At 44.2% G+C, this 115,338-nt stretch overlaps 2 protein-coding genes and 1 pseudogene across 2 annotated transcripts; all 3 read right to left on the reverse strand.

Moving 5' to 3' along the window:
* Nucleotides 1–8,515: 8,515 nt before the first annotated feature.
* Nucleotides 8,516–51,079, reverse strand: SLAMF1 (signaling lymphocytic activation molecule family member 1). The gene is made up of 7 exons (XM_059673724.1): nt 50,872–51,079; nt 39,709–40,032; nt 36,850–37,137; nt 25,030–25,128; nt 19,791–19,864; nt 11,811–11,903; nt 8,516–10,206 (listed from the first exon to the last, which is right to left on the reverse strand). Exons 1-7 carry the CDS (start codon nt 50,945–50,947, stop codon nt 10,156–10,158), a joined length of 1,005 nt encoding a protein of 334 aa, XP_059529707.1. The 5' UTR covers nt 50,948–51,079; the 3' UTR covers nt 8,516–10,155.
* A 17,914-nt stretch (nt 51,080–68,993) lies between these two features.
* LOC132220391 (iron-sulfur cluster assembly enzyme ISCU-like) lies at nt 68,994–69,884 on the reverse strand (annotated as a pseudogene).
* Nucleotides 69,885–83,110: 13,226 nt separating this feature from the next.
* On the reverse strand, nt 83,111–104,758 carry CD48 (CD48 molecule). The gene is made up of 4 exons (XM_059673350.1): nt 104,612–104,758; nt 95,403–95,711; nt 86,217–86,483; nt 83,111–83,962 (listed from the first exon to the last, which is right to left on the reverse strand). The coding sequence occupies exons 1-4, from the start codon at nt 104,688–104,690 to the stop codon at nt 83,883–83,885; spliced, it is 735 nt and encodes a 244-aa protein (XP_059529333.1). The 5' UTR covers nt 104,691–104,758; the 3' UTR covers nt 83,111–83,882.
* Nucleotides 104,759–115,338: the final 10,580 nt, after the last annotated feature.

The following is a 115,338-nucleotide window of genomic DNA, read 5'->3' on the forward strand; positions in this document are numbered from 1 at the left end:
ATGTTGTAGTGTGGAAAATAAATGTATATATTGTTTTAATTGTTGAAAAGCCTGTTCTTGTTCTTCCTGCCAAGTGAAATAAACTGCTTTTCTAGTTACCTTATAAATAGGTTTAGCTACATCTGCTAGATAAGGTATATGTTGTTTCCAAAACATAAAAAGTCCCATTAGTCGTTGTGCTTCCTTTTTATTAGTGGGGCTTTTAAGTGAATCTATTTTATTGATGACTTTATCAGGGATGGATCTACCTACAGAGTTCCAATTAATACCTAAGAATGTTGCAGAGGTGTCTGGCTGTTGTATTTTATCAGGATTTATTGTCCAACCTTGGCTTTGCAAATGGGCCACCAGAGACTGTAAATCTTGTGTAAGCATATCAATATCATCATGGTATAGAATGACATCATCAGTATATTGTAAGATTTTGGAAGAGTAAGCTTTAGGGTCAATATGATGCTAATAAGGTGTGTGCAATTACTGGTGAGTTTTTATATCCTTGTGGAAGCCTTTTGAATTGATATTGTTTGCCTTGCCAGGAAAATGTGGTGTATTGTCTAGAATTTTCATGTAAGGGAACTGCAAAAAACATATCAGAAAGATCAATAGTAGCCATAAATTTGGGTGAATCTCCTTGAATTAAATTAATAATTTCTGCAGCATTTGGAAGAACACCTGGAACTGTTGGTGAGACTTTGTTTAAATTTCTATAGTCCACAGTAATACGGAATGTGCCATTAGGTTTTTTAACTGGCCATATAGGACTATTATAAATATGAGATGGGCCTAATTCAATAATATCCCCTTTTAATAATTTTTCGATTGCAGCATTTACATCAGCATGGCCCCCTTTAAGAGGGTATTGAGGAGTGAAAGATGGTTGAGTGGGTGTGGGTATTATAATTGGTGGTATATTGATTGCAGTGAGATTAGAAAAGAATTTTGTTGCAGATAGAGATTTAGAATAGGAATTATAAATTAAAGGAATGAGATCCATACCAATAAGGTTTGGAACATTGGGTGCAACATATAATACAGCAGAGAGTTGTCTATCCCTATATAGTATAGTGCAAGAAACTGGTTTGGCAGTGATTGAGTGTCCAGTAACTCCCTCTATAGTTATATTATTGGAGTTATCTGTAATATGATGATGGTTAGAAGATAAAGAAATTTGAGAGCCTGTGTCAAGCAAGAATGTAGTAGGGATTATTTTTCCAGAAGAAATTTTAACATTTAGGGTAATATATGGTCTGTTATCATATTTTTTGTAAAAAATATCTTCTAAAGTGAGGGTAGGGGCTTTAAAATTAACTTTTAATTGCATCTCTGGCCCCCTGTCCCATTGTGTGAAATGCGGTCGGGGGCCCTGGGAGTTTCCCTGGCCAAGTTGAAAATGATTGTTTTGGGGTTTTCTGAAGGGATTGTTTTGGGTGTAAGTAAGGTTAGGAGTTCTGTCATATTCTCTTTTGAAAGGGTTATTAGTGTATTTTCTTTGAACAGGATTTTGGGGTGGGCCTCTTCTGAAAAAAGGATTATTATTCTTCCAATAGGGTTTTTGATGTTTTAAGTATGTCTTATTTGGTTGTATTTGCCTATTGTTTTGTGGGTGCATATTTTGAGTTCCTGTAATATTATAATTTGGTTGCCTTCTTGTAACAAATGAGTATGAATTTTTGTTATCTTGTTTTGAAGGTTTTGCCTGAAAAGTATATTTTTTGTCAGAAATTAAGTCCTCATGAAGAATAAGCTTTTGCTTAATCTCCTGTGGAGTTGAGGATCCAGCTAATAAATTTTGCATTTGAATTTTATAGCCCTCCGGGGCGTTTCTGACTAGGCATCTAATAATACCATCTACATCTGATTTATCTCCTTTTATTAACAATGATCTTAATTCAGTAAGTTCTTGTCTGGTAAATGATGTAAATTCTACTGTCTCTCCTTCTGCCTCTTGTCCATCTTTTTTAATAACTTTTTTTCCTAACAATTGCTGGTTGTGCAGAATATTTGGATACTACTCTCTTGGCCAAACTTTTTCCTAAATCATTATCTTCCTGCAGGTTGTGGATGGTATGGAGCAAAATAGGAACTATTTCCTCTGGTGAAGCTCTTTCCATAACAGGAATTAAAGTGGTAGGGTCATTAGTCACATCTTTAGGAAGTCTAGGAGTATGTTTTAATTTACATTTAGTTTTCAAAGAATCCTCTAGGATGCTCCATTTACTTTCTGCTGGAATATTGGCTAGCGGATCAGGTTGTTGTTTTAGTTTCTTCCAAAAGTTCCTCAGTTTTCCCATTATTATTATTATTGCCTTTAAGGCAGTCCAGACAGATATTTATTTTTGGGCTAAATCTACCAAAGGGATAGATGAAATAGTGGGAAGGTTCCCTTTGAATTACAGAAATGTTAATATCACACAGAAAAGAATGAGCCCTTTGAACAGTTTTAAGAATTTTTGCTAGCCCTTTCGAACAGAATTTTGCTAGTATCCTAGTTTTCAGTTTATGCTCTGCCATAAAATATATATAACATTAATATAATATTCATATATTATTCTGTGTGATCAATTTAGGAGAAATTCTCTGCCGAGGATACTTCAGTCCTGTTTATGCCACAGGTGTGTTTTCCTACGTAAGCAACCGCTTGCTATAACCCGCCAACTTGGACCCCTCGATCGGAGCTCCCCTGACTGGATCTCGTTTTCACATATTTTCCTTGGAGCCTCCTCCACAGCTCACTCCCCTACGTAAACAGCCGGTTGGTATAATCCGCCAACTCGGACCCCTCAAGGCAGGTAGACTGCTAGGACCCTCAGGTGTTTGCCAGTCGGGAGTCAGACTACCCTCGGGATGCCTTTCAGGTGGACGGCTTAAGTTTTAAAGTAGGCAGGAGTGTTTTCCCGGGAAAAGGCACCGATATGAGTCCCTTCAGGTTTACTTTCGATTTTGGGTGAACGGTTTCAGCTATAAAGTTGGCAAAAACACTTACTTCAGAACCTCAGCTAGAGTTCCCACTTTCTCAAAATCCAATTATTAGTCCCGCTGTGCTCGAGAAAATTTAGTTTAGAATCTTTTGGTACTTTACCCCCTTGGAAAAATCAATTTTAATTAAAAAACTGCCGACTACGCCAATTGTTCCACTTCTATGGGAACGTATGCACAGGTGACCCAGTTCGCCTCATTTGGATATACCAATACAGACGTCAAAAGGTACTTTATTATTTAGGCTGAGCTTAAACCAAAACTAAGAAGAGAGGAGACACAGGAGAAAAACAGAATGCAAGAATGACACGGGTTTAATTACCAGAGAGCTGATGGGTTTCAGTCTGATGGATGGCAGGCCACCCGGAGACACGCGCTGACAGAGACACACGGAGGTCGTCAGATACGCCGCGGCAGGTGCTCGGTCTCTTGACACGAAGAGAGGCCTCTAACAGTCTGGGCTCAGGGCAGAGCAGGAACGGCAGAAGTTCCAGGGGTAAGGAGAACGTTTTGTCTGTGGAGGGCAGACAAGCGTCTGACTGTTGGTGTCCTTCTTTTATACCTGATGGATGGGCTTCTTCAGTATCTCTTATCAGTGTGCTCCGGTGGTGCCTTCTGGGCTTATCGGGGTACACACGCAGGGGTTTGCAAGGTACTTATCAGGGGTGCACACGCAGGGGGCTAAAAGTACTTATCAGGGTCACACACACACAAGTTAAGTTTCACTTCTAAGTAAAGTTACAATTCACTCTAATACAAAATGGAGTTTGCTTATGCTAACTTATTCTAACTAAACTTATTACTATAACACAGAGCACAGAAGTTTTCATTGGCAGCTGCTCACCTGAGGCTTTGGTGCAAGGAGAGAGTACGGACTTCAGGTGCCTAAGGAGAGGCCGGGTGAGAAGATTCCAGGGAGACGCAGAAAAGCAGCAGCCTGGAGTCCTGTCCTTGGTCACATACGTTGGAACCTAATGGCCTTTTGTCTTAAGAGAAACTTACCCCTCCCATAGCCTCAGGGCAGGTCAGAGAAACAAAACCCCGCCCTAGGTGATAACAGCCTGGTTACCCTCAGGAGCCAGTGCCTTCCACAGCCTAAATGCCCATTTTTAGAGAAAACAAAAGCTGAGGCAAGCCTATGGGTTTGAGGGTTTCAACAGTCTCAGGAAGCATCAGTGACTGGATTGGGGAAGGGGCCATCCACCCACTATCCTGGGCACCAGTCTAGTCTGGTACTTTCCCTGCACGGGAGAGCTGATAGAAACTCCAGGGTTCCAGCTGATACCACTGGATTGCATCCAGATATTTTGGGCCAATCGCAGAGGAGTAGCTCTGGGACAGGGAAATACACCAATCACATTTCCTGAAATTTGAACAGCCCCTTCCCTGCCTACAACACTTTTGAGGGATTAAAGTTGACAGATGGATTTAATTGACATTTATAGAACATTTCACTCAAAAGCTGCAGAATATACATTCTTCTAAAGTGCACATGGGTCATTCTCAAAGATAGACAACATGTTAGGACACAAATCAAGTCTCTACAAGTTCAAGAAGATTGGAATCATATCAAGTACCTTCTCAGATCACAATGGAATGAAATGAATAATCAACTACACTAAAAACACTAAAAAATCTTCAAACACATGGAGGCTAAATAGCATGTTAAATGAATGGGTTATCAATGAGATCAAGAAAGAAAAAAAAGAACTTCCTGGAAACAGATGAAAATGGTCACACAATAACCCTGAATCTCTAGGACACAGCAAAAGCAGTCCTGAGAGGGAAGTTCATAGCATTACAAGCCTACCCAAAAAAACAAGAAAAACTTCTAATAAACTACTAACTCTACAACTCAAAGAATTAGAAAGAGAACAAAAATAAAAGCCCAGAGTAAGTAGAAGGAAGAAAATAATAAAGATCAGAGTGGAAATAAATGATATAGAGACTAAAAAAGCCAAAAAAAAAAAAAAAACCACCCAAAAAAATCAATAAACTCTAGGACTTTGAAAAAGGAGATAGAGGAAGATATAAACAAGTGGAAGAATATATGCTGTTCACGGATTGGTAGAATCAACATCATTAAAATGTTCATACTTCCAAAAGCAATCTATATATTCAACACAATCCCTATTAAAATACCATCGGCATATTTCACAGATCTAGAACCAATACTCCAAAAATTTATATGGAATCAAAAAAGGCCCTGAATAGCTACAGCAATCTTGAAAAAGAACAACAATGTTGGAGCAATCACCATACCAGATACCACGTTATAATATAGATTAATGGAAGAGAACAGATACCCAAGAAATTGGCACGCTCTGACAGCAGGAACGTGATAACTATTTGTTGAATGAGTGAAATATTGAGTAGAACTAGGCATCTTCTGTGAAATAAACTTACTGCAGTTAACTTTGATTAGAATCTGTCATCAGCCCACACTGGGTTTCCTTATGTCTAAGGGGAGGGTTCAACTCCCCCTTCAGCCTGTATGTGTTGTGGACTAACGAGAATCCAGGCAGTTTCAGCAAGTCTGTGACTAAGTTCTCATCTTTTAGATGCAAGAGAATTGGCGTTGTGGATGGATGTGGGGGGTGGACTGTAGCATTGCCACATCTCCCTCTTGTGGGTGCTGTATGGAATCCTTCACAAAATCCTCTCTGTGAAGAATGTGCGATAACTTTCCCCTTGGAACTTTTTCACAATGGAACGTGCATAACTGCTGTGGGAGAGAATTTGAGGGGAGGCTTGTAGGATGCTTAACCAGGGAGTTAGAGAAAGGGGTGGGCCTCTAAGTTGGTGGTTCTATATAGATCTCAACCAAGATTTCATTTGGGTTTGAGGTAGGGTTTGGACATCAATATTTTTAAAAAGTTATCTGGCAACTCTAATATTTAGATAACCTTGGGAATATTGGCAGGTGTAAGCCATGCTTACGTGACCAGGTGGCCGCTTTCAAAATGTGATTTTTGGCCCTGGCCAGGTGGCTCAGTTGGTTGGAACACTGTCTCATATCTATGTCTCTTTCTCTCTCCCTTTCCCCTTCCTCTCTCTAAACATATCCTCAGCTGTGGATTTAAAAAATGTTATTTTTGGCCCCTGCAGGTGTGGCTCAGTGGTTGAGCGTTGACCTATAAAACAAGAAGTCATGGTTTGATTCCCGGTCAGAGCACATGCCCGGGTTGTGGGATTGATCCCCCAGTGTGGGGCGTGCAGGAGGCAGCCGATCAGTGATTCTCTCTCATCATTGATGTTTCTATCTCTCTCTCTCATCCTTCCTCTCTGAAATCAATAAAAAAATATGTATTTTTTAAAAATGTGATGTTTGAGAGCTCTACCTATTGGTATATAGAAGTATAGTTAGTCTACACAAAGATCACTAGGTAGTCAATATGGTTTTAGATTCGAGATTCTCAGTCAGTGGGAAGATTTTTCCCCACCAGGAAACATTTGGCAATGGCTGGAGACATTTTTTAAAAATATATATATATTTTATTGATTTTTTACAGAGAGGAAGGAAGAAGGATAGAGAGTTAGAAATGTTGATGAGAGAGAAACATTGATCAGCTGCCTCCTTCACACCTCTACTAGGGATGTGCCCACAACCAAGGTACTTGCCCTTGACCGGAATCGAACCTGAGAACCTTGAGTCCACAGGCCGACGCTCTATCCACTGAGTCAAACCAGTAAGGGCTGGAGACATTTTTGATTGTCTTGATCAAGGACAGGGGATGTGCTACTGGCATCTGCTAAACATCATGCAATGCATGGGGCAGCCATGAAAACAATTATCTGGACCAAAATGTCCACACTGCTGCAGCTGAGAAACCTGCTCTGCATTTCTCCACAGGGGGAATTGGAGAAGTCTGGGAAAGGCAATTCCTCTGGCAGTGACAGAAGTTAAACAATCCTTTCAACACAGTTCTCTTCTCATGTGGAAGGGGGCTCCTGACTTTGGTGAGGAGGGCACATCCCCTAGGGAAGGAACCATCTCACCGCTCATCCAGTCAAAGCAGCCACCTCCAGTATTACATCACTACAGCAACAGAGACACAAGGGCATGCGGTGTGCTAGGGTGAGGGACTGCGGCATGGAAGGGTTACAGAATGTTACAGAATGTGCTAAGGGGAGGAAATGGGACATGAGAAATTGAATGTGCTGAGAGGGGGGACTGACATATGGAGGATTGTGTCAGGGTTAGGAACCATAGAAGAAAAATTGCTAGATTGTCTTAGAAAAACAATGTGTTATGATATGATCCAGCCAAGTGTGACTCTGTTTACCCCCCCCCCCTTTGTGCTTATGAACTTTCTGTAAACTTCTAAGGAATAGCTAATGGAATACTTTGTATTTTTTTTTCTAACACTGTTTTGCTATAAAGGATCTTACTGCACCCTTGATCTCTGCCACATGCTCCGAATCTCCCAGAGGGGGAGATAGGCGCCGTAGTCAGCTGGCCAGCTTAATAAAGGCTCTTAAATTTAAATTCTGAGTCGGTGGTCTATCTCGTTGAGCCAACCCATAACAGCGGCACGCCTGGCCATACTACTGGGTCATGAATCCTGTCGGCATCACAAGACACGAGTACAATTTCCTGGATGAACTGTCTGTATTTTCTTCGTTTCCTGGAGGTAGAAACAAGAACTGCAGGAAGAGAAGTCACTTACTGTAATGGGTGGTTTCTCAGTCAGCATTTGCACCCTTTACCAATCACATCCGGGTTATTTAACTAGAGAAAGTGTCCTTCAAGAGGCTTGCGATCGTGCAAGGTTGTACTGCAGAACAGCAGTCCCTTCAGCCGAAAAATGAGTCTTTTCCTCCTGAGTTCTCCAGAATTCAGATGTGCTTATTCAGAAAACAACATTAAAGAAGAAACACGGGGAAATCAGACTCTGAAGTATCAGTTTTACTTTTATTTTTTAAGCCCAAGGAAAAGGAACGCTCCAGCTCGCCTTTGGGGAACACGGAGGGGTGTCTGCTTTCCCAGCCATTGGAAGGGTGGCACAAAGACTCCAAGACACGGCCCCTCTCCCCAGTGAGGTGTTGATCTGAGACAGGAAACTCTGAGGGATTAGCCTCTCCTTTCCCCCTTTGCGCCTGCCCTTCCAGCGTGGAATTTAGCCACAGGAAAAAGCCAAGTGCTGAAAACGAACCTGCTGGGACAACCTGAGTTGTAAAGGAGAGATTGCTCACAAAGGTGATGTCGTGAACACTTTTTTTGTTTGTTTTTGCCCTCCCAGCATTGAATTCCACTGCTTATGTTTGGGGAATTTGCTGACTCATAAGAGGCAAATCCCACCTATGACTATACAAGGAGAAAATGGCAGGTATTCAACTCCCAGCCTCCCTGGGAGTAGAACATGGGAGAGTGGCCTGTGATTGGCCACTCAGGCTCGGACTCTGGATTAGAAAATAGAGGTGGAGAGATGAATAAGGACCCTGGAGCAGTCACTGTGGTTCAGCCAGTGCCAACAGCAGAAGGAGTTTCCAATCCAGCGGAGGTAGGAGGTAGGGAGGGGGTGGTGGAGCCCAATTGGTGCTCAGCATTGCCATCCCTGAGCTGGGTTTGTGATTTGGGCTGTGGCTCTGGCCACAGGCGATGTCTTCCTGCTTCCTGCTCCTTTTCAAAGCATGGTTTTACAGAAGTCCCTGCGATATCTTTTCAGTAGAATCCTTTCCTACATTAAAAAAATGAAATAAAATCCAGCCCTAGCCGGTTTTGCTCAGTGGGTAGAGTGTCGGCCTGCGGACTGAAGGGTCCCGGGTTTGATTCTGGTCAAGGGCACGTGCCCGGGAGGCAGCCAATCAGTGATTCTCTCCCATCATTGATGTCTCTCTCTCTCTCTCCCTCTCCGCTCCTCTCAGAAATTAATAAAAATATATTAAAACAAAATCCAGACCCATTTCTGTTGATCACAGCTAAGAACTCTATTACCAAAATCGCTACCAGGGAATGAGCTGCACCGAGCAACAGAACTAAAGTCCGAATGGACTGAACAGAGGCGGTACAAGGTGACAAGGACCTCAGCGTTCTGAGCCGGGGCCTTGGTGACCCTCGAGACATGGCTGGAAGACAGCCGGTGCTTTCTTAGTGTCATACAAGTGCCCGTCGGAAAGAGGAAGGGCTTCCGTTGAGGAAGGAATGTCTGAAAGCAAGAGAATAGGAAGAAAATAGGACTTTATGAAAGAAGCTCTCTGTCTGCAGCCTGCAATTTATTAAGCATTCAATTCCTTGAAACTGTGGGGCTGAAATATGTTAATTTTCTACTTCAGGATTGATTCAGCGTAAGGGGTTAGGAAGTTCCTGCTAGAGGCTCTGGTGATGTGAGGCCGCGGACGTAAAACGAGTTCAGAATAAGGTTGACAAGCCTTAGCTGAAGCTCCAGGTTTGTTGCTCAACGGAGCAAACAGAGAACTAGAATTTTAAAATAATTTGGGGAAGTGAAAAATCACCCTAAAATAAGTTCTGATGACCGCAAATTCCTTTGTAACGGCATCATCAAATACTCGCCACGTTTCTTTAAATCTGAGCACCCACCGTTTGCACATTCTTAAAACTATGCTTTTTAAGAATCTTAGATGATTTTCATTCCATTATTCAAAGCTCGGAGACCTCAAAGCCATGTTGCCAGTTTATTGACTCTTTAGCTTCTTTTGTCACAGTGTTTTACATAGAATAAGGAACTCATCCTTCGTTGCCCATCCAGAGAGAGGGCCTGAGGCACAGAGCCTGGAGCAGGCCTGCCTGGTGACCCGGAGCAGCTCCCAGAACCAAGAACAGGCAGCCAGAGTGGAACCGGTTCCGGGCTCTGCTGCTGGCCAGCGCCTGAGCTACGAGCTCTATCTGCGGGCTCTCTGCCCTTGGCTTTCCTTATCCACTCCCAGCGAAGAGCAAGACACCCGAAGGTCTAAACTCGAGGATTTGCATTATCAGTCTGTCTGCTGCACCACAGACACGGAAACCTGTCCTGCGCCTGTGCCCTGCAGAGCAGGCTAAGTGCCCGGGAAACTTCCCTTGCGTGTCCCTGTCACGGGTGGGTGTGGAAGCGACATCCCCAGGGAGCTGATCCGAGGAGTGCAGGTGTGTAGAGTATCGTAAGAACTTGAGGCCTGGGGTCAAGTTCAGTGTTTCTTTTGGCTCCTCCTTCCGCCAGTCCCTTCGCTGGGTGTGTGGTGTCAGCTCTCTGGCAGTGTCACACTGGCGTAGACGGTGATGGAGCTCGGCTCCTGGGGGCAAAACAGAGGGCGTCTGTGAGTGGGGGGACCGGCTCTAGCTTCACAGGAATGAAGAGAAACAGCCCCACTTAGGAAAAGGGAGGGGCCTCAGAAATCGTGTAGCACAGAGACTGGCACAGGCAGGGCCTGTCTGTCAAGGTCAGGCACCGCTGTCGGAGGTGGCACTCAGCCCCAGCTGTCTGTCCCGCCTGCAAGATGGACCAGGGCTCTTTCCAAGCGGACGCCTGCCCTCAGGAGACGGGGAGAGCTGTCCCGGGGATCTGAGGGCCAGAACCCGGCACCCTCCCCTCCTTGCTCTCTTCCCTTCTCCTGACTTAGAAGGAGAAGGGAACCATTTGTCTTGCTCTCATGGGGCACAGTTTGGAGAAACTAAGAGAATTCCAAATTCCTGAGCTTTACAAAGAGTTAGTGGTTCAGGCAGGAGAGATTCAGGGGGAGGAGGTGAGGATTTGGGGCAAAGACCTTGTACAGAGAGAGGAAATTCAAGCGTCTGAGAAAGAAAGGGACAGAAATGAGAAGAATCAGGAGGTTTTTCTAGGAAATGTGAAATATACTGTTTTTCTTTCCCCAGAGAACTTCATTCTAAATTTACATGATTTTGTAAAGATTTTGAAGTCAGAGCATGTGTACAGTGAGAGCTTCGAAGAAGAGGGGTAAATGTAGGCATGTCTGTGGCCTTTTAACCCTCACCGTCTCCTAAACTGCTTTATTTAATAGAGCACAGCCAGAGCCAAGGTTTCAGCCCAGAATTGATTTCTGTCCATTTAGTAAAAGGAGAGCTTGCTGTCCAGTGAAATGAATCCCAGGCTGATTTTGCGACAGGGTAGCATGGGCGAGGCTCATTCTGGGCTACGAGTCACATTCTGTTCTGGGTTCCATATGGACGCAGTGCTCAGGCCCTAAATATTCTGATTAAATAGGGCGGGACGGAGCCCAGACACAGGCATTTTACAGGTGGTTCTGTTACGCAGCTGGACTTGAGGACTCCTGGACTCAAACCACAATCCCCAAACTTAAAAAAAAAAATTCCTTTATTGATTTCAGAGAGGAAGGAAGTGGTAGAGACAGATAGAAACATCAATGATGAGAGAGAATCATTGATCACCTGCCTCCTGCATGCCCCCCACTGGGGATCGAGCCCTCAACCCGGGCATGTGCCCTTGGCCAGAATCAAACCTGGGACCCTTCAGTCCGCAGGCCGACGCTCTATCCACTGAGCAACACTGGCTAGGGTGCAATCCCCAAACTTAAAAGTGCCTCTGGATCCCGGGGGATGTTGTTTTTAGATGTGTAGCTGCCTGGTCGCTTGCCATAGGCATTCTGATTGAACCGAATCCTGGGTGGAAAACTCCAGGAATCTTTATTTTTTATCAAAGATATAGCGGATTCTGAGAAACACTAGGGAGCAGAGGAAGCTGTGACCCACGTGAGCAGCCAGGAGGGGTTCCCGGAAGCCCTGCAACCAAGGCCGCAACCGCTCCTTGCTACCTTCTTGTGCGGGCCTGCGTTTCCATTGCAGGCTTCTGTTTCATTTCAGCTCTGCAGGCGTCCCACCCCTTCCTCTCCTCCGATTCCCTCTCTGCAGAGATCCTCACCTGAACAGGCTCTGGGACAGGCTCTGTGGCAGCCACGTAAATGGTGGTGCAGGGGTCCTGAGCTGGCAGGGGATTAGGTTTCTTCTGAACAGACTAGAGAGAAGCAAATAAAGCAGGAAGTTAGCTGAATGCAAAGTTATTTCTCATCCATGGAGTCATCATGGAGTTACTCCCCACCGAGAAGCACAGAATCAAAAAGCTTTGAGTTAGAAAACTCCTGAGAATAATTTGGTCCAGCCTCCTTCCCAGGTGGAAATTCTCCCCCAAATTCCCTGGAACTCAAATCTTGGGGCTTTGTCTGCACTCCACAGTGACATCTTAGCGCTCACAACCTCATGCGCCAGCCTAACTCATCATTTGTGCTTCCCAGATGTGCGAAAGGCCTTCCTTACAGCGAGCCAAAATCGGTGTGGCCCTCTCTGGGACACTTGAAAAGAAGGCCGTCTCATGGTATTTGAGCCTGGCTCATATCATCCACTACACGCAGACTTCATGCCATCCCCACACTCTAACACGCCTTTTCCCTACTTCTGTTTCCTGTATGAAATATGGAACTTAATAATAACCACGTACATGTGTGTTAAAGTTTATCAAGTTCTTCACATGTCTTTTCATTTGTCTCACAACCACTCTGTATGCTAAATACGGTTGTCACTCACATTTCGCAGATGAACAAGCCAAACCCCAGAACGGGTTAGTACTTTCCTGATGTGTACAATGCAAGAAGCACCGAAGCCAGGAAACCCCCAAGGACTGGTCCATCAGACCCTTCTCCTTTGGTCACCCAACTTATAATGACCTCTCCTTTACCTAAATTCCTCGGTTATTTAAAATCTACTCCACACACTATGTCACTTAACTGTATGCTGAATTTAACACACTCATATTTAAACATTGTTTCTCCAAATAGACGGCCAATTCCTTGAGAAATCGGCTATATTTCTTTGCATTCCCCACAAAACAGTGCTGGTGTCACTTTGAATGAATTACAATCTACAATACCAGGATGAAGTCAGTGGGAGGGTACATTGTGGCCACAACCCTGTAAGATGGAGATGACATATTTTATGCCAGGGAAGTCACCCGTTCAGCAAGGGTGTAGGGTATTCTGGTGTAGACTAATGCTACTCTCCACTTTTTTAAAAAAATATATATTTTATTGATTTTTTACGGAGAGGAAGGGAGAGGGATAGTTAGAAACATCGATGAAAGAGAAACATCGATCAGCTGCCTCCTGCACACCTCCTACTGGGGATGTGCCAGCAACCAAGGTACATGCCCTTGACCGGAATTGAACCTGGGACCCTTCAGTCCGCAGGCTGACGCTCTCTCCACTGAGACAAACCGGTTAGGGCAACTACTCTCCACTTTTCCTGATATAGAACAAGGCTCGAAACTGAAGCACATGGTTTCTAATGGGAGAGAACTTAGAATCTCGTCACCTTAGGGGAGGGGTAAGGAACTGGAAAAGGTTTCTGAAGGAGAAAAGGTTCCAGGTAGAACATGATCTTTCTCTTCATGTGTTTTGATGAGCTGCCATGTAGAAGAGAAATCGGGTTTGTCATGTAGAGTCCTTCAGGTTTAAACCCAGGTTGGAATTTTAGGGAAATTTTTGTGCGATGTAATAAAGATTTTTCTAAAATAAAAGGTGCTCAAATGGGGGATGAATTGCATTGGGAGGCAATTGCATTGAAAATGCCTGGGTGGCTCAGGGCTTCTCATACTTCAATGTGCCTATGATTTACCTGGGGATTTTCTTTCTTTTTTTTATTGATTTCAGAGAGGAAGGGAGAGGGAGAGAGAGATAGAAATATCAATGATGAGAGAGAATCATTGATTGGCTGCTTCCTGCCCGCCCCCAACTGGGGATTGAGCCCACAACCCAAGGCATGTGCCTTTGACCAAAATGGAACCTGGGACCCTGCAGCTCGCAGGCTGATGCTCTACCCACTGAGCCAAACTGGCTAGGTAGGGATTTTCTTAGGAGGCTCGTTCTATTTCAGAAGGCCTGGGGTGGGGCCTGGGATTCTGCATTTCTAATAAGGTCCCAGGTGATGCTGCTAATGCTTGGTCTGAGACTGTATTTTAGTAAAAAGAAGGTAGCCGACACTTTGAAAGTAATGTTGTAGAAAGCAATTCAAATAGTAATTGCCTGGTTCAAATAGATGACTTCCAAGATCCCATACAATGTGTAGATACTGTATTTTGGAGAAAATTTGAATTTAAGGAAGAATTACTTGCAATAATGAGATGCACAAGAAGAATATAAAACGATTTAAGAGACCTTGATCAACAGAAGCAACCCCTGCCTGTCTGACGGCCTGGGGGACGCTTCTATGGCCTGACTTAGAGGCATGGGGAGAAGGCAAAGAACGTAGCTTTTCACATCTCATTGAAAAGTTTAGGAAGAAGAGAAAAGTATAGTGGAAACACACATAGTTTCACCACTTTAGCACAACGTGGTTAGCAGGTTGTTAGATTTCTCTTCAGGATTTTTATCTAGGCTTAGGGGATTCTTTTAAACATGGGTGTCATACTGAGTACCTTTTTGCATCTTGAAGCCTTCAGTTAGGGCACAACTCCAGGAAGCATTATTTGCAAGAAGCTCCATTTGCAAAAATAATGCGCATTATACCCACATTCTTTATGAATGCTATCCCCTGGAACTGTGCAAGGTGCTAGCCCTGATAAGACCTATAAGAGTCCCTAGCAGACAGCAGACATTTATTTGGTAAAGAGTTTTCTATGTTATTATAGCCTTTATGAGGATATTAAATAGCCATTAAAAAGAAGAACAAAGGAAATATTAGTAAATGTGGATAATTGTCCATGTTATCACAATCTTTATAGAATATCACATAGGTATTGTAAATGTGAAAAAAAAAACACTATAAAGATGTGGGTAAGTCTTGTATGTTTAAAACATATATGAAATTAAAATAATGACCAAAAAGGAACATAAGTCAAGAGGTGAACTTAAAGATGGAGTTAAAAAAAAATAAAGGTGAAGTTAAAGTATTGCCCAGGAAGGAAATACAGTTAGACTTTGATCAGTCAAGGATTCATTTTCTTATTTCTAGGGTAACCAATAAAAGATAGAAAAATTTTGTTTAACTATTAATCTAATAGGCAAATTAAATAAAAAAAATATAATTTAAATATCTTCTTAAAGAAACCCCTGGCCTCACCCCTGAATCCTGCCAAATATTTAAATTGTACCCAAACATTTCCAAAGAATAACAAGGGCATACATCCTGTAATGAGTTGAATTGTGGCCTGCTTCCTCAAAATAGGTTCACCCAGAATCTCAAATGTGACCTTATTTGGAATAGGATCTCTGTAGATATAGTTACGGTAATAATTTCCAAATGAGGTCATGCGGGATTAGAGTAGGTCTTAAATCCAGTGATAAGTATCCTCACAAGAGACAGAAAAGGAGAAGCCACAGAGAGACAGAGAGAGGAAAGTTCTGTGAAGATGGATGCAGAAATTGGAGCGATGCAGCTACAAGCCAACAAATGCCGGGGAGTCCCCGGAGCCACCAGAAGCTGGAAGAAGCAAGGAAAGATTCTCCCCCAAGGCCTCAGCAGGAGCCAGGCCCACTGACCGCTTCCTGTTGGATTTCAGGCCTTCAGAACTGTTCGAGAATACATTTTCGTTGTTTTAAGTCACCAAGTTTGTAGTTGTTACAGTAGCACTAGGAAACCAACACACCCTAGCTTATTTTGTGAGGTTAGCATACTCTTTGATAACAAAACCATTACAAGAAAGAAAAAAAACGCAGACCAATTTCATTCAGAAACATAAACAGAAAAAAATCCTAAAGTATTAGCAAATAAAATCTGGCAAAAAGGACCGGACTAAATTGCTTCTATTCCAGGAATACAAAGTTGGTTTAATCTTTGCAAATGGGTGTAGTTCAGTAGATAAATACAAAAGATAAATTTTTCAAAACCATAAGATTATATCAACAGGCGCAGAGTGTTGATAAAATTCAACATCAATTAATTCTTGATAAAATGTCTTAGCAGACCAGGATTAGCAGAGAATATTTTTTGTTCTTATTTTTTAGTTTGTATTAATTTTAAAATTAATATTCAACGTAGTCAAGTTAAATCCAAATGCCTCCTCAAGAAAGAAAGTCCAGGCTTATAAATCTTATTCTATTCAAACAAATTTTAATAATTTCTGGGAAATTATCCTCTTCAAAGATTTTAAACTACATTCAGAAATTTTCAGTGCTTCATTCTCTTCAGAGTATTCAATTGTCTAACAACTTAACTTAGACTTTTAATTTGAAATGTCAATGTGACTAGTTCTTCATGTCTTTCATGTTCCCACACTTGTAAACATAGACTAAACCTCTTATTCAATTACCTATTTTAAATTTAAGCACATGGATAATATTTCTCTCTCATGGGCAACATTTTTATACATTTTAATTATTGCTAATATTTAAAATAGCAAATGTACATAGATTGGTCTTAAATAAGTGCTTGATTTACTATATAATTTTTTACATAGTTTGAAGAGAAATTCTTTTGTGTTGTTGATAATCCTCACCAGAAGTTATCTTTTCCATTGATTTTAAAGAGAGTGGAGCATGGGAGTGAAGAAGGGAGGGAGAGAGAGAGAGAGGGTGAGACAGAGAGAGAGAGAGAAACATCGATGTAAGAAAGACACAGATTGGTTGCCTCCTGCACATGCCGCGATTGGGGCCAGGACTCAAAGTTGCAACCCAGGTATGTACCTTTGACTGGAAATAGAACCAGAGATCCTTCAGTTTGTGGCTGATACTCTAACCACTGAGAACACCAGCCAGGGTGAAGAGAATGTTCTTAATCAGATAAAAAGACAGTTATAAACAATGTTCAGCAAAAATCATATTTAATGGTAAGATATATGGTAAGATATTGAACATTTTTCTTTTGAGTTTGGGACCATGCAAGGATACCATTGTTATCACTTCCATTTAGCATTGTGTGGGGTGTCTCAGCCAATAAAACAGGGCAAGAAAAAGAAAGTTATGTGAATTGAAAATGAAAAATAAAAACTATAATTTTTTTTATAGGTGGCACAGTTGTGTACAGAAAAAAATTCCAAAATCTTCTATAGATAAATGCCTGCAGTTTATAAATGATTTAGCAATGTTGCAAATATAAGGTTAATATATTAAAATTAATTGTATTCCTATATATCAGTAATAAATAGAAACTAAAAATTTTTTAAAAGATAACATTGTTGATAGTATCCCAAAACATTAAATGCTCAAATGCCAAGTAACAGATTATGAAGGATGTACAACTACTCTTATGCAAAAAATTATATAACACCACTTACAGAAATCAAGACTGAAATAAAGAAAAGTCTATATCATCTTTTTAGTTTAATGACTTAGCTCTATAAATATGTTTGGTCTCCTCAAATTGATCAATGGAGTACTAATTAAAATTCCAGCAGGATTCTTAGGTGGAACTTGACAAACTGAATTAAAAAAATATATAGACACAGACAACAGCGTGGTGATAGCCAGCGTGAAAGGGGTTGTGGGGTAGGTGGAGGTGGGCAAAGGGCAGGGGAAATGGGGAAGAAATAAGACTTTGCTTGGGGCAGTGGGTGCACGATGCAGTGTGCAGATGATGTTTCATTGAGCTTGAAACCTGTATGACTTTGTGAACCAATGCCACGCCAATAAATTCAACTAAAAAATAAGATAAAATAAATAGTGAAAAAACTGAAAAAGACCTAAAATAGCCAAGAGCTCTCGCAGAAGAACAAGTGAAAAAAATCATTTTACCAGATCTCAAACTTATGATAAATCAGTAAGCGCAGATTTGTAAAGATGGTGCCGGACTTGTGCAAGTATAAACAAATAGACCAATCGAGCAGAACAGACAACCTCAAAATAGATTCACACATATATGGCCGTTGGCCTATGATGAAGGTGGCACTGGAGCCCTCCCTCCCTGCCCTGATCATGCACCAGTAGGGTCTCTTGGCCTGGCCTGTGCCCTCTAGCAATCCGGACCCCTCTGGGGGTGTCGGAGAGCTGGTTTCAGCCTGATCCCCGCAGGCCAGGCTGAGGGACCCCACCCATGCACAAATCCGTGCACTGGGCCTCTAGTAATATCATTATAGCTAATCATACTCCCTTTAGCCTCCCTCTTAATATCTGCTCAACGTATCTGATAGAAAAGTAAGTTGTTACACCCACTTTGAAAAAACAGTTTGGCCTTATCTAGTAAATTTGAAGATATGCATACTCTATGATTCAGCAATTCTACTTCTAGGTGCATACCATACAAAAATATGTGCACATGCCTACCAAGAGAGAGACATATGTATGAGTGTTCATAGTGCCATTTTTATAGTAGCCTCACACTGGAAATAGTCCAAATGTTCATCAATAGCCAATGGATAAATAACTAGTATAGTCATGCATTGACATCTATAAAACAAGGAAAATGAATGTATTATATCTAAGCTCAAAGACATGTATGAATACCATAAAGGTAGTATTGAGCAAAAGAAATCAAACAAGAGGAAAGATACTGTAGGATTCCATTTTCATGAAATCAAGAGAAAAAGAGAGAAAACGAAATTATAGTTTTAGAAGCCAGGATAGTGCCATCTTAGGGGAGGAGTGAGAAGTTAGTGACTGGGAGAAGCACCAGGAGGGCCGGGGGTTGCCGCCAATGCCCTGTTCCTTTATCTGAGTAATAGTTTTATGGTATTAGGGAGACTCGATACTGCAGGATATAATTTCTCCTCAAATAGATCTGTAGATTCAATGCAATCCTGGTAGCATTTTTTCCCCTTTTTGTGATACTTGAGAAGCTGATTCTAAAATACATACAAATGGTCAGAAACTCTTAAAGAAAAACAAGGCAGGAGGATTTGCTTTCCTAGATACTAAGATGGGTAACTCACTGAGCTGACACATGCACTGCGCACTTTTGGTATCTATGCCATGGTTTATACAGTAAAAAGAGGGGTGCTTACTGCATGGAAGAGATAGGGAAGGTACCATGATAAAGCTGAACCTGGTTACCTAAATGTATAAATGCAAGAGTGGAGGTTGCTCTTGGGACTCTAATATATTTAAATGGAGGATGGTTCTCAGTGGTTGTCATGGGCTGTGTGATAAACCCTCCGGGCCACTAGAGGACAGCAGAAACAAGAGCTTTGTCCAAAAGTTCATCTCTGCTTATCAGAACTGCATTTCTTGTCATCTGATGCTATTTCCCAACGTACTAATCAAAGATCTCTTTGCCTTTATATCCCTTACTCCAGAATTTGCTTTCTGGTAAACCCTGAATGGCCAGATACTGGCTTATCACCTAGAATTGTTTTCATGTCTGAAAAACTATAATATCATAATAGCTAATCATAATCCCTGTAATCCTCCTCTTAACACCTGCTCAATGTCATCATAACTCTAATTCCTTTATCCCTCTCTGCTGTCTCAGTCCAACCATCACAATTTTGCTTTCTTTCATTTTCAGCCTATGTAGCATCGTCCATCTCTTCACCACTGTCGAGCCAGAATCCTCAAGATCTCCCTTCCTTGGCACTTTGGCACTTTGCAAACTTCTAAAGGCGGACCAGTCCAACCTGTCGCACAATTGCCTTCCTAAACCTGCACCTGTTTCCCTAGAAAAGGAGAGAGTTTCATAACCTGGGGCGGTAGGCTTCTAGAATGCGTGCGAGCTGGAAGGAGTCACACGGCATGTCTTTCTAACTTCCCCTTTTTTTTCCTGTGAAGAAACAGATGACCAGAAGATGACCCGGTATTTTCTGTTATTTCGCTAACAAATAGTCCCATCTGACACTGAAGCTAATATCTTTTCAGCTCTTGACTTCTGCTCCCTTAACTTCCCCTGCTTCAGAACCCACAGAGGACCGTGAATGTCAGAAATGCATGGCGAACTGGCAGGAAGCCGTAGGAAACACCTCAGAAAGAGAAAGTATAGAACTTACACCTGATTTCTGGACTTGGGCATAGATAGTAAGGCTTTTTTCTTCCACTGTTGGCTCGTAATGGTCTGTCTTACCTGGAGAAAAGAAACCGTAGAGTTATCTCCCTCTGGTCCCCAGCATGAACCCCCCCCCCCCCAATTGTGTACCAATGTTCCCTAAGAGCACCATGGGAACAAAGCACGAACTCCCAGCATGACCACCCCCCCCCCCGGACATCTGTCATATGGCATTAGGTTAGTTACTGGAACGCCCTGGGCCTATTTTCCTGTCTGTGAAATGGGTTGAAACAGCTGCCTCACAGGGCTGTTGCAATGAAAACATGAGACATGACTTGTGAAGTGTTTAGAATAGTGCCTGGCAAATAGTAAATTCCCAACTCACGTTAAGTGTCATAAATTATTTTAATCTTTATCTTTTGATGTATCTGGTTTTTTAATAGGACCCTAAGTTTTTAAAGGGCAGAGTGAGTTATTGATGCCTTTTATTCTTGTATTCTTCAGCTCAGAACCTTCTGCTTCACTCACAGCTTCCTTGCCTCCCTGTTTCAGTGGGACTTGATGTGCATGTGAAGGGGAGGGACTATAAGAAGGATAGTGCTCCTGAGAGTCCTTAGAAAATAAAATTATAATGTCATTCTATTGCCTACCAACAGGAAATTTTGTTCAGAGTCCAGGCTTTCTGGAAAGTAATGTTGCAAAACATTTTAGTTTTTAACCAATTTACAACTTTTTAAAATTATAGAAATAATCCATTCTCGTTACAAAAATAAAAATTGTATAGAGTAAGCCTGCCGGCATGGCTCAGTGGTTGAATGTCGACCTATAAACCAGGAAGGAGGTCACAGTTGGATCCCAGTCAGGGCACATGCCCGGTTGTAGGGTCGATCCCCAGTAGGGGGCATGCGGGAGGCAGCTGGTCAATGATTCTCTCTCATCATTGATGTTCCTATCTCTCTCTCTCTTCTTCTCCTTTCCTCCCTGAAATCAATAAAAATATTTTAAAAATTGTGTAGAATAAAAATGATATCCCTCTACCCCATTCAGCTGTGCAATTTCATTCTCAGAAATAATCGCTTTTAACAGTTTGATTTCTATCCTTCCAGACCAGCTCTGTGCAATAGAATTTCCTGTGATGATGAAAATGTTTCATGTATGCAGCCTAATAGGTAGCCACAGGTGGCTATGGAGCATTTGAACTGTGGTTAACTGTAATATATCCTTTCAGTTCAAATCTATGAATGTTTGCAAAGTTAGAAGTGCCCACCTAGCACTGTCCTAGGTGCTGTAGGAGAACAAATAAAGAACAGACCCCAGATTTCAAGGACTGAATTATAAATTCAATTCTATTCTAATTAATTTAAATTTAAAAAGCCACACGTGGCTAGTGACTACCATATGAGACAGTGCAGTCCTGGACATTCGCGGTAGTTACATAGGTATTTTGTATGCAAATGGGGTCATCCCATACGCACTTCTCTTAACCTTTTCACTTACAATGTGTTGAGGATCTTTCCCACCTCCCGCATCCTTTCTAATGTTTCATGGCATTCTTTGCATGCATCGTGTAGCAGTGAGAGGGATGGAGGGAAAGTAACACACGAAAACGTGGAGGCCTATTTGGCAGAGGCTATGGAGACCCGGCCCAGGGGAAATGACACAAAGTCTTTAGGGCCCACTTATTTTTTAGGGCACCCTTGTTTGAACACCAATGAATTTATTGTCTTAAAAAGCTAGGAGCATGTCTCTGAGGGAATTCCACTTAGGAGAGGTATACTTTTCTGTGGAAGAGAAAGAGCGTGTGATCCTTGGGGAGGAAATGATGGGCAGCCACTGGAGAAGCTCAAAGAATTAAAGGAATGTCAATGTCTGATTTTCTCGGTTGGGCAAGGGCATGGAGTGCTTGGTGGTTCCAGCTTCACTTTTTTGGTCAGAGTTGATAGTGGCTGAGGACCGTGTGTGCGTGTGTGCGTGTGTGCGTGTGTGTGCGTGTGTGTGCGTGCAGGTGCATGCGCACATGCATGTAGAATGGAGAATGGGGTTGAGGTGATCAGAGGAAGTAGCAGAAGAGTTGCAAGTTAGTTCTCTGTAATATATCCTTTCAGTTCAAATCTATGAATGTTTGCAAAGTTAGAAGTGCCCGCCTAGCACTGTCCTAGGTGCTGCAGGAGAACAAATAAAGAACGGACCCCAGTTTTCAAGGCCTTTCAGTCTTACAGGTCAGCTCAGGCTGCAATGTAGAGTTGTGGGGGACAGTCCTACATGGGCAGATGGAAAAAGTAAGGTTGAACGTTGCTTCTCAAAAAGACCACTGGACCAAGATCATGTAGTCTCCTATTTTGTTCCAGGGTAAGAGCAAGTGTCCAAGAGCCAGCTCAACTCTGCTCCAATCAGTGAAGCCTTTGGTTCTCATGGTAAAGGCCTTAGCATCAGGGCATCTACATTCTAGCCCTCGTCAGCTGTGTGGCATTGACCAAAACATGTCAGCTAACTGGGTCTCTTCTGTTACCATGCCTTCAAAATGAAGATGTAGACTGTCTAATGTCCTTTTCAGCTCTCACCTGAAGCATAAAGCTACCATGACTTCAAGTACTTTAAATCTTTAAAACAAGGTACTGTTCCCAGGTGCTTCCTGTGCTGCTCTCTGCTGGCCATAAGACTTCACTACATTAAGAGCGATGTCTGTCTGTCTATCTATCTATCTATCTATCTATCTATCTATCTATCTATCTATCTATCATCTATCTCTCTGACATCTATCCACAGAAGCCGCTGTATCCTATGATTTCTGTGCATCCCCACGACAAGAACATGAAGTACATAATATTATTCTCATTTTCCAGAGGGGAGGTTAAGTCATTTGTTTGGTCAGTGGCAACATCTGCATTCAAATGTAAGTCTGTGGAATGTCAAAGCCCGTGTTCTCAATCAGTGTATTCTGGATGTGAAGTTGCCAGAGTCCATTGGGAAACCTTCGGAGTCCAGCTGCATTCGGCAGATGGCAGCTTTAGAAACTGCCAACAGGATCTCTTGAGCAGAGTCTTTGGAGGGGACTGATATTAAGAACGGGTTTTCCCACAGGTTTGAAACAGGGTTTTTGTGCTCCTGACTGACAAGGAACACATGGTGACTGGCTATGAGGACGGATGTGTGTGTTGGGGCTGGCGGTAGGAAATTGTCGTGGGATGAAGAGTACTAGTCCCTTCAGAGCACAACTATATGAGGAGTAGGATGTAGTTGATGAAAAAATGTGGCTGAGACTCCTAGCACCTCCCACTAATGAGGTTAACGTGGGTGTGTTCATTTGCTTTCTCAGCCATGGTCTCTCACTCTTTCCTTATTATCCAAGCCAAGTGTGGTTGCCCTGCCCCATGCTCATCGGCTTGTCCTCCTGAGTTCTGTCTGAATCACCCCTCCCTCCGCCTCCTCCCCAGCGAACTCTTAGATGGAGGAAATGAGAAAAGTAGGTGGCTGTGCTGTGATCTAGATTTTCTTATATAAGCAAAACCAACATCAGGGTGCTGAGGTAAGGGCTTTTCCGAAAAGGTTACATGTGGGCAAGATAGATCTGCTTGCAATGAGCTCAGCCGTCAGCTTGATGACATGAAGATATGTTCTCTCCTCCCCGTGCGGGGCTGGGGGCCCTCGTGTGGGTGGGTGAGGAAAGTGTGGTGGAGGGAGCAATGGCCTTGAGACACGGAATCATAGGACCGTTGGGAGGAAAAGGCAGGAGAAACTACTTCTAGGCACTTAAACTGCAAGGAAATCATTGGGCCTTGATGGTTTTAGTCTATTCTGGATGACTTTCTGTATTCCTTAGTTTGGCTTCAAGCAACCTCACAAACTGCACACTTTCCCAAGGTGAGTCGGGATTTGTGCAAAAGTCTTAGTAAAGAGTGAGCCCCCTGCTGTTTTCTGATGACCTGCGGGCCTTCCCAGGGGAATGCACCCTGGTGGCTGGGAGACATAGTTACAGTTCTCATTTCCTTGCCAACCAGCTGGGTGGCCTTGGACAAGTCACTTGGCCTCTCTGTGCCTCTGTTAGCCCATTGCTAAGTCACATAGAAACAGTTACCCTACTTCTCTCAGAGGGATATCATAAGAATAGCGAGAAATTAGAGCAAGATTTCGACCCTTGCGCAAAAATGTATTATAATGTCCTGTTATTGGTCAATAATTACAACTTTTCTTGAATGAGATCCAAGAGTCCTCTGAGTTCTGCTCCAATGAAAACTCTGGTCAGTACCCCTTCAGCAGTATTAGTCTCATTGAATTAAAACTAACTGTGTGTAATGTCTCCCATGTTAGATACCTAAAGCTCATGTCTCTTTTTATCTCCATAGGCTAGTATAGGGCAGTGGTCAGCAAACCGCAGCTCGCAAGCCACATGCGGCTCTTTGGCCCCTAGAGTGTGGCTCTTCCACAAAATACCACGTGCGGGCGCTCATGTACAGAGCGATTGAAACTTTGTGGCCCACGCGCAGAAGTCGGTTTTCGGCCTGGGCGAGTCTATTTTGAAGAAGTGGCGTTAGAAGAAATGGGGGGTGTCGGTTGGTCGGGTGACAGGAGACACGGAGCAGGCGGGCCGCGGGATACGCAGTGCGGGGGGAGTTGAGTGAGCCAGTCAGTCAGCAGTCTCAGTGCAGTGGTTAGTGCTAGTCGTGCCCGCAAATCGCGCGCGGGTGACAAAAGTAAAGTTTATTAAGTTAATTTTAGGGAACGTTGTGGAGTGAAACAAGGTGTAGTGTCGAGGATTGAGAAAGGTATGTTGAGATGGTTTGGACATATAGAGAGGATGAACGAAAGGAGGTAGATGAAACAAGTATACAAGACGAGTGTAAATGGGAGAGTTGGAAGGGGTCGACCTCAGCGAATGTACCTCAATCAGATTGAGGACGTTTTTAGCAAAAAGCCAGCTTAGGAGTGCCCTAATTAAGTTAATAACAGTGTACCTACCTATATAGTCTAAGTTTAAAAAATGTGGCTCTCAAAGAAATTTCAATCGTTGTACTGTTGATATTTGGCTCTGTTGACTAATGAGTTTGCCGACCGCTGGTGTAGGGGATTGAGACATTTTGAATTAGACTGAACTGAACAAGATCCCAGGATATGTTTGCTCAGTGTTTTCGCAAAGGTACTCTCTGAGGAAAGCTAAATCGAAGAGAGCAAGTTTGTGCTTGTGGTGAGAGGTCCCCTGCTTACCACAGAGACTCTGATAAGCATCTCTATTGTTAGACACCTACCTCTTCTTCTGAATAGAAGTATTGCCACTTGGAGAATCATGATGACACCAATGACGCCCCCTAAAGCCAGCCCAGCATACAGTCCCCATTGTCCTGGAACTGAAAGAAAAGGCAAAAGGCAATCTCAAATGCACTGTGACTGTGAGAACGTCCTACACAGATAGGGGAGGATGAATAGCGCCTCCTGTTCTCTTTCTACCTTTTCTCTCAAGGAAGACATCTGTTTTCTGCGTGTTAGAGACCAGCTTTAGACCACGGGAGAATTCCACATCGGTTTTCTCCTCCTCATTTTTCTTACCATATTTGGCTTTCATAGTCCTGATTTCTGTAAAGATTTCTCTTTTCTATTCAAATGCATTATTTTTTACTTCAAATGCCACACCCCATGTCTAAAATCAAACTTATCTTCATTTCTCTTCAGTCAACCTTTCTGCCCAGTTTCTCTATTTTAAAATCTCGAATGTGGCTGTATCCATTTTGGTAAAGAGACATGACGGCTCCACGTGCTGTCCCCATACTCCCACACCATTCTCGTGAGAACGCTGAGAGGAACAAAGACCTACATTTGTTATTTAAAAAGAAACATACTAGTGCTTTTATTGTCCGTCCATGCAAATAACTGTATTGAACCCACTAGACCTGAACTAAAAGGAAAGCAAGTATTTTTTCCTCTCCATCATTCCCATGTTTAATATTTGCTCTAGAGTACCAATCACCCAGGTTCAAAATCACAGAGCCAATTTTTATTGTCTTTCCTCCTTTACCCATGTTATCAAATCCTTCTGAACCGGATGCAGCATTTTGGAAAATAGTGATTGAGGCCTGTTGCCTAAGTAAACAAGACATTTAGCTCAATAAGATAACAGAAGATTCTGAGCATTGACAACAGGCCAGGCATTTCTTTCAGTACATCATCTGTTATTAATGTATTTAATCCTCACAACAATCCTACGAGGTAGGGACTGTCATTACTCCCATCTTGTGGATAAGAAAGCAGGTGTAGAGATCCTTAAGAACTAGAGCTTGGTCCAGGAGTAGATACATGGAAGCACACTGAAGATAGATCTCTTGGAGAGTCAAAGAGAATTATGGACTTGGGTAAGTGACACCAAGGTAAAGAACAGTGGGAGCCGACTTGAAGCACTGGGCTGCTACATGAAGTAATAGTGTTAAGGTTCTAAGTAGTGCACTACCAGGTGTTAACATTAACGTGCAAGGGCAACTTCTCAGGATGACTGTGGAATAAGCCTGTTGTTGAACCTGTGATGAATTTGTTGGGAAGAAGTCGAAAGGAAGGAATAGTTAGGTAACAAATGAACAACTCAGATGTCTAAGAGTTGATTAAAGATACAGACTGAAGTCTCAGTGAGCTGAGGAAAGGCATTCCCCTGAGATCCAAGTGGCTCTTCCACCTGACAGCTAACCCAAAGTTGCCTCCTGGTTTTGAAAAGATTCTCTTTTTCTTCCTAGGCCTTTCAGACATCAAGTCATCCCAAGGCATCTCATTGAACTGGCTTTGAAAACATCTTGATTATAGATTCCCTTCCCCAAATTAAATATGTTTTAACCCTTCTAAATACCAACTTCAGCACAGTCATATGGCTTGATGAAAAAGCTAGGGGACAAACAGAGAGCTGCAGTAAGATGCCTGACTTTATGTAAAGCATGAAATTTGAGCGTGGACTCACTCTTGAGGCTGGAGTTGCTCTGTGAGCGGCTCCACTCTGAAGGACTACTCTGAATGGCTTACGGTTGCTGAGAACCCTCTATGCATGCAGGTGTGTGTGTGTGTGTGTGTGTGTGTGTGTGTGTGTGTGTGTGTATGAATGAGTAGGAGAGTGATTATTCAGGGCTTATGTTGCCAACACCAGGGACCTGTGGAGCAACCTCCTCAATCCTATGATAAGAAGCAGAGGCAGCAGCCTATGCACCATCATGCCTCCTGAGCCCACGGAACTGACCAGCGAATTGCTATAGTAGCCCTTCCTGTTTTGAGACTACTTCCCTCACATATTTGGGGACCTTCTAAAACTATAGTTAATTTCATTTAAATCATATTTTCTCTCAAATTTCATTTGAGATAAAAATAAATAAAACAAACAAAGTGGTGCTTCTAAAACCAGAAAACAGCGGATGACAAAACTGTATCAGTAACACCTGTCAACTGAGCCTTTCTCCTGGGGCCACTGCTGACAGCTCTGCCCCCCACCTACTCCTGTAAACTAACAATGACTGGGGCATATTACTGAGGCCCTGGGGACATAATACTCTAGCCTGCTCTTTCTTCTTCTTCTGCTTCTTCTTTTTTTTTGGATTTCTAAATTTAAAAAAATGTAAATTAGTTTACTTTCAATACTATTTTCTATTGGTTTCAGGTGTGCATCAGGGTTAGATGGTCACATACTTTATAAAGTGTTACCTCAGACAGGGCCGGGCTGGCTTGGGAGAGGGTCCTTGGGTGGTTGGCCAGCCAGCCCCACTCCCTGGTCAAACTCCCAGTAGAACTCTCGGTTGAGGGACAATTTGCATATTAGCCTTTTATTACATAGGATTAGTGACTATATTCCCTATCCTGTACTTTGCATCCCTATGACTAGTTCATAACTGCCAATTTGTACCTCTTAATCCCTTCACCTCTTTCACCCAGTCCCCCAAACCTCTCTCCTCTGGCAACCACCAGTCCACTCCTCTCTTTGTTTTTCAGGGTCTTAGGAGGATAAAAGTTATCTGCTACCCTTGACCTATGACATAAATGACCAGCTTCTGCCAGTCTAGCCAGATGTGAGAGGCATCCTGGCCATAGTCCTGAGAGAAATTTCATAAGTCTTCATTTTCCTCTTAGTCTTTAGATACAAAGTGATATGAATCTGCTGAAGTATTTAAAGTACAGAACCACAGACATTTTTTTAACTTTAAAAGAACTATCATGCTTATCTCATCCGATCCCCTAATTTGGTGTTGAGAAAACTGAAACTCAGACAAGTGTACCTAGAGTCACAGAAGAAGTTCATGGCAGCTTGGTTGTTGTGGCTCCGTGGCTGAGCATTGACCTATGAACCAGGATGTCACGGTTCGATTCCCGGGCAAGGGCACATGCCTGGGTTGCAGGCTCAATCCCCAGTAGGGGCTGTGCAGGAGACAGCCAATCGATGATTCTCTCTCATCACTGATGTTTTTATCTCTCTCTACCTCTCCCTTTCTCTCTGAAATCAATAAAAATATATATTAAAAAAAAAGTTGATGGCAGAGCTGGATGAGAGTTATGGTTTGTGTTTTAGCAGCAGCAGCCTGGAATGCCTGGGAGACCTCATGAGGCAAAAGCACTCTGAGGTGCCAACTCATCCCTTCACCATCCTCTAACCAACACGTGCCCATTCCTACCCCCCAGCGCCCTTTTCCCTCCTCTTCCCCTGCTGTACCTTCAGCTCTCTACCTGGCCCGCCCAGCCTTGACTTCCAGGCCAATCTTACTGCCTCCGTGTCCCATTGCCTGACCATTCTGCCTCTCATTTTCTCCTTTACCTGGAACTCTGCAGCACCTGGGTTTATGTCATGCATCTTAGAATCTGAGTTGTGACATGATCTTTGCTGTGGAGACCATTTGCAGTGAAGGCAATTGGAGCCAGACAGATGAATTCAAAGTCTAGGTCAAGCACTTTCTAGCTCTGGGGCCCCAGGTAGGCTGCTCACACCTCCAGAGCCTCACTTTCCTCATCTGCAAATGACACAGACTTGTTCTGATAAACCCAGAGCAATGACTGGGATGCAGCGCGTGGTGATAAGTGTGAACTCTTCCACTAGCCTCAATTCCCCAACTAGCTGCTAGGTTCTTGGGGGCCAGAGACCATCTCTTTAGAGTGAAACCTCGACATAATGGACTAATTTGGGTGTGGGGGTGTCCGTTAAAGCTGAAAGTCTGTTGTATAATGAAGTAGGTTTTCCAAATGCATCTATTGAAAAATTGACAAATTAGTTAATTTACCTATTTTTCTTTATGTAGACACATTTGTGTAAATAAAATTAAGTCTGTATGAGAAGTTGAATTTCACAGAAGAGTTTTCTATATGTATTACTGTTATTTTAAATTTATACTGAATAGGTCTGGTAAATGTGTGCACTCACCACTCACCCAAGTAAACAAATGCACAGGCTGGAGTGTGGCTTAGTGCACGTGGGCACATCTGCCGGCAGCGTTAAAACTGCTGCAGAAAGTCATGCCGCCGACAGCAGCACCAGTTCCCTGGCCGATGCGGTGTGATCCTGTGCTGAGCATTCGCCGAACATTGTTCATGAGCCGTGACTCTTGGGTGTAAATAGGTAGCCGATAGCTGTGGATATGTCACATGTCTTTCTGTTGGTGTAATGATCACAGTGTTTTTTTCTGACATATGGCCTATTCACGAAAATTTGTTAAAAATAGCTGAATTAATTAAAAACAAACCCTGTAATTTCATATAAGCAAATCTTGGTTAAAAGCATTTTAAAATTAACAGGGTGTGACTTTTCATACAAGGCATACAGCCTGGAAAATTGTGTCCATTAAGTCTGAAGTGTATTAGATCTAGGTCCCCAAACTTGAGGGCTTATGCAGCTCTCTCAGCACTTGGCACATATACCAGTAGGTCCTCGGGAACTTCCCGCTGGTTGACTGAAGAACAAGGAGGGAGGTTTGATTTCAAGTCAGAGGTTCCTTTACTGACATCCAGAGGTGCTTCAGGCCCACCCAGGTGTTTGCTGATGCCTTCCACTCCTGATCTGGCCAGCAGGCCCAGGTATGTTTTCACTTGGCGCGCATCTATTTGACACGACTATCTAATTATGATATTTACATGCAAACTAAATGCCAGGGGCTCTATGCCCTCAGGAACTTGGGTGAAGACAGACAAAACGCTATTTTTATGGCTTCTGGTCAGGCTTCCCAAAGTTTCTGTTATTTCTGGCAAAAATTTCCTTGTGGTTCCACGTCTTTACTTCTGCAGCTCCATATGCTCTAGTCTAAGCTATTCTGGGTGCCTTCATCTGTTTACACACATACACACACACTCCAAACCAAAACCCAAACCAAAACCCGACCAGTGGTCGGCAAACTACGGCTCGGCAAACCGTGGCTCGCGAGCCACATGCGGCTCTTTGGCCCCTTGAGTGTGGCTCTTCCACAAAATATCGACTTCTGAGCATGGACCACGAAGTTTCAATCGCACTGTACATGATATTTTGTGGAAGAGCCACACTCAAGGGGCCAAAGAGCCGCATGTGGCTCGCGAGCCGCGGTTTGCCGACCACGGTCCTACACTAAGAATTTTGTGGGTTTGATCCTTCTGCCGTAGACTTGAAGGTCACAGGGAGCAGACTCCATTGGGAACCAGCAGGCTCCCCCCATTGGATAGGCTCAGACCTTTTCTTTCTCTTCCTTCATCTACATCAGCAATGCCTCCCCCCTCTCTCATACCAAACCATCTAACCCACTACCATATTCTCTGCGGGTGGGGGTGGGGGTGCGGAGTGTCTCTTCTAGCATTTATGAAGGTACTATCCTAAACAAACACTGTTCTCTTCCAAAGAGGAATTCTAGTAGCCATTTCTTTAATACGACAATATTCTTCTACCTAATAAGCTACAGAAGTCCCACCTAGATTGTCAATGACTGGAAAATAGACCCTGTACCTTGTGGTTTATTTACATCCTCCATTCCATCTGATATAATGTAGGGCAGGGGGCACTCAATATACATGTGATGAATTAAATTAAACTAGAGGCCACGGAAAGAAGCTGGGAGGAGACTGGCTGGCACCTTTTCATTAAAAATGATCAGAAAGCCTCTGGAAGAATGTAGTGTCACCTCCCGAACAGCCCAGGGTAGAGACAGAAGGGAACGAGCCCTGACCTGCTTGGGCTAGGAGTGACAATAACCACATGGAACCAGGAGGAAGCTGTGTGTCTATGTTGTCAGCACCACCTGTGCTCCCATTTTCAAACCACCATTTCCTGTGGCAGAAACTCCAGCTTTCCCTCTTTTTTTTTTTTGCTCAGAAATGGAGTGAGGCCTCTCAGGATGTTGATACTCAGAAATCAGACCCAGGTTGTTCAAGGTCCCCCGGCCTCATTCTTCACTCACAAAGGAACCGTATTCAGAATTCTTACACAGCAGGTTTGGTACATTCCCCGCACACACCCTCCCCGCCGCCTCTTGGAGAGAGCTGAGCAGGCTGATGGAGAAGCCCTGCGCCATGAAGTCCTTATGAAGAGTACTTTGCACGAGTCTCCACCTTTTGGTCCTCCCCCCTATTGGCTGTGGCTGAAACGAATAAGTTGGCCTGCAGCCAGGCCTCCAAGAAAATGCTGGAGGGCCTTTCCCCCAAACTCTGGAGGTCTGCTGACACAGAAACACAAAGCACCTCTCTCTCCTCAGGCCCCCACACCATAATCTTTAAGGGAGATAAACAAGAAAACAAAAACGAACCCGAGAAACAAAGGTGGCTTGTAGTTCACCCCAGGAGCTACTGCGATGCTAAAGTAACGGTCTGAGGATGCCGGATCTCTTTCCTGCCTTTCATGTGGTTCTGTCAGCAAAGCTGCCTGCACCATGTACATCTACTCAAAGAAGTCAACCATCTTCAAGAGATGTCTTCTTGCCGGTGGCCGTTTCCACCCAGAACTGGGGGTGGGGGAAGGGTGCTTACCGACCATTTACTAATTTAAGATCTGAGACCATCCAAATCAAAAATTTTACGGAGTTCACAGCTTCCCAAAAAAATTCCTTATACCTGCCTATCCTACCCACCCAGCATTGTGTTGCTGAGGCTTCAGTTGTGCCCCCAGTGCCAGTTCCCCCAACTCTTCCATGGGCAAGTCTTGTCTTGTCATTTGACTGCCCAGGTAAGGACTATGTTTCTCAGCTTCCTTTCTAGCAGGTGGGGCCATGTGACAAGGCTCTGGTCCCCGAGAGGTGCCCAGGCTCCACCCTTCCACCATTGTTGCCATGGTTGCCGGACTGGGAGGAACGTAAGGGATGGGCCCTGTGTGTGAAACATCTAGGTGACCGTGACAATGAGAGCTCTCTGTTGGAAGAAATGGCCTTGCTAGAAAGGGAGAGCCCTGGGAGCTCACTGGCAAGTGTCAGCTTTTTCTGCTGCCGAACTGACCCAGACTTGCTGAGCCAGCTCTTTGCCAATCTACCGAAAAGGGTCTTCTTTTCCAGATGGGCTTTCAGGGGCATTTCCTTTAGCCGAATTATGTAAGTTTTGTTATTCCTGGTAGCGTAGACACAGCTATGTCAGAGCACAGTACTGAAGGGTGGCCGCAAGTCACCCTGTTCCGTGCTGACCCACGCCAACATGCATGTGTGACACAGTGAGAGTGCTTGGTAGCACGCCAGGATTTGGACTTTGCAACAAAGACCCTTCAGAATGATAGACATTAAGAAGTTTCTTACCGTACAACACTGAGATGGTCATTGGAATAAGGATGAATATATTGCTGGGCACCTGGACAAATGTCACTAGGAAAAAAGATCCGAGGGACAGACATGTTCTCTGCTGTTTAGCTTGAGTGCAGATTTTACATCACGTTTGGTCTCCTCACACTATTAACCATTTTGGATTTTTCCACAATGAAAGTGAAAAATGTCTTAAAATTACTGTGCTCGTTATAGATGCTGAAGGGACCCTCATACCCCATCACTTCATGCCAAGTCTGAAGTCTGGTAAACTGCCACTGCTTGGGTTCGGGCCTCACCATGTCTTGATGGATTGCTGCAACAATGGCCCCTCCCCCCTAACTAACTTCTTTCATCTTCCTCTTCCCTGCCCCAGTCTATTCTCCACACTACCGAATTTTCTCTGAAATGCAAACCTGATCATGTTACTCTTCTCTATCTCACTCTTTATTAGTTATCTTTGCTTACAGGATAATTCAGAACAAGACCCAGCTGTATCTGCTTTTCCCTCTCCCAACATCTTTTTTTTAAAAAAAACAATCTGTGTGGGTAATTTCTTTTTATTTTTCAAACCCAGTTTGTCACATCCTCTGTGGTGCGCCTTTCGTTTCCCTGAGACAGCGATAATCACTCCCTCCTCTTTGCTACCTTGCCCATACCTCTGTTTTGTACCCATCACCCTGCACAATCCCAGATAATTAATTATCTACAGAGCTATCTCCCTCCTTAAGGACCTAAAACAGTGGTCAGCAAACTCATTAGTCAACAGAGCCAAATATCAACAGTACAACGATTGAAATTTATTTTGAGAGCCAAATTTTTTAAACTTAAACTATATAGGTAGGTACATTGTTATTAACTTAATTAGGGTACTCCTAAGGCTTAGGAAGAGTCACTCTCAAGGGGCCAAAGAGTTGCATGTGGCTCGCAAGCTGCAGTTTGCCGACCACGGACCTAGAACAATGCTGGAGCATAGTAGAGCCTCAACAAATGTTTTGTCGAACTAAGCACAGTATTTTAGAATTAGTAGAATTCATGTGCAAACACAAATCAATGAATTAGTAAAACTTTTTTTGTCCGTATTTAGTCAACCTGGTGCATTGGGAACAGCATGTGGGAGCTGCTTCTGACATGCTGTGGTTCCCTGTCCCTATAGGCAGGGGAGGGGAATCCCTACTTGTGTTATGGATTGAACTGTGTTTCCCCAAAAGTGCATATGGTGAAGTCCTTAAAATGTGACTTTATTTGGAGACATAGTCTTGAATAAATCAAGTTAAAATGAGGTCATTGGGGTGGTGTTATGGGCTGAATTGCATATGTTGAAACCCTAGCCCCACAGTACCTCAGAATGTGACTGTATTTGGAGAAAGGGTCTTAAAAGAGGTGATTATGTTCAAATGAGGCCAGTAGGGTGGGCCCAAAGCCAATCGTACTAGTGTTCTTATAAGAAGAGGAATCTGGACACCCAAAGAGGGACCTGGGATGTGCATGCACAGAGGAAAGACCACGTGAAGACATAGCAAGAAGGTGGCCGTCTGGAAGCCAAGGAGAGGAAGGCCCCGGCCAGCAGCCGGAAGGCCCCAGTGGGCTCTGATCGCCATCCAGTCCTAGAGACCCTACCTGTGCATGAATTTCATGCACCAGCCCTCTAGAGTCCTTATAAGAAGGGGAAATTAGAACAGAGATATGCATGGAGGGAAGACAATGTAAAGAGACATCAGAAGACAGCCCGCTATCAGCCCAGGAGGGAGCTCGGCAACAGATCCTTCCCTAACGGCCTCAGAAGGGACCAACTGTGCCAACACCTTGATCTTGGACTTGCAGCCTCCAGAACGGTGAGACCATACATTCCTACTGGCTAAGCCACCAGGTCATGGTACATTGTTACGGCAGCGCTAGCAAACTAATACACCTTCACCTCTGTAACCCTTATGAGCATTTCTTATTAATGTGCACACCAACTGAATCAGAATATCAACTCTAGAACGACCTTCCCCAGCTCACCCTTTGCATTTTACAGATGATAAAACAGAGCCCCGAGAAAGTGAAAGGGCTGCCCCGTGCAGGGTAGTTCTCTAGGACTGAGCTGAGGTCCTGACAGGGCTTTTCCCATGGCGCCTTGCGTCTGCTTCGCCTGCCTCTCCACAGCTTCCCGGAACCTGCTTCAATACTCGATAAATCTGGTTCAGGCCGGTGCATACTTGGTCCTGAAACTACCTTAGATGGATATGAGCAACTTGACGGGTTTTTTTTTTGGACTGTCCTGGGTCAAGTGCCCGAGTGAAAGCTAGGGCCTGCCAAGACTTTGGAATGCACTAAAATTCCTATTCAACCACATCGAGAACCATGACAAGAGTTCTTCCCCTTTTTTGAGATGGGCCAGAGAGGGCTGCTATGACCAGAGAGGGCTGTGCAGGGTTCAGAGCCGCTGCTTCCTCAGCCCCAAGGAAAAACGGCAACACATTTGCTGTGATTTATCATGCATTTTAAGTGTGTGATTTCTTCCACTAGTACCTGTGAGGGTTCCAGGGTCGGACAGCTCAGCTCTGTCACTTGTTCTGTGTGATCTTTTTATACTTTTATTTCCTCATCTGTAAGTTGGGGTACTGACACTACTTGGTTGTGGTGAGGATTAAGTAGGATGCTATACGACTGGCATATAGTAAACAATGAAGACCTGTCAGTTATGATTTCAGAGAAAGACTCTAAGTCTTGGTTAAGTGACTTACCTTTGTAAGCAAAAAGGGCAGGGTTGGATCTGGGACCTCTGGGGCCATGTCCTGTAAACTCTACTGTCTTGGTCCCACCGGCACATTCTGAATGACTGTGGCCAGGGAGAGGGGCCTGAACTGGGAGACAGCCTCTGAATGTCGTTGGTGGGCAAGCAGCCAGACACATGTCTAGGTGGGCAGATGACTGACTTGCCATGAATGGCTGGGGAGGCAACACCTGGTGGGTTCAGTTCACCAAGGAACCGGACTGGAGGCCAGGTGGGATTTTCCCAGCAGTTCATGTGGGAATACCCAGGTGAGTCTCTAACTGGAGATGCTATAATGAAGTGCATAAACTGGCTGGCTTTCCCTGTCTCTCCATCCCTGGTCATTTGGAAATCCTTCCACGTAAACTCCAAACCTACTGTGGGAGGAGTCTCCTTGGAGATTCCCAGGGGATGCACAGAGGGCATCAGCAATGCCTTGCAAGGCCAGCACCCGGTTCTCTGTCCCCGAGACAGGGACACAACATATGTTGGTGAAAACAGTCAGTGCTTATCTTCTTTACAACTCCCAGTGCCTAGTGGGCTTGCTTAATCAGCCCTCTGCTCCTTTCGAAAACAGAATATAACGGTGCTTTTCCTTCTAGTGAAGGAGCAATCAGAAGATCTAGGTGCTGACTCTGCCATTTACAAGTTGAAGAAACTTGAGAAAGGTAGCTAAATACCGTGAGCTTCAAGTTCCTTGTCTGCAAAATGAGGATGATGCTGGCAAGGTTCTTGTGAGGATCAAAAGAGACCATGGCAAGTGCCTTTGCAATGATCCAGTGCTAGACCATTTATCATTATTCCCACACTTCCCAGTCCAGGTCCTCAGAGAGCTGACTCTCTGAATCCTCTCACCCTCTATGGATTCTACAGTCAATTCCATGAAAATGGTCCTTCATTACATCCTGCTTTTTGTTATTGAGCAAATGTTTTATGTCTTATCTTTATAACACATTGCTGGAGAGTAGATCACATGTCATATGTCTTCCCAATTTCCTACAGCCTAGGACCAGTGGTCGGCAAACTCATTAGTCAACAGAGCCAAATAGCAACAGTACAACGATTGAAATTTCTTTTGAGAGCCAAATTTTTAAAACTTAAACTATATAGGTAGGTACATTGTTATGAACTTAATTAGGGTACTCCTAAGGCTTAGGAAGAGCCACACTCAAGGGGCCAAAGAGCATCATGTGGCTCGCAAGCTGCAGTTTGCTGACCACGGGCCTAGGTGATCAATAAGTACTTATTGACGGCATAGAACTGTCCCGCCATTGGTGGAGCAGGGATGTGGGAGTCAGTACCTGCCACCCGCACCCCCTCACCCAGCCTCCCCTGCTGACTGGAGCCAACGTGAGAGGAGAGAAGAAGGATCGTGACTGGAGACCAGGCCTCTGGGTCTGCCTCCATCATTTCTCATTGGTTCCCTCAATTGTGAACTGAGTGTAATAATGCCACCCTCGTCATGATGGGCAGAGAGCACACCCTGAATACACATGGGAGGCTTTTATAAACCAGAGAGAAAATGTAGCGTTGCTACCCAGGTAAAGGCCGTGGCTATAGAAGCAGAGTGATTGGTCCAGGTGGGACTGAGCCCGTAGCATGAAGGTGGCACACTAGCCACTACCCACCTGAATAGGAATAGGAGCTGCAGCTGGACCACGGGGTGAAGGTCTGGGAACGGTTGCTGATGGGGTTGCTGGCGGTGCAGGTGTAGTTTTCGTCAGCATGCTGGGGGCCGAGGGTGAGGTACAGAGGGTGGGAGCCATTTGCTGCACTCGGCAGGTGGGTGCCTGCCTCCGTGCTCCAGCCGTAAACCACATGGTCCCCCTTCTCCGCCATGCAGGCCAGCATCAAGCTGCAGTTCCCGTTCTCCAGGGTCCAGTTCAGCACTTTAATTTCTGGGGTGGAGACCTGTTCTGTCATGAGGGGAGAAAGGGAGTCATCACTGTCATGAGCCCCCTGAGATTCCGACTTGATCTTTTTATTAGAAAAAAATGCAGCCTTGTGTCATGTTCCCTCCCAATGGGTCTGCCAGTGTGACTTATTTCTAGTAGGGACCTACAGGTCTGCACCTCCCTCTCCCCACATGCTCCTTGCCTGGACCACCGTGGGATAAAATACAGAAGAAAAAAATTGTCTTTCAGTGGATCCCCTGGCCTTCCCCAATGTTCCTGATTTGGGTTGCTCTGTATTCTATCTGTGGAGTTTGCTGTTAATAAATGCCCCACAGGTTTAATTGTCATTGGCTAAAGTAACACCTCCAAGACCTAAAAGAATGACTTTTTATGGTAGAATTTGTGTGTGTGTGTGTGTGTGTGTCCAGTGCTTTAGAATGTCTGAAGTAGAGGCCTCATTGATCTATCTCACTTTAATGCTATGCAATCAGCAAGGGAAAGGAAAACATTTTATTTCTTAAAGGCAGCTACTATAGGACAGGCACAGTGCTGACATTTACATTGATCACATTCCTTAATCTTCCTAAACACTTTCTTAAAATTACAACCCTTGTTATACTTATCCCCATTTTACAGGCGAGGAAACTAAGTCCCAGGGAAGTGGAGTGCCTTTCTAATGTCACCCAGCTGATAGGCAGCCAAGCTGAGAGCTGAACCTCAGTCTGTCTGACTGAAAAATCCAGCCTCTTCCTTCGACTTGAGACTATCATGGCTGCAGAGACCATATTTTCCAAGGAAAGAATTTGATCACAAAATGTGACAAGATGTCACAAAGGCAGGGTGAGCTGTTCTGGAATATGCATGACGTATAGCCTCCACGCTCACAGCAGCCTGCGCCAGGACCACCATGCAACGGATCAGGACTCCCTGGTACCTGCTGGAGGGCTGTAGGAATTCTGCGTCCACTGTTTGGAGGAAAAGGAATTCTAGGGCAGGGAAAGGGTGGGGAGGGTATTTCTGTCTCTCCTGTAGGGACCTGAGGATTTCAAAGAAATGCTGAGGAGTAGGTGGAGCTTCCTGTCCCATCCTCAGAGACAAGGCAGCAGGACAGCCCACATGGTGGCAGCAGGACAGCCCACATGGTGGTAGGGCCCATGGGAATTCAAGGAAACTTCTGAGCCTGAGATACAAACTGGGTGCCTTCAAGAGGGGCTGGGATTAAAAAGGCTCAGTGAAGCTCTGGCCTCGGATTCAGATGAACCTAGGCCCGTGATGGCGAACCTTCTGAGCTCGGCGTGTCAGCATTCTGAAAAACCCTAACTTAACTCTGGTGCCGTGTCACATATAGAAATTTTTTGATCTTTGCAACCATAGTAAAACAAAGACTTATATTTTTGATATTTATTTTATATATTTAAATGCCATTTAACAAAGAAAAATCAACCAAAAAAATGAGTTCGCGTGTCACCTCTGACACGTGTGTCATAGGTTCGCCATCACTGATCTAGGTTCTAGTTTAATTCTGCAGTTAAGTGACTTTATTACCAGAGCTTTTGTTTAAATGAGAAAAAGTTCCCTCTTCCCCCAGGAAAATGCAATGCTTGGCCAGGGCACAGGGCTTGGAGGATGGTGCGTGGGCTGAGTTTCAGCTCTCCTCCTCCCACCACCCACACAGATGTGTGAAAGCTTGTACAAACCACTTCTCTGGATTTCAGTCCTCATCTATGAGAGGTGGAGCTTGATCAGTGCTATTCAAACTTTTAAAAATCAGGGGGGAAAAGCCACCTTTTTTGTTGCTACTTCATAACTGTAATTTTGCTACTGTTATGAATCGTAATGTAAATATCTGATCTGCAGGATGTATTTTCATTGTTACAAATTGAACATAATTAAAGCATAGTGATTAATCACAAAAACAATATGTAATTATACATGTGTTTTGCGATGGTCTTAGGTGACCCCTGTAAAGGGTCGTTCGACCCCCAAAGGGGTCGCGACCCACAGGTTGAGAACCGCTGCTCTAGGGGAACCTTGTCGAAGGTGGCAGACCCCGACTTGACTTTTCCAAACAAGTCTGAGCCCACGGGTGTTTTATTGGAATCTATGTTTAGACTTCAGACGTCCTTGCTTAAAGGACACTGCAGATGCATGTGTTCTCTCAAGGATGCTTACCCTGCTGATAGTATCTAGAAGTTAATTTCAGTTCAAGCTGTTGCTACAATAAAAGCCTAAGAAGTCAGGCAAATGGGGCTGTCTGGTTCCTTTAGCCAGACAGTCCCTTAGCCCTCTCTTTCACAGAAACATGTGTCAGAATAATCATTCATCCGTCACTCAGTGTCTGGTAGTCAGCCCCGGCACTTTGGGAAAGTGGGGTCAGGGTGACTATGCTAATCAGCTACCACCAATGTACAATTCGGACAAGGAAGATTTTTGAACCTAACACTTCCTTCTAAAGCACAGTTTAAATACCCCCAGACTAGGTCATCTTTCACGTGCTCCCTCTTCTGACTATTCTTTGCCTCTGAGAGAAGCCTTAGTTCTTAGGCAAGGGACCATCATGGCCCTCCAGTGTGGAGAAGCAACCATTCTTACCATAGAGCTCCAGCTGCAGGCAAAAGTGCTGGACTGAATTTGTTTCCTCCAGGGTCATAGTGTACCAGCCCTCATGCTCCTTTTTGCTTTCCAGGATCTCCAGGTTCAAGTTTTCCTGGTAAAACTCATAGCCATCTTCCAGGTAGCGTGAAGAGCCTTCTTCTGGCAGATCAAGAGACACGATTTTCTTACTGGACCTGTTTCCCGGTGCTTTTGCCCACGTGATGAACATGTGGATACTCTTGTTCATACTCTTACTTATCCCTTCAGGTATCAGGGGCAGCAGCACACGGCTTCCCAACTGCCCAAAGGTGGTTGGGCAACCTGTGGGAGGAAGAAGAAGACAGTCCCTTATTATGGGGGCCTTTGAGAATCACATGGTGGTCAGGAACCCTGGGAATTCAAGGGAACCTCAGAACCTAAGAGATACAAACTGGGTGCCTTCGAGCAGGGCTGGGATAAGAAAGGCTCAGTAAAGCACTGGATGGATTCAGAAGAACCTAGACTCTAGTTTAATTCTGCAGTGAAGTGACTTTATATCCGGAGCCTTTGTTTAAGTGAGAAAAAATTGCCTCTACCCCCAGGAAGATACAATGCTATGCCAGGGTGTGGGGCTTGGCGAGTGGTGCGTGGGTCAGGAATGGCAGAGTAGGCTTTCCGGGCCTTAGTGATCTATAAAGACTGTCAAGAGGGTCCTGCTGTATTTGTAATATTTCAGTGGAAATTTTAAAGTTACTTATTATAGAGCTGTATAAACTAACTAGGACACTGTGTTTCTTTGACCTGGGAGGGAATTCTATCAACTGAGATTTATAGTTAAGGCACCTAAGGCATAGAGAAGTTAAATGACTTCCTGAAAATCACATAACTGGTAACTGGACTAGAATCCAGGTCTGGTAATTCCTTCACCAGACTTCTCACCACTATGTACTCTGAAGGATGGATGTAGGGAGAGGCTAGAGGATTAAGCCTCCTTGGACTGACCTGTGGCAGGGCCACAAACAAGTCCCAGCCTGGAGGGCAGAGCTCTCCTATCATAATTAAGCCTGACCTTGCAGCCCCCCCTAATTCTTTCCTAAGTAGCAAATGGGCTGTGGGAGGTGCAGCAAGTGTTGCCAAAACAAGAACATTTGTATACGTGTTAATGTTGTTATAATCAGACTATAAAATAAAGCATCAGCTTGCAGGCTGGATCTCTCTGTGTCCTCATCCAGGCATGGAAGATCCTCCAAGCCCCAGTTGTATTCTCTTTCTCTGTCTTCTTTAAATCCTTCACCGTCCCTCCTCAGGTTCAGCCTTGTCCATGCTGGCATGGCACAGATGGAGATCAACTGGAAGTGATTCTGAGCTCATGAGCCCAGGAGACCAAGGTTACAAGAATGTCATTTCAGACGATGGAAATGAGAAAAGTCTGAGGAAGGTGGAGTCAGGGAGGTTTTGAGCCCAGTGTTGAAACTGTGGTTTCCTAGCCCTCCCAAAACCCTCAAGATAGGTAATCATGTTGAGGGTAAGAAATTATTTTAATTTTCAAAAAAAAGTGGAGCGGTTCTGCCCAGTGTGGCTCAATTCTTAGTCAAAGGCATGTGCCTGAGTTTCAGGCTTGATTCCCGGCCTGGTCATTGCACATGTGGGGAGGCAACCAACTGATGTGTCTTTTTCACATTGATGCTTCTCTCTCCCCTCCCCTCTTCCACTTTCTCTTAAAAAAAAAAAGTCAATAAAAAAAATATTCTCATGTGAGGATTAACAACAACAAAAAGCAGAACCAACAACAGCTGTAAAAACCCCAAACCGTTCAAACCAATTTAAGGGATCCCACTGTTGACTATTTAACACTTCTCTCCTCAAACCCACAACCTCAGCTGACGACCCTGCTTCCGATTTCACTGAAGAATAGAAGAAATAAAAGAGAACTTCCATTAATTAGCACCACCAAGGTGACCTACCTGCCTGGATGGGTTGCCTATGCTCCCGGGGAAGGCTAGCTTCCTCCTTCATGGAGCACTCACCTACTTCAAGGCTTTGTTCCTACAATTGCCCCACCCCTCGCATCATGGCTTTTATTGTGATTTGATATGTGTGGGTTATTTCCATTAACACAACACACCAACATGTGATTTTATTAATCTTAAAAAAACCATGCCCTGATCCCAGGCCTCTTCCCAGCCATTTCCCCATTTCTCTATTTTTCATGATCACTAGGTCCTTTTAGATGTGTATCCATTTTCTGTCTCCATTTCCTGACCCATTTTTTTTTTCTTGTACCCACTCCGAACAGGTGTTCTTCCCTCCTGCTTATTGGAATCACTCTTGTCAGGGCGGCTGTACATTCCATGACACCAGGTCACTTTTCCATCCCCCTCTTGCTGTCTCAGGAGCACCTGACACCGTACATAACTTCCTCATTGAAGCACTGTCTTTCCTTGGCCTCTGGAATACCACACTCTCCTGATTTTCTTTCCATTTTATTGGCTGCTCCTTCTCAGTCTTCTTGACTGGAACCTTCTGCTCTTAAAAACCTCTAAGTATGGGAGCATCTCAGGACTCACACTCAGACCTCCTCTTTTTTTCCCAGCCACACTCATCCAGTCACACAGTTCAACATATTTCAGGAATGCTTAGAGATATCTCTCTCACCCTTCTCTGTACTCCTCAGTATTTAGAGGTCTACAGGCATCTCTAACTTACCAAATGAACTTGATTCCAAAGCCCCTTCCTCAAACTACTTCACAATTCCCCGCACATTCTCAGGCAGAGATACTGGAATCATCCTTGACTCCTTTCTTCCTCATACTCCACTTTCAGTCTAACAGCAATTCCTGTTGGCTGTGCCTTCAAAATACGCGTGGCATCCCAGCTCTTCCAACCTCATTTGCTTCTACCGCCATCATCATTGGCCTGGGCCCCGCCATTGTCTTCCAACTAATCTCCTACGTCCGTACGATGGACTGGGTAATCTTTTAAAACTATGTCCAATGTCGTTTCTGCTTTTCAACTTCCAGGGCTTTCGAGCACCCATCGAATAGAAATCCATAGTCCTTGTTCTGGCTTCAGAGACTCTGAATAACCCAGCTCCGGTACTGCTCCAACTCCATCTCCTTCCCTCTCTCTGCTGTGTGCTCTCTGCACTATGGACATCCTGACTCTGGCTCTTTCTTTACTCAAGAACATTTCTAGTTTGGAACTTTTGCATCTCTCCGCCCACCCCCCCCCCCTCTCTATTTTTCTTTTATATATCTGGATAGCTCATTCCCTCACTTTATTTTAGGTTTCTGATAAAACATGATCTTTTCTGAGACATACTCTGACCTCCCTGTCTAAAATAGCATCCCCCATGCCCTAACCGGTGTGGCTCAGTGGATAGAGCGTTGGCCTGCGGACCGAGGGGTCCCGGGTTCGATTCCGGCCAAGGGCATGTACCTTGGTTGCGGGCACATCCCCAGTAGGAGATGTGCAGGAGGCAGCTGATCGATGTTTCTCTCTCATCGATGTTTCTAACTCTCTATCCCTCTCCCTTCCTCTCTGTAAAAAACCAATAAAATATATTTTAAAAAAATAAAAAAATAAAATAGCATCCCCCCCACAAAATAAACAAAATAGCATCCCCCTTCTTGTTGTACTTATCACTGTTTTAAATATTGCTAATATGTCAACTTTGACAACAGAATGCTGTCCTTGTTGCCTAATTGATGTTAGATTGCATATTTGTTTATTTTATTTTTGTCTTTCCCACTAGGATGCAAACTCCTCAAGAGGAAGAATCTCATTGTGTTCATTGCTTTGTCCGAGGACCTACCACAGTGGTCGGCACACAATAGGCGTTTAATGAATGCCTGTTCAATTTATGAATGCCGAAAGCCATGTGATCTGACTGGAATTTCTCTTATTTAGCCTTGCCCAATAGATAACTGATCTCAATAACGTAACCATGCTAATGTTCATAAAAGAAGGAGCCCATGACTCAGAGAGAGAGAGCATAGATTGTTCTAGTTGATAAGAAAAGTCAGAAAAGAAAAATAAAACGGTTTGCTTAAGTGATGTAGCCATCTAGAAAAGACTCAATTAACTTGAGATTTAAGATGGGTGGTTGGAAAATTGGACAAACTGGCTGAAATGCTCTTGATACCCAACTATCCTGAAATCCTAAAGCTGTGAGGGTCCGGATAACATCAGACTAGAGATTAGAGATTGAAGGGAGGGGGAGAGGAGGGGAAAAAGCAATCTACCTCAGCCAGCAACAGGATTAGAGTGGCTGAGACTCATGCTTATTGAGAAAAAATGAGAAAGGTAGTTAGGCATTTACTTTTTAAAAACATTGCTAACATATTAACTCTGAAAACAGAATGTTCTCTTGTTGTTTAACCGAGGAATGCTGGTGAGGAAAGCTTGTTGTTTAGCTGAGGAATGCTGATGAGGAAAGCTGGTGTTGGTCTTGGTGTTTTTACAAAGATAATTTGTGAAGCATGTTGAAGCACCCTAATGAATGCCTGGCCGTCCAGATGGCGTGGCAGGTACAGAACCCAAGAAAGTAACCTCTTGCATCCTGAACTTAAACTTCTTCATATAAAGGAAGGATAGAAAATTAGAACCATATGTGCAAGAAGAAATGTCCTGTGGAGTCCCCCGAAATTATGTACAAAATGTTGGGCAGATAAGCATGTGGACATTTTTCTGGGAACACATCCATAAATGTCATCTCTCAAAGGGGCCTGAACGTCAAAACAAGATTAAAAGTCACTCGCATACTGTCTATATGTTTAGACCAATTTGGACATGACGAGGAAAGAAATGAAAACGATTCCCCTTCGCACACCATAACCCTCCCCCATCCCATACATCTCCCGTGTGCCCCTATCCCCACCTAACCCCCCCCCCCCCCCGAACCACGGTCACAGTAAAAACTCAGAATTGATGGAGAGTGGGGAGGAGGGGACAAAGGATGAGAGAGAGAGTAGGAAAAAAAAAATCAAGGAAAGGAAGTAGGAGGGGAAAGTGGAAAAGAGGGGGCAGATGAGAAAAACAGGCTGAGTGGTTTGTGCTCACTCAGTCATGGGAAGTGGAATCAAAACTTGGTCAGGAAGAGACCCTCACAGCCCACAACCACAAAAGAATGATGAGGTAACAACTCCCTGTGTGTGAGTGACGGGGGGCCTTGAAATCCTCGCCCCCTAAGCGTGAGTGGAAAACAAGTGGGGACTTTAAAGAGGGTGACACAGGCCTTCAGCGGAGTCCCCGCTCCCGAAGCTGCTGCCTGACGGGTGCTTTCCGGGGGGGCCTGTGATTCAGTCATTCCTGTTTACCAAGAGGGTCTGGAAGGAACACGTGGCTGTTAGCACCGACTCACTTTCCTTCCAGGTTCACTTTACTCAGAAGCTAGAGTGATTCACAGGGGCCATGGATAGTTTCCTGAGATCAGTAGCATGGAACCAACCCTTTCACATGACGGGATTCTGCCTAATGAGACTCCCACCCCCACCCCACCCCACCCCACCTCACCCAGTACGTTCACAGGCGCTGGTAGCATCTTGCTACAGCACTTCTTTCAGGTAGAGAAGAGGCAGGACTCACAGAGCCTCGCAGTTCCTACGGCAAATCTAGGGCCAGAAAGAAAGGATAATGTGCCCAGAGCTGCTTTTTCAACTCTAGTCCCACCAGCCGTCTTCCGTTCCCAGTCCTCGGTGCTGCTGGGTCTTTCTGTCCTGGAGAATCTGTACTCGCCACGTCCCAGCCGGAAAGCCTGGTACCACCCTGTGTTTGCCTGGCTAGCACCTTCCATCCTGCCCCTGCCTCTGACACCAGGGTTTCCTGCCGTGTGCTTCCTGTGCCCTCTGCCCCTCTCCTTCATACCAGTCATCATGCTTTTAACTCTGGTTCAAGGCCCATCATCTTTACTCAGTTAGAAGCTCCCAAGAATAGGGACTGTGAAGGCCGTGCTCATTGCTGTAATCCTAACTCACTTGGGACATAGTAGGAGCTCAATAAATCCTTGTAGCCCAAGAATAACACAGCTGAATGAGCTAAATGAATGAACAAATGACAAGAGTTTAAGTTCTCCTCTCTCCAAAAGAAGAATATACTCTCTTCATCTTTATAACATCCCTAAGAGATGTAAAATGGAGAGAAATGATGGGGACCCTTCTCCCCACTTGCCAGGTTAGGAGATGGAAGTGGCTTAGCTATGAACCTAAGGTTTCAGGGACAACAGACCATTGACCATTTTCTTTGAACACTCACACACTCACTTCTACATTAGTGCCCTCACCTAGAGTACTCTTTTCAAGGTCTATAACAATCCAACCTGCCAGACACATATATTTGGAAGGACACGAAAGAAATTGGTAATAGAGTTCCTCCATGAGGGGGTATGGAAGGGAGATTTGTGTCCATTTTTCACCCCATTGTATTGTCGAAGTTTTTTAGACGTACATGTGATACTCTTGCAATAAACAAACCTGTTAACCAAGTTATTAAATGAAAACTTACACGATGAAAGAAGTTTCTATCCACTTTCCAAATTCTAGATCAAATACTTCCAAGTGACCTCTACTTCCTTCTATGATTTTATTAACTTTTCTCATCTTTTGAAAATTCTTATACTTTGATTCATTTCAATTCAATTCAAGTCAACTCATACGCTTCAATTATAGATAGCACATTCTAATTTTTACTGTGGGACCTGGATATAAGTTTTAGCATTTCCTCCCCTCCCTAAACACAAGTTCATCCAGTTTTTCATTGAGGTCTCTGGAGTCAGGCTGTGTGACCTCAGAGAAACTGTGCCAAACTACTCTGTGCCTCTCTTTCCTCTTTTATAAAAGTACTAGTGGCCCGGTGCATGAAATTTGTGCACATTAAAAGGGAATTAATTAGAGGAAATATTTTTAATGTTGCTATTTGCCTTTTCTCTATAATGGAAGTGTCAGAGATGAAAGAAAATTAGTAAAATGTATATGAAAATCTTCCTCCTGTCAGAGTCTGGGGCACGTCGCAGGACCCAGAGACAAGTTTCCACCCACCTGCATGCACTTTGAAATCACACGAGATCCAGACCCGGCTCAGCCTCAGGTCCCCATGCCCAGTGCCGGGGTGGGGGGCCTGGCCTCAGGTCCCCCGTTAAGCCTGCCGGGCAGGGGTGTGTGGCCTCAGGTTCTCCGGCCCGGTGCCCAATCAAACCCCACTGGGTGGGGGGCACAGCCTCAGGTCCCCCGGCCCAGCTCCACACAGCCTCAGGTCCCTGCTGCTCGCTCATTATGGCTTGTTATGGGAACTTTGCCTCAGCTGTGGATGCAGTCATCTTGTGATGGTGTGATGGAGTGAGGGTCAATTTGCATATCACCACTTTATTATATAGGATAATGGTAGTAACAATTAAAACATATCTCTTAGGGTTGGCCTGAGAATTAGATGAATGATACACACGAAGCACTTAGAACAATGCCTGGTAAGTAGTAAGCATGTGGCACATGCTGTCAGTACTCAGTCCACAGACATGTGTGGAAGAGCTCTCATGGACCAGACTCTGTGTCAGGTGCTGGCAGAGGCTGTGTTTGCTCATTTCGCTCCCCGCACACCTCTCCCCATGCCTGCCACATCATGCATCCTAATTACATAGTTGCTGAATGGGATGGTCCCAGGTCAATCTATGATAAAACAAATAGCCCTGATGTTTTGGTTTCCAGCCCAGTGCTGGAGACAGAGATGGTGGCGGCATTATTAAAGCTTTTGAGAAACAAAAGTGCCCAGATCTACATCTTGAGATAAAATGGGCCCAAGACTGTTATATACACAGGGTTGGACCAAGTCTAGAACCCACATTTACTTGTCCCTCATCTCCCCCTCCTGCCCCCCCATGTGTGGAGAGGAGGTGGAGAGGACCTGCATGAAGTAATAAAACATGCTATTGGGGTAGATTCATCAATTGTAACAAATGTGCCACTCTGGTGGGGGATGCTGATAATAAGGGAGGCTGTGCATGTGTGTGTGTGTGTGGGGGGGTCGTGGGGGGGTTGGGAGGTAGGGAAAAATCTCTGTATGTCTGCCTCAATTTTTCTGTGAATCCAAAACTATTCTAAAAATAAAGTCTATTTTTGCCGAAACCGGTTTGGCTCAGTGGATAGAGCGTCGGCCTGTGGACTGAAAGGTCCCAGGTTCGATTCTGGTCAAGGGCATGTACCTGGGTTGCGGGCACATCCCCAGTGGGAGATGTGCAGGAGGCAGCTGATCGATGTTTCTCTCTCATCGATGTTTCTAACTCTCTATCTCTCTCCCTTCCTCTCTGTAAAAAATCAATAAAATATATTAAAAAAAATAATAAATAAAAAAAATAAAAAAAAATAAAAATAAAGTCTATTTTTAAAAAAGTACCATAGGGGGAATGGAAAATTCACTTTATTGAGGGAAGGGCCATGAACTTAAAAAGAAAAAAAATCTATCTGTATATAAAAGCCTAAGCCACCAGAATGAATGGTCCCTATGATGCTCACTGACCACCAGGGGGCAGACACTTAATGCAGGAGCTGCCCCTTGGTAGTCAGTGCGCTCCTACAGCCAACCTCCCCCAGCCAGCTAACTACCCAGTCCCTCCCCCTGGCTGGCAGGCCCTGATGGTCCAATTGGGGCTGGCCCCTGGGCTGGGATGGGGAATTGGGGGTGGGTGGCAGCAGACGTGGCCCCTTTCCCAAGAGGACTGAGTGCTGGCTCCCTCTTTGGGGCTGGTGGCCAACCTCCCGTGCTTTGTCTCTCCCTGCTGCCAGCAGGGCCCGATCGGTCCGCCACCTGCCTGCCATGGTGGTAGTGTGGTGGCAAGGGAAGGAGGAGGGGGGAGGTGGGGAATTGTGCGGTGGTGGGGCTCCAACAATGGTGGTGTCAATGTCTACTCCTTCTGTGCCCGGCCTGGCGACCATTGCCTCCTCTCCAGCCCAGCTCTGATTGCCAGCTAGGCCTAGGGACCTCACCCACGCACAAATTTCGTGCACCAGGCCTCTAGTGTGTGTGTGTGTGTGTGTGTGTGTGTGTGTGTGTGTGTGTGTGTGTTTATGTGTGTGAATATATATACTAATAAAGGGTAATCTGCTAATTAGACTGGGTTGATCGGACACCTTCCAGTCATCTAGTCCTCCTTCTAGACAAAGCCACGGTGGTGGGGGCTGAGGCAGAGGCAGTTAGGGGTGATCAGGCTGGCAGGGGACGACAGTTAGGGGCCATCAGGCCAGCAGGCAGAGGTGGTTAGAGGTGATCAGGCAGGTAGGCAGAGTGGTTAGGGGTGATCAGGCAGGCAGGCTGGTGAGCGGTTAGAAGCCAGGGGTCCCAGATTGCGAGAGGGTGCAGGCTGGGCTGAGGGACCCACTCCTGTGCACAAATCTCATGCACCAGGCCTCCAGTACATAGATATTTCAGAAAGGAAAGGAGAGGAAGAGATGGAAACATCAATGATGAGAGAGAATCATTGATTGGCTGCTTCCTGCATGCCCCCTACTGGGGACCAAGCCCACAACCTGGGACCAAGCCCACAACCTGGGCATGTGCCCTGACAGGGAATTAAACCGTGACCTCCTGGTTCATAGGTCGATGCTCAACCATTGAGCCATGTGAACTTTTTGATTTTTACAATTCTGACTGGGAATTGGAAGGTGAGCTGAAGAGAGAGGGAAGGGGAGACGGTACTGATTTTAGAAGAACTGGGCTTCTTGGTTGGGTGCTTCTGTCATGGCTGATCTGTCCCACTTGCAAAACATTTCTGTGTGGGCTTTATTGGGGTTTCACAGAAGGGTGTGTATTTAAAAATAAAAACACTGTAAAAGTGGTGTGCATATTTCAGAAAAGACAGAATGGAAGGAAGGGAGCCACTGCTGATTGGGTAGACACACCCTATGGGGGCTGGGCTGTTACTCACTAACCAGTGACCTCCACAGTCTTGAGTGGAACAGCTGTCAGCAGCACCTGAGATGTCATGTGCCAGGATGCAAAAAAGCACAGAAATGAAAAAGCTACCGCAGTCACTTAGAGGTGTTCTAAAAAGGGAGGAGTTGAAAATAGGCTGCACCCAGGAAGGCCCTTCCTGTAATTAAGTTTGGCTTTCTGAGCCCTGATCTCAGTTATTCCTCTCCCAGACACTGGGCAGCAAGAGCCACGGGTCTGCCTGATTCTGAGGAAAAGTGGGGCTCGGAAGGCCTTTCCACCTGGGAGTCTGGCAAAGGCTAGATCTCATGTGCAGCCCCTCTGGTCTCCCAGGCATGTCTCTGGGATTTTCCTGGAGGAGTCCATAATGGATTTACTGTCTTGAAAACCCCAAGCACAAAACACACGGAGGCTCTGGATTCACCCTCCCCCACACACTTCAGGCTGCCTTCCACACGCTAATTAAAGTCCCAAGGCCTTTAAGCTGAAACGAGACTCACCCCAATACCCAGTGAACCCAAAGTTCACTTCTTGCTTGGCTTTTTCTTTCTCAAATACCTTTTCCCACAGCCCTGATGCTACCAAACAGAGAACATCAGCTAGCCTTCAAAAGGCAAGAAAGACAGGGGCAGAGCCCAGTCCGAGCGCTCTGCCGTGTGACTGGCCTGCGCTGAAGCTGCCCTGACCACTAACTGTGACCAGAAAACCAGAAACCCTGGCCTCTCCCCTCTTGCTGCCTTGGAACCTTCTCTTCCAGGAAAGTAGCCACCGGTACAACCGCGCTGTGGCCACTCTGTTCTCAACCAAATGCCTGGGATTTTCGCTTCTACCCTCTCTTCCCACGACAGTCCTCCCTTGTTGTGGACCATGTCTCTGACCCCTTCCAGGGCAAGGGTGTGGGAGCCATCTTCTCCCAGAGCCCCGTCTCCCCATCTCAAGCTCTTAGCCTGGGTCTTTGCCAGAAGGACATCTCACAAAACCACCCACTCAACCAGGACTGACCAGCGCCTGGCACCGGAGAGGCTGGTCTAGAAGGTGACCTGTGCCTTTGGCTCAGAGCTCCCTTTTTCCTCGGAACCCGGGGCACAGGAACTCACAGTGTTCCTTCCCGTTCGAAAGAGGCAGATGAAACTCCCAGCCAGTCCCTAAGGAAGAGGCAGCTGAACCACAGCCCCTCGCCACCGCGCCTCCTGTCAGTCCCCCGGGCTGGCTGACTCCATGGCAAGTAATACCAGGGCCCCAACCCTCACAGACATGGACACCCACCTGATCCACAGCTCCGGTCACAAGCCAGGGAGAGAAACAGCAGGACGTTCAAGGGGAGAAGCCCCTTGGGATCCATCCGTGAAGAGAAGGAAGGAGCTTGAGGAGAGGAACCCCGGGTGGCAGCTGCTTGTAAACGGCACGGCAGAAGCGAACTCTACCGGGCAGTCCTGCCTCTGCAGACTAGACCAGGCATCAGGAACCAGCAGGCTTCCTGTCTTAACGGGACTTTTTGGTCTAGCGGATTGCTCATCCCCCTCAGGCTTTAAATCACTTTGTTGTTCCCAAGAAGTCCGAGTCAGGTGCTTAGACCATAAAAGCCGGGAAAGGAGCTGTGTGGTCACTTTGGCCGAACCCTGGTATAACCGCAGAAATGTGCTCCCCTATTAGCTGTCTCCAGGAAAGGGGCCACCAAGATTTCTGGGCAGTTCTAAGCGGTAACTCTTCCTAGAGTTCAAAGGAAAGGAAGTTTTGTCAGATCACTCCCAAATTTGGGTAAGGTAGGTCAAGTGGAACGTGGATGACTGCACTTTAATGAGTCAAAGGACCTCTTATTTCTGATTTGTTCCATAATTTCAGAGAACCCCTCTACATGCAGGCAGGTTCCGGTGTCAAAGTCATAGAGAGGTGGGTGGGCAAGTGCAGATGAGTCGTCAGAAACCCAGCTTCCCTGCTGGATACCAGGTGGTAGAGTTTAGTGAGCTCTGTGGTTGTTTGGAGGGACCGCCTTTATTTTTGAGCTCGTGGTTTGTTTTTTTGTGTTTTTTAAAATAAAATATATTATTTACTAGAGGCCCGGTGCACAAATTCGTGCACGAATGGGGTCCCTCGGGGTGGCCTACAGAGATTGAGCCCCAGCTTGCGCCCCCAGCGTCACAGCCCTGCAGCCCCGCCTGGCACTCTGCTTTGGTCTGGTGTCGCCCCTTTACATGCTCCACCATCCCGCCTGCAGGGTGATTGGATGGGGCTGGGACCCCCACCCGGCTCCCTCAGTGCCTGGGAGCTGGGCAGCAGCCCTGCCCCCTGCTGCTGCTTGTCACTTTCTGCAGGGTGATTGGCGGGGCAATTGGGCCCCTGCCTGCACCCACCTTGGCCTGGCACCACCTGCTTACCTGCTCCACTATCCTGTCGCAGTCCTGTTCTCATTGGGGCCCATCGGGGCCGGCAGCACTGCCACTGCCACTGCCACCTGTTGCCAGCGCTGCATCACTGACCCCTGCCATGTTCAACGCTGCCCCCTGGTGGTCAGTGCACATCATAGTGAGTGGTCGAACTCCTGGCCTCCTGGTCTAACTCCTGGTCAAATGACCACCTGAGGGGACAATTTGCATATTAGGCTTTTATTTTATAGGATTTTAGAGAGGAAGGGAGAGGGAGATAGAAACGTCAATGATGAGAGCGAATCATTGATTGGATGCTTCCTGCACACCCCTCACTGGGGACTGAGCCTCCAACCTGGGCATGTGCCCTTGACCAGAATCGAACCCAGGACCCTTTAGTCCACAGGCTGATGCTCTATCCACTGAGTCAAACCAGCTAGGGCACAAGGCTAATGTTTTTTAAAGTCCATTTTAACAGCTCAAACTCACTTTTCAAATGGACCTCCATAAGGAGATCAGGATAATAAGAGAAATAAAGACTTTCTTAGACAAACAAAAATTAAGGGAATTAATTTCCAGTAGTGCTGACTTGCAAGAAATGTTAAAAGAAGTTTTTTAAGAAGAAGGAAAATATTATAGATCAGAAACTCAGATCTACATAAATAAAAGAAAAGCATCAGAAAAGGAATAAATGAAGGTAAAATAAAAACTTGTATTTATCTTATTCATCATTGATCTAACAGATAGCACATTGTTTAAAATAATAGCAATAATGTATTCAATTATGTGTGCTTATGTATATATCATATATATGTATTAGTATGTATGTATATAAACCCTATATAATAAAAGCCTAATATGCTAAGTGTCAGGTTGACAGGTTGGCCGTTCAACCAATCAAAGCATAATATGCTAATGATATGCTAAGGCTGCTCAACCGCTCACGATTACGTGCACTGACCACCAGGGGGAAGACAGTTGACTGGTCCACCAGTCACTATGACATGCACTGACCACCAGGGGGGTAGACAGTTGACTGGTTAACCAGTTGCTATGATGTGCACTGACCACCAGAGGGAAGACGCTCTTACTGGTAAGTTAGCTTGCTGCTGGTGTCTTGCCTATCAGGACTGAGCAAGATGGGCCAGACATGCCCTGGAGCCCTCCTGCGGTCCCTCCCTGGCTGGCCGACCTCCCGTGTCCCTCCCCGGCCCTGATCATGCACCACTGGGGTCCCTTGGCCTGGCCTGTGCCCTCTCACAATCCTGGACCCCTCAGGAGATGTCAGAGAGCTGGTTTTGGCCCAATCCCACAGGCCAGGCTGAAGGACCCCACTGGTGCATGAATTCGTACACTGGGCCTCTAATATATATATGTTCATTTGTGCTTGTATATAAGTGAAATGTATGACAGCAATGATATAAGGGAATAGAGAGAGGAATTAGGATTTTTAAATTATAAAGTACTCACACTACCCATGAAGCAGTAAGTGAGCTTGGATTGGTTGTAAATATATATTGTAAAATCTAAGGCAACCACTAAAAAAAAAAAGTACAACTAATATACTAAGAAAGGAGGGAAAATAAAAAACCACTAAAGGCAGAAAAAGAGTGGAAGGTAATAATAACAACAAAGAGCAAGGATAACAAATAGAAAATAGTAAGAAATATGAAAAATATTAAGTCAACTACATCAATAATCACGCTGAATGTCAATGGTCTAAATGAACCAACTAAAAGACAGAGATTGTTGGAGTGGATTAACAACAAGACTCAACAGCCCAACTGGCATGGCTCAGTGGTTGAGCATTGACCTATGAACCAAGAGGTTACTGTTCAATTCCTGGTCAGGGCATATGCTTGGGTTGCATGCTCCATCCCCAATGGGGTGCATGTGAGGGCCAGCCAATCAATGATTCTCTCTCATCATTGATATTTCTTTCTCTTCCTCTCTAAAATTAATAAAAATACATTTTAAAAGAACAACAGGACTAACAATATGTTGTCAACAAGAAACCCACTTTAAAAGAACAACAGGACTCAACAATATGTTGTCAACAAGAGACACATAAAGATTAAAAGTAAATGGATGGAAAAAGAAAAAACATGCTAGCACTAATCAAAATAAAGCAAAGTAGCTATATTAATTTCAGACAGAGCAGACATCAAAGCAAGGGAAGCTATCAGAGAAAAAGAGGGACATTACACAATAACAAAGGGATCAATTCTCTAAGAAGACATAACAATCCTTAACACGTTTGTGCCTAACAACAGAGCTTCAATGTGGGCAAAACCTGATAGAACTGCAAGGAGAAATAGATAAGTCTACTATTATAATTCAAGATTTCAACACCCCTGTATCAGAAACGGACAGATCCAACAAGCAGGAAATCAGTAAGGACAGTGGAGCTCAACAGCACCACCAGTCAACTGGGTATAATGAACACCTACAGAGTACTTCATTCAACAATAGCAGAATACACATTTTTTCTCAAGCTCACAAGGAACATTCACCAAAACAGAGCATCTTCCTTGCCATAAAATACACATTAACTTATTTAAAAGAATAGGAGTCATACAATATCTGCTCTCAGACCACAGTGGAATTAAACTAGATATCAATAAAAGAAAAATAACCAGAGACCCCAATGGAGATTAAACAACCCACTTCTAAATAACACGTGGGTTAAAGAAAGAAATCCCAACACAATTTGTAAAATATTTGAACAAAATGAAAATGAAAACACAAATTATCAAAATTTGTAGAATGCAGCAAAATAGTATTTACAAAGAAATGTATAGCATTGAATGCATATATTAGAAAAGAAATAACTAAAAATCAATAATCTAAACTGATGAACATAAACAGATCCAGAGACAGAGAAGCATGGAACAGACTGTCAAACTTAGAGGGAAAGTGAAGAGGGAGGGAGGAGAGACGGGGTAAGAGATCAACATCAACTAAAGGACTTGTATGCATGCATATAAGCATAACCAATGGACACTAGAGGGTTGAGGGTATGTGCTGGGAGGTGGGGATGGCCGGGAAGAGATCAATGGGGAAAAAAGGATATATGTAATATTTTAAACAATAAAGAATTTAAAAAGAAAAAAAAGAAACTAGAAAAAGAAGAGCAAATGAAATTCAAAGTAAGCAGAAAACCCCCCAGAAAGCAATGAAATTGAAAACACAAAATCGAAAGAGAAAATCAATGATAATTGAGAGATCAGCAAAATTGATAAACCTAAATTATAGAAAAAGACAAAAGACACAAATTACTAATATACGGCAGGTTAGACCCTCCAATTTATGAGTGGGAGATGGTCTCATTGTGCAGCTGTTTTCCACAAGCATGTGATCCTCCTCAATCTCAGGGTGGGCTCCGCATAGCCACAGGGAAGGGAGTGCTGGTTGTCACAGATGATGGAGGTGAGGGGCAGGAAACGGTGGTCCCCCAGGATTCTCCTGTGGCCCTGACCTTTGTCTGTCCCAGAGGCAATGTTTCATGGGAAGTGTAATGGAATTGATGAGACTTGTTAGTCTCCTGGCACTTTGGGGCAAGATGTGGCAAAGTGACCTGCCTCCAGGTGCCTGGTGCTGGGCTGCCCCAAGCCTTCTGACTTCTCAGCCAATTGTCATCCTCCTCACGGCCTCTGACCAGAGGTCCTGATAACATGAGACAGACCTGCAGGGTCAGGTAACTGAAGGGCAGGCCAGATCACTTGGCCACTTGGAGCCATGATAAGCACATTTATCTGAATAAGTAAAAAAAAATAAGTAAAAAATAAAATGAAAATACAAAATTTCCCCCAACTCTGAAACATCTCCTAGGAGACCTGATCACAGAGTCTAAATTGGTCTGGGGAAAGCACTGGGAAAAACACCCTGTCGGGTGAGATGAGGAAGCCCACAGGGACAGGTGTCTGATACGGAGACTGAGCAAACCAGTCAACCAGACAGCTCTGTTGTGAGTTGGGGGTTATAGGGGTTGAGGGGGGACAAAAGGAAACTAGGCTATGCGGTGGCTCTAGCTCAGACCCAGGCCCAGATTTTATCCAGTATTTTTACCCTAAGAATCCATGCCAGCCAGTCACCTTCCTGAGCTGATCAATGTGCTGGGTAACCTAGGCCCAGGGAGGTGAGCTGGGGACACGGCTCAGTGTGGGCTGTGAAGACAGGACACCCACTGGAAGTGCCCTCCGGCCCTTACCTGGTCTGTGGTGTGGAGGTTGCCCACTCCAAGGTCTTCACCAAGTTTCCCACCTCACTGTCTCCTACAGAATTCAAATCCAGTTCAGGGCACTGGAGTCTGGAGGATAATCTGAAGATTTCCTCCCCAAATTCTTGTCAGTTCGACTGATGTTCCTGCCATCTTTCCAGACCCCAAAGCCAATATGCGGGGATCTCTCCCCTTCTGGGATCTTCCTTAGACTGACCCTGAACTCCGCATGTCCCTGCAGTCTCCACAGCTCTTTGAGAAGCATTCTTGGTAGGGTTAGGGGTGCTTCCTAGTATTCCTCAAATGATCCTACATGGCAGCTGTGAAGTTTGCTAGCCTGCTTTCTATTGGCATAAGCTGCTAGGAAAGGGAAATACCCACACCATACCACTCCTTCTAGGAAGGAACAGGGTTAAGGTCAGCCTCTGACCTTTTCTGTGCACCAAACATTGCCTCTCATAGCTCTGACCAATTGTCTTAGACAGTGATAAATACGACAATAATTTCCAAAGTATCTTAGAAATACTGGAAAACCACTGTCAGCCGGCTCCTCCCTTCAAACAAAACTCAAATGAAGCTCTCCTCTTCAACAGTCCTAGAAGGTTCTTTGGCAAGTCTACTGAGCACTCTTCCTGCAAAAGCTGATAGGGAGCAAGATTAATTCCTTTCTCTCTGAAGAGTTGTAGTCCCTAACCACCAGGTGATTCCCTGAGACACAGGGACATCTGGGGAAGTGGGAGCTGCATGCTGCATGAGATTCATGTATGGAGCCAAGAACAAGAAGTCCTGTGTTGTCACACCAATGAGGCAGGCTGACGTGAAGTCAGTCCAGGAAAGAGGAAAAAGCTAAGATAATTGAGCAGTTTGTAAAACCAAGCTTATAGATTAGAAAGCTTCAGTGAAAAATTCTAGCTGGAATCACTAGAGAGAGCAATGAATTGTGGCAATGGTCCCAAATGAAGCAAATGGAGGAAGTCCGATAGCTTCCTCTTTTTCATCCATCCATCCATCCATCCATCCACCCATCCATCCATCCGTCCACCCATTGCCTACCCTGGCACTAACCATGAGAAAACCATTCAATTGGGTTAAAAAGTGACTCTATTAGTAAACACCTTTTAATGATGTAATTATACAAGGAGTAAGACCCTTAATCATAAACCACTTGAATGACTTTTAGCATCATTTCTAGCCAAGAGCAGCATAGGAAAAGGGACTTTTAAGCATTAGAATTTTGTTGCCTCTTTTTAAAATTGCAAATATAATACAACATTGAAAAATTCTTTTTTAAATAAAGAAAAAATTCCATAGTTTTCTTACCTTGTCACAACTGCTTTCAAGTTTGCAAATCTCTGTTTTGAAGGCACTAGAGTAGACTGACTCAGAACTCTGGCTCTGTGGTTGGAGAGACCTGGGTTCAGGTCTCTGGTCTGTTATTTATAAATCATCCAACCTTGGACAAGTTATTCAATCTCTCTGAGCCTTTTCTCAGCAGTAACATAGTTAAGATGAGGAACCACCTCATAGAGCTGTTGAGAGAACGAAATGATATTAATGCAAGCAAGGTGCCTGGCACGTGGTAGTCATTTTTTCATTTGGTGTCGATCATTCTTTTGATTTTCTAGAGATGGGCATGAGGAATTACATAATGAACCTCAGATTAAAAGTGGCGGCAGAGTGAGTGGAACCTACACTGACACTCTCCCAGGACCAAACTGGAAATACAATTAAAATACAGAAAAACCACACTGAAAAATCAACTCAAGACTAGCTGGGGAGAAGCTGATAACCACCGACAGAAAGTGGTGAACAGCATAGAGACCAGTAGGAAGTGTGGAGACTCGAAAGGGGTGCCCGGGCTCCCACAAACAGCAGCTGAAGGTCCGGAGAGATATCTCAGCGGAAGGGGGTTCCCACTGAAAACTCAGAGCACCAGAACTGAGAAAGGAGCTCACATAACACTTGGCTGTGAAGAGCAGCAGGGTTGCTGTCTGTCAGCCAGAAACAACTGGAAATGCAGGCACCCTCTTAAAGGGCCAAAGCACAAAATTTCCTGTGCAGCCACCCACCTTGAGCTCTGGCAGAAGGAGGGCAGAGTGAATTGGAGCTGTGTGAGGAGAGTTCAGGGTTGGGGACTCTAGGGTTGGAGCTTGGAGGGCAGCTACCTGGGTTTCCTGTGTGGAGTCATTTCCTCATGCTGCTGAGGACATTGTTCTCCTATGGACCTTTGCTATCTAGGTGGTTGTGGCCTGGGGGAAAGGCAGTTACCACACCCTATTGGAAGAACTCTTGCCCTACCCTGCAGTCCATGGCCTAAGGCAGTGGTCGGCAAACTGCGGCCCCTTGAGTGTGGCTCTTCCACAAAATACCACATGCGGGTGTGCACATACAGTGCGATTGAAACTGCATGGCCACACTTAAGGGGCCAAAGAGCCGCATGTGGCTCACGAGCCACAGTTTGCTGACCACTGGCCTAAGGCCAATCAAGGCTGCTAACAATCAGATGGCAGGCAGAGGCAGATCTCTGGAGGCTTTGAGTCTTTGTCTGGTCTTCTGAGCCTAGGGCTAGGAAAAGAAGACCCTGGTGCATATCTTGTCCTTTCCAAAGGCATCCGGCCCCAGCAGAGGGAGCGACAAGCTGTGGATTGCTGATAGCCCCAAACAGGGGACTCAGAGACAATCAGAAACAGTGTCGGACATTGTCCTGCACTAGAGATTGGGAGTCGTAGCAGATCTACTGATACATAAACACAAACCCAAAAATGGGGAGACAAAAAGACAACCACCCCCAAATGAAGGAACAAGAGAATTCTCCAGAAGAAGAGATAGATCAGAGAGATAAGAAATTTATCTGATATAGAGTTCAGAGTAATGATGGTAAAGATGCTCAATAGCATGAGAAAAGATAATTATGAAAAAGTAATAATTATGAAAAAATAACAGTCAGAAATAAAGAATGACATAGCACTAATAAAGAACACATTGGAAGGAATACACAGATTAGGGGAAGCTGAGGGTTGGATCAGTGAATTATAAGACAGGTTAGAAAAGACCACTCAATCAGAGAACCGAAAGGAAAAAAGCAATTAAAAAACAGGGGGACAGCTTAAGGGAGCTCTGGGACAACATGAAATGTAATAATATTCACATAATAGGTGTGCCAGAAGGGGAAGAAAATGAGTGAGGGATAGAAAATGTGTTTGAAGAAATAATGGCAGAAAACTTCCCTAACCTGGTGAAGGAAAAAGTCACAGAACTTCAAGATACACAGAGAGTCCCAAGCAAGAAGAACCCAAACAGGCCCACACCGAGACACATCATAATTAAAATACCAAAAATTAAGGACAAAGAGAGAACCTTAAAGGTAGCAAGAGAGAAGCAATTTGTTACTTACAAAGGAGCTCCTATAAGGCTGTCAGCTGATTTCTCATCACAAACTCTACAGGCCAGAAAAGAATGTCATGAAGTATTCAAGGTAATGAAAAGCAAGGATCTGAAACCAAGATTACTATATCCAGCAAAGGTATCATTCAAAATAGATAGTGAAATAAAGAGCATCCCAGTAAAAAAAAAAAAAAAGGATAAAGGAATTTACCACCACTGACAGATACTGCAAGAAATGCTAAAGGGACTGCTGTAATGAGAAGAGAGAGAGAGAGAGAGAGAGAGAGAGAGAGAGAGAGAGAGAGAGAGAGAGAGACACAGAGAGAGAAACAGAGGCCTACAGAATTAAATGGCAATAAATAACTATCAATAATAACCTTGAATGTAAATGGAATAAATGCTCCAATCAAAAGACATAGGGTAGTTGAATGGATACAAAAACATGACTCAATTATATGCTGTCTACAAGACACCCACCTCAGAATAAAAGACTCATACAGTGTGAGAGTGAAGAGTGAAAGGGTGAAAAAAAATTTCCCAGGCAAATGGAAATGGAAAAAAAAAGCTGGGGTAGCTATACCCATATCTAACAAAATAGGCTTCAAAATGAAGGTCATCACAAGACAACAAAGGTCACTACATAATACTAAAGGTATTGATCCAACAAGAGGATATAAGCCTGGTAAACATATATGCACCCAATATAGGAGCACCTAAATATTTAAAACAGTGGTTCTCAACCTTCCTAATGCCATGACCCTTTAATACAGTTCCTCATGTTGTGGTGACCACCAACCATAAAATTATTTTTGTTGTTACTTCATAACTGTAATTTTGCTACTGTTTTGAATCATAATGTAAATATCTGATCTGCAGGATGTATTTTCATTGTTACAAATTGAACATAATTAAAGCATAGTGATTAATCACAAAAACCATATGTAATTATATATGTGTTTTCCGATGGTCTTAGGCAACCCCTGTGAATGGGTCGTTCGACCCCCAAAGGGGTCACGACCCACAGGTTGAGAACCGATGATTTAAAAGAAAACTTCTAGAGGACTTTAAGGGAGAGATTGACAGCAATACAGTCATAGTATGGGACTTTAACACCCTACTGACTTCACTGGATAGATCTTCCAGACAAAAAATTAACAAGGAAACAGTGATTCTAAAGTACACACTGGATCAGATAGATTTAATTACATTTATAGAGCATTTCACCCCAAAGTTGCAGAATACACATTCTTCTCAAGTGCACATGGGTCATTCTCAAAGATAGACCACATGTTAGGACACACAAGTCTCTACAAGTTCAAGAAGATTGAAGTTATATCAAGTATCTTCTCAGACCACAACGGAATAAAATTAGAATTCAACTACAGTAAAAACACTAAAAAAGAAAGAAAGAAAGAAAGAAAGAAAGAAAGAAAAAAAGGTCACTACATAATACTAAAGGGATTGATCCAACACACGGAGGATAAATAGCATGTTATTAAATGATGAATGAGTTACCAATGAGATCAAGAAAGAAATAAAAAACTTCCTGAAAACAAATGAAAATGAACATACAAAAACCAAAAATCTCTGGAATACAGCAAAAACAGTCCTGAGAGGGAAGTTCACAGCAAGCATTACAGGCCTAACTCAAAAACAAGAAAAATTAATAATAAACTATTTAATCCTATAACTTAAATAATTAGCAAGAGAGCACCACAAAAAGCCCAGAGTAAGTAGAAAGAAGGAAATAATAAAGATGAGAGGAGAAATAAATGACAGATACTAAAAGTAAAAAAAAAAACCCACAAAAAAATCATTGAAACCAAGAGCTGGTTCCTTGAAAGAATAAACAAGATTGATAACCCATTAGCCGGACTCATCAAGAAACAAAGAAAGAGGACCCAAATAAATACAATCAGAAACAAAAGCAGAGAAGTAACTAATGACACCACAGAAATACAAATGATTGCATGAAAATACTATGAACAACTAACTATAGGCCAACAAGCTGGACAATGTGGATGGAATGGACAAATTCCTAGAAAAATACAATCTTACAAAACTGAATCAGGAAGAATCAGAAAACCTGAACAGCCAAAAACAACTGATGAAATAGAAGCAATAATAAAAAAAAAAAACACAACCTACTAGCAAACAAAAGCCCAGGTTCAGAAGGCTTCACAGGGGAGTGTTACCAAACATTCAAAGAAAGACTAACATCTATCATCCTCAAACTATTCCAAAAATTCCAAGAGGAAGGAACACTCCAAGTTCTTTTTATGAAGTTAGCATTATCCTAATTCCAAACCCAGATAAAGACACTACAAAGAAAGAGAATTATAGGCCAATGTCCCTGATGAACAAAGATGCTTAAATCCAGGCATATCGCAATGCCATTCTCTGAGATAGGAAGTACAAGAGGTAGAGGTAACTTTGAGATACAATTGGGAGCAAGGATATAAAATTAGTTTTATTGGCTTGGATAGGTTCAGTTGGCATATTTATGGTACATCCAGATGGAGATTTCTAAGGGGTATTTGAATATATAGAGCTAAGAGGTTAACACCTTTGAGGGACTTGCCAGAGGTCATATGACTAGTTTTTGGGAAGTTAGGACCAAAAAGTAGTCTCTTGGGTCTAGGTCAGGATACCTTCCCCCTGACTGACTTTCCTTTTCTTCTATATTTGTGTTTTTCCTATCTAACAATACCTGACATACAGTAGGTGCTAAAAATATTTATGGAATTAACACACTAATTACAACCATTCTTTGAGGTAGGGCTGGCCTTCCCTTTCTACATCATCACTAAAATTATATCTCAGCAGCATTTTGGAAATTATCATACCCAGGGAAGTCCTATGTAGCCACCAAATTTGCATTTCCCTAGGTGTCTTTCAACCCCTCTCTACTTCCTGTAAAAGCAAACCTCTGTTGTGCAGTTTACAAGCAAAGGCAAGCTTTGTGCTGAGTCCATAGACTTGAATGGGATGATTAATAAAAGAAAGAAGAAAAAGAAGGTACACGTTTTGGGATTGAACATGTAGTTAATTTCCTCTTATTTTAGACTAGAAGCCCAGTGCATGAAATTTGTGCACTGGTAGGGTCCCCAAAGGCTGCCGGCTGCCAGCTGGAGCCTCCCTCCCTTCCCCCAGCTGGCCCCGTCCGCTGGTCAAACTCCTGGAGGAACTCCGGGTCGAGGGAACAATTTGCATACTCTGCTTTTATTATATAGGATTTGGAGATGTTTAGGCTAAGAGAACTTGTCTTATTCAGTCAAATTAAAGTCCTGAGCCTGGGAGACAAGAGGGAACAGCATGAGAAGAAGGCAACTAAGGTTATTGAATACTTAATGTATGCCAGACTTTGTGCTGGATGATTTACTGAGTCTATCTTATTTAATCTTGATGAAAAAAATCACCATGTTTTTTCACGTGAAGAAACGGAGACTAGAAAGTTTACTTTTATTGTTGGCCTATAGTTGAGGTTCTAAAACTGGTAATTGGTGGGTTTGGAACTCAAACCCAAGACTGCCTGCGAAAGTTATGCTCTTTCTTTTACTCTAGAAGCCTTCCAGAGGCTTCCTTTGTGGTTCCAGGTGTTAGGCATAGGCTTTAGACCAAATACATTCATTCCAGTGCTTTCTCTACGTGTCAACAAGCTTTTCAATGTTGCCTTCTTAGAAGACCTTGCAAAATTTAACGGTCTGAAATTTGAGAGAATCCAGGATACCTTTGTGAACCTAAGAGGGTAATGAATGGGTCAAGCCCAGTGATTATTAGCATATTTCAAAGGAAGGAGAAGGCATCTTTGACTTCCAACTTCAACTCTGCTGCTAATTTGTTACGTGGCCTTGGTCATGTTACTTCCCTCTCTTAGTCTTCTAAGATTAAAGAAAATACCAGGAAATGCAAATTTTTGTGGGCGGCCCTGCTGATGATTTCCCAATCATTTCTGTTCTAATCTCTCTATCACGTAGGGGACGGGAAGAAGTGATGTGTGGGGGAGGAAGAGTGTCTCATCCCAAAGAAATGGTGTTGAGGCCCTGGGGAAGCAACAATTGGTTTGAATCTTGTCAAATGAGTAGGAGTTTGTTAGGCGAACTAGGAGGGGAGGGGAGATTCCAAGAAGGGCAAAAACTTGAGTAAAGGCCCGGAGCGAGTTTGGGGAACTGCAAGTAATCCAGGAAGGTTGAAGCATTTGCAGAAAGGGAGGAGCCAGACTAGAAATTAGGAGAAATCCATAGAAACCAAGTCACGTAGTGACAGTAGTAGCCTTTCAGCCCTCGAAAGAGCCTGTCAACGAAAGATTCTAAGCATGGAAATATCACATATTTGTGTTTGATAAAGAGCCTTCTGCTCTATATTTCTGCCCTCAGCCAGAGAATGGCACAACAGAGCAAGGATGTGCTCCTGTTGCCTAGAAACTGGAATGAAAAGACATTTGTGGGACAGAACCAGAGACAACCTATAGCCCCCTCTTATCTGTTACTAGAGGCCCTATGCACAAAATTGGTACAAGAGTAGGCCTTCGCAGCCCCAGCTGCTTCGGCCCTCACAGCCCTGGCTTTGTCCAGACGGATGCCTGGATGGTTGTTCGGTTGATTTGCATATTATAATTTTATTTTTATAGATTCATGGAAGTTTTCTTCTGTTCTTGATTGATTCAACAGAATAAGAACAGACCTGTTATCAAACACTTCAGAAGTGCATCTAATTGTTTTTTACAAACACACTGAGGGAAAAGGCTTTCACACTGTGTGATTTCCAGTCAGATCCAATAAAGCCAGCCTTGCAAGTGGGGCTCTTCAAGGAACGACCAGATAAATCAAATAATGATAGCTCTCTGGGAATGAGGTTTTGAAGGCGCTCCAACCCCCTTTCTGCTCCTACAGTGGCTACAAGCCTATTGGTTTTCACCATGATTGTGCTGTGTTGGTTATAAGGCAAAAAAGAGGATGAAGAGTAGGACAAGATAAAATGCCACAGAGGTAACTAACTATTCTTACTGGAATTTAGACATTTTTCTTGAATAAACACTCCCTGAATTGTTGTAAACCTTTAGTTATTTTAGTTAATTTCTAGAACTCTGGAAAAGTTGATTCTGATTATTTGTTTTTATAGTTTTCTCATTACTTTTATGAATGAGAGATCTTTTGGAAATCCTTACTTTGCCACTTTTGCTACCAACTACTGTGTGTGTGTGTGTGTGTGTGTGTGTGTGTGTGAGAGAGAGAGAGAGAGAGAGAGAGAGAGAGAGAGAGAGAGAGAGAGACAGAGAGAGAGAGAGAGAGTGAGTGAGAGAGAGAGAGAGAGAGAGAGAGAGAGAGAGAGAGAGGGAGAGGGAATGTGAAATTATCTTTGTCAGGTTAAGTGAATTCTCATCTTCTAGGTTGATTAAAATCATTGTCAAATTTTCTACATCTTTCATTCATTTATTGAAGTGATTGTATGCGCCCCCCTTTAATTGGCCTAACTAATATATAAATAGATTTTTTTAAAAAGTTACGCCATCTTTGCATTCCTGGAATAAGCCCTATGGTATATCTTCTAATGTTAATGAAATTAATTTGGTAATATTTTATTTAGAATTTCTATTTTCAAGTGAAGTTGACCCATAATATAAGGAGCCAAAAGCAGAATCGCCATCATTTGCACAACTGAACTCAGAGGACTGTATCCATGTCATGACTTCTTGTGCAAGAGTTGACTATAACGTTTAGATGGTTCCTTTTAGGAGGTAAGTAAATCTGTTTGAAGCTACATATGGTAAATCAGTTAGGATTAGAAATAGAATGAGTTTAAGAAAAAACTGGAAAAGAGTATTACTGTCTCAACTAAAAAAAGACAAGCAGTAGGCTGTTTAGTTGAGTATAGTGCAGTGATGGCGAACCTTTTGAGCTCAGCATGTCAGCATTTTGAAAAACCCTAACTTAACTCTGGTGCCATGTCACATATAGAAATTTTTTGATACTTGCAACCATAGTAAAACAAAGACTTATATTTTTGATATTTATTTTATATATTTAAATGCCATTTAACAAAGAAAAATCAACCAAAAAAATGAGTTCACGTGTCACCTCTGACAAGCATGTCATAGGTTCGCCATCACGGGTATAGTGACTCCTCAGATATCTTTAGGATATGGTGGTCCTATCATCCTTAGTTTATGGCCTTTGTCCTCATAGTACAAGATGGCTATTAAAGCTGCATACATCCTTTGTTATTAGGGGCTGGGGCTGGGGGAGTCTCAGGCAACAGGATAAAAGAAGAAATGGAAAATATGTTCCTACCCATTGCTGGAAATTCTACATGATTTCTGCTTATTAGCAATGGCTAAAACTTAGTTCCGTGTAAAGGAGTTGGAAAACACAGCCTTTAGATGAATGGCAACACATCCAACTACACATCAGGGCTTGTGAATTTGTGAAAAGGGGAAGGTGAATTTATTTAATAAGCAATTCGGAGTCTTTGCCACCAGAGAACGGTCTAATCATGTAAGAGGGACATCTTTGCAGTCAGATATATGGGAAGAAGGTTAATGTGTATAGGTTTTGTGCACGTGTGGTTGGAAGTCAAGGAGAATGAGGAGGGCATTTACCAATGTCTGTCCTCGTCTTCTGAGAACAGTATCACACAGACCTTATCCCTTGCATATATTTAAAGTTAATAACAAGTTTCTTGATCTGAGTGCTAATTATAGAGGTATTTTTTTTTTAATCTATTTTATTGATTTTTTACAGAGAAGAAGGGAGAGAGATAGAGAGTTAGAAACATCCATGAGAGAGAAACATCGATCAGCCGCCTCCTGCACATCTCCCACCGGGGATGTGCCCGCAACCCAGGTACATGCCCTTGACCGGAATCGAACCTGGGACCTTTCAGTCCGCAGGCCGACGCGATATAGAGGTATGTTTACTTTGAAGTTTACTTTGTAGTTTACCATGCAGTTTTCAGGACATTCCATAGGAAATATTCCAATAAAGAAAGATAATGATGAAGGGTGGCTTGGGAAAATACTGGCTTTTAAGGTTTTGTTTCAAATTCTTCTCTAGCTTTTTTTTTTCCATTTTAGCCACACTTTGAACCTATTTTCTCTCCTTTATATAAAAATATATAATTTTTAACATATAAATATATATATTGATCTTATCATATATAAACATAATAAAATTTATATAAGCATATACATTTACCATCATTTCTGTGGTCCATGGTTCTACATATAAACTCTCAATATTGCAGTATGTTAGTTGTCCGATATCTAGAAAAAAATTTTATGAAAAAAATTAATAAAATAATGCTAACTTAACACCTGGATTTTTTCAAGGAAATATTTCAAATTTTCCAGTTTGCTGATTCCCCTCCTCATCCTGCAGAAAGTGCACAGAGAACCACTTTTATCAACACCTGTAACTTCCTTGGAACTTTTGAGATACATCAGTGAGAGCAATCTTTCACAACACAAACCTAGCCATGCTCCTCCCTTGCTGGTAGCCCATCAATGGCTGGCCAGTGTCCTCAGGACGAAACTCTTAGGACCCTGCATTACATGGCCCCCGTGACTGCCGGGAGCCGGTCCATGCTTGCTGTTTCAAGGGACCTGGCATATATGGCATACTGTTCTTAATATGTTTGCTCACCTTCTTGGCACTATGTGTTTTAACCAAGGTCTCTGAGAAAGGTTGTTTCCCCAGGTAGGGATTTTCCCCTGAAGTTAGGGAGGGAGTAAAACCCCTTAACTAAGTGCCAGGCGGGTAATTAATCACTTTAACTACAAACAGTCATGCTTAAGCTGCATAATCTTTTCTCCCTGGAATGGAGATAAGAAACGCCCTAACCTTTGTAATAGAGATTGATAGGATTGAATCAACTGGTATAAATACAGATGTAACAAGACAGAGAGAGACAGAACTTAGAACACAGAACCTTGGCACAGAACCTTGGCACAGAACCTACACAGAACCTAGACACAGAAGAACTTCGCTGGAGAGAACATGGCAAAAGATCCTGTACAGAAACTGGCAGAACTTCGCTGGAGAACCTGGAGAACCTAGCAAGAGAACATGGACACAGAGCCTGGCTGGAGATCCTAGCCAGAACTTCGCTGGAGATCCTAAGCAGAACCTCTCTGGAGATCCAGACCAGAACTTGGCTGGAGATCCTGGCTAGGCTGCTGATCAACTGAACACTGTCTCCGTGTCCTTCCTTCTTCGCCAACTCCGTCTATGCCTTTGGGAACCCCTGGACCTGCTGGGGTTGGACCCCGGCACGTGACCCCACTGGTCTCATCGCTTGCCATGCTTTCTCTTTCAGACGCACTGGTCTCTCAGCCTGAATCGCAGGGATGGCAAGCTTTTCCTTTTTCCTGAAGTAGGGTTTCCTGGACTCAGTTTTGTGTCTTTGGTGATGGTGCAAGGCAGGGGGTGGGAGGTGGGAATTAGGTCAGCGTCTCTGTAGTGCTGACCTAGCGATCTTTCCAATGCTCCCACTAACTGTCTTTGGCTCTACTTGGGCTGATTCTTCTCTAGCCTCACGGAGTCTCCAGAGCCCACACAAGGGGCTGGAGAGGGGTTACTGGCCCGTTCAGAGTAACTTCTGCCTTTCCAGTTTTTCTCAGAAATAGAACACCCAACTCTGCCATGAATCTACATAAAATTCTTCACTGAATTGTCCAGTAGATCTCAAAAGCCCAGGGAACTTTAGGAAGAACAGTGGTCATAGGAATTTGCATATGAAGCAGAACATCACAAGTCTTAAGAAAAATTGGAAATGATTCATCTTGATCACCCTGACAATTATTTGCCTATTAAATCTCATGACCTCAGCGCCAATGTTCAGTTTCTCTTTTGATTCTTCAAGTTATTCCCAAACCCTTCAGTGAAATTCTCCCCCGCATTTTTTTTGTTTAGGGATCTTGCACACAACCAGATGCTACAGGGGGCAGTTTCAGCTCCTTCAATCCTTTCTCATGTTTTTCAAATGCAAATGTCCTGGCTCTGGCCTGATGCGGAGTGAAGCGCTCCTGTGCTCACAGTTGATTTTGGAGTCAGGAAAGCGAGACTCCAGTCTAAAGGGTGAGAGAGAAAGTGGGCCCACTTCATTGTCATTGAACCTCCCTCTTAGTACAGTCTTACAGCTTAATTTCTCACTAGTTTTTCTAAGAAACACGTAGACCTCAGTCATATCAGGGAAAACAGATTTTGCTCATTGATCTCATCCTGACTCTTATGAAATGAAAGCCCCAGAATATTCATGCTAAGAATTATTATTTGAGACCTGGCTTATTTTTCAAGCACCACCACCCAAGATGGCTCTCTATTTGCCATCTAGAAATGTAGTCATAGCTTTCCAATTTTCATTCACACCTCTCCAGCAACCAGGTGGTGGCTATTTCTCTCAGAGCACCTCGCCTCATCCTTCCTTTCCTTTTCTTTTTTTCTTACACTCTTTAATTTATTATATAGATGCAGATCTGTTCTATGTACAGTACTTGGTTCTATCAGAGTCGTACAAGGCATTCTATTGGTAATCCTCCCCCAAATAGATTTAGATAAAATAGATCTTTGTGCACTTCATGGACTAGCAAAACTCAAGACTTATTGATTTCAGTTTTGAGGCCGTACATTCAACTCAAAATATACAGAATTAGGATTAAGGCGGTAAGAGTGGGCTGAAAGAAACCACAGGATTCGGAACAACTGAACTGTATTCTGCTCGCATGGGAGCCACAGTGTGAACAGCAAGGGTCGTGCGCATGGCCTTTCACTGCAGGGTGAGGAGCTTCCTGGAATCTGAGGTGACAGCACGGGGCGGGCAAGCAGCTGAAGGCCCTGCTGGAGGCTTCGCCAGGGGCTCATTCCCTCTCCGCCTCTCCTTTCTAGGGTTCTTGCTTCAGTTTGTAATCAGCCAGGGCGGCCTTGATCGCATCTTCAGCCAGCGTGGAGCAGTGCGGCTTCACGGGGGGCCAGGCACAGCTCCTTGGCGATGCCTGTGTTCTTGATGGTCAAGGCTTCCTCCACCGTCTTTCCTTTTGCCCATGCGGTGGCCAGCGAGCTGGAGGCGATTGCGGAACCGCAGCCAAATGTTTTAAACCTGGCGCCCAGGATCTTCCCCCTCTCATCCACCTGGGTCTGGAATTTCATCACGTCGCCACACGCTGGAGCCCCCACCAATCCAGTCCCAACACTCTTGGATGTCTTGTCAAGAGACGCCACGTGTCTGGGATTTTCATAATGATGGACAGCCCTCTTGTGATGGAGCCGGGCGGAGCTGACAGCTCCCGGGGCAGGCGCGGGCCGGAGCAGCAGGGCTGACGCAGCCCCCCCCCCCCCCCACCCCGCCCCCGCAGACGGCCGCTCCAGTCGCCCTCTTTCTTTCTTTTCTAATCCTCTCCCATGGATCTGCTTCTCATTGATTTTTTATTTTTATTTTTTTTTTTGAGAGAGAGAGGCAGGGAGAGAAAGAGAGAAACATTGATGTGAGAGGGAAACATCAACTGGCTGCCTCCTGTGCGCACTCAGGAAATCAAACCCGCAACCTGGGTATGTTGTACCCTGAGAGAATCAAATCCGCAATGTTTTTAGTGTAAGAGATGATGCCCCAACCAACTGAGTCACCTGGCCAGGGCCTTTCCTCTTTCTTTTTATTTTCCATTGATTTTTTAAAAGAGAATGGAAGAGAGGAAAGGGGGAGAGAGAGAAACATCGATGTGAGAGAGACACATCCATTGGTTGCCTCCCACATGCGCCCTAACAGAGGCTGGGGATAGAATCTGCAACCTATGTAGGGACCCTTGACCGTGAATCGAACCTGTGACCCTTCAGTGCATGGGCCTGACACCTAACCATTGAGCAACACTGGCCAGGCCCTTTTCTCTTTCTTGAAGGCTTCTCCACACACACTCCCCTGACATTACATTTTTCAGTCTCTGATTCCAAAGGGAAGCTCTCTCTGATCCTTAACACTAGATCCAATCTTCCTAGTTTACATTTGCTCCGCCCTCACCAGCTCTTTTATCTAGCAGTTGTCATATTTGATGACACCTGTAGCATTGTCATGAATGAAATGAAATTACTAATTTTCCTTGGGGTGGTCCTCCAGCATGAAGGCAAGAACTGTGTCTGTTTTTTCTCAGTGCTGAATCCGGATTGGTGTTGCTTAATGAATGCATATAAACAATTTTTAAATAGCCTGAACTTGGTTGGTTGGGAGCCTACATTTTCCCCCCATTCACATCAGGACTTTATCGAATCTGCCTTCCTTCACTTAAGGATGCTTTGGGAAAAACCCTCAGTTCCGTTTTTATCACTTCTAGTAACTCAACAGTGCACTTCATTGTAAAACTCCCCTTCAACCTCTTCCTGTCACTCCAGCTAAGGCTTGTCTCGTGGTCCAAAAATCTATAATAGGAAGGGAGATATGGTCTAACACCTCGCCCCTCTATTTTGCCTCATCTAATTTCAGCTTTCTAGTGGTGAGGGCATGGCAGAGAGGCCAAACTAGTTCTCAGTTACCTGGCCACTGCTAGTTTTCTCTGTTTCTCTGACTAAAACTGATCCACTGTGGAGGCCTTCTCTCACAGACATCGGAGTGTTGGCTCATTTGTGGAGCACAGTTGTGAGTGCTTGGGGGGCACAGGTTGGTGGGAGTGGGAGCTCTCCGCTGAAGAGTGCTGATGTGGGAGGCGTTCTCTGGCTTGGCCTCTCCTGGCCCTCCTCCCACGTGGCTCCCACCGAGGGTGTAGCATCCAACCCCGCTGCTGGCATCCCTACCTGGTGGCCAGATGCCAAGACAAGTGAAGCCTGGCTACCGTCTACAGTGTCCATGCCGAGCAGTGAGTGTGCAGACTCCTCCCCATCTCACTCAAAGTCCATGCTTCTGTCTTTGGGAAGATCAATGAATCCACTGCCCGACCAAGGAGAGCGGCTTCACTTTTTTTATATTTCTTGACTCTCTCATGTAGTGCTTTTGGAGTCCCTTTCAGTTGGCATTAAGGCAAGGTGACCTCATTCACGCAGAAGAGAGGGAAAAGCCACCGGTCTCTCCCAGATCCAACACTGTTGATCCTGGTGATTTTCTCCTCCCTCCCCATTCTTCTATTTATACAGTGTGGGGGGTGAAGAGTGCTGGGGTGGATTGTTGGGGGAGCAAAATCAACTCGATCACCCCTTACTTAGCTTAGAAGTGATGCTATTCCTGACTTACGTATAGTTCTTTTGGGAGTGTGAAGTCTCCTGTCTTAGCTCTAAGTTCGGGGCATTGGGAAAAATCCATCAGGAATCGCATTACAGATATCTACTGATGTTGAGAGAATGAACCAATGTGTTTGTTGTGCTGTCTGCTCCATAGAGAGCCTTTGCCCAAGCTGGGCTCCCGGACACAGGGTCACCGGGCTGGGAAGCAGTGAGTTCCTATTTCACGCAGGAAGGAAACAAACCAGCCAAGGCACTAACTCTGACCGGCTGTGAGACCCTCATGGGCAGATGGAATGTTAGAGGCAGGACAGAGCACAGTGAGAGCTTGGGACAAAGCAGAAATATGGAGGGAAATGTACCAGCAGGATGAGGTGGAACAGAGGAAAGAAAAAATAAGAGACAGGAAGATGATGAGGGGGACAAAAATCTGGAAAGAGAAAAGATGCTGCAGGAAGAGGGGGGACGACTAAGAGGCTGAGGTCACGGGGAGGGAGCTGGGGGAAGGGACTGGGTTACAGCTTGCCCAGCTGGAGCACAGGGAGGTGGGCAGAGCAACTGATGAAAGAGAACAAGAGCCTGTGGTTCCGGCTTTGCAGCTGGGCAGGTGGCTCTGGGCTGACTCCATCCCTTCCTCTACCATGCTGCCTTCTGAGGTGCTTCCTAGGAGAGAGGAGGAAGTGGGGGGAGGTGTGGTGCAGGAGCTGCCACTTTAATTTTTTAAAAATATTTTTATTGATTTCAGAGAGGAAGGGAGAGGGAGAGAGAGAGAGAGAGAGAGAGAGAGAGAGAGAGAGAGAGAGAAACATCAATGATGAGACAATCATCAATTAGCTGCCTCCTGCAAGTCCCCTACTGGGGATGGAGCCCTCAACCAGGGCATATGCCCTGACCGGAAATGGAACTGTGACATCCTTGTTCATGGGTCAACCGCTCAAACATGGCGCCACACGGCTGGGCAGGAGCTGCCACTTTAACAAGCTCGCTAGCCCAAAGGCACTGTGAGCTCCAGGGCAGGGGGTCCCCACCCCCGCCTCCCACCCCCCACCCCCATTCCCGCTGCCACTGGCTTGTTGAGGGGACCAAAGGCCAACAGGAGTCAGAAGTGTGGCCACAGTGGCCTGGAAACACCAGGCACCAGCCACTGTGAGAGTCTACCATGTTTATTGGGCCACCCCACAAAGGGCGTGTCAACCCAGCCCTGATGGTCAGGCCCCTGCTACCCGCAGCGGCATGGCTGGGAGGAGTGGCACTGCTGGAGTGGCCTTTCCTGTCCCCTTCCTAGTCCCACCTTCTCTGGCCTCTTCTGTCCGTCCATCCATCCATCCATCCATCCATCCATCACCATCTGCCACCTCCCTCTCCTGGCTCCGGGGTTGGGGGAGGGAGAACTTATATGGCAGCTCAGCCTGAAGCCCTCTCCTTCCTCAACTGTCTGGGCCGAAGGTGGCACCTTTTTGGGAAAAGGCATAGGAGAACAGGAACCCGACCTAGTATGGGTGGTATTGTGGGAGAGAGAACAGTAAAGGAATGGACCACACACACAAAAAAATTATTCCTGGACAAGAAGTAAGAATAACAGATGGAATCTTTTTTAAAAAACATTTTTATTGATTTCAGAGAGGAGGGGAGAGGGAGAGAGAAATATCAACTATGAGAGAGAATCATTGATGGGCTGCCTCCTGCACGCCCCCTGCTGGAAATTGAGCCTGCAACCTGAGCATGTGCCCTTGACTGGAATCGAATCCGGGACCCTTCAGCCTGCAGGCTGTTGCTCTATCCACTGAGCCAAACCAGTTAGGGAACGACGCAACCTTTCTAAGAGTCCTTTGGTCTCCGCAAGAGTTGTGTAGCATAAACATGGTCAAGGAAGCCACTTAAAATTAAAACCTGCAATGAAGAACTTTGGAAAGACTTTCTCTCCCAATACCCAGACCCATTCCTTAGCCGGAAGCTTTTGGGTAAAAAGTGTGGCACAGAGTCAGGCACAAAGACAGGTTCAGCCGACATGGGGCCTCATTAAGCAGTTCCCAACACAGGGTCTCAGCCCCCAGCATGGCCAGGCATGTGGTAAGTATGGGTGGGCAATAAATGAACTCATGGATTTGAAAGTCCAGGCCTCATTTATATGTGCCCCTCGTTGGTCCCACCACCTGGGCCCAATCAAGCTGTTTCTTTGGGCAGAGCCATCTATGAAGGCTGCATTCTCTGAGCTCCCAGGAGCTCCTGGCCTTGCAAACTTCCATGTGTCACCTAGTACTGCTGTTGGGACTAGCTGGTTCCTGGCAGTGTAGCCAATGCACTTGGGGACCACGGGAACCTAGGAAGGACCACTGGACATTGTAACTTGAGAAGGAATGAGTGTGGGACCACGGATCCGAGCAGGGTAGTAAGTGGAGGAGAGAACCAAGTCCCATGGACAGACCCAGAAACACAAAGCTAATGGTCAGAACAGCAGAAAGCCTGGAGGCATCTTATGCCATGCTGTTCAAACAGTGGTGTGTGGGCCCGGCTGTGGTGGCTCAGTGGTTTGAGCCTTGTCCCATGGACCAAGAGGTCCTGGGTTTGATTCCCAGTCAGGGCACATGCCTGGATTGTGGGCTCGATCCCCAGTAGGGGCGTGCAGGAGGCAGCCAATCCATGAGTCTCTCTCATCATTGATGTTTCTATCTCTCTCCCCGTCTCCCTTCCTCTCTGAAATCAATAAAAATCTTAAAAAAACAAAAAACAGTGGTGTGTGGGCAGCAGTATCTGCGTCTCCATCTCCTGGTAATTCATTAGAAATGCAGAATCTCGATTCTCCCCCAGGACCTACTGACTTAACGTCTGCATTTTAACAAAACCACCAGGTGATTTTCTGCGGTTCAATGGAAAGTTTAAGAAGCACTGATAGAATCCAAGACATTCAGTTTTACTAGAACATGCTCCAGTGGAACCAGCAGAGGGCAGTGCTGCAGGGCTGCCAGAGCCGGCTGAGCAACGACAGGGAAAACTTGGCCTCCGACTTCAGTTCACCCGAGAACTGTGGGCCAAGGTTGGACGATCTTCTCTGCACAGAGACAAGTGGCTGGAGCTCACTGAACCACCCCTTTAAGCTTAGATGTACAGGAAAACCAATGAGGAGCTTGGGAACACATGAGAATCAGGCTTGGTCCCTGTACTAGAGGTTCCGGACAAGCTTGGGGTAGCAGACGCCCTTAAGGCATCCCCGGATTCACGGGCGTGTGACTTGTACAATCAAGCCGTTTGGATGCTCAAAAGGGTGTCGCACTTGGTTTGGTCCTCTGCTGTGAAGATCTTGAAATTATTAATAATGTCATCTTTCAACGTGTGTTTTTTGTGAACTCCATTGAGACCATGGAGATGTACAGGAGCAGAGGAGATGTGTGCTGTGTGAACGCCAGTCACTGTTCCCTGTTGCTCCATTCATATGCAGCCTCCGTGGTACCCCATACGTACAGAGCCCAGTGGACCCATGACGTATGGAAATTTACTGAGACTCAAAGTGAGTACGAAGGAAGTGTGTTATGGAAGCCACCGTCTTCCACAGAGTTGCTGGTAGAATGTGTGTGCATCAAGAAGTAAAATGAAAACAGTCAAGTTAGTGTTTTACAGTATTTCCACTGTCCTGGTCAGAACAAAATACACATGCATATACTCAAAATATGAATTGAGTACTTTCAATGAGTCCACAGACAAATGAGATGTTCTTGCATTTCATTCAAAACTGACATGGCACAATTTAAAAAGTGAAATTCATAATGATTTAGAATGTTCATTTTCTTTTACTTAAAAAACATTAAATAGCAAATTACAAACACACACAAACCATCCTGAGTAGAGAGAGGCTGGGGAAGAAAGGGAAAAGCTTTGAGAGGCACTTTTTCCTGCTTTTTGAACAAGGGGTTCCACATTTCCATTTTGCACCGAGCCCCACAAATTATGTGCCTGGCACTCCTTTGAGGGATTGGACAGGCAGGGAATGACGGTTGCTTGTGACCCAGGCCTTCTACAGTGGGACTGGCCCCAGGTTTCCAAGTAACGAGAACCAATAGAAAAAATGATGCTTGGCAAGGTGTGGCCATTCCTCAGCAGCTGAGGGACATGCTGATTTGAGATACACGGAATTTCCTCCCTCTACTGCATCCCCCAGGAATCCTCTTTCATTACACTCCTGTGTGTGTGTGTGTGTGTGTGTGTGTGTGTGTGTGTGTGTGTTTCCCCCAAGAAAAACGCCTCTTCTGCCAAGAAAAAGTGAGGACAAAGGGAAGGACACTGTGAACAGAAAGAAAACCTAGCCGGTCTGATGGAGTGATGCAAGCTGATAAGAGGTGAGTTTGGGGTGGAATTGCAGGTTAGCCTGAGGGAGAGAGTGGGTATCTTAGGAAGCCCGAGCTATCTTGTGATATAAAAACCCCAAACATTCTTATCATGCATGTGCCATGCAGGCCAGCAGCTGCCTTCTAAGCGATGTCTTGGACCTGGGCTCCTTGCATTCTGTGGCTCCACTTCTGAGTCCCTCACTTTCTGTCCCCATAATTCCACTCACCTTCTATTGGCTAAAACCAGGCACATGACTCCAGCTAGATGAAAGGAGACTAGGAAAAGGAGGTGTTCTATTGGCCCATGTATTAGTCAGGGTTCTCCAAACAGACCAATCACACACACACACACACACACACACACACACTTATCGTAAGGAATTGGCTCATGCAGTTATGGAGGCTCACAAGTCCTAAGGTCTGAGTGGGAAAGCTGGGGACCCAGGAGAACCCACGGTGTAGTTCCAGGCCAACTCCCAAGGCAGGAAAAAACACACAAATGTCCCAGCTTGAAGGCAGCCAGGCAGGAGGAGTTCCCATACTTGCAGGCAGGTGAGCCTTTTTATTCTACTCAGGCCTACTGCTGATTGGATAAGGCCCATCCCCACTCGAAAGGGTAATCTGCTTTATTAGCTCTACTGATCCAAATGTTAACCTCACACAATCTGACCATATGTCTGGGCATCCCCATGGCCCCGTCAAGTTGACACTTAAAATTAACCCCATCACAGACCAGGAGGAAAAAGAAATGTTTGGTGAAGACACAGCATCGTCTCTGCCACAGAGGACTGGATGTGGGGAAGGATAGTTTCGTGTCAAGGGAACGTTGTGTGTGGTGGAGCAGCCCCTGAAGGGGGAGCCTACCCTTGAGTAACCCTCTTGGCTCCAAGCCCATGGGGAGCCTTAGAGGAGAAAAACATACAGCAAAAATTCCAATTATTTGTCAGGACTGGGCCTGGGCACTACTGTCTTCATATAACGGAAGACCCTGGTGAGAATATTTTGTCGATTTGATGGCTTTATTGGATCTCATGGCAGCTAGAACTTGAAGAGATGTCCACACAGCAACGATGATGAAGGACTTCCTATGAAGGGCTTGGGAGGTACCCTTTTACGAGGAAAGCTGCACACTCAGTTCTGGGGAAGTAAGCCTGACTCCATATTCCCAGGAAACCTAATACATATGTTCCTCAGAGGAGCCGGAAGAAAGCAGACCACCAGGAAGGAGAACCTGGTGAGGGGGAGTTTGGGAGTGCTGGAAACCAAGGAGGTCTGGCATGGATGTGGGAGCAAGAGTCAGAAATAGCCCAAGTTCACTCCTCAGCCGCACAGGAGCTGACACGGAGGAGCCGGTGGTCCCAGGCTCTTCCCCTGCGTGTCTTAATGTTTCAGTTTGTCCAGGCTGATGGAGCTGGCATTGTCTGACAGATTTGGGACAATTTTGGGAATCCACTTTGACAATAACATCAAATATTGATTTAAGCAAGACAATGTGGCATAGTCTGATCACTTTTTTTTTTTTTTTTGGAAAAAGATGCATGTGTATTTATATATGTGTGTTGGAAAACAACTAGGGGATATAAAATGCAACATTAGCCATGATCTTTTATTTTTATTTTCATGCTTAGCAGTTTTATTTCTGCAAAATGATTTATAATCATTTTTATTAGTTATTCTAAATTGATATATAGAAATGCATGTAAAAAAGAAATCCTTCATATTTGAGAAAGAAGACTATTCACACCCAGCATTGAACTAAATAGCATAATTATGGCTACATTACCCATGGATTGTTAAGTATTTATTTCTTTTTTGAAAACCTTTATTTTTGATAGTAATACAGATGCCTCCCCCGCCCCAATGCTCCCCTCCACTGATTCCTGCCCCACACTAGGCCTTTACCACTCTATTGTTTGCGTCCATAGGTAATGCATATCTTATATAATAAAAGGGTAAAATGCAAATTGACCCTAACAGCAGGACGACTGGCACTATGACACACACTGACCACCAGGGGGCAGATGCTCAATGCAGGAGCTGTCCCCTGGTGGTCAGTGTGCTCCCACAGGGGGAGCTCTGCTCAGCCACAAGATAGGCTGATGGCTGCCAGCACAGCGGTGGTGGCGGGAGCCTCTCCCGCCTCCTCAGCAGCACTAAGGATGTCGGACTGCAGCGTAGGTCTGCTCCCTGCTGGTAAGTGGACATCCCTTGAGGGCTGCCGGGCTGCCAGAGGGATGTCCAGCAACCGTTATTGTGGAACAACCAGAACGACCATTTGCTATGATGCACACTGACCACCAGGGGACAGACACTCAATGCAGGAGCTGCCCCCTAGTGGTCAGTGCGCTCCCACAGCTGGAGTGCTGCTCAGCCAGAAGCAGGGCTCATGGCTGACAAGCGCAGCAGCAGTGGCAGGGGCCTCTCCTGCCTCCACGGCAGCGCTAAGGAGCAGCAAGCCAAGCAGTAAGGAGTGAGCAGGCAGGCAGTTAAGAGCGAGGGGTCCCAGTTGCAAGAGGGCGCAGTCCAGGCTGAGGTACCCCCTGCCCCTCCACACAAATTTCATGCATTGAGCCTCTAGCATGCATACAAAATCTTTGATTAATCTCTTCCTGTTCCCCCTCATCCCAGCCTTCCCCCTCTCACATACTGGGAGCCCTCAGGCATTGACCCCCATCACCCTCCAATCGCAGGATCGGCTCCTTGCCCAGGCCTGACGCCTCTGACAGAGGTGCCAGGCCTGGGCAGGGGACCCTCATTTCCCCCATCACTGGTTCTGCCCCCAGCACAGGCCTGATGCCTCTGACCCAGGCATCAGGCCTGAGCAGGGGACCCCCAGACCCCTCCGATTGCTGGCTCTGCCCCTTGCCCAGGCCTGACGCCTCCGCCAGAGGTGTCAGACTTGGACAGGGGACCCCCATCTCCCCCTGATCACTGGCTCTGGCCCCCGCCCAGGCCTGACGCCTCTGACCCAGGCTTCAGGCCTGGGCAAGGGGACCATCATATCCCCCCAATCCCCGGCTCCGCCCCCCACCCAAGCCTGATGCCTCTGGCCCAGGCATTAGGCTTGGGCAGGGGACCCCCAGCCCCCCGCCCAGGCCTGATGCCTCGGCCAGAGGAGTTGACCCTCATCACCCTCCGATCACCAATCACAGGATCGGCTCCTTGACCAGGCCTGAGGCCTCCGGCAGAGGTGTCAGGCCTGGGTGGGGAACCCCCAGCTCCCCGCGGTTGCAGGCTCCGCCCCTGCCCAGGCCTAACGCCTCTGGCCTAGGCATCCGGCCCGGGCAACGGGGACCCGCAGTGGCAGCGGGGGGGCGCCGCGATCGCGCGGGCTCCGCCCCTGCCCCTGCAGGACGCCTCTGGCTGAGGCGTCCGGCCCAGGCAGCGGGGACCCGCAGCTGCAGCGGCCCTGTGATCGTGGGCTTCGCTTTAGGCCCAGGCAAGGGACCCCTAGCTCCCGGGACTGCCAGCTTTGACCGTGCCCAGCTCCCATTGCTGGCTCCACCCCTACTTCCTGCTATCACTGGCCAGGGCGGCAAAGGCGCCTGATTCTCCGATCATGGCCCTGGGGCTGCCTTTGCCCTGCCCCCCAGCTCTTAGTTCCCCCCTGGGTTTCCGATCACTGTCAGTGGCAGGGGGCTTCTTCCTGCTTTCCCTTTCACCTCCCTGCATTGTGCCTACATATGCAAATTAACCGCCATCTTGTTGGCAGTTAACTGCCAATCTTAGTTGGCAGTTAATTTGCATATAGCCCTGATTAGCCAATGAAAAGAGTAGCGTCGTATGCCAATTACCATTTTTCTCTTTTATTAATATATATATATATATATATATATATATATATATATATATATATATATATATTTAATTTTAGAGAGTGAGGAAGAGGGGGAGAGAGAGAGATTGCACACCCCCCACTGGGGATTGAGCCCACAACCTGGGCATGTGCCCTTGACTAGAATTGAACCTGCGACCGTTCAGTACACAGACCAACGCTCTATACACTAAGCCAAACTAGCTAGGACTAGTTCTTCTTCTTAAAGAAGAGCCTTTAACATTTCATGTAATATTGGTTTGGTGGTGATGAACTCCTTTATCTTTTCCTTGTCTGGCAAGCTCTTTATCTGATCTTCAGTTCTAAATGATAGCTTTGAGGGTAGAGTAATCTTGATTGTAGGTCTTTGCTTTTCATCACTTTGAATATTTCTTGCCACTGCAAATTTCTGACCTGCAAAGTTTCTGTTGAGAAATCAGCTGATAGTCTCATGGCTCTCTCTTGTAGGTAACCAACTGCTTTTCTCTTGCTGTTTTTAAGATTCACTCTTTGTCTCTAACCTTTTGCATTTTAATTATGACGCATCTTGGTGCGGGCCTCTTTGGCTTTATCTTGTTTGGGACTCACTATGCTTCCTGGACTTGTATGTCTATTTCTTTCACTAGGTAAGGGGAGTTTTTTGTCATTATTTTTTCAAATAGTTTTTCATGATTCTCTTCTCCTTCCAGTACTCCCATGATGCAAGAGTCAACCCAGAAGGTTCTTACATTATCTCCATATTTTTGGATTCTTTTTTCTTTTTGCTGTTCTGATTGGGTGTTTTTTGCTTCTTTATATTTCAAATTCTTGATTTCTTCAAATTCAGCATCCTCTACTCTACTGTTGATCCCCTATAAATATTTTATTTAAAAAAGTTTTTATTTATTTCGGAGAGAGGGAGGGAGGTAGAGAGAGAATAGAAACATCAATGATGAGAGATAATCATTGATCAGCTGCCTCCTGCATACCCCACTGTGGACCAAGCCTGCAATTTGGGATGTGCCCTGACCAGGAATTGAACCGTAATCTCCTGGCCATGGGTCAACAATCAGCCACTGAGCAACACCAGCTGGGCCTCTGTAAATTATTCTTTTTTTAAAAAATATATTTTATTGATTTTTTACAGAGAGGAAGGGAGAGGGATAGAGAGTTAGAAACATCCATGAGAGAGAAACATCGATCAGCTGCCTCCTGCACACCCCCTACTGGGGATGTGCCCACAACCAAGGTACATGCCCTTGACCGGAATTGAACCTGGGGCCCTTGAGTCCGCAGGCCGATGCTCTATCCACTGAGCCAAACCGGTTAGGGCTGTAAATTATTCTTTATTTCAGATAACGTATGCTTCATTTCTGACTGGTCCTTTTTATGTCATTGATATTCTCACTAATTTCCTTGAAATTCTTACTAAGTTTCTTGAACTTCTCATTCAGTTCCTTAATCATCCTTGTAACTATTGTTTTAAACTCTGTATCCAGTAGTTTTCTTGCTTCCATTTTATTTAGGTTTTTTTTTTTTTTTTTTGGATATTTCTCCTGTTTTTTGGTGTGTTTTTTTATTTGTGGCATGTTTCTTTGTCTCCCCATTTTTGCTGCTTCCCTGTGTTTGTTTCTATGTTTTAGGTAGATCTGCTATGTCTCCCAGACTTGGTAGAGTCACCTTGTGTAGTAGGTGTCCTGAAGGGCCCAGTGGCTCAGCCTCCCCAGTTACCTGAGCTGGGCACTCCAGTTGCGCCTCTGTGTAAGCTGTGTGCACTGTCCTATTGTAGTTGAGCCTTGATTTACTTTGACATCACTGGAAAGGATTGAGCCCCCAGGCCAATTGCTTGTAAGGATCGGCGGTGACTACAACTGAAATGTTGCTATGCAGGAGCTCGCTTTATGGAACAGGACTTCCTTTAGTGGAACTTTGGTGCTCACTGAATCCAACCCTTGAGTGTGTCACTTGTGGAGGTGGTAGGGGTGTAATCCAGCGTGGCTGAAGCTGACCACTGGATGCACTGGCTCTGGGGCCTCCCAGGAGGTTCAAGGTCAGCCTTTGCCTGTGCCCTGCCCAGGGCCACCCAGCATGAGCTACAAAGCAATCTGCAGATGTCTGCTACTTGTGTTGAGCTCAGAAGTGCCCAGGAGAGGCCAAGCTGTGAACCAGGATGGGTTGCCGCTAGTTCCAGGCCAGGGGTGGGCAAACTTTTTGACTCAAGGGCCACAATGGGTTCTTAAACTGGACCGGAGGGCCGGAACAAAAGCATGGATGGAGTGTTTGTGTGAACTAATATAAATTCAAAGTAAACATCATTACATAAAAGGGTACTGTCTTTTTTTACAATAGTTTTATTCATTTCAAACGGGCCGGATCCGGCCCGCGGGCCGTAGTTTGCCCATAGCTGTTCCAGGCTGATACTTTTTGAGAGATTTTAGGAAAGTCTAAAGCATGAGGCAATAGAGGCTAGTTGTATGGAAAAGCCACTGGAAATGATGTGATAAGCCTGCTAGTAGGGAGGGGCAGGGTCTCAGGGAATCACCAGGGTGGGGGGAAAGGGTGATCCAGGTTGATGGGAGATTCAGATATGATGCAGCCGGTCAGCTCAGTGGCAGGGAGGGCTCAACTAAAGAACACTAGCCTCTGCCAGCACTTCTGTCTGGGAGAAACCTGCCCCTCCAGCTTTTGCCTTGATTCCAGACAAAACAGTTCCTCTGTGAATGTCCCAAGGTCCTTTCAAATTGGCCCAGTGCTGGAGCTCAGAGGGAGTGAATCTGAGCAAGTCCCTTTAAGAGGAATGGCCTAGGACTCCCACAGCCTCTGTGTTCCTCAGCCACAATCCTCACTGGTTTTTACAGCCAGAAGTTGTGGGGGCTTCTCTTCCCAACACTGGAACAAACTCTGGACTGGGCGCCTGGTATAGGACAGGGACCCCCTGTTACTCAGGGAAACTTCCATAGCCAAGATACCCCTCCTGGTTTTAAACCGCCACACGTGGGTGTGGGACAAGCCGGTTCCACAATTCTACCCCACGAATCTGCCCCTTCACCAGCCTTGCTGTACTTCTTCTTGCAAGTATTTATTTATTCATCTGTAGATGTAAATACACCACTTCAACATACCATTATGGAAGGTCTAACAAACTGAATTGTGAAATTCAACTTATTTTTCTCTTTTTTATTATTTATTTATTACTTTAAAAAAATGTATCTTTATTATTGAAAGCATTACAGATGTCTCCTTTGTGATTTTTCCCCCATTGACCTCCTCTCCCCAACACCTGCCTCTCCCAAGCCTTCACCACACTATTGTCTGTGTCCATGGGCTGTGCATATATGCATATACGCTCCCCAGTTCATCTTTCCCCCTCCCTCGCCTTCCCTCTGAAATTCATCAGTTTGTTCCATGGTTCTATGTCTCTGGACCTATTTTGTTAGAGCTTTTTGGGGTGGCATTGGTTAATAAAGGTATATAGGTTTCAAGTGCACAATTCCATAATACATCATTTCTATATTGTATTGTGTGTTCATCACCCCAAGTCAAGTCTCCTTCCATCACCGTTTCTACCCCTCTTTTACCTCCCCCACTCTTTCCCTCTGGTAATCACCATACTGTAGTCATGATTTTTAAAAAATATACTTTTATTGATTTCAGAGAGGAAGGGAGAGGGAGACATAGAAACATCAATGATGAAGGAGAATCACTGATCAGCTGCCTCCTGCACGCCCCCTACTGGGGATGGAACCTGCAATCTGGGCATGTGCCCTGACCGGGAATCAAACCATGACTTCATGGTTCATAGGTCGATGTGCAACCACTGGAGCCATGCCAGCTGGGTTGTAGTCATGACTTTTAATAATTTAATTTGAAACTCTTTATGGGTGCTTCAAAACACTTTCTCCATCCCATAGAACCAGAGCTTCTACTCGGGTGAAGAGCATGGTTGCTGTTGAAGGCAAGATCCTGCAGTCTTCGAGTTTCACCCTTGAGTTAGAAGAGCTTCCCTCAGATCAATAGGAGGCCAAGAATGGTGGGTACCATGACCATGAGCCACGCTGGAATCCAAGCTACTCCAGAGGATCGAGCTGAAAGGGCAAGAAAACCCCAAATACTTAGGTGTCTTGATTACTGCATTGAGAAAGGGTGGGGGTATGGACATTGTCATGGGAGCCAGAAAGTGTATTTCCTCCCTGAATCCAGTCTCATAGGGCCTGAGACATCCTCATCCCAGACTGGCTCAGTCTCCCCCGATTAAAGTATAAAGCGTGCAGAAACCCATTAACTATTACTGGCTCAGCTGAGTCCTGTGCTTGCATGTCTGTGAGCCTGGGAAAGAATCATTCTCCTCCACCAGACAGCGCTGAGTAGGGCAGAGCTCCAGGTATGCACAGATAACCTTAGGGCAGAAAGGACTACTTCTTCCTGTTTTCTCCTCATTAACCATTTGTACCAACTAGAAGGAAAAAAAGGGAGAAGGGAGAGACAGGGAGGGAAGGGAATAAAGACAGAGGAGGAGAGGAGACAGACAGGAGGAGGAGGAAGGAAGTACAAAATAATAAGGGAAAGACAATGAGTGATAAAATAAGGGAAGGGAGATGAGGGATGCTTTTCTAGGATAATTTGGGCAGCTAAAAAGTGACAAGATAGGTTTAACCCTTCCAAAAAATGTATGTATTATTGTTTTCATCCCTGCTGCAAATAAGCAGTCACCCTCATTTGATAAAGGACGGGGACTGTGTGTCTTCCTTTTTCTGGATCTCAGGATAAGGTGTTGATGTAAAGGTAGTGTTGGAACAGCACAGTCAACTTATGGTCTCAAGGTCAGACACCAAACTTCACATGAGTCTGAGGTGACAGAAAAGCAGCAAATATGAGGAGACTAGAAGAGATATGACCAGTTAGTTAGGAAGAATAAAGAACATACAGTTTCCATAGTCCACCTGTAGCAGCAGAGATAGAGAAATCAGCACAGAGAGGGGGAAAGTAGACTGGGTCCAAGAAGACCATGAAAGAACAATGTCCTTGGGGACCGTGGTCCCTGATGACTGGGCATGACAGGGATCTCAGGTAAATGTTGGCATCACAGGGATGAGTTATTCTAGAAAGATATGTATACCAGGATTCACGGATGTGATTTCAGGGGTGTAGAGGGTAAGAGAGACCTGAATGCTGGTGATAGCAATGCATGTTTATTAAAGGGATACCCAAAGCCCTAGTGTCTCCAAACTTGAAGGGACTTGGCCTAATTTAGCTACCATTCACTGAAGACTTGTCAGGCACTGTGCCAGGTCATTTACATTGTTTCATTCAATCCTTACAACAACACAAGATAAGAACTATTATTTTGTCTGTTATTTAAGAGGAACATGACTTAGAGAAGATAAGTAACTTGCTTAGTTAGTATGTGACACTCCCAGAATTAATTCCCAGGTGTCTGACTCCAAAACCCATAGACTTACTACCCAATCTTAGCTCCCCCACTATGGGTTCTGTGTAGGCTTGATAGGGATTCAGGAGTGATGCTCAAGTGAGTGAGTAGATTCTCCCAGGAGATGGAGGAATCTGCAGCATAAAACCCAGAAGTTGCCTGCTTAAATTCATCAAGGAGAACGCAGTTGGGGAAAGCAGAGAGTCTCTACCTTAGGATAAGGCTCTCACTCCTGTTCACTACTTGTTTTCCCTCATGCTCATCTCTTTGGCTCTTCTTCTGTTGTTGATTTAGACCAGCCGTGGGCAAACTACGGCCCACTGGCCGGATCCGGCCCGTTTGAAATGAATAAAACTATTGAAAAAAAAGACTGTACCCTTTTATGTAATGATGTTTACTTTGAATTTATATTAGTTCACACAAACACTCCATCCATGCTTGTGTTCCGGCCCTCCGGTCCAGTTTAAGAACCCATTGCGGCCCTCGAGTCAAAAAGTTTGCCCACCCCTTATTTAGACTATCTACCAGAAACCCCTCAATGCGCCTGCTCAAAAATGTGTGGCCTACTCTCCCACTTGCCCTGTTCTCTCTGGTCACCCTGATATCGCAGCTTGTCCTACAATTACCCTGGCCTCAGATTCTAGGACCATGCATTGCTAGAGCAGGCGAGGAGTTGACATCCTGTGCAACTGCCCTTTGCAGCTAAGGACACTGATCTCCACAAAAGTGAGGTGCGTTCCCTGGGAGGTGTTAGCAGAGCCACGAGTAGAACCTGAGTCTCCCGGATGCCTCTGGGATTCTCCATCAAATTCTGTGCCAGGAGAATGTGAAAGGGTCCCTGCACCTTTCTTCATTCAGGAGAAAACTGGTGACCCTGAACCCACCTCGGCTCCTTTGGGAATATCTCTTACCCAGTTGACAGTGTGAAGTGAAGTAGACTGTGTCACTGCTGTGGCTCACAGGATTGCTGACTTCGCATTTGTAAAACTTGGAGTAGCTTTGAGGTATAACGGTGATATTAAGCACGCCACTCTGGCGCTCTTCTGAAATGCGTCCTGAGTCCCCATACCAGGTGTAGTTGACAGCCTGATTCCGGACCATACATGACAGGATCAGATCACAGCTGTTGTTCATTTCCTGTGTCTTCTCAATTGTTATGTCAGGCTTAGGTACAGGATCTGAAGATGCGGAGGATGTTATAAGATGAGACATTAGATTTATGTATTTATGAGGCATTTATGCTGTGAAGGTTTAGCCAACAATATGCAAAGGAAGCTAGGAGTGACAAGTGCTGTGGGAATTGGAGTCATAGAGCAGAAGCCCCTAAAGAGGGAACCAGTGAGCAGCTTGGCCCTCTGGGAAGCTTTAGCCAGCGGTTCTCAACCTGTGGGTCGCCAGCCTTTGGGGGTCGAACGACCCTTTCACAGGGGTCGCCTAAGACCATCAGAAAACACATATATAATGACAAATCACTATGCTTTAATTATGTTCAATTGGTAACAATGAAAATACATCCTGCAGATCAGATATTTTACATGACGATTCATAACAGTAGCAAAATTACAGTTATGAAGTAGCAACGAAAATAATTTTATGGTTGGGGGTCACCACAACACGAGGAGCTGTATGAAAGGGTCGCGGCATTAGAAAGGCTGAGAACCACTGCTTTAGACTGAAAGAGCTTCAGGAGGAGGAGCTATGCACTCAGAAACAAAACAGGTTTATGACCGCCTGTGGGCCAGAAAGAACAGCAGAGTGTTGGCAGAGAGATCTGCTTGGGTCCGAGTTGGTATCCCAACCATTTGAACTGCTCAGGGCCTTTTCTCTAGCAATGGCCTTCGTTGACATCTTGGTCTGTCTGTCCTTCAAAGACTTTTGGACTCAGATTCAGCAGGAGTCCTGGGGTAAGAGATTCTGCCCTGCTCATGGCAAAGCCCTTTTCTGGACTCTGGCGGAGCTACAGAGAAGAACCTCATGTAACCCCAGCATCTGTCCGCAGTGACCAACAGCTCCGTGAACGTTCACGTTGCTGTCTCAGTGTCGCGTGCAGTGCCTGCCTCATAGCAGGTATTCTGTAAGTATCTAATGAGTAGATGGATGGAGCAGCTATGAGGTAGAAAGGACAAAACACTAGCTTTGCACCGAGAGCAGCCTGGATCCTGTACTTGGCTCTGGTGGAGTGACGTTAGGCGAGATAATTGCTGCCTTGAATTTCCTCCTCATTTGTAAAATGACGCTGTCCACCAGAAGGGGTTTTCTGCAGACTGTGTTATAGGCATGCTGAAGGTCACGTCATCACCACAGCTATGGTCCTGCTGCCAGACAGGCGAAAGGGTAATCCCAGCATCTGCTCCTTCCTGTACTAGGGTCACTTTACTTGAAATTCTCTCTCTCTCTCTTTTTTTTTTTTAAATTCTGGTCAAGAGTAAACCATCTGCAGAATCAGATGTCACAGTCACAGGACTTAAATGTGACAGAGAATTGACCAGGTCAGAGTTTGCCTCTGGGTTGTATGTGTGTGGAGGGGCAGAGGGAGCTCTACCAGGCTGGTGTCCTGAACTCTGGACGCATCATCTCTCAGATTGCTCAACTCACCCTGCATGCTTTAGCTGAGTCATTTTTATACAATTCTTCCGCCCCTTCCTGTGGTCTTGTACACACCTTCCTCATTTCTCATGGTGAGCAGCACAGCTCCTGGGCGCTTTGTGGAAGGGACTTATTGAATTGGGTGGGGTAATCTGGCTCCAAGATGCCCCCTTTAAGCTACCAGAAATTCCTGGGTGGGACTAAAGGACAGTTCTTCTACACACATCCTGAGGGTCTTATCTTCAGGCAGATGGGCTGAAGCCAAACTAGATTGTGGATTTTAAAATATTCAGAAATTTTGCAAGCTGGTTGCGAAACCATTAGTAACTTAGACTTGACTGTGGTGGGAATTACCACACAGATTGGTAAATGACACAAATTTGGAGTTGTTTTTTCTAAACAGCACTCTAAGAGACTTTCAATATTTCCTGTTCTCAAGACCTCCTGAATTTTTAGGCCATATGACATGGAGGAAGTGAGCAAGAAGAGGAATCTAACCTCTTAGAACTGGGACCGTCTGGCTGGTGGGACCTAAATATATACAACGCTTTTTATTTGCACTATTTTAGCATTTAAAAATTACACACTTTGATTTTTATAACATCCTAAAAGGTAGATATAATTATCCTTATACTATGATGAGGAACTCAAGGCTCTGAGGTGCACACATCTCTTGGATGTTTGTCCAGACTCTTTCTTCTAACTTCTTACCTCAGAAGGCTAGGAACCATGTTTCTGCTTTATAACCTAACCCTTTTGGCCATTAATGTTTAGATCAGGTACATATACCTGAACCAAGTTGGGTTAATCAGTCTCCTCTCCTCTCCTCTCCTCTCCTCTCCTCTCCTCTCCTCTCCTCTCCTCTCCTCTCCTCTCCTCTCCTTTATTTACCCATTTTATTTTCTCAGGGAAAAGAGGAGGGAAAGGGTCAGTATGTATATTACAAATGATAGATTGCAAATGGATAATTCATAGCAAAATCAGCCATCAAATAAGCAGTCCCCAATGATGAGGTCACCAAAGCCCAAGGAGGCTTAGTCTCCGGCGGACAAAAATGAGGGGGAGGGATCAGAGGAAGAACATACAGGTACATGCTTTCTTACCCTCCCTCCCCATGAAGTTGAGATTTCACACAAAGCTTTGGTTTTCAGCAGTAAAGATGGAGTTACATTCATCTGTCTCCTAAACTCTCTTGTGGCTACTTTGCCATAAGTTTCTTGAACCTGCATAAAAGTTCCTGAGTCACTTGGATATACATTCCTCTTCCCTTTCTTGGCCTCCAAACCCCACTTTCAAAATGGAAGGCCCCTCATTGCTCCTCTCTATTCGAACGTTAGAGATTAAAGTACTCTTGATCCATCTACACACAGCAATCTAAGTGTTTGGCATTAATCACGTATCAAGAAATGGTCTTGCCAAAACCGGTTTGGCTCAGTGGATAGAGCGTTGGCTTGCGGACTGAAAGGTCCCAGGTTCGATTCTGGTCAAGGGCATGTACCTCGGTTGCGGGCACATCCCCAGTAGGAGATGTGCAGGAGGCAGCTGATCGAAGTTTCTCTCTCATCGATGTTTCTAACTCTCTATCTCTCTCCCTTCCTCTCTGTAAAAAAATCAATAAAAATATATTTTTTAAAAAAATGGTCTTGATTCAGGAGTTTGGGATCAAGGAATGGAGTATTCTCAGCTTCTTCAGGCTTTTTGCATATATATCACTTAAGAGTTGGGAGCCCAGCCTGTGTGGCTCAGTGGTTGAGTGTTGATTTATGAACCAGGAGGTCATGGTTCCATTCTTGGTCAGGGTACATGCCGGGTTGTGGGCTCAATTCCCAGTGTGGGGCATGCAGGAGGCAGCCAATCAGTGATTCTCTTTCATCTATGATGTTTCTATCTCTCTCTCTCTCTCCTTTCCTCTCTGAAATAAATATATATGTATACACACACATATATATATTAAAAAGAGTTGGGGAGACATTAAATGGGGGAGCTTTTTTGTGGGGGGTGGATAAAAGAGGAGTCAAGTTTTTAGGACAGAAGAGCTGGTCCAAAATAGGAAACAGGAAAAGGAGAATAAAAAGAGAGGATAGTATAACCAATAACTGGTGTTTAAAAAATTGGACAGATACATGCAAAAGAACTGAAACCAGATCACCTTCTTACATCATACATAAGAATAACCTCACAATGGATTAGAGACTTAACTGTAAGATTCAAAACTATAAAACTCCTAGAAGAAAACATAGGCAAAATTTCAAACATTTCTCTAGCAATATTTTTTTCTGACATATCTCCTCAGATAAGGGGAAGAACATTAAAAAATTAAAAAGTGGGACTACATCAAACTAACAAGTTTTTCACAGCAAGGGAAACTATCAACAAAATGATAAGACAACTTACTGAATGGGAGGAGGTATTCACCCATGGTACATCTGATAATGGGTAAATATCTAAAAGTTATAAAGAACTCATACAACTCAACACCAGAAAAAACAATCCAATTAAAACATGGGCAGAAGATCTGAATAGACACTTCTCCAAAAAGGATATACAGATGGCCAATAGACATATGAAAAGATGCTCAACATCACTAATCATCGGAGAAATACAAATCAAAACCACAATGACATACCACCTTACACCTGTCAGAAAAGCTATCATCAAATATCGACAAACAACAAGTGTTGGTGAGGATCTGGAGTAAAGAGAACCTTCATGCACTATTGGTAGGAATGCAGACTAATGCAACCACTATAGAAAACAGTACGGAGATTCCTCAAAAAATTACAAATGGAACTATGGCCCAGCAATTCCACTTCTAGATATATATCCAAAGAAACCCAAAACACTAATTTGAAAGAATAGATCCACTCCTATGTTTATTGCAGCATTATTTACAATAGCCAAGATATGGAAGCATCCCAAGTGTCTATCAATAGATGAGTGGATTAAAAATTTGTGATACATACAGTATATATGATGGAATATTATTTGGCCATAAAATGGAATGAAATCTTACCATTTGTGACAGCATGGATAGATCTAGAGCAGTGATGGTGAACCTTTTGAGCTCGGCGTGTCAGCATTTTGAAAAACCCTAACTTAACTCTGGTGCCGTGTCACATATAGAAATTTTTTGATATTTGCAATCATAGTAAAACAAAGATGTATATTTTTGATATTTATTTTATATATTTAAATGCCATTTAACAAAGAAAAATCAACCAAAAAAAAATGAGTTTGTGTGTCACCTCTGACATGCATGTCATAGGTTCGCCATCACTGATCTAGAGATCACATGATGTGATATCACATATGAAATAACATATGATATCACATATGTGGAATCTAAAGAACAAAATAAATTAGCAAATGAAATAGAAACACACTTATAGATACAGAGAAGAAACTGATAGAGGCTGGAAGGGGGGATGTTGGGGATGGGGACAATAAGTGATGGATTAAGAAGTACTAATTGGTAGTTACAACATAGGGAATATAGTTAATAATTATATATGGTGCCAGGTGGGCACTTGAATTATCAGAGGGAACATCACTTATTAACCTATATAAATATCTATCTGCTGGGCTGTACCTGAAATTAACACAAGAAAGTGTTGAATGCAAACAGTAATAAAAAAATAAAATTTAATCCCTGGCTGGTTTGGCTCAGTGGTAGAGTGCTGGCCTGTGGACTGGAGGGTCCCAGGTTTGATGTCAGTCAAGGACATATGCCTGGATTGCGGGCTCCATTCCCAGTAAGGGGTGTGCAGGAGGCAGCCAGTCAGTGATTCTCTCTCATCATTGATGTTTCTATCTCTCTCTCTCCCTCTCTCTTTCTCTCTGAAATCAATAAAAATATATTTTAAAAACTAAAAAATAATAAAATAAAGGAAGCTTACTTTGCTTAAAAAGAAGTAAGCCCTGGCCTGTGTTTCTCAGTGGTTAGAACATCAGCCCACACACCAAAGGGTCTTGGGTTAGATTCCCAGTCAAAGGCATGTACTTGGGTTGGAGGTTTGATCCCCACCACCACCAAGGTGCACGAGGGAGACAACCAATCAATGTGTCTCTCTCACATCGGTCTCTCTCTTTCTCTTTCGCTCTCTCTCTCTCCTTTCCACTCACTAAAAATCATTGGAAAAAATATCCCGAGGTGAGAATAAATAAATAAATATTGGAGAAGAAACCTGAACGTGGTCCTGGCCGGTGTGGCTCAATTGGTTGAGCGTGGTCCCATGCATTGGTTGGATTCCCAATGGAGGCACATGTAGGAGGGAGTCCAATCAATGTTTCTCTCTCACATCAATGTTTCTCTCTCTCTCTTTCTCTCTCTCTCTCTCTCTCAAAAACAAAACAAAACAAAAAACACCTGAAAGTTTAAAAAGTAGCAAAAAAAAAAAGTTAAAGTGCACGAGATAGGTCACCCACCACAGCATGTGCAGTTGGCAACCTGGAAAAGTGGGACACCAGGACCAAATAAATAAAGTTGTATTGGCCCAGAATGGGGATGGGAGTGAGCTTAGTAGTAGCTGGTCCGCAACTGGCTTCCCAACCACCGCTTTTGCCCATCATCACAACCCATTGCCTGGGACAGTTCTCAGAACCCTATCCCAAGAGTGGGCTGTGAAGAGAAAGGAAAAACCCTGCCTTACCTGGGATGCCCTCCCACAGGATGGAGTGTTTTGTGGGTGGGTCTATCAGCCTGGTCTCCTGCTTAATCTGTTTTCACTCTGGCACAAGAAATAGCATGATTACATATCCTTCTTTAAAAGAAAAACCACTCCCCTACCCAGGTCACTCTCAACGCTGGGGCTTCTGGGGCTGAAGACTCAGACAGAGCACAGGGAGGGAGGTCCCCCAAAGCCCTCACATGCACTTGGATAGAGCGTGGTTGGAGTTCCTTTGCCTCCCCCTTCCCTGCTCACCCTCCAAGAGGGAAGAGGGGGTGATGCTGTGGACTCCAGGCTGAGATACAAGCAGTGCCAGCTGCCCCCTGCCCACCCTCTTTCCACTTTCTCCATTCCACTTGCACTTTGACACTTCCTGATCACCAAAGGACCCCCCACGCACACTGTGGCTCAATTCTGGGCCTCGGAACAGATCAGAGTTACGGATCTCTTTCTCTTCCTCCTGTAAGTAGGCGGGCCCTGCTGGGCCTTCAGTGGACAGGAGGCCACCATATTGCCGATGCTCTGGCAGAAGTGGCCCATTGTGGGCTGGGGTGGCAGATTGCATTCCTTGGCATGACGGTCTAGACCTCCACAGTCGGAGCACCTGTCCCTTTGACCTGCACTTCTGCATGTTCTGCCCTCTTGGCCTCCTCTCACTCCCAATACAGGACACCCTACCAGAGCTGGTGACTCAGATTCCAGGTAGTTGGTGGACATTCTTTTTTATTATTTAAAAATATATATATATATTTTTAGAGAGGAAGGAGGAGAGGAAGAGAAAGAGAAACATTGATGTGAGAGAAGAACATTAACTAGTTGCCTCACATATGCACCCGACCCCTAACCTAGGTACATGCCCTAATGGGGAATCGAACCTGCCACCACATGGTGTACAGGATGACACTCCAACCAGCTGAGCAACACTGGCCAGAGCCTTTGGTGGACTTCTTAAAGATGAACTCCACTGCCTCACCCGCCTTCACGCTCCAAAAGCCCTCCATGTGTAGCTTATTCTGCAAACTGCTGGTTTAACACAGAGCCCATGGTAGTTGGCTACGCCGAGTTCCTGGGCCTGTCAGGTCAGGGAGCTGCTGGTCCCAGAGAAGTCCAAAGGCAAAGAGGTGGTTTGGAGAAGAGGCTGCTACATCTTCCCCAGCACAACCAGTTTTCCTCCCTTGGGATTGAAACTGAAAGATAAAAAGTCTAGACTTTGAGAGGTAAGTCACGTAAATGGCAGGAAACCACAGGCCTAGTCCACAGATTCCTGCGGCCGGGGACTCTGAACTGGCCTTAGTTCTCAGTCTTCGTCCCCTTCAGCCCTTCTTGAACCTTCCAAAGTCCTTCAATTAATTTAAATAATCCTAGTTTCTTAAATAATTTCTCATTTTTTTTTGCTAAAGGTACATCAAATTGGTTTCTCTTACTTGCCATTGTGTATGAAGAAAAGGCCACATGCTAACCTGACTAGCTGTATGGGGGTTTTGCAAACTCAAAGACCTAAAGGAACCACAAAGGATGGCCTGAAAATAAATCGTTAACTAAAAGCAGTGTATGGTGGGTCGTCACATTCTGGTAACTGAGTCTATTGTCTTTTTGCATCTACGATAACATATCCTTGGAATGTCAATGTAATTTCCCTTTTTCTAGACCCCCTCAAAGCCCAGGCACCACTCTGCGGAGATCACAAATCCCCTCACTGTCATTGAGTTAATTGCTGACTGTTAACTATCCTGCACCCACCTAAGAAGCATGTGTATCATTTTACTTTTTATCCAATCCCAGAGGCTTCCCCACTGTGCTTTCTCCCACCCCCTAATCCAGTGGTCCGCAAACTCATTAGTCAATGGAGCCAAATATCAACAGTACAACGATTGAAATTTCTTTTGAAAGCCAAATTTTTTAAACTTAAACTGTATAGGTAGGTACATTGTTATTAACTTAATTAGGGTACTCCTAAGGCTTAGGAAGAGCCACACTCAAGGGGCCAAAGAGCTGCATGTGGCTCGAGAGCCGCAGTTTGCCGACCACGGCCCTAATCTATCATCAATGGATTTCATGTGACCCACTTACGTCTCCTCCTTTGATTGTAATGTATAAAACAAGGTGAAAAACTGCCATTCTCTGGATTATTATCTCAATACCTTGAGATTCTGCTTCCTGGCAAATGTCGACAATTTGGCTCAAATAAACTCACAAAAATTCTTTACAGGTTTGAATGGTGTTTTTTTTTTTTTTTTTTTACATTAATACTATCAAAAGAAACTTACCTAATATGGGCACAGCAATGTTAAAATCTTTCTCCAAGGTCACATAATTAGTAAGTGGCCAGAGTTTTTAACCCAGGAATGTCTGATTCCACGTATAATGTCCTAATCCTTATTCCATGTATACTGGTTAAGCTGGAGCTGTGAGGAGACGTTGTTGGCCCGTACATTCAGAAAGATTAAAAACTCTCCTTAATATCCTGCTCCATCCTTTATCTCTTCTATCTTTTTCCTTAAGTGTGATAAAGTCTTTGTTCAAATATATTATTAAGATGAATTCAGAACTAATCTCAGGAGAACATGAAGAGAATAGAGAGGAAACCACCTCTATTGTTTTTCTTCTCTTCAAGTCTTACGCGCATCAACATCAGAAGAGGTGTTAAATGTCTCAAGGCTATCAATTTGGGCTCTGCCGGCCCAGGCTCCCTCCCAAGTAGCATTGGCTTCAGGAGAAATAAATTAAGCCTGTCCTGAGGTTTTTCTCTCCTCGTCCCAAGAGCCCCCATGATACCAGGAAGCCTCCCACTGGCCCATCCAGGGGCCCAGAATGGGGACTTGCCCTTGGGTTCCCCAAACTCACCCAACACTTTCAGTGGGATTCTCCTTTCCTCTTCAAACCCAGACTTCAACAACATCTTCAGGATGTAGGTGCTGCTGTCTTCTTCCTGGACATTATAGATGTGAAGTGCGCCATCTTGACGACCAAGTGTGACCCTGTCCTTAAACTTAGTATCGAAGTAGTGAGGATTAGGCTGGTGGGTCTCCCATTCTAAAATTTTCAGGTCGGGAGAGTAAAACCAATCAAGACGTTGGTAGTTCTCAGGCAAATTGGAGCTTCGAAGACTCACATTGCTGCCAGAGAGCGCGAATTTTGGATCTGCTGATTGACCTGCCAATGAGACAGAGTGAGACCCAACTTAGAGAAGGCAGAGATGCCTGGGCTGGTAGGGAAGGGAAGAAGGAAGGAATTTCTGCTTGCAGCCGTGACTATAGTCTTTATCACGGGGCCTGGACCCCTGATCAGGAATTCAGTGAAAGCTGGAGATTGGGAAGTGGGCTTGGGGACAGGAAATGTTGCTTATAATCCATCCAGTTCTGACTCAGACGATAAAGAAAAAGGAAACTGAGGTTGGCCCAGTAGATTTTTCAAATAAAATAATGACAAGCCATCTCCTCTCTGGGCTTGTGTTCCCTACTGGTTCGATTAGCTTCCCAGCAGTAGGTGTGGAGAGAAACAAGGTTCAAAGTGGACAGGAGACAGAGCTAATCAGTGGCAAAGTATAATAAAAGTATGAACACATTTCAGTAGCAAAAATTTTATGCTATTTTTCTGGCTTTAGTGATACTGGTAGTCTTTGCAAGCTTTTTAAAACTTGTGATACACTGGGATTTCTTTTCTTATTCTAACTAAATTTATTTTTATTCTTATTTGTACATACGGTTTTTTTGGAAGGTACCCCAAATTGTATAAACCTCAGCTGTAAAAACTCAGGTGGTTAAATTGGAGAAAGAAAAAATGATACCTACAAGATGCAAGGTAAAAGGAGGTCTGTTGACTCTTTTTGTAGGTGGGGAGAACTAAATACTGTACATATATACATTCATTGACTTCAGTCAATGATGCACTGCATATACAGCAGTGGTCCCATCTATATATATAAAAGCCTAATATGCAAATTGTCCCCTCAGGCAGGAGTTCAACTGACTGGGAGCTCAACCGATCTCTGTGATGTGTGCTGACGACCAGGGGGCTGTGCAGAACAAAGGAAGGCCCTGGCCAGCAGCTGGCAGCTGCTAAGGACCCTACCTGTGCATGAATTTTTGTGCACTGGGCCTCTAGTAAGATTATAATGGGAAAAATTTCTATCTACTACTGAGACATAGCCATCTAAATGTTGTAGTATAACCCATTACTCACATGTTTGTGGTGATGCTGATGTAAACATGCCTACTGCTCTGCCAGGTGTATGAAAGTATAGCACATACAATTATATACAGTACATAATTCTTGATAATAATAAGTGAAGATTACTTGTTTATGTATTATTATACCTTATTTTTATCATTATTTTATCATGTATTCTCTCTACTTATAAAAAATCTCCTGTAGCCCTAGCTGGTTTGGCTCAGTGAAAAGAGTGTCAGCTTGTGAACTAAAGTGTCCTGGGTTTGATTCCAGTCAACAGCATGTACCTTGGTTGCAGGCTCAATCCCTGGCCCTTGTCAGGTTGTGTGTGAAGGCAATCAATCCATGTGTCTATCTCACATCAATGTTTCCCAATGTCTCTCTCTGTCTCCCTTCCACTCTCTCTAAAAAAATCAATGGAAAGATATCCTCAGGTGAGGATTAACAAAACAAAAAAGTTTCCTGTAAAACAATATGCTGTGCTATACTTGCAACAGCCTCATATCATATATATTGATCACATCATATTATTTTGTGCTAAATTGAATCTCAGGTTGTTTTATAAATTTAGTGTAGCCTAATGGTACAGTTTTTATAAAGTCTACAGTAGTATGCAGTAATGTCCGAGGTCTTCACATTCACTTAACCACTCACTCACTGACTCACCCAGAGCAGCTTGCAGTCCTGCAAGCTCCATTCGTGGCAAGTGCCCTAGACAGGTGTACCATTTTCTATCTTTTATACCATATTTTTACTCTGCCATTTTTATATTTAGATGTGTTGCAGTACCGTAACATGCTGTATAGGTTTGTGGCGTAGGAGCAATAGGCCGTGCCATCTAGGTTTGTGTAAGTGCACTCCATGTTGTTCACACAATGATGAAGTTGCCTAACAACACATCTCAACATGTAGCACATGACTGCACAGGTTGAGGAAGAACAGTAGAAAAAAGCTAATGGTAGAGGAAAGCGGGAATAAGACCTATGTGACTCTGATCTCATATACTGTCACACAGAACCAGAATCATATTGCTCAACATCATATATATATATATATATATATATATATATATATATATATATATATATATATATACACACACACACACACACACACACTAGAGGCCTGGTGCATGAAATTCATGCACGTGTGAGGTCCCTAGGCCTGGCCAGCAATCAGGGCTGATCAGGTTCCCAGCCTCCCAGCCTCCTCCTCTCCTCACTGCCCACACGCCACCACCCCGCATGGTTCTAATGAATGAGTGGCCTGGAAAAGCAACATAAACCTGAAGGTAGAAACACTAGAAATAAGGGTTGATGGACCATAAAAGAAGGGATAAAAGGCATTCTATTTTTCTAAAAGAATTCTATAATCCATTCACAAATTGAAGAAGAAAGATGGATTAATTGTACTAATAGAGATTGCAAAATTAATGCAGATACATTGTAATACAGTTTTGGGCATCAAGGTGTTAGTTTAGTCAGCTAATGGAGGATTGTCTAATAAATTCAGATAGATTGACATTTACTCATGTAGAGTATATTTATGTATTTTTCAATTTTTAAAGTAAATTGACAAAATGTTAATTTGCCTTCCTACCAATTCCTTATTTTAAAAGGTAGGAGATATATGCATCACCCATGGACACAGACAATGGTGTGGTGAAGACCTGGGGCAGGGGGCAGGTGTAGTCTAGAAGGGGTCAATGGGGGAAAAGAGGGGATATCTGCAATAGTTTCAACAATGAAGATACATTTTTTAAAAATATATTTTTTTGATTTTATCGATGAGAGAGAAACATCGATCAGCTGCCTCCTGCATACCCCCCACTGGGGATGTTCCCGCAACCAAGGTACATGCCCTTGACCAGAATCGAACCTGGGACCCTTGAGTCCGCAGGTCGACACTCTATCCACTGAGCCAAACCGGTCAGGGTGAAGATACATTTTTATTTTTTTTTTTATTTTTATTTTTTTTCGGTTTAAAGGTATAAGTATATTTTAAAAATCACCCTTAGTGAATTGGAAAATCTGGGAGACACCCCCTGTTCTAATATCTGGTCTGCATTTATTTTTTTATTTATTTATTTATTTTTTTTATTGCTTAAAGTATTACAAAGGGTATTACATATGTATCCATTTTATCCCCCCGCCCTAGACAGTCCCCTAGCCTCCCCTATCACCCAGTGTCTTCTGTCCATTGGTTATGCTTATATGCATGCATACAAGTCCTTTAGTTGATCTCTTACCCCACTACCTCCTGCCCCCCAACCCTCCCCGGCCTTCCCGCTGCAGTTTGACAATCTGTTTGAGGCAGCTCTGCCTCTGTATCTATTATTGTTCAAAAGTTTATAATGGTCTCTATTGTCCATGAATGAGTGAGATCATGTGGTATTTTTCCTTTATTGACTGGCTTATTTCACTTAGCATAATGCTCTCCAGTTCCATCCATGACGTTGCAAATGGTAAGAGTTCCTTCCTTTTTACAGCAGCATAGTATTCCATCGTGTAGATGTACCACAGTTTTCTAATCCATTCATCTACTGATGGGCACTTAGGCTGTTTCCAGATGAAGATACATTTTTAAAAAATAAGAAATAAAATAAAAGGTAGGAGAAACAACTTTAAGGAAAGCTACTATTTTGATTTAATTCTAATAGGAGGAAGTAGTTGGGTATGTGTCTGGATGCTTAGGATAAAGTAACTGTGTTTACTTACTTGTAGTTTACAATAGAAAATAAATCAGATATTTGCTGTGCTTATCCATGATTCTTGTTCATCAAAAAAGCAGAATTTAAATGGGGAGGGGGATTAGATGAAAGGAAGTCATAATTTTATGCAAAAGAGTCTATTCAGGAAAAAGGAAGATGTTCTAAAGACGAAGTTCTGATTACTCTAAAAACAAGTCACATGATCTCTAGTAAAACTTCTAATATGGAAAGAGGTGCATGTTTAAAATATTGATATGAAATTGGGGCTCTCTGATAAGATCAACTATTTACAAACCTCTACAAACTTTTTTGGGAAGTTATTTGGCAGTAGATCTCAAGACTGAAGATTTGTGTCATGAGTGACAAGATAAACAGAGTACCATTTCCTGAGATGGGAAGTCAAAAGAATTCAATAAGTCAGATTACCATGGGTCAAGGCCTGAACAACTCTTTTAAGACATATTAGTGTGAATGGGAAGGAAAATGGTAGGGAATTATGTAAAGGGGCATGAAAAGTAAAGAGAGTTTTTGAATGTTTGTTTTTAATTTTATTTAAAGAGGAACCCTGGCTAGCAAAGCTAAGTGGTTAGAGCTTTGGCCCGCACACCAGAGGGTCTTGGTTCAATTCTCTGTCTAGGACACATATCTGGGTTGAAGGCTCAATCCCCAGCCCCCGTCAGGGTGCATGAGGGAGGCAACCAATCTTTGTGTCTCTCTCATATCCGTGTTTCTCTCTGCCTCTCTCCCTCTCTTTTCCTCTCTCTTCCACTCTCTCTAAAATCAAGAGAGCCCTAACCGGTTTGGCTCAGTGGATAGAGCGTCAGCCTGTGGACTGAAGGGTCCCAGGTTCGATTCTGGTCAAGAGCATTTACCTTGGTTGTGGGCACATCCCCAGTAGGAGGTGTGCAGGAGGCAGCTGATGGATGTTTCGCTCTCATCAATGTTTCTAACTCTCTATCCCTCTCCCTTCCTCTCTGTAAAAAATCAATAAAATATATTTTAAAAAAATAAAAAATAAAACCAATGGAAAAAGTGTACTCAGGTGAGGACTAACTATAAACAAACAAACAAACAAATAAATAAACAAACAAACAAACCTAATCTGTGATAGGTCAAGGGAAGGAGCCAGTGGACAGGGCGACAAGGGAGATATAGCTCCTTTCCTTAAGGAACTTGCATTCCAGTGGATACAGACAATTAATAAGATGATTTTTACTACTGATAGTAAGTGTTAGGAAAAAGAAAATATGGAATGCTAAGGGGGCACGTAAAAGGGACAACATGCTTCAATTTGGGGGTCAGGAATGGCTTCTGTGGAACGTGTGAGTAGGAATCATTATAAGTAGAAATTCGTTAGAGAAAGATGAAATCTTGAAATAATGAGTGTTCCAACCAGAGGAGAAAATAAAAAATAATATCAAATGCCTGGAGGGGAAAAAAAGTAACATTTATTTCAGGAAGTAAAAGTAGCTCAGTTGGTTAGAGCAAGATTACGTGAGGGTAGTGTTAAACCATAGGCTGCCCAAATGGCGTCACTGTGCTAAAAGCCCATAATACAAAACCTAGATTTAATATGTGACCTAATTATTGTTTCAACCTCTCCCAGTTTCAACCTTAATGGACCAGTCTGAAATGTTATGGTCAACACCAATGAGGTCATCTGAATGGGAATGTGGAAGGGATCTTTCAGCATAAAAGACAGTTGCTCCTTTGTCCTGGTGGACCACAGTTTTGGCTTGCTCCCTGAATCTGCTTCTCTCGGGTTACAATCTTTTGTTCAAATAAATACTGTTTTGTTCTCCATTACAGCCTAAAATTATTCTTGGTTGACAGAGATTTATGCTCAGAGTTTCTGCTGTAATCTCTCATTTGCCATGGTAGAAAGCTGCTGAATATATCGTAGGGTGAGACCTCATCCCCAGCGTGATCTTTCTTCCCCTAACATATCGCTGGTCATGTGGTTTGGACGCCCTGACCTTTCTTCCTTAGAGACGACATTTAGGCCTCAGTGGAATTTTATCTCCAGGCCGAAAAAGCAGCAAAACAAGACTATCAATGCCACGGCAGACCTCAGGAACAGTTGCATTGACTAATGGCCCCCAGCCCTGTTGCTGACCCATCAGTCAATGGAGACCACAACCCTGAAAGGACACACATGAAAAGCTGCTGGATAGTTTACTGAAAATTTCCCCTGGGTTTTAGGCAGAACCAAGATGGAGACATAGGTAAACACCTGCACTTGCTGCCTCCCACAACCACATCAAAATTACAACTAAAATACATAGCAACTATCATCCAGAACCATGGGAAAGCTGGAGACATGAAAGTACTACAAATAGAGAGGTAAAGAAGAAAGCACATTGAGACTGGTAGGAGGTGTGGAGGGGTGGAATGGGCTGGCACCTGGCTGTGCCACTTTTGTAATTGGGAGGGAGGTACAAGCTCCTGCTTGCTCTGAGCTCAAGTGCTGGGCGAGACTCTGGGGGACCCAGACACATACGGGGAGTAACTGGACTGTCTGGCATTGGGGCAGGAACTTGGGGGAGGCTTTCTTCCAGACAGAGGTGCTCCCAATGGTCATTGTTCCTGTGCTGGGACCCCCCTGGTGCAGGGATGACTGGCAGCTATTGCTGTTTGCTCCACCCTGGTGATTCCCTGAGACCCCACTCTACCCAATTTTAAACCTCACCCAAGCTGTGTGCAGCGGCTTTTGCATATGAAGGGCCTGTCCTTTCTCAATCTAAAACCTGGCAAACAAGCTGCAGCTGGGTCAGGGAGCCCTAAAGCTATCAAAACAAGGCCCAAGGCTGGCACCAACAGCAGCCTGCCTTGCTTCACAGCTGGGCCTCATCTGGGCACCCAATACAAAGAGGAAGAATTTGCAGATCTCTCTGTAGTTCCTGCTGGGTGGTCCCAGGCAGTGGCTAACTTTGCACCTCCTTGGAGATCCAAGAGCCAGTGTACCCAGTGGTCAGTGTGAGACCATACCAGATTACAACTCTTCACATCCATAAGTGGCACACTCCAGGGGAAGACTCAGTGAGCACCAAAACCCCACTGAAGCAAGTCCTGCCCCATAAGGGTGTCTCTTGCACAGCAGCTCTTCCATTGTAGATGAAGCTGGCCCTCACAGCCAATTGGCCTGGAGGTCAATTCCTCCCAGTGATACCAACAGCAATCAAGGCTCAACTACGACAAGACTGTGCACACAGCCTGCAAAGGAGTGCACCAAGAGTGTCCACCTCAGCTAATTGGGAAGGCTGAGCCACTGGGCCTTATAGGACACCTACTACACAAGGCCACTCTATCAACTCAAGGAGACTTAGCAGCTATCCAATACATAGAAACAAGCATAGGAAAACAGCCAAAATGAGGAGACAAAGAAACATGTCACAAATGAAAGAAATGGAAGAAAGCAAACTACTGGATACAGAGTTCAAAACCACAGGTATAAGGTTACTCAAGAATGTTCTAGAAACCTCTAAGGAACTTAGTGAGACCTTCAAGGATCTTAGTGAGAATGCCAAAAAAAATGGAAAAGGACCAATCAGAAGTTAAGCATACACTGACTGAAATAAAGAATAATATACAGAGATTCAACAGTAGACTAGAGGATCCCAAAAATCAAGTCAAAGATTTGAAATACGAGGAAGCAAAAAACACCCAACTGGAAAAGCAAAAAGAAAAAAAGAATCCAAAAATATGAAGGTAGTGTAAGGAGCCTCTGGGACAACTTAAGCGAACCAACCTCCGAATTATAGGGGTGCCAGAAGAAGAGAGAGCGCAAGATATTGAAAACCTATTTGAAAAAATAATGACAGAAAACTTCCCCCACCTGGTGAAAGAAATAGACTTACAATCCAGGAAGCGCAGTGAACCCCAAACAAGAGGAATCCAAAGAGGACAACACCAAGACACATCATAATTAAAATGTCAAGAGCAAAAGACAAAGAGAGACTCTTAAAAGCAGCAAGAGAAAAACAATTACCTACAATGGAGTACTCATACAACTGTCAGCTGATTTCTCAACAGAAACTATGCAGGCCAGAAGGGAATGGCAAGAAATATTCAAAGTGATGAATAGCAAGAACCTACAAACAAGATTACCCTATCCAGCAAAGCTATCATTTAGAATTGAAGGTCAGATAAAGAGCTTCACAGATAAGAAAAAGCTAAAGGAGTTCATCACAACCAAACCAGTATTATATGAAATGCTGAAAGGTATTCTTTAAGAAGAGGAAGAAGAAAAAAAAGGTAAAGATAAAAAATTACAAACAACAAAGTGACAAGAAATACATATCTATCAACAAGTGAATCTAAAAATCAAATGAATAAAAAAATCTAAACAGAATAAACTGGTGAATGTAATAGAATCAGGGGCATGGAAATGGAGCCGACTGACAATTCTTGGGGGGAAGGGGATGTGGGGGGATGCAGGAAGAGATTGGACAAAGATCTTATATGCATGTATGCAGTATCTATGGACTTGGACAGTGGGGTGGTGAGGGCCTGGGGTGGGGTGGGAACCGGGTGGAGGAGAGCTATGGGGTCAGGAAAGAGGGACATCTGTAATAATCTGAACAATAAAAATAAATAAATAAATAAATGGGGAGGGGAAAGAAATCTTCCCCTGGAACCTCCCCTAAAATCTCCACCCTTAAAACCCTTAGGATGGAGAACCCAGTACCCTCTCCTCCAAGCACACGCTCACCTTTCCCTTCCCTCTCTCCTTCTCCCAGGCATTACTTTCCTGACTCCCAAGCTCTGAGGGCCCTTCATCTCTTCATTTACCTCTTTAACATGTTTCCTAAGCCCATTTCTTCTACAAATTCTTTTTCCTATCTTCGTGATTTTCTAAATAAATGTTCTCTTCTAATTTGAGTCTTGGCTCTGAATCCTTTCCTAGCCAGAACTCAAGTACCGAGGTCACTGAACACCGTGCAGGTCCGGTCTGACCCCACCTAACTAACACCAGCTTGTTCCCTCCCACTGCTGCCAACACTTCCTTTTATTCAAAATTTGAAAACTACCTCACAGGGGCTTACTTTCTTAGGGTCCTATTTTTGCCATGTCCCCTGGGGAAAAGAGATGGAACTCAGGCTGAACCACTTCCCATGTCCTCTTTTCCATCCAACCAGTGCACAATTATAGGCAGACAATCTGTGGAAAATACCTGGGATGCTGGTCTCCGAGAAGCAATAAGGCAGTAGAAGCTGTAGAACCAGACACCACTTCAACCCTTCGGAGGACATCTTCTCTCCAGAGCTTCCTGAACACTGCAGCCAGGAAGGTCTTCAGTGCGAGCGTGGAGTTAGAAGAAAGGACTTCCTTTCACTCTAGCGTATGGGTGGGGCCTTGAGAAACGGGAAGTCACATAGTTTTCTCTTCTTTACATCTGAGACCACAATGGCAGTTTTAATTTTAGTTCATCCTTTTGATAGGATGGACTTATAATCTAACTAGAGGCCCAATGCACAAAATTCATGCATGGGTAGGGCTCCTAGTGACTGCCGGCCGGGACCTCTCTTTGTTCTGTGCTGCCCTTTGGTGGTCAGCACACGTCATAGTGAGCAATTGAGCTCCCGGTTGAGTTCCTGGTTGATTGAGCTCCGGCCCGAGGGGACAATTTGGATGTTAACCTTTTATTATATAGGATAGATAGAGCAGCTGAATTAATCTGAAAAGTAATCATATTATTTTAAATCTTAGAACACAGATACTCATGTGAATAGGGGGTTAATTTTTCTTAAAGTTTCCTTTTCAAGGCCTGTGTAAAGCAATTGAAGAGGTGACTCAGCTATGAATGCAGCAAGCAGAACCGGCAAGCATAGTCAGGCCAACCCACCAGGTATAAAAGCATCATCTCATCACCTGATGACTATAATAGCTGACATCTGTGGACCCCCAGGCCTGCATGCCTCACCCCAGCCCCTTCCCCTTTATAATCCTGTCCCTTGTACCTTGCTGGGAGGCAGGGTTTGATGCTTGTAAGCGCCCTGTCTTCTTAGGTGAGCCACATCCCATGTCCTCTTTTCCATCTAACCAGTGCACAATTATAGGTAACCTTTTGGGCCGCATCCTGGATTTCTGTTTCTGTTTGTGGATGTTCCTAGCAACCCCACCTGGCAGCCTTCTCAATAAATACCTAATATAATTCAACCCTGCCTTCATTATTGGACATGGCGACAGGCAGACCGAGCCAAACAGGGGAGGGGGGTGGTTCCCGGTAACACTTTGTAGTTATTTGAGGTCTCTTGAAGGTTGTCATGCAGGCCTTCCTGAGTTAGTCAGGTCAGCAGGTGGCCTTTTCTCTCCCACACATCCCCCTTTTGGTCATAAATCAACCCAAAGGATGCATTGATGACCAAACTTTGGTTGGATAATAGAGTCCCACAGTGCTAGGAAGGCTCATTCCTAGGAAGTCTCAGTGTCAGCATGTGTCTTGCTGAACAGAGTGGACCACTGGGGATGGGGCAAGACCATAGCCTTAGATGGCATTCAAGGTTGAATTATTATTATTCAAAATAAAAGGTAGGTAAATGGGAGGCAGTCAGATTCTATATGTCTTTTTTATAAAAAATTTTTTTATTGATTAAGGTATTACACATGTGTCCTTATCCCTCCATTACCTCCCAGACCCCCCCACTCATGCCTATATGTCCTTTTAAAAAAGTATTCTGGGTACTTGCATGTGGGAAGTCATCCATTATTTTCTCTCTCAGAGGGGTGTGGACAAGGAACCCGGAAGGCTGGTGACCCTTGAAGCCCTGGCAAAGGTCTGAGCTATGTACCCACTGTTAGTCCAGACAATGGTAGCTGAATCAACTTCCCCATTTACTATTATGTAAATCCTTGCTAAGGGGCTCGTTTGCCTGTTACTGGAAATTGCCTGCCTAAGGGCCAGGGTGGATCCCAAACCAATGAAAGGTTGGTGTGGCCTGAGCACCAGTGGAAGTCCTTCTCCTTGAGTTGGACTTGCCCGCCTGGCCCCCCAATATTTCCAAATTATTATTTCTTCTCTTGTTTCTTTCATTTGCATGTGGACCTCTTCCAGATCCTGAACCCTGAGCCACGCGGGACGTGGGGGGAACAAACATTTCCATAACGGGAAATCTGGAAGAGAAGACGTCGCCTAGAGCGGAAAAAAAACGAAGATTCACCAGAAAGGTGGGAAAGGATTCACCGTATAGGCGGGGAAATATTTCACCGCACACAAAAGCCCACATTCAACTGCAGAAGTCGCTATCTGTAAATAGGGTGGGAACATTTTCTTTAGCCAGGCTAATGGGGCAGGATTCGGCTTTAAAAAAGTAAGAAACTTTATTGAAGGCTTTTGGTTTGCATCCTAAGAAATTAAAGTTTCAGAAGGTAATCTCTTATAATTTTTGCATGTTATTATAGAACATAACCCTTGGTTTCTTGAAGAAGGTACATTAGATCTTGAATTTTTGCCAAAAAGTTACTCAGAACTTGAAAAAAAGTCGGCAGCAGGGAAAAAATTTGCCTCCAAACTGTTTTCCCTTGTGGTGTGAAGGAAAACCCCTATTCTGTAAAACTACTGTTTGGAATTCTCTGCTATTCTTTAGACGGCCTCTTATTCTGAAAAAGTAACTTTGCTTTCTAGCCTGCTTGAATAGTGAGGGGGATAAACTTAGCTATCTGACCTTGTAGGCCAGAGACTAGATACACCCAATGCCATGCCAGGTGCATTTTTTAATTGGATAGAACTGTATAGTTTTCAAGGCCGCCGCCAGCAAGCACACAAAGGGCTGGCTCTTCTATAAAAAGGGAAGTTTCTGCTTGTAGTTTTGCTTAGATTTGGATTCATTTCCCTGAGCCCGCCGCGGTGAATAAAGTATAATGTTGTAATGTACCCCGCGAATCACAGAAGGACGCCTCAAGAAGTCGAATTAAAGAGTCACATTTATTGCAATCCGGGACTATGAGGGGTCATTCCCAAATCTCATAGCAATAAGATCGTGGCAAAACCAGACTTATATAGGCAAAAATCACAAAGGTATTGATTACATCCCAGGGTTTGGAATGTGGCACCTGGCTCACAAAAAAGCAAATTACAGAAGCAGAATTAAGCATGTTAATTACAGTTTCGGGTCTCGAGGTCACTGAATTGACAGAAATACATTATCTAGAGCCCTTGGGTAACCTGGGTTAAACTTAGGCATGTTATCTAAATTACAGTTTTGGGTCTCCGGATCACTGAGTTGATATAAACACATTATCTAGAGCCCTCGGGTCTCCCGACAACTGAGTTGTCAGGACAATTTAGAGTAATTGTGCTGTTCTGGTCTCGGGACCACTGAGGCAGCTGGAACGCACCACCTGTGGCCACTAAAACAATTTAGGGTAATTGTGCTGTCCTGTTTCCAGGTACAGTAGAATGTGCTCTCTAAGACCAGTATGATAACAATCAATGGAATAGTCATTCAATCGATAAGGCATTCAATCGAATGGGATGACTTATACAATTTAGAAAATCAAAGTAACTTTTATATTGTTAAGCCAAACAACAGGGTTAGAGTTAAACTACAGTTTCCACCTGAAATGGTTGCTACCATACTTCAGTAACTCCAAACTCTCAGAGCGCTGTTTGGTTCTGGTCCGGTTTTTCTGTAACAGTGGAACACGGTATTTCATTTGCTAGAGCCTTTAAGAGAGGCCAAGGAGGATAAATCTCCTCCCCTTGCACCCTCTGCTCCTAAAGAGGAGCAGAAAGAAAAGAAAAAATGGGAGGAATGGTCTTCATGGCTCCCTCCACCTCCATGTCCTAATCCTGAAATGTTTAATTCACCGTTAATAGAATCACCTGTGCAAAAAGCTATCAGTGAAGGATTAAAGGACATGGCAGTAGAAGAAAGGCTTGCTTTTCCTATCATAGAAATGCCAGGAGCAAGCCCACACAAACCGCAGGCTGAATGCTCAAATAACTTATGAAAAGCAGGCAGGATGGGAAGAAGGGAGCACATGGCTATCCAATATGGAGCCCCCTCTCCAAGTATTCTAATTTAAAGTCTCCTTCTTGTAATTGAAAAGTTTTACAAAATTTAGAGATTTGTCTGGGATTTCTGTGCTCATAAAGAGAAAAACTAGCTTGGGACAAAATGTGCAGGCAGTCCGATTTTGGATTTTAATAAAGTCTTAAGCTAGGCTTAAATCTCTCTTTGTGATGGTACAAAATAAAACCCAAGACTGATTATTTCCTCAGAAAGATGGCGAATTTGACCCAGGGAAGAAATGCAGTCTGGTTCTAGCAACAAGATTGGTATTTTTCCATAATAAAGTGATTTTTGAAATGTTAATGAAGCCTGTTCCAAAGTTAATCTTAAAGCCTCAAAGAAATTCAGTAAAATTGTCTCTGTTACAAAAATTTGCCAAAGTAAATGCCTTAAAATAATAATTGTATTTGAATCTCAAGAATTATTGAAATATATTAATTATAAAAATCTAACTAGCCCAGTAAAAAACTGGCCCTTTGTTAATTAAAAAAGCCAGCAATGCTTTTCTAACAGAGGAAAGGGCTAGTTGCTTCCCGCCTCTAGCAAATTCTTAAAGAAAGAATGTGGTCAATTTACATCTGAAAGGATCAGGTAGGCCTGAACCTGCTTTGCAAGTCTCAAATGTGGTTTTCCAGAGCCACTTGAAACTGAAAACTAAAGTTTACTAAATCAAATTATAAAAATTTTTTAATAATCTAAATTTGCCTCATGAAAAATCTAGAGGACAGAATTAAATCTATTGATTGTGTCTTGCATTTTTAAAGTTTATTCTTAAAATTTTTAAAGTGTTATTAATCTAAAGAAATGCTAAATATTTAACTTGCCAGCTGAGAGTTTAAAGTTTTAGTTAAATTACATTGGGAGAAATTATAGTTGTGGTAGTAACTAAATGCCTAAAGTAGAGAAATTTATTTTTAGTAAAATCTGGTGTTTTCTCTGAAAAAAATTAGGAATTCAAAATATATTGCTGCCGTAACTGGTTTGGCTCAGTGGATAGAGCATCGGCCTGCAGACTGAAAGGTCCCAGGTTTGATTCCGGTCAAGAGCATGTACCTTGGTTGCAGGTACATCCCCAGTAGGAGGTGTGCAGGAGACAGCTGATCGATCTTCTCTCTCATCGATGTTTCTAACTCTCTATCTCTCTCCCTTCCTCTCTGTAAAAAATCAATAAAATATATATATTTTTAAAAACAAACGAAAAAAAACCCAAAATATATTGCTGAATGGTCTAATTGAAAAAGAGGATAAATTCTGTGATGTGTGGATAAAAGGGGCCACATGCTGACCTGACAAGCTCAGGGGACGCCTGCATGGCAGTCTTGCAAACTCAGAGACCTAAAGTAACCACAAAGGATGGTCTGAAATTAAACTTTAACTAAAAGCAGTTATGGTGGGCAGTTATGTCCTAGGCCAGTATCTTCACTGACAAGATCAACTTTGATACTTAGTGAGCCCATTTGCCTTTTTGCCTCTAAGATAACATACCCTTGAAATGTCTGGGTAACTTGTAACTTCCTTTTTTCTGGAGCCCCTGGAGCACAACCAAATGTGCTGGGAGCCAGGACAGAGACCACAAATTCCTTCATCGTCATATTAATTGATCCTGCACCCACCTAAGTATGTGTCCATCATTTTACTTTTTATCCAATCCAAGGGGTTTCCCTGCTTTGCTTTATTTCTCCTCCTTAATCTATCACCAATGAATTTCATGTAACCCACCTATGTCCCTCCTTTGACTGCAAATGTATAAATACAGATGTAACCCCGCCATTCACTGGAGCACTATCTCAATTCGTTGAGGTTCTGCTTCCCCGGCGTATGTCAACAGTTTGGCTCAAATAAACTCACAAAAAATTCTTTACAGGTTTCAATGGTTTTTTATGTTAACATTATTTGGCGTAGTCGTGGCAGGATTCCAAAGAAGCTCACCCAGGACTACCTTGTGGACTGGGACTCGGTGCTAGGATCCAGCAAGGGACCCACTGAGCCCCGCCGGCTCCCTGCCGTACCAGGTGAACTTGGGTGGGTTGTCTCTTGGATCCAGGACCTTCCCTTCCTTTGGTAGAGGGTCTGACTTTATTTGAGCTGTTTTAAAATCCTCGAGGTGGAACCAGGGTTGATAGAACCCCGCTTAAGGGTTGACAGAACCCAGGCTAAGGTGGGACTGGAGGAAAAAAGAGATGGGTGGCTGGTTTTGATTTTGGCTTTTCAATTGAAATTGCTGAGTCTGAGCAAAAATAACCTTCGCCGTATAAATGAGCTGAACTCATCCAGCTCCAAAGATAAAGGGGCAACATTTCTTTTTAGAATAGTTCGATTCTGGGGTGTCCTTACGTGACTAAGAATTTTTGTGGAGGTGTCAGAAATGCTGGAGCCCCATAGGGAAGTCCTGACGCAACTGTAATTAACTAAATGGCTCATCTAGGGGCCACCATAAGGCTTGGTCTGCCCGGGCCCTAAACCTTTCCTGTGGTTTTAGACAGCCGGGAGAGAAACTGAGGCCACATTTGACCCACTGCACAACATGTCTAGAAAGTTTCCTCAGACTACAGATAGCCAAAATAAAAAAAATTAAGATGGAAAATTGTGCCTCCAAGGCCAGAAGCTCCCAATATGAAGCCCTCCTGATATGAAGCCTTTACTTGCAAGTACTTTACAGAAATGGGAAAATTTAACTAGAAAATATTAACTGAGAAATGGCCAAAAATGCAGTTTGTTTGGGGAACCTATGTTAATATTCTGCATGCAGAATTTAGAAAATGCCGGCTATGAAATTAAACTGAATGAGTATATGGGAAGCATATTTTGATTTGGAAATTAGAAGCTTCTAAAGAAAAGCATAGAAAAAAATTTCTTCTAATAAGATGGAAATCAATAAAAAATTTTAGAGACTGTCTCAGAACTATTCTGAAGTTAATAAATGTCTACACCCAGTTTTCCCCATAGGAAGCGTGCCTCTGATTTATCTTTATAAACGATTCCCCCAGACAAAGGGAGGTAGAGGCAACTAGAAACGACCTCAGCCCATTTTTTTGTTTATTTGTTTGTTTTTTAAATAGTCCATTGGGAATATAGTGAAATTCTAAGAGAGGCAGTTCCCTAACCAGGGACAAAAGACACTACTTTGGTAATTTTTAGTGCTGGACATTCTCTGGTGTAAACTTTTAGTGTGTTCTGTGCGTCTGTATAAAAGTGTTGATGTTTTTGTGTCTCTTTGTTGTTGTTTAATTTGTTTAAAGAGGAGGCAAGTTCCGCTTTGGGGAAGCCTAGTTGTGTGTGGTGGGGTTGAAAGCGTGAGAGAGATTGCAAGAACATCCCAGCAGCTGCCAAGAATTCTTAATCTTGGGGTCTCTTCTTACTCTCCCTCTCAGGGTTCAGCCACCAGAAACAGCTGGTGAGATTTCTGTTTGTTTGCAGTATAATGTTGGCTGTCTTTTTTTTTGAAACGGGGTAGACAGCCCCCATGTTGGCCACATGGCTTGCCGCTCCCCTGGGGGCCGCCATCTTGAAACAGCAAAGGCCAACCCCTCCCTTTGAATTAGCCAATCGGGAAAGACCATGCGCTTGAGCTCCAATCAAGAGCAAGGAACAGGTCACATGGGTTGTTGAGGCATCTGCCTCCAAAAGGAACTCGCAGAGATTCAGAGCCAAGTTCAAACAGGAAACTCTCAGGGGGGTAGCATGTGTCCTGTCAGGGACTGGGCAGCCAAGACTCAGGATCCCTGTGGGGGTGTCTGCCAGTGATGCTTGGGGTATTTGCGTTTCACAGATTGGGAGTTTATGAATTCTTTTCAATGCCGAATACACTGCTTGCAATAAGCCATGTGCCTCATTTCAAAATCTTACATATTATTTATTCTTTATATGCCAAAATTATAATTGAATCCAAAGGTATACAAATTTTATATTCTCTATGTCATTTTATAGGCATTGTTACTTATCAAGAAATTGCTGTCTTGGAATGTTATATTTTATAGAAAAGCAAAGTTTTTTTATCAAATCTATAACCATGCCACTTTTAAATTTTGTCATTCGTGGACAGCTGTATTCTGATGCATTTGTAGGTATATTATATGTTTAGAAAAATCCATTTAAAGGACTCTGACTTAATCTAAATTGCAGGCTTATTTTTTGAACTGGATGAAGATTTATAGAACTTCAAGGAATAACTGAATTCAAACACTACTGGCAAATAATCAGGATAAACAAAAATAACTATGGGACTAAATGAATTGAGGATAATTATTCTTATGACTGTTTAAAATATTGTTGAGTTTTAAATCATTTGTTTCCCAAATATAAGGAAAAGTAAAGAGCAGACATTCTGCATTGTAGGAACTAACAAATTGGTAACAGATTCATTTCACAGTGCGCTCCCAGGAGACGAAGATTTCAAAGATCATGGCTTACAACCAGGAGATTTGGTGTATTGGAATAGACACCAAATAAAAGACTCTCTCCAACCTCGTTGGAGGGGACCTTACCAGGTATTACTAACTAACTCGTGTGCAGCTAAACTTAAAGGAATTAGCTCATGGATTCACATTTCTCATTTTAAAAAGGCACCTGACTGAATGGATGTCTACTCCCATCTCTGACACCCATCTCCGTCTGCAGTGGAGATCAAAGACTTTTCAAGGACGAGAAACAGCTGAGACCCTTCAAGGATGAGAAGTCGCTGACCACGGAGGCAGACAGCTATCCCAAGACAACGTCAACATGGCCTGTATGCTCACAAACTGATATTGCTTGAACCTTGTTTTTATATCATCTGATTGTTATTGATTGAATGTACATAAAATGATTTTCATATTATTATTATCATCCTTATGGTTTCCTAGTGGAAACAATATCTGCCTCCCCAGACCTCCTCCCTTATTAGATATGAAAAATTTAACTTGGATACCTGCTAATCTTTCCCACCTACTGCACAATGATGTTCTGATTATCCGGTATGATAGTGAAATTAATGCTTTGTTAGCCACACATTGGTCTTCTACTATCAATATAAGCTTTGGTACATTTTTTTTTCTGACTATATCTATTATAAAGGACCCACCTTAGACAAATATCTCCCTGATAATTCTACTGGCAGAATTGTATATGGATCTAATTTGGATGAATATTGTATAGCTATAGAGATATGTTGGGGGCCAGATGTAAGCTGGCAAGGTCCTTGTACCTGCAGGGGCTAGCAAGGCTGGGACCCTTACCCACACAGTTTTCCCAGACTTGTTTGGATGGCGATTATCAGTAGAATGGGAGTAACATTTGTAGAATGAGAACAGCCTTTCATAGCTTGCCAAGAAGTCTGGAACTATTTACTGAGATATGCTGTACTGAGAACTTGTCCTTCTGCTGTATCTCTCCCTTAGAGAGTAAGAGGAACAAAGAATACATTCCTCTTGACAGACCTCCTATTCAGTGTGTTGTGTATAAATAGGATTGTATAGCTAATAAACTCGCTTCAGTTCATCAAGAGAACTGGGGTCTTCCCGACCCTGCTTTCCTGTCTTTCTTTCTTTTCTCAATTCCCACCTCCCTGCCTCAGCCCGGCTCAACCCTGTCAGGCTGGCCCTGACAGATCTGGCGCCTGAACAGGGACTGAGGAACTGGGAAAAAGATGGTGAGGAACTCCGTTGGGCTTGGAGAGACTACGTGAGGATCTCCTCCGGATAAAGAGTGCACTCGTTAAGGTAAGGGAGGAGCAATTTTTTGGTAATCGGGAGTAAAGCATGGGGCAATTAGAATCTAGAGAAAATGCCCTTTATGGGAAAAATGTTAAAGTTTATGTTCAATAGTAGAGGAACTAAGGTTAATAAAAAGCAAATAGAAAAATTTTTTAAATTCATTCAGGAGGTCTACATTTTCTTATGGAATTTAATACGGGATTATTTAGATCCCAGGCATGACCATAATCAACCATCTCTTAAGCCAGAAAAAAAGGAGAAGCAGAGTGATAGCACAAAACAGGAGTCTAAAAAAGACAGTATATTAAAAAGAAATAATGTAACTTTTAAAGATAATTTAACTCCTCAAGATGAGGAGGATTTTGAGAAAGCTGCTGCTCTTTGTCGTGATGATAATACAGGTATTGTTCAGGCAGAAGAGGAGGAAGAATGTTTTTCTGCTGGAACTGAAGAGGGTAGTGATATAGAGGATGTGTTAGAACACTTTTTAGAATTATTAAAGCTTCTTGGCAAGAAAAAGAGAAGCCGCGGGGGCCGTTCCCGCCACTCTCCGCTGCCTTGTGCGGCACCAGTTCCTAGGAAAAGTCAAACATACAAGTGTTACACTTGTGGAGGAACAGGACACATGGCAAAACAGTGTCCTTCTAATAAAGGGGTTAATAAAGGAAATAGCAGAGGTCCCAAAGAACCTGGACTATGCCGTAAATGTAAAAAAGGAAAACATTTGGCAAATGAGTGTAAATCTAAGACAGATATCCAGGGAAATTCTTTGCCTCAACACCAGTCGGGAAACTACCAAAAGGGGCCAGCCCAGCCACGGAAAATAACAGGGGCATTGTCTATTTACCCTCCTGCCCCTGTGCCGTCTCAAGCCCAGCAGGCTGCACAGCACCCAGCCCGCCCCAGAGAGCAAAACAGATACAAGAGCTATTCTGAGCAACCCCCGGAAGTGCCAGGCTGGACCTTGGATCCATAGAAATAAGACATTCTGTCTGCCCTGGGTGCTGCCCTTGCCTACTGAAATAAACAAAATATCATTAGATTAAAACCTCCCACATAGAGAAGAAATGATGATTTCCTTGCATTTCCGATACAGCTACAGCAAATGCCACCGGGTCTGAAATTTAAAAATCCGTCTGGGATTTCTGTACACGTGTAAAAACTGGCTTGGAACTAAGGCGCGCATTGTCTGATTT

This window comes from Myotis daubentonii, chromosome 18 (assembly GCF_963259705.1).
Source record: "Myotis daubentonii chromosome 18, mMyoDau2.1, whole genome shotgun sequence".
NCBI lineage: Eukaryota > Metazoa > Chordata > Mammalia > Chiroptera > Vespertilionidae > Myotis > Myotis daubentonii.

Excerpts from the sequence above, each read along its gene's own strand:
- SLAMF1 (XM_059673724.1), bottom strand. The coding sequence starts at position 50,947 with ATGGATCCCAAGGGGCTTCTCCCCTTGAACGTCCTGCTGTTTCTCTCC. Across the intron at positions 19,865-25,029 it reads ACTTCTATTCAGAAGAAGAG|GTAAGACAGACCATTACGAG; the intron begins GTAGGTGTCTAA and ends TCTTTTCTCCAG. Across the intron at positions 10,207-11,810 it reads CTGTCCCAGAGCCTGTTCAG|GAGCCGAGCTCCATCACCGT; the intron begins GTGAGGATCTCT and ends TTTTGCCCCCAG.
- CD48 (XM_059673350.1), bottom strand. The coding sequence starts at position 104,690 with ATGTCCTCCGAAGGGTTGAAGTGGTGTCTGGTTCTACAGCTTCTACTG. Across the intron at positions 95,712-104,611 it reads CTCGGAGACCAGCATCCCAG|GTCAATCAGCAGATCCAAAA; the intron begins GTATTTTCCACA and ends TCTCATTGGCAG. Across the intron at positions 86,484-95,402 it reads AATCCCACTGAAAGTGTTGG|ATCCTGTACCTAAGCCTGAC; the intron begins GTGAGTTTGGGG and ends CCGCATCTTCAG.